Source organism: Canis lupus, chromosome 1 (genome assembly GCF_048164855.1).
Source record: "Canis lupus baileyi chromosome 1, mCanLup2.hap1, whole genome shotgun sequence".
In the NCBI taxonomy this organism is placed as follows: Eukaryota; Metazoa; Chordata; class Mammalia; order Carnivora; family Canidae; genus Canis; species Canis lupus.
The window spans coordinates 19164905-19309083 of record NC_132838.1 but is presented as its reverse complement, the minus strand read 5'-3'; the positions used below and the strand labels follow the sequence as shown (position 1 = coordinate 19309083).

The window sequence follows — 144179 nt, the reverse complement described above, 5'->3', positions numbered from 1 at the left end:
GTAAGTTGGGAAGGCAAAACAAAGATGGTGAAGGAGAAAATAAGAAAACAGGGGGAGGATACCACTAGAGAAGAGTAGGAAATCAAGGGAGTAGCATTTCATTAAAACAGAAAATGAATGAGTTTAAAAAATAAATTAATGTCCAATGGGCCCAGTCTAGTAGTGAAGAAAAAGCCACTGAATTTGACATGAGGATTGCCACTGCTCAGCTTTTAGCAATGATTTTTGATCCCTACCGTGCATCAGAATCACCTGAAGAGCTTTAAAACACACAGATGCCTGGGAGCTACCCTCAAGATCCTAATACAGTTGGTCTGGGATGGGGCTCTGGAACTATTTTTCAGTTGTTCAAGTGACTTAAATAAACAGGTAGAGTTGAGAAACATTGCTTTAAATACAGCAATATCAGCAGTGGAAGCTAGATTGCAGAGAATAAAAAAGAAGGGTGTTTTGGTTTTTTGGAATTTTTTTTTTTTTTTTTTTTTTTTTTTTGGTAGAGGAACTAGCAGTCTTAACATCAGACGTGGATGCTTAGCCTCAGTCTCCTCCTGCCTGGCTGTGTGATTTAACCTCGTTGTGTCTTATCTGTGAAATCAGGATAGAAATTCTTGCTGTGCCCAACTCACAGTTTCCTTGGGAGGTCAAGATGGGATAATAGATGTGAGAGTACTTTGAAAAAAGATTGAAGTGCTATAAAAATGTAAGATTTATATGGTTGTCGGTTTTTTTCCCCAAAGATGGCCCTAAAGATAGTGATTATCAACTATAAAGACCCACGTGGAACCAGCATCCCTTTCCACTGAGCTCACAAAGAAAACGTCCTTTGATAAGTGCTCACAGCCACTATCTAAAGGTCTAAGGCTGTTTTCAACTCTCACTTTTTCACAGCTAGCTTTGCACAGGACCTATAATGGATGCCATTTCCACAGTCTTGCAAATCCTACCTAATATTGCTAAATCACAGAGCCACCCAACATAAAACTCAAGAGTGAAGCATGCTGCTATAGAGATTAAAATAAAGTTTAATGTTATAAGGTTTCCATTTAGTTGTCAATCCTCCTTGTTACAGAGAACGGGGAAGGCAGAGGAGAGATTGAAAGATGTCTGTGACAGCAGGCAATGCTGCAGGATCCAGAAAATCCTAATTCCTCTGGCAGATGGGGAAAGATTATCCAAGATCTGAGCCAAAACCAACAGTAGAATTCATTGACCACCTTGGAGTCTACTTCAGGTACCTGAATATATGCCTATCTCTATAAAATGTCATGCCTGGTTCCCAAGAAATGAAGCAATACTCTCCATCTTCCACTTTCTGACTGCCCTTGAGGTAGCACCTGCTACCAGGTGAGTAACGGTACCTGCTTATGGCAACCAAGGTCCAACAGGTCCACAGAGGACAGATGTGAAGAGCGGTATTAAAATATGCTCTCTATTCACTTTTGCTTGATGTTTTCCTCCATAAAATAATACAAGAAATACAATTGTCAAATAAATAGCATACACAATGGCTGAGTTTCTTTTTTCTAATAAGCAGCTTGCACTCAGAGCAAGAATAAAAAGATAGGCAAACTCCTACATAGAAGTAAGCCAGGTGTCAGATAACTGATGTAAGCATCAGAGATATCCTAAGGAATATCAGTTACCTTGCTCTTGCCTCTGAGCCTGCCCTGTCTCCTTCTACTCCAGATGCTATTACGGAGAAGGTGCTAATCACATTCTTGATCTGCCTGCAACTCCTCTGATACTCTCTACCCAACCTCTTCCATCTGTAAGAAAGCTTACTTCAAAGCTTCCCTCCTCAAAACAGAAGTACAGACACCCAAAGCCAGACATTCCCTCATCTTACACCACCTCCAACAGGACTGAGGCCTTTTGGCATATAAAACTGTACAACTATAGGACAAAATAGAATTTTGAACCAAAGAGATAAGAGCTTCATAAGTATATTTTAATCATTCCATCCATTGAGAAGTTACTTCCCTTGTGTGCAAACATCCTTGTAAAACCCTACTCATGAGGAGAAAGGGGTACAGAAGCCAAGGTGGGGCACATCCTTGGCTCTTTTTTTAATGAGAAACATTCTCTTCAAAGAAGATCTTTCATGCCCCCAGTGTACAAACCCTAAGCTTTTAGCATGGGAAGCAACAAGGTTTGGTGAAAAGAGGAATAGCTGTGCAGTCATTTGGTCCTATAGTAAAATCTCATTTTTTAAAAAGCTACTGTGAACTTGGCCAAGTTACTTAACCTCTCTGAGTCTCTTTTCCCTGTATCTATGGAAAGGAATAAAATGCTATCACAGAAGATTATTGTGAACATGACTTGCTATAGAGCATGGACATCCATCACATAAAACATATTGTAGCTCAGTCTCCTCCGCCACCACCCCTACTGAGACTGAATTTTTCAATATTGGGAAGTCCAGCAACTTCTTACCCCTGTGAACAGACCCCAAGAAATCTCAGTGAGGGTGCATGCTTATAATTGGGAAAAAGGGGCCAGAACCCCCACAAGGGGGTACTTAGTAGTCCACCCATCAATAATCCCTACCATTTCTTCTGTGGAAGCAGCACCTATCAATAAATTAGCAAGTGGTGGTGCATTTTTAATAATTACACAGAAATTTTACCCGCTTTTGCTATAATAATGTACAAGCAAAATAGGGTTTTTTTCTCCTGCTCTCCAAGATATGTTGTTGACAACTACAGTTTTAGAAGCATAAGCGACAAAAAATTGCCCCAAAACTCAAGATGAAAGCTAAAATTAGATTTCTTTTTAAAACACCTTCCCTGATGGTACGTTGGTAATGTTATTGTGGCGGCTCTAACTGTGGGTGATTTCCTATACCCACAGTCAGTGCAATAAAAAAGACACAATAGACATAAGAATAGCTTAAAAGTTAACTGTAAGATTATTGTTCAAGTAGCTTCTCCAAGTATAATACCTGAGCTTCTAGAACAAGTAATAGCTGCAAACATCTGAAAAGTGGAAATTCTATGCAAGGACCCAGGAGATTAACACAATTGAACATAATAGCTTCTTCCAAAACATTTCCTAGGGACTGGATCACAAAAAGCCTGAAGACGGCTTTCCAAATATATTTTATTTATTCAATGAAGAAAGGGCTATTTGAAGTTCTTGTATCCCTTTCACATAGAGATGCTTCACTGAGCTTTAAGAGCAGCATTCATCTGTAGGCACAAAATGAGTAATTCCTCAGCTTCTAGAAAATGTAATCATTGCAAACATCTGAAATGTTAAAATTTTATGCAAAATGTCTTTTGTAAAGATAGGAAAAAACCTTGAAATAAATAGCATTTTAAACTGGTCTCAGCATTTATGTTTAAAAATTAATACTCACATACTTGTGAATGCGTACAGCATCTCCGGATGGCAACAGTGGCTGTCTCTAAGGAGATAAGGTGGGAGGGAGTTTTACTGTTCCCAGTGCATCACCCCTGTGCTTTATATTTTGTACTATGTGCATGCATTACTATTAATCTAGCTTAATCTAACTACTTCAGTTCATTAAACATGATCTCTTCAAGAGGTAAGACAACTCGTCCATCCTAGTCCAGGTCTATGATCCTTCTCTACAATCTGTACTGGAGACCAAACTTCTCCCTACCCTGGACCTCAGGTAGGCTGCAGAACCGAGAAGTTCCCTGCCTTCTTTCCATACTGAGCATCAGCTGTGCTGGGTGTTGTGCTGGCACTAAAGCATACAGTGAAGGGAAGACTCTGTCTCCTGGCTGACCCCATGGGATGGCTGGCCCTCAATCCCCAAGCTCCAGCCCTACGCAAGCTTCCTCCAGCCGCAGAGCAGGCCACTGCTCTTCAGATAGATCATTCTGGTTTTTCTCTTGTTGCCCCTGGCCCTCCACCCTTGTGAGTAAATAGCTTTTTCAAAGAGGCTATGTATTATCTTCCTCAGTAACCCTGAGACACAATGACCAAGAAAGGAAGTTAAAGCCCCTCTTCCTTCCACGAGAATACCCATGGAACACAGTAGAGCCAAACTCTCTTCCTGAACACACTAGTTGTGTGGCCTTAGCAAGCTATGTAACTTCTTTGAGCCTCAGTTTCTTCATTCTTGACATAGCGAATGTCACGAATATTGACATGCTGGCCATCCCTCAGAGGGATAGAATAGAGATTAAATGAGATTATTTGTTAAAATGCCTAGCATAATACCCAACACATAGTAGGTGTGCAATAAATGCTAAATGACATCATCTTCCTCATCATCATCATCATTAGTGTAACTGATTCTCACTCTCAAAAGATGATGTTTTCAAATTTCCCAGGGCTGCACACATTTCCAGCTGTCTCGGGAACCACTTACAAGCAGTATGGAATAGCAGAAAGAGTGGGCTTTAGAGGTAAAAGAGGTTTTACCTTGAGCAAAATCATTAACATCAGTTTCCTCAACTATGAAGTGAAAATAATTATACCTTCCTCTCCAGACTGGGGTGAAGATTTACAGATTATGTATAAAAGGCTCCTGGCACATAATAAGTGCTCTCTACATCTTGACTTTTTTCACTTTATTCCAAGTGGACTTATCTATTTGCTGGTCCCAACGTACCTATCTCTCTTCTGCCTCTGCATCTTTGTTCAGCCTGGTTACCCCTGCCTGCCCTGCCCTCTGCTACCATCTCCACCTCTAGAAACTTCCATGCATCTTTCTCACCTCAGTTCCATCTGAAGGCTTTTGTGAAGCTTTCTTTGGCTACAAGGGCTTTCTCATCTCTGGGCTCATAAAGTATCTTCCATGGGAAAATAGGAGGTAGAAAACGCCCAAAGCCCAAAATCTTTCCCTGTGGCCACTGTTAGACCTACCAGAAACTAAGAAATCACGCAGTAATGTGCTGAAAGAACTCCAGTCACATGTGATTGAAGAGCTCAACTGTCCCTGAGCTCCATGGACTATGATATCCATGTCATCTAGGAGGGGTCACTTGCCTTTCCAAAAGTCAACTCCCTGGCACCTTACTCAGGAGTGAGTATCTCCTCACAGAAAATGATCAATTGCTACTTTGAAAAATTAAGGCACGCTGCTGCTTCTTGCATGCGGACAGGACACATCAGCTGATGTCCACATGAGCAGCTGCTGTTCCCATCTCCCCACGGGCCTGCCTCCAGCTGCTCCTATATCCATTCAGTGCAAATTAGATTGAGCCATTCCTCTCCTAAATGTTGGGCAGTTGTGAGCAGAGCTACCAAGAACACAGCCAACTCCTAGGCACGTCATCCAAGACCCTTTACAATCTGGTCCTCACTCCCTTTCTAGGCTCTTCTTTTTTTGTGGCAGTCAGTCACCTCATATCTCTTGGTGTTCCTCAAGCCCACTCTAATCTTCCCTGCCTCCTTTTTTAGCCTCTTCACCTAATAATCCTACTCATACTTTAAAACCCAGCTCAGATGTTGCTCTCTATGGAGAACCCTGCCAACCCGTCACATTTCATCCCCCTAGTTCCCCCATCAGCCCTGTATTATTGAGCTCTCCAGAGTACTAGCAATATGCCTACTCTATAGCAGTGCCTGCTTACATGGTACTGCCGTTACGCTTACTCCTCTCTCTCCTGTAAGACCATAAGCATTTGGAGGTCAAGGACGATTTCATAACCCTTTTTTTAAATTTATTTTTATTTTTTTTTATTTATTTATGATAGTCACACACAGAGAGAGAGAGAGAGAGGCAGAGACATAGGCAGAGGGAGAAGCAGGCTCCATGCACCGGGAGCCTGACGTGGGATCCGATCCCAGGTCTCCAGGATCGTGCCCTGAGCCAAAGGCAGGCGCTAAACTGCTGCGCCACCCAGGGATCCCATAACCCTTTATCTGTCCAGCAAGGTGTCTGATAACCAACACATTTTATTTAATGAATTGATGAAAGAAAACAGAAATAAATGAATAAACGAAGCTCTTTTTCTCTTTTTTTTTAAAGATTTATTTATTTATTTTTAGAGAGAGAGCACAGGCCAGAGGGGCAGAGGGAGAAGGAAAAAATCTTGAGCAGACTTCGCACTAAGTGTGGAGCCCAGTGTGAGGCCTCATCTCATGACCCTGAGATCATGACCTGAGCTGGACGCTCAACCACCCAGGTGCCCTTGAATGAAGCTCTTTCTAACAAAAGACATCATCCTTCCCAGCTTTCCCATCTAAAATGCCTGAAATCTACTCTGGGTAGATACGAGTTGGTGAGGAACTAGACAGGGTCACAGAGCCATGTTTGCAAAAGGTGGGCACTCATGGAGGGGGAGAGGGAATTACTTGTGTCCAAAACAATGGTTCCCCTAGAAAACATAAGTCAGAGAGGTCTTTCATTTCTGTATTTCTTGTTTTCACTCTCCTATGCTCATAACTCCTAAGCTCTCATTTCTAATGAAACTTGTTAAGTGATATTCTGCAGAAATTCCTAATTATTTTTTAATTTACTAAGTAGCTATCAACCCAGGCTTGAAAAACTCCATGACCAATACTGCAGTTGCTCTGCGAGGCACCATCCCCAGAATTTTTTCCCTCTGGCAATTGTCGTTTTCACCTTTAGGCCTGGCACAGGATTCCTGCACGCTGGTTTATTTTCTGGCTAATTGGTTCCTTTTTATATCATAGGACTTTCAGTGACCCATATGCAATATGGGAATCATCCTACTAGGACTTTTTTTTAGAAGATTCACAAAGGTATGCCTAACATAAGCAATATATCAACCTTTAAATCCAGATAGAATGAGTCTGTATCATATGTCCCAGGAAAGCCTATTATGTTGTTTTTTTTAAAAAAGAACCAAAGAACTTCTTGATTTTTACCGTTTCCTGTATGACAGTGCCTCACCAAGTTCATCCCTTCCCATACATTCTGTAGTGGGTCATTTATGAGGTCAGAGAAAGACACTGTAAACTTGCCCAAGCTGTTTAGCTCATATTTATTAACAGCTTAATATACCCGGAGCTGTGCCAAAGCCTTTACATGCCTTGTTTCATCTTCCCCCAACTCCTGGAAGGTTTTTATCCTGATTCTGCAGATGAGGAGCGTGGAACACAAGGAGGCTGATAACTTAGCCCAGGTCACACAGCTGTAGGTGCCAGAGTAAGCTTCCGAAGTCAGGTCTGCTGGCTCCAGAGCCGGAAAGTGTAACCTTTACTCTGGGCTCCATGGCATGTTCTCTGACTTCTTGATCAAGAAGAGTTTTTCTAATATGTGTAATTCCTAGATAGCTCTCTAAGGGAAGATCTTACTCCTTTTAGCCTTTTATACTATATTTATATGCTCTTCTCATTAAAAGAAACTATAGTAATTATTCAAAAAATAGGATTTGAGTATTCATCATATACAGATGTACAGGCTTTTTCTAACATTTTTTAAATAAAGAAAGCTCCATGAGAAAAAGAAGATTATTTGTGTCCTTTTGGCCCACATTTTACTTTTCTAAATTTTTTTTTTTTTTTTTGAGAGAGGGAGAGAGAGAATCCCAGGCTCCACATCTAGCATGGAGCCCGACTTAGGGGTCCACCTCCTGACCCCAAGATTACCACCTGAGCCAAATCAAAAGCTGGATGCCTAACAGACTGAGCCACCCACGCACCCCATTCCACATTTTTAGATTTTGGTATGAAATGTCTTCTATGAGTGAAAAATGAGCAACTGCCTTTGTCATTCATTGAAAACAAACATTTGCAATGCCACTGTCCACAACTGGACACGTGTTTTTCACAGGGGACCTTATTCAGTTCTCAAATATTTATTAAGCGTGCCCTCTACATGGGACAACTTCTGGCCAGTATGAGCAAATAGCAAGGAAGAAGATGGGGCCCTGGCTTTGCAGTAGTTTACGGTCCAGGAGTTCAGCCCTTTGAGGAATTTGAGGTCCAGAGAGAGATCATAACATTAGGTCCACCAGAGTCCATAAAGCAAGAAGTTCAGGAGAGAAAGAAATCATAACCATCTCGGAAAGTATCCATTTGCCTTACTGGAAAAGGTTCTCAGAGGCCAGTTTCTCACCTCCAGCTTCTTTCATTAGTGCTTATTGACCAGTATTGGAAGGACCAGGCTAAGCACAAGACGAGAGTGGAAGAAGCCACAAGCTAATTGCAAAGAACAGAACTCAAGAAATATGTGGGTTGCCCCAGCATCCAGCAGCCTGACTGAAAATGAATTAATTTTTATTTCCAATGAATATTAAAACAGGCAACATACGAATATCCTAAAACAAACTGAAGGTCAAGCAATGCAAAGTGTTAGGCGGTGAGCTTTCCTTCCACTCTTAGAGGCAGCCTCTCTTACCTGGTTCTTGAGCTCCTTCACAAGAGAATTCTGTGCATTTATAAAGTTTATAGTGCCTTTAGCTTCTGGCCCCCACAAGGCTGTCTGGTGGCCCATCCCCAAGAGCTGGCCCAGGGGATGGGTCAGGAGAGTGGGCAGTGTAGAGTTAAATCAGGAAGTACTGCTCCAGGCCTGGTCAACCGGGCCGGGCCACCTGCTGTGTGCTAGAACAAGGCCCTCCACACTCACAGCTCACCTCATAACCTTGCTAGGCACTGCCCATCTTTTAGAGAGAAAGAGAGAGAAAAAAAAATGTATGTCATGGGCACAGGAAGTGGATAGGGGAGAGATTCTGGAAAATTCCAGGGAGGTTTGAAGCGCTCACAAGGCAGGCTGGCCCAGCAGCTGTTGGGGCGTCTTTGCTGGGGTGCTGGCCTGCTGGGGTGCTGGGCTGCTGGGCCGCGTGGGGCTCAGGGCGGTGCCTCGGTGCCGGTGCCGAGGAGAGGAGCTTGCAAGGGTGTCTCCTCCTAAAAGCGCCGTCTCTGCGTCTCGGAGAAGCGCGCAGCTGCTGAATAACCTGCAGGACGGCAAGTGCAGTTGTTTACCACCCCACCCTGAACACATTTACAAAGTAACGAAGGGTCTTTTGCAGCAAGTCCGGGATCCCGTGTGGCCACGGGCACCTGGTCGCGCCAACCCTCGCCGGGGGAGCCCAGTGACGCGGGCTGCGCCTTCCAGCCCCAGCTCCCCTCCTTGGGCCCCCCTCCCCCCGCTTATTTGGGAGATGAGGGCTCGTTAATTAAATCCCCGGGCTTAGACCCAACCGTCGCGTTATTCCAACCACATCCATCTTGCAGGCGGCGGCGGCGACGGCAGGCGCGCGGGCCACGCGCGGGGGAGCCTGAGCCGCGGCCGGGGACGCCCCGCGCCCGCGCCCCCCGCCCCCGCCGCAGCCGCGCAGACCCTCCGGCACCCGCCCTGCCCGGGGTCGGCTCTCGGCGGGCTCCTGCCCCCCCCCTCCCCGGGCCTCCGCGGCGCCCCGGCCCGGCCCCCCTCCCCCGCCACACGCGCCGACACGCGCGCGCGAACACACACACTCACACGCACACGCTGGCACGCCGGCGAGCTGCCGGCCGCTCCATGGACCGACTCCCCTGCTTCCCCTGATCCCGGCGCAGCCCGGGATGAGACACTGCAAAATGGCCCGGGTCGCCAGTGTGCTGGGGCTGGTCATGCTCAGCGTCGCCCTGCTGATCCTATCGCTCATCAGCTACGTGTCCCTGAAAAAGGAGAACATCTTCACCACTCCCAAGTACGCCAACCCGGGGGCGCCCCGAATGTACATGTTCCACGCGGGGTTCCGGTGAGTGCGGGCCCCGGTCTGAGCGGCCTCGGGTACCTGGTTTGCGGGGGGAGGGGAGGGGGAACCGGGCAGGGGGTGTTTTGGCTTCTCCGACACACTTTGGGCAAGATAACTGCGTGGTCCTTCCACTCCCCTCTCTGATCCTCCCTACCCACCCCCCGTCCTTTTTTTTTTTTTTTCTTTTTTTGAACCAAAGCCCCTAAAAGCCGTGGTCCTAATCGATGGGATTGCATTTCTCGTTATTCCTCCTCGGCATCCCTTCCCCCATCTCAAAAATGGGGGGAGGGTTTAAGGAGAACGATGATGGAGGGAGAGGCAGTGCGTGCGTGTGTGTGTGTGTGTGCGCGCGTGTGTGCGCGTGTAGGGGGCGCCGAGCCGGGAGATGCTCTTGCCTGAGCTGAGCGCCTTCCCGGTGCGGCGTCCGCGGGCTCGGCGGCCGGACTCGGCGGCCCAGGGCGTCCTCAATGGCGCAGGCGCTGGACTCCCCTGGCGCGGTCCTCGCTCCTCTCCCCCCACCCACACCCCAGCAAACGCGGCGCGGCCTGTCCCCCTGAAGCCCCCGGGGCATTTCCCCTTCCCCCTGCTGCCTCCAGGCACCCGCCCCCGCCCCCTCCCCTCCCCTCCCCCACGGCCTTTCCCGGATCCTGCGATCCCTCCGCCCTCTGCGGGAAGCAGCCTCCTTGGGGCCGCCCGCCCTCGCCCCTGGGCCGGGTCACCCCGGGCGAGGGGCTGCACCGGGAAGGCGCCAGGTGCAGCCCGGCGCGACCCCTCGAGAGCCCCTGCGCCTTCCCGTGACCCTTAGGAGCTCTCCCGGGGGGCCCTCCTGCGGGCAGGTGTCGCACACAGCGGGCAACCTGTGGTCCACGCGGCCCAGGGAAGCCGGATCGGGGCAACAAGAGCGGAGCAGGCTCGCGGCCCCGGGGCGGGGGGCGGGGGGGGGGGTCCCCGGGCGGGGACAGGGAGCGAAGTCAGCGAGGCTCGGGAACTAAGAGGTTAAGGCCGGAGCCGCCCCCGGCCCCCCCGGTCTCCGGCATCCTCGGCCTCTCTCCGACCATCCGCGCGTCCGCCCCCGGGGGGGGGGGGGGGGGGGGGGGCGCTGTCCGCGGTGCTGACGCCCGGGCCTCCCGGCGCCGCGGGCCCGGCTCCCGGCCCTGCTCTCCGCAGACGGCCATCTTACGGTCTCTCCCGCACCAGGGGTGGACAATGGAGGCGGATTTCCCCGGGTTGCTCCCTCCCCGCCCCGGGCGTGCGTGGGAGCCAGAGGGGACCGAAGGAGAGCGGCCCGGCCGGGATGCGGCCCGCGCGTGCGCCAGGTGCGCGCCCCCCGCCCCCCCGCCCCCCCGCCGCGCCCCAGCCGCCGGGGCTCTACCCGCCACCCCGGCCGCCCCAGCTGAGGCCAGCTCGCCTGTCTGTGTACTCGTGCTCCTCTCCAGGTCACAGTTTGCGCTGAAGTTTCTAGATCCGTCTTTTGTGCCCATTACGAATTCTCTGACCCACGAACTCCAGGAGAAACCTTCTAAGTGGACATTTAATCGGACAGCGTTTTTGCATCAAAGGTAGGATAGGGGGAAAAGATCCGAAAGTGGTTTTGAATTCTGGAGTTCAAAACAAAATAATGCAAAAAAAGAAAAAAAAGAAAAAAAAAAAGTAAAATCTGCCCCTCATCCCGAGGTGTTATTTGCATTGTCTACTCAGCCTGACTGCACAAAGGCTGATTGGTAACCCCTCTTTATGCATGTAGTGCCCTCTCCTAAAAAGAAAACATCAAGAAGACCAATTTGAATGGAAGAGAAAAAGACATTTCCAATATCCTCCCTAACTTGGGCTTAATTGAGCACAATGATTTACAGTTAACAGGCATGGGTAATACTGCCAAAGCCATCTACTAGATACATACATATACACATACATACATACATACATACATACATACATACATAAAAAGTTAATTGCATAAAGACCACCTAAGGCATTTCATTCTCCCACTGAGAAAAAAATATTTCTTAATGTAATAAAATAGAATTGTCTCACCCTGAAACACGCAGCAGCAAATACCATAATCTGCCCCTGTCAATTATTAGTGAAAAATCTTAGCCTAAATATATGCAGGTATCTAAGTATGGTTTTGTTTTGGTTTTACCTATTTGTTTTCATTAAACCTTTATAGCCCTTAACATATTATAAAAGCTATCCAACATCATTTTTATAGGTTGTCTTATAACAGCCTGTTTGTACATGAGGGAGTTTATGTGTGTGTATGTATGGGGTTTGTGTGTGTGTGTGTGTGTGTGTCTGTGTGTGAGGTGGGAAAGAATGAGATTTATTCAAATTTTTTATCTTGAGTGATTCTGGTCTCCTCTTAGCAACCCCCAGATAAGTCATTACTCCTTCCTTGTTGGTGGGATTATTATGCTGCTAAATGGAATGTGAGCCATCTAGTGTATTCATTAGGGGTGTGAATACTTATTTTACACTTAGAGGGTTTAGTGGTTTAGAGGGTTGTGTTTGGTCATAGCATTTCTGGTTTCTGCACTCTTTTTTAAGTTAATGACAGAATTAAATTCACTAGATATGTATGGTGTCATGAAAATGTTGTTTACTTGAAAAGCTGATATAGTCATGTGATTATTATTAAAATTTTTTAAATGCTGTTTAATTAGAAATTTACTCCCTGGCAATAATTAATTCTAAAACCACAGATGTGCCTTTCTTTTAAACTATTCAGTTCCTAGGCCAATATTAGTTCTAGAGACAACACAGAAAACTTTAATGGCAGTATACATAATACCTTCCCCAAAACATATTTCTAACTGAATAAGAATTTTCTTCCCACACTAGGCCACGACCAGTCAGAACAATATTTCCTTCTCAAAACTTCCCTCCTTTCAATCCATCTATTTCACAGGCTCTAATTTTCCCAGTATCATTTTAAATTTACCTTTATAACAGGTAAAGAATAGTTTGTAAAGAGCAGTATCAGTAACTTTGGAGGTTTTAGATTAAAGCTTTCAGTTTATGTTGCTTTATACTTTGACAAATGAAGAAATTTTTTAAAATAAAGTTCCAGGTAAAGTGATGATATACAAAACATTTAGCTTCAGTCCTTTTATTTTTTAGGCAAAAGACAAAGGAAATTCACATTGTGATTTCTTGGAATTAGAGAATCCAGTAGCAAAGTAACATATTATTGGTCTCTCTTAAATATTTTAAATAGCTGAAACTTTAAGAGGAAATGCTTACTTTTACTTAAAGCTCAACATGAAGGCAACCTGAAATTAGTGCTAAGTATCACCCTTGCCTGGTTTATCCTCTGAATTCTTAGAAAATACACACATTTTCAGCGTTTACCATAGCCTCTTTTTCTAAGGATTAGGTTACTCCAGCTAAATTGTGTTTCTATACAATCAAGCAGAAAAATACTCCTGTTTCATTATTCAAAGGACCTTAATGAGATTATCATCTCATTTCTATTAAATATTCAACTACACTCACTGATACTACCATTTCCATATTTTAATAATAGATAGTACTATACTGACTCATAGCTATTTGGCTCTTATTTGGATACCAGCGATATTTGATATTCCTTGAACACTGCAGTCCAATAGCAAGCAAGTAGTCCCTAGTTACAAACTCTAAGTCACCAGTGTTTGTGCATTCATGTGAGCTCTTTGGAGCCTGTGTAAATTGTCTCCCTGTATTTTCTGACATAGTTTGGCCTATGCCTCCTCCTTGATCAAATATACTTTTCACGTGGAACAGAAAACCAAAGAATGGCAGCTAGAACTGTAAGTTACACCACTGATAAGCCTTGAAGGATTACATCCAGAACTTGGCTGAGAAATTAGCATGTCTGTGGATTCTGAAGCAGTCTTTTCCCCAACAACCACAATCACTATGAATGTATAATCTTTCTTGGATACGATGTACCTACGATTCTTGTCTGAATGGAATGGCAGCATAAGACATAAGATGGAAAATCAGTTCTTTTGAATGGGATGCATTTAATGAATTTCTTTTCATTTTAGGCAAGAAATTCTTCAGCATGTCGATGTAATAAAAAATTTTTCTTTGACCAAGAATAGTGTTCGGATCGGACAACTGATGCACTATGATTATTCCAGCCATAAATATGTTTTCTCTATTAGCAATAACTTCCGATCACTGCTTCCAGATGTATCACCCATTGTGAATAAGCATTTTAATATCTGTGCTGTGGTTGGAAATAGTGGGATCCTGACAGGGAGCCGGTGTGGACAAGAAATAGATAAGTCAGATTTTGTTTTCCGTTGCAATTTTGCCCCTACGGAGGCTTTCCAAAGAGATGTTGGAAGGAAAACCAACCTTACCACCTTCAACCCCAGCATTCTGGAAAAATATTACAACAATCTTTTGACCATTCAGGACCGTAACAACTTTTTCCTCAGTTTAAAAAAGCTCGATGGGGCCATTCTTTGGATCCCTGCATTTTTCTTCCACACTTCAGCAACTGTTACCAGGACATTAGTTGACTTTTTTGTTGAACACAGAGGTCAGTTAAAGGTCCAATTGGCTTGGCCTGGAAATATAATGCAACATGTCAACAGGTGTGTATATTTTATTGCCTTTAAGTCTTACCCCACCAGATGGCAAATCAATATTGTAATCTCTTGGGGGTGGGAGGTATCTGATTAGTTACTTGTTGTTAGCTTAGCACTTTAGGGCAAACTCTTATGTTTTTGTAATGAAAGAATGAATCATTCTAGGTAAGAAGTTCTATCTTCTACCCCCAGCTGGTAACAAGTGCCAAATGGGGAAATTGGTGTTTCATCGGTCTCCCCTCTCTATTCCCTCCTGTCTCCTATCTTGGTGGTAAGCCTGACCGGCAGTCATGGAAATCATCAAAAATCAAGAATTTTCTTTAAATGGATAGCTAGGCCCCGATAATGCCAATGGCAAAATTAGACAAACCAAGTAGTTTTCTAAAAAATGATGCAATTGACTTAAAATGTCCCTTTTTTTTGATATTTGGGTGTTTTATCGATGTCCAAGACTAGAAAATCATAAATTGTATAATCAGCCTTTATCATTTGGGATTTCAGTGCCAAAACATGTGAAGGGTATTTTATGAGCTTGTTGTTATGCCTTATAATTTGATAAAGAGATTGACCAGAAATTCAATTTTTTTTTTGTCTATTCTGATGAGTCTTAACTCTGTACATTAGAATCACCTGGAGAACTTTTAAAAATACTGTTGCTTGTTTCTACTTCAAGGAATTCTAATGTAAATTTATCTGGAAGGGGGCAGGGGGAAGGCCCACATACCTGTTTTTCTTAATTACTCTCCAGATGATTCTAATGTGTAGGCAGAATTCAGAGCCCCTGTCCAGGGAATTTTATAAAGCAAAATTGATTGTAAGGTTTTTTTCTTTAAATCATCTGAGGAAACTGCCTCAACTCTAATTTCCTGTCTACAAATAGCCTCCGTGTCCTAACATACTGTCCAGATAGTCCTATGAGTTAAAATGAGTTCTGGGAGGACTGGTAACCAGGGATTTCTAAAGATTTTTATCTCCATCCTATAATCCTCTAAAGTCTCCCAAACTTAAGATCTGTTTAGTTGACCTCTCACAGAAGGAGGAATTATCATCTAATCAAGTGGTATATATCTAACAGGTAGGGTTAGGATTATAATATATAGTCTAAACTGGAACTTTGTCTTTGAGAGAAAGAGGGTGCTATTAATAATGACAACAGGATAATAAAATTTGGGACTATCCTAGTTTCCCAGGATGTATCGTCATTTTTTTGAGAAGTAATGTAGCCCAACTCCTAAGTTTAAAGATGAATCAACTAAGGTACAAAGAAAAGGAGCTATTTACCCAATGTCACTGCCCAAAATGGGCAGAAACAGAATTAGAAACCAGACCCCCCACTAACCTGTCCTCCTCTGGTCTTTTGACCACATCATTTTGCTCCCCTCTTGCTTTATTTAAGTTCAGCCATACCAAAAGAATTGTCAGAAGTCATTCTAACTTCCTAGGTAAGAAAAGCCAAGACTAAACTTTTAAATTTCAACTGGAATGGGGAAAGATCTATGTATGAAGCTTTCAAGTAGTAAAGAACTACACATGCTTGGAAACTTCAGGAAATTGGCCTGTGTGGCCTGTCCTGCCCCCAGCTTTTCAGAAGGACCGTGGAATTAGCCATAAGTCTTCACCGTCACTCGGGCTTGAACCAAATACCTTGCTTCAATGAAAACTCAAAGGAAATACAGTCCATAGAAACTTGATTCATGAACAGTTTAATTTTGCCTGCATAGCTAATGATACACACACACACACACACACACACACACACACACCAGCACTCTCAAATATGTGGTAGTATAGGTAGGAAGGTTTCAAACTACTGTATAAATATGCAAAGGAATTGGAAGGAAAATAGCCACAATTTAACTTTTTTTTTTTTTAATTCAGAAAGTGTTTAAATACTTTTCTTAGACCCCGGCATGCTTAAGAAGGGCTCTGGAGCTCCTAGCTAGTAAACAAAGGAACAGAGAATATGGTTTTTTTTATAAGAAGGTACAGAAAAATAAATCCCCACACTCTCTCCAGACCAAATAAGAAAGATTTAATCTCTAGAGTAAGAGAGTGACACAGGAGGTGCCCTTAGGTTAATGACTATGAGAAACATAGTCATTCTCATTCCTGGCCTTCTACGTTGTCACCACCGAGTCAGAGCCACCACTCCTTAGGACAACTGAGAGGTAGGACTGGCATCAGACATGTACAGCCTGTACAGTCAGTCACACAGAAGCTGTGCTCAGAAGGGTCCAGTGCTTGATTTAATGCTCTACTATCTCCCTCTTGAAAATCTCAGTGAATTTTGAAGGAAGGGCCCACATTTCCATTTTATGCTGGGTCTCACAAATTATGTAGCCAGTCCTGCCCAGAGGTGTTCTGTAGTCTAAAAGATAGATTCAAAGCCAGTACTATTAGGGGGAGGGGAGGGGAGGGCAGAAAAGCCAAGTACTATTTCAGTTACATGTACAAATCCATCTCCTGGCCCAGTCATATTGACCTTCTCCGATTGAAATCAGCACTGGCCTCTGAATCCACATGTACTTATTATTCCACAGGTACTGGAAAAACAAACATTTGTCACCCAAACGGCTGAGCACAGGTATTCTTATGTACACCCTTGCATCAGCAATATGTGAAGAGATCCACTTGTATGGATTCTGGCCTTTTGGATTTGACCCCAACACAAGGGAAGATCTTCCATACCATTACTATGACAAAAAAGGAACCAAATTTACCACCAAGTGGCAGGAATCACACCAGCTGCCTGCTGAGTTCCAGCTGCTGTACCGAATGCATGGGGAAGGGCTCACCAAGCTGACTCTGTCACACTGTGCCTAAGACTCTGAACAGAAGTGCCAAATGGCCATTTAAAAAGTGCCCCAAATCAAATGGAATAGTCTTCAGAATAGAACCCTAGAGAATTCCTTATAAAGATTGTCTGCCATTTAAAAGGAAAGATGTCTTCTCTCCCTCTTTTGCACTGCTCTTTTAAGGGTCTTGGCAAGACAAATGAGTTGAAGCCACATGATTTAAACTTGATTGATAAAGGGAATGTTGCATTTGGAACTATGCTGCTAATGAAATGGTTTGAAGTATTTTCGTGTTTGTATTTTGATAATAAACTGCCTCCCTTTTTTATGAGGACTAGAGCTGTAGTTCCTGCAGCTTTGAGATACAGTCCTCATAGTCACAGGCCTCTGGCCAGTTTGGGCAGGATTTCAGTTTTGCCTGGGCGGGATCAGACTCTTTAAAATGGAAACAAAAAAAAAATTGTTTGCATATCTCATCTCTCACTCTCTATTTCTGTCATTCTCGGTCTCTTTCCCTACAACCCCTTGCCCCATCACTGTGGAGTTTAATAATTTGCTAGGAATCATATTAAATTAGCTTTGTGTGTATGTGTTGCATTTGTACTTGTTTAATGTGTTCAAGGCTCTGGGTAACTTTGATATTTCATGACAAACTGACCAAATCATGATGGATCCCCTTATGATTACTTTTAGTCCATGCAGTCGTTCTATAGCAGAGTGGTCCCTCTGTGGTGAGTGGCATATAATGCAGTGCATCTTTCACTAACACAAAGAAAATTTATGTCATGGGCGGGATTGCATCTCTTGACATGAGTGCCATTATGGCAAATCATTCTATTGCCACATCGGCAAGGGCATTCCAGCCTGAGTTTAGTGCCTCCCACAATCCCAACCCAAGCACTTGGCTGGGAAATCTCTCAGAATATAAACGCAATGAGTCAGCTTAAGAGCCTGGAACATATAGAGGAAAAGGAAGAAGAATGCTTAGAAGCTTTTATGGAATCTCTGTCTAACCTAAAGTATTGTGACCATGGTGCCCGTGCCGAGTCTTTGCAAACCAGGAGGGTTAGAGCAAAGTAGGAGATTCAAAGTTGACCAGGACAGGCCACCATGTGAATAGTGCTGAGGTGAGGTCATCTTCAGCATCATTGTGTCCACCAGCACCGCTCAGAACCATCTGTTCTCTTCCAAACAATTATAGACAGTGGATAGTTCCTTTTCCCACTGAAATCTGTATATCTAAATCTGTATATCTCTAAAAATTAAGCCTTTCATAAGGAAAAGCCATTGGGTAATAGCAAGATTTGGTACAAAATAACACTTGAAATTTGAACTGTGTAGACCTGCCATGAAGGAATTAGTTGGCCATTCTCTTTTTTTATTATTTCAGTCTTAGAAGTAGAAATCACATCACTCCCATCCCTGGCTTTTCACTGAGCAGCACTTTGTTCTTCCAGTTCAGCCCAAAGTCTGGCCAAGTTGATGTTAAATTTTAATAAGAGTTTTTTTTTTCTTCTTTCCAAATGCCAGTCAAGCACATTTGTAATACATCTGGGTGGGGTAGCTTTTTCTTTTCCAGAAATCTCATCCTAGATTGCTTGTAATGTTACAATGCTGTTTAAAATAATTGCTGTTGTTCAGTCATCAGCTCACTGTCCCTCTTTGGGAAGGTATAATCATGCTGCAAATTAAACCAAATACAATAAGAGAAGACAGAGTTCTGATGCTCATCTGCCTCCTGGTCCTAAAGCAGAGCTGTCCTGTCTCCCTTTTTTTTTTTTTTTTTTTTTTCCAGAAAGCTAACTGGAGCAGCTTACATAGATACAGATGTTAACTAGTGAAAGAAAAACCATACAGGTTCAAATGTGTTAACCAATTGTGACACATTTTACAATGCTCTATGAATGGCAATCCAAACAGGAAGAGACAGGAATGGATGTTTCAAAAGGGGAAATAATAACACAGCTCAATATTTGAAATAATTAGAGAATAGACGGTAAAAAAAAAAAAAAAAAAAAAAAAACCTTTAAATTCACTGGTATCATTAGATGGGCATCAAAACCACCCCATGCTTGTTCCCTATCACTTTAAAGAAGACAGTGCTCCAGTGTTCATGCTGTGCTCTGTTAGGATCGCTGTGAGATTGATAACTGACAGAAGTGTTTAGTTGGCTTTTCCTAAGCACTTAGTTCATTTGGTTACAGCTAAGTGATATTAATGCCAATGTTACATGGGCCAGATCCTGACTCTGGAGTTTTAATCCCAATGTGCCCATTAGATTTCACTAAATATAAATATGTAGACACATTGAACCAGGCAGATTAAGAGAGCAAAAGACCAGAATCCCTAAAAACAGTTCATTGTTCTATGTGGATTTTTAAAGTAGACCTCATCATAATGCCATTTGGGTTTTTTTGTTTGTTTGTTTTTTGTTTTGTTTTTTGTTGTTGTTGCTGTTGTTTTTTGGGAGGTTTTTTGGGGTCTTTTTAAGTTCAGGAAGACGTTTTACATCTCACATCACTCTTGGTTCCATCTTAACTTCAGAACAAGGGGACTTTTTCCAGCATCATTTCATCTGCTGCTTTCACAGGAACTCAGAATGTTGAGAAAACAGGCTTGTTTCTCAGAACAGAAGGCTTAGAGATCAGTCTTTTTTTTTTTTTTTTTTTTTTTTTTCTTAGAGATCAGTCTTATCCCATTTCCAGGCAGGATTTCCTGGAACTGATCCAAAAAGACCACCCTTCCCTTTTCTTCCAAAATCTCTGAAGAAAACCCCAAGCCCTGCCATAGGGGTTAACCACAGTTCTCACAAATTCTTTCTGCACAGCCTACATCCATCCTATTGGAAAAATTAGGTGGCGAATGTGGGTAAACGATCTATCCCAGTTTTCAGCATATAGTAAGCACTCGATATATGGCAGCTTTTACTGTTACTTTTGTTAATTGTGCCCTTGACCTATAATAGTTCCAGCACAGAGAAACGCAGCCGCTAGCTGATCATATACAATCTCTTGTTGTTTTTAAAGACCGTTTCAAAGATCAAATCTATATAACCACTGTCACGACCAGAGGGTTGGCGGGTCCCATGAGTCCTGATTAGAAAGGCAGTGGTGTAAGTAACTGGAACTCCCGGGCCTTTGCGGTCAAGAGCAGTGAAACAGGAAGATCCAGAACTATTGAATCCTCACTCCTGATTCAACTCAGATACAAACCCCTGGCTTTTGCACTGTCCTTGCTTTTTTGGTTCCAGGTTAAGTACATCCTTTTGTCAGACCCTCTCCTCTGCTGGGATACTCACACCAGAATCCACCCTCAGATGTTGGGACAAATTTCACCATACAGCCCTCCAAGCCATCTGCATATGATACCTACAAAAATGACCAATTCAGTTGCAGAGGAGGAAAAAAAACCCACAAACATTTAGTGACCAGCTTAATGCCAGTCCACCAACCATTTTTCATGGATTATTCTGGGAATCATGTGCAGATATTTAAAACGGGATAGAGAGCTAAAGTGAGGTATTAAGAATTCCTCCCAGACCCAGAAATCTTTCCCATACCTGATGATTAAAACATTTATAGTTCCTCTGCTTTTGCTTCTGTGTCTTAAGTGTCCTTGACCATTGTAAAAGTGGTGTATGTTTAGTAGTGGTGTGTGCCTAGCAGTGCTGACTGTGACTGCCGTACCATCTGCCTGTGACCTTGATGTCATGCACGTGACCATGGGGCTGCCAGCCAGGACGTGCGAGGGGAGAGGGTCTTCCAGCCTCCTTGTGTCCGGGCCTCCAGTTATCCACGAATGTGAGTGCCATGACTAACCTAATTTGGTGGGGAAGCTAAGGAATGGAAGAGCATTTCTTATGACTTTGGGCCAAGCAGTAGTTATTGGGCACTCTTAAAGAGCAAAGAAAGGTTGACCTGAGGTCAGGGGAAGCAGGGACAGAATTGTAGAACCATAGGATACCAGAAATGGAAGAGCCTTTCAACTTCTATAGTCCTAATCCTTGACGTTACAAATGAGAACTGGAGAAACAGGCTAAATGATTTTCCCAAGATTACATAGATAATCAGTAGGAAAATTTATGACTCTCCATCTCCTCCTTTACCAGCATCAAATGAAGATGGGCCCAAAAAGAAAGTATTTTAGTCCGGGGTCCTCATGGCACAGAAAGTACACTGTAAAGGAGGAAAATTTATTCTCCCTCACCGCCCCCCCCAAAAGTATTTATTTGTCAGTGTAGACAGTTAGGGAGATGGTGCCTAAGCATACAACATCCACTGATAATAACCTGCATTCTTCCCTGAAATGAGAGAAAACCCCCTTGGCAAATCATGATTCTGGTAAATCACAATTTAGTTACTGACAGTTCACAGTTGACAGCTAGAATCTCATCCAGTAATTCAATATCCACTTTATAAAACCTGGTTTTAGCAATATATATGCACGATTTAAACGCTGAATCCTGAGAACAGTTATGTACTTCTTTTGAAAATTCGTATTCAGTTTATTTAACCCAAGAAAAGTTCACTTGTTGTTTTGCTCCATGTGTATTATTTTCAGCTGGGGCCTGTTGAGGTAAGGAATAACTTTTGTCAATGCCTTCCACATTGCAAGTAATTTCAACAGCCGACTTTGCATTATTGCATTAGTTTAGTATGTTAAGAAGATGCGAATAATGAATAATGTTGAACTGAGTCTTCTGGTGCAAAATAACAGACCAAACAATTTTCTGTATAAATCTGGATCCTTAAATCCCTTTTCTTCAAATTGTTTAAATGTGCTAGGCAAAAGTATCTGTGTAGCCTCTCCTTCTCCCAGAATATGCAGAACTGTGCTTTTGCTTATAAAGATTGTTGGGATCGTGTGTATGTGGCTAAAACCCCCAGATGGAGCATCGCAGGTGCCAGAGAGTTAGAGGCTCTGGGCCACCTGACTGACCTACCTGGGCTCTGTGGCCCAATTAATCAAGGCCATAGGTGAATTGACACCAAGGATCAAAATAACTAAATATGCCTCTCCCACATTCTGATTGCTTTGCCACACAGGTTTAACGTTTGAAATGGGAAAGATTTTAGAATGTCATTATTGTATTACACAGTATATCCTAAAATTTGTTTTTATTGTGATGACTTCTTATTGAAGATACGTGTTTTAACAGATGTTGTTATCCTCAATGAAGCCCATTCTCATGTTGTTAATTACAGTGAAATCACAGTGAAGAGCCTGTCACAGAAAAGCTGACGCCAATCTAAGATTACAATAGGGTTATGGGGTTAGGACCTGGATCATGCTGCTGATCCACCAGCAAACAAAGCTGTATGACACGAGGAGCTCTTTAAAACACAACTCTTGCTCCCCACCCCAGACCTTTGACTCAGAATGTCCTAGGATAAGCTAAGCTTATAAAGATTCCCAGGTAATTCTGAGGTCCCCAGCATTTGAAAACAAATAATATATAGCAAAGTCATATATACCATTTTGACCAAAGTAGCTGAATGCTTATCACTCCTCATGCAATTAGTATCACATCTGTTCCTTGAAGTTATCATAATACATGGCAATATAGACACAGTCTTAGTGATTCAACTATTCAACTGTTTTGGCTGAATTGACCTGTCACTGATTTGTAAGCAAATAGTAACTGGTTAATTTAGTCAGAATGGATTCAAGCCTGAAGACAGTCGGAGTGAGGGACATAGCTTTAATATACTTTACCCCAAGGCCAGCTCTCTATATTTCGCTTTTGATATTTCAAAAGGAGAGGCAGATCTCAGGTCATTCGTCTTTACAAATAGATAGACTGAGAAACAGGGAAGTTAAATGACTCATTCAGATTCTACTTGGATGTCATTCCCAGAGCCTAAAATATTCCTAAAGGGGTCTGATTTCTTAACCTACAGGTTATGCGCAAAATGCAAAGATCCTCAGGTTAAAATGAAACCAATCAAAAAAGGAAATTGAAGGAGTTAAAATTCTAAGACTGAGTATAAAATTCTAAGACCAACTGAACCAGTTGTCACTGGCTGCCCTGTATCAACCTCTGTTGAATAAGGTGCCACCATGCTAATGACATTTTGGCCAGGTTCCTTTTGATAGCTGTGCACATGCCTTTAATCATCAGAGTTACTGAAGGCCTCCTTTGATTTTCTTTCTGTGGAAGTCAGAGACAATTGCGGCTCTTTGGTGTGCTGCTAAATATTTCACAACTGGATCTGGAAAAGGTGGCGCCCTGATGTGTAGCTCTTGCCAATTTCCGTGGTATAAATATTCTCAACATAGACGGTTTCAAGCTACTAACTTTATGTCAACCAGCTGAACATGTAACAACATGTTTTCAGGAGCTCCAGCACGGCACCACCTGAACAGCTGCTGAGTCCGAGAGTACCAAACAGGGGAGAGGCTGGCAGTGGCTTTGGAGAAACTCCCAAGTGCCCCCTCCCCACAAGGAGGCATTTCTACTTTAGTTAGATCTACTAATTTTTAGTATATTATTGGGTCCTTGAGGCTAAGGACCCTGAAGTGTTCAAAATATTTCCTAGCCATGTGACTCTTAGGAACTTCTCAACACACCACTCAGTACTTTGGGGGACTACCAGCCATGGTTTTTCTAATCTCTAAGGGCAAGCTTCCAGGTAAACATTCTTTAATTTAACTGCCAGTTGAAACCATGTTTAGCTGATCTTTTCTCATATCCTGTAGTCCATGGCCTGTTTCCCCAAATCTCAAATTTTCCCTGTCCACTTGCTTCTCATTCTCCATCATAGCATGCAGAAATCAGTGCTTGCACAGGAGCAGGAGAAGAACAGACATCCAGTAAGCTTACCTAGCCCCGCCACACCTGCAGAGGCTCCATGGTTCACATGTCTTTACTTCATTAAGGGACACCTGCTAAGCCTCATGCCCAAGGCTCGAATATGCACCAGGCTGGGCTTTTTTGCCCCCCTAAAAGTTTCTGAAGGGCAATAAATACCACAAATAAGAACTCCATTGGGTAAACATGAGGAAGGCAACATGTGATGCCTTGCCCCTACCTATGCTAGTGTAAGGCTGGACCTTGAAAGAACCTACCACTGCAGTCCCCTGGGCATTGAGCAGTTGTGCTCCCACTAGTTGTAAGCGAATTCCCCATTTAACAAGAGTGTTTAGAAACCAAATACTCTGGTGAGCCACAGAACAAGTTTGGTTTGCAAATTAAAGGTTTTTCTGATGGAAATCATTCTCAGGTGGATTTGATTAGATCTTTTGAAAGGCAATACTGGGAAAAAATGTATTTAATTCCTCAAACATAATAAGTGGACATAGGCTTTTATTCTTTATGTAGTAAATCAAAATTAGATCATAGCAGGCAAAATCTACTTTACTTGCTGTAGTAAAATATCCTGTAGGGTCTGTAAGGCATTTCTAGACTACAAATGTTTGAAACTCAACTTAAACATCGTCTATCTTATGTTTGAAAAGCCAAGGTATCCCTCTGTTTTCTGTACTTCTTAGTAGTCATTGAAATGAGCTTGCTTCTTTATACTGAATAAGCTACATTTTGTTTTAAATGAATCAGGTACATGTTCAGATGCTTTTCTGTATTCACAACAAATTGCATGCAGCCTGGGCACAAAATATACCTTCACCCCCTGGCTTTTTTCTGGACACCAAAGAGATAAGTCCATAGCCACAAGCAGAAAGGATTTGATAGCAGGCCCCATTTTGTCATGAACAAATTCACAGCAAAATCAGCCTTGAGGAACCAGTCACTCCCATAGTATCTTGAGGTAGGGAAGTAGGTTAGAAAAATTGGTAGATTATAGGAGAGAAGTTTGATCATGTGTAGATGTGGAACAAAGTCACTGAAGTACTTACAAAAAGGAAAGGGAGGTTTTCCTCTGAAATCTGGAATCTAGATCATTTTGCAAGACTTAGAACAATTGGTCTCCACATCTAAACACTCTTGAACCACATTTCAAAATCCAAATCTAAGCCCTTATTATGCAGAAAAGGAGCCTTCCGGCCAAGGGCCCTGGTAGGGCTTTATATTGATGAATTGAGATCCTATCACCAAGCATCAGCAATTAGCACTGAAATTCTCCCAGGACACAGAACAAAATATTGAAACATCACAACGCAGCATCGTTTATTCACATAGAAGAGTCAACTACAAACATAGCAGAACTTCACAGATCTAGACATTATCTCAGGTCTAGATCAACATCTTCAGCATGGAGATGAAACAGGTGAGGTCCACAAAGTAGGAAGTGATTTAGCTGCCCAGCTAGTTAACTGCAGTTAGAGTCTGGGTCTCCTGACCACTGATTCTACTCCAGCACACCATGCTGCCTCCATTCTTTAGAAGGGAAGCTGACAATCCATTGTGAAGCATAAATCAGAAGTCAAGACAAAAGAATGTTTGTGATATCTTCTCTCACTTGACCTACTTGGTTTCACCACTTCATCTCAGTATCTCTTTAAAGCATGTTATGCCAATGTAGAATGAGGAACAAAAACTTTTTTCAGAGTAAGGATGAAACCAAAAGGTGGGAGAACAGTGAATGTAAGTTATTAAAGAAATGAGCAAGAAGCATGCATCAGGGAAAATAAATGCTTCTTATATTGTCATAACCATAGAGCCCTCCCCTCACATACTTGATGATGCATTTATTTTGGAAAATGCCATTTTATGCTGAAAGACTGGCATCGAAGACTTCACTCCTTCTCAACTACATCAGAAGCACTCTCGCTCTTTGGGAGAAGCTGCGGCCCTTAGGATCGGACTCCCATCTCCCGTGACAGGTGGCCTCAGCTGCCCTGAGAAACATGGTGCCGGACGGACAGGGCCTTGGAAACCTGAGAGGAGTCAGCATGGCTGGACTGAGGAACATGTAAATATCTTCCGCCTTCTTGGTCAACAAGGATGACCATCTTTCTTTAGTAGAGGTAATCGTGTGTATATTGTGACTGTAGTTTGTGACAAAAACACAATGATTTGCTTCGACGGCTCCCTACTTGTATACCTGTTGAGTGTGAATGTACCTGCCTCACTGCCTCGTGTGCCAAACACAGTACTGAATGCATTGTTTTTAAATAAACTGTTCTACTGTGCATTGGAGAACACTGCTGATTGTCTCTGTCCTGTCTGGAAGACCCCCACCCCCTCACCACCACTAACACACTGCATCCAATGCAGAGATTAAGTGCACCCTCTTTTTTTTTTCATTCCCTGGGTTTTGAGGAGATTTAAAAACTTCTTGGAGATTTGTACCACTCCAGGAAGATTGGGCTTGGCTGTTTCAGCCATGAACTAGCAGCAAACAGTAAAAGGACTCCCACACACTATCCTTTATGCAAATCGTGCAACAGGCCTTAAACTTTATTAATAATAATACATCTGTCTTGAATGTACAGTCACACACATCATTTTATTTAATCAATAATCAGGTGAGAAAGGGACACTAGGAACTTGGTCCATGTCGCACAGTCAGTGGTGGAGTTAGAATGAGATTGCAGCCTGATGCTTGGTCCAGGGCTCTCTCTTGCCTCTTCACCCCATTCTGGTCTCTCTTCAGGCCACCTTCTCATAGAGCCTTCCCTGAATGCCCCCATCAGCCTCCATCCCTTTGCGTGGTTCTATTTTTCTTCATAGCATTTTCTTTCCTTGTTTTTTAACAATTTTTAAAATTTTTTAAAGATTTTTATTTATTTATTTGAGAGAATGAGCAGGGGGTAGGGGCAGAGGAAGAGGGAGAGAGAGAGAAGCCAGACTCCCTGCTTAGCAGGAAGCCCAACATGAAGCTCGATCTCAGGACCCGGAGACCATGACCTGAGCTGAAGGCAGATGCTTAACTGATTTAGCCACCCAGGTACCCCGATTTTATTTATTTTAGAGAGAGAGAGAAAGAGCATGAGCAGTGGGAGGAGCAGAGGGAGAGGGAGAGACTCTCCAGCAGACTGCAGGCTGAGCACAGAGCCTGACACAGGGCTCAATCCCACAACCCCGAGATCATGAGCTGAGCCAAAACCAAGAGTCAGATGCTCAACCCACTGAGCCACATATGGGCCCCAGCATTTTCTTTCCTTGTTTGAAATGACAGTGTTCAATTATTCCATTGTCTGTGTCTCCCACTTACTATAAGCTCTACCTTCTACAAAGTAGGTAACTTTGCTTATCTTAATCACACTGTATCTCCCAGTGCTGAGAACAGTGCTGGGAACTTAGTAAGCTATCAATTGATATTTGTTAGATGGATGGATGGATGGATGGATGGATGGATGGATGAATGGATGGATGGATGGATGGATGGATGGCCAGAGAGTCTATGTGTCACTTCTCTTTATTTCCCTGCTCATCTTTATGCCTACACCACAGACACCAGAAGTCCTCCCTCTGCTCTGACCGTGCAGCCTCAGATAGCACTGTGAATAATAATAGTTGTTGACTGAGTGAGTGAACTGTCCTAGGAATTGTTTTTCTCAACATCCATTCTCCAACATCAAGCATGTCCCAACATATTCATGCACCAAAGCATATCCTATTCTTATAGTTGGCTGATTATAATTTCAAGCAAAATAAGAACTTATGTAGGGTAAAAATATAACGTTACTGGAGAGAACCTGCCTTCAGGAAACAGGGTCACATCTGAAAGGGCCTGCTGCAAAGCTCTTTAGTTCAAACCAAAAGCCCTTACTGGTCACTGTGTACAACACTGGGTAGGATGGGAACGGGACACAGAATGAGCAAAATCACAGTGCCTATCCTGAAGGAACCTACATGTCTTATTGGGGAAACAGTTCAACACATCACAAAGGAACATTTTTTATCCTGGGCAATGCCAGGGAATGTTGGGGTTCAGGTAAGGGACAGAAAGACAGGGAGAGAGAGAAAAGAATGACCCCATCAGAGTGAACACAATAAAAATTTTAAAGGCCAGATGTAATACTTAAGTCTTATGTTTTCTGAAAACATAGCAGGCTGATGATTACCCATCCCAACAGAGAAATGGTAAGTTCTTCTAAAACAAAGCACTTCACAAACTTTGGCAAAACATGAAATTGACACCAAGTTTATTGCAGGCTCTTTTTGCCTGGGGCCACTTAGTACAAATTACATTTTAAAGGTAGAATTTTTTTCCCTAAGAAAATGCATTGCCACAGCTTGATCAAGACAAAGAGGATTAAGGAAACTGTACTCCTAAAAGGACCGATCTGACCCAACACTCCCAAGCCAGTGAAGGAAGTAGGCTTTCTGCATCAGGGTAAGCAAGAGCATGAGCTCCTTACCCAGCAGCACTTATGCAGAGTCCAAAGGCCTGGGATGGCTGATACCCACCTCAACCACTGACCTACCCCCCATTTTGCGTGTTCTGTTCTTAATGACCGAGTTACTGATGAATAGGCTGATCAGACCAGTGTGTCACACCACTCAGAATATCATAGGTGACCAGGAACTTAGGGATTCAATGAATTCAAAGCTCTCATTTCCAGATGAAGAAACTGAGGCTCAGAGGAGGAAGTTACTTGTCCAAATGTACTCTACTAGCTAACAACAATTTAAGTACTTTATCAGTTTTTTGGGGAAAGAAAGTTATTTTTATATCAACCAACATTCTTAACTCTAAATGAAATATTTGAAAGGACATGATCCTCATCTTAAGTTAACTCTTTTTTTTATTATTATGAAAATATTATTTGAAAAACCGTTAGGAAATAGAGACAAGTGAAAGAATATTAAAGAAAACACCTAAAATTTTAACCTGTTTCACCTGAGCATGTGGTTGTTCTACACCATGCATACTATGTGTTTTCTTTCTCCCCATTTAAAAATATACCAAGAGCATCTTTTCATGCCATTAAATATTCTTTGATAAGCTCACAGTACAGAAGCACTTATTTAATTCATTTTCTATTGTTATTTCAAATTTAAGTTTAGGCTCTTTGCCATTATTCATTGCTATAAATTGTGCTTTGATGAACATCTTTGTAACAATGTTTGAACATCCATGATTATTTCCCTGAATAATCCCTTGAAGTAAATTTTCAAGAGACATGAGAAAATTCTGCAAGAGGAGTCTTTTCAAAGGCAGTCAAAAATTTTCAGTAGGAGGTCGATGACCAACGTTCTAAATCTTTATTTCCCTAGAAAACTTTAAAAGGCTTTAAAAAGGCAAAAAGTTCAGGAGAAAAGCATGTATCATCATTGAGGATGACGTCCTCCACAGAGAGGTAATGCGTTTTTATGTACTATATCAACATAAATTAATAAGCTACTATTGTGTGCTACTTAAATTCAGTTACTGCATCTCTTGTTTAGAAGGCAGGAGAACTTCACACATTTAAAGAGAAAGCCCATCCCATTGCTCCTCATTGCTAATCAAATAAAAAGCACCCAGGACTATCTGGCAAAGACAAACCTTCAATACAATGATAGATAGCTCTTTTCCTTATTCCAAGAGGATGTTTATTGTTTACTCAAGCCTACCAACCTAATAATGCTTCCAATTCACATTAAGTCCGAGAACCCGAAATGAGGACAATGAACAATCTACCTTGAAGCTACACAAATCCTATAGACCAACTGTTTCTGTTGAACTTTCTTTTTTTTCTTTAATATTTTATTTATTTATTCATGAGAGACACAGAGAGAGAGAGAGAGAGGCAGAGACACAGGCAGAGGGAGAAGCAGGCTCCGTGCAGGGAGCCCGACGTGGGACTTGATCCCAGGTCTCCAGGATCACGCCCTGGGCCAATAAGGCGGCGGTAAACCAATGAGCCACCCGGGCTGCCCTGAACCTTCCTTTAATCAATATTTCCACTTCTATAGGAAATATGTGACTTTAAGCAAATTGAAATATGAATATATAGATATTCAAAGCAGATATATTAAGAGTGGCTGAAGAAATCACTACAGAATTCCCTATTCCCTATCACTGTCCTTAAGTAACTCTGCTTTTGCACAAAACATATACTAGTAAATATATTAATCACTATGGGTATTACAGTCTCTGCTACAAACTACTCAATTCTGCTATCGTAAATCAAAAGCAGCCAGAAATGATACATAAATCAATGAGTATGGTTGTGTTCCAATAAAACTTTATTTATAAAATAGGCACCAACCAGATTTGGTCCATGGGGCTATAGTTTGCCAAGCTTTGCTTTGAGTAACATGTTCTTTATGCAAAATATTTCATTTGACAGCCTCCATTATATTTGTTTCCTAGGGCTGTCATAATAAATTGCCACAGTCTCGATGGTTTAAAGCAACAGAAAAGTATTCTTTCACAGTTCTTAAGACCAGAAATCTGAAATCAAGGTATGAGCAAGGTTGATTCCCTTTTGAAGTTCTGAGGGAGAATCATTTGGTCTCTCTCCTTGTTGCTGGTGGCTGCAGCCAATCCTGGTGTTCCTTGGCTTGCAGGTGCATAACTCCAATCTGCCTCCTTCTTCACATGGCCTTCTCTGTATGTCTGTATCTGTTCCCCATTTCTCCTGAGGACTCGCCGTTGGGCGCAGGGCCTACCATAATCCGGAGTGATCTCATTTCAAGATCTTTACCTTAATGACATTTGCAAGGACCTGTTTTACAAATAAGGTCACATTCCAGGTGGACACATCTTTTAGAGGCCACAGCTCAACACACTACATCCATTTACAACATAACTCTGACCACCAGGTAGTTCAAGGACCCATAGAGAAGAGGGCATGGAAGACAATGTGGCAATGCAGACTCGGATGTGTGTATGGTGCTATTTTTCCACTTTGATGGTAACAAACCCATACTGTAAAAGCCTAACAGCATTATTGGGTGGTGGAAGCTATATTCTCAAATTACATTTATAAAGCTCTCCAGTTCATAGACAGTAAATGGATATGCTTCCAACAACAGATTCAGAAACAAATCAAACATCACCTCCAAAACCAACAAATTCTAAAGATGTTACAAGAACTCATTCCCACACCCAAGAGATGCTCAGTGCCAGGGATACTGATCTAGTGTTAAGTGAGTTTTCTGGCTGGGGTGCATGCAACCACATTGAAAGTAAAAAATGTGTACAGTGAAAATACAAAAGTTGACCAACCTATGACATGAAGTGATAAGTTCAGAAGAAGTGTCTTAAATGTTTCAGTAGACACAGTTGTTCAACACTTAAAGATCAATTTAACTCATTCTCATCTTGCAGTAGATATCATAGATATATAGATATAGAACTAAACAACTTTAGTCACAAACACTAATATGTCTGATTTTGCCTCCAGAAACCTTTGTGACCTAATCAGCAAGCAAAGCCTGTTGGGAACTAAGGTGGAAATTTAGTTGGAAACATTTTTCTCAGAAATGGAAACTATCGTTCATGAAGTACAGAAGATATAAAGGAGAGTGATCGAGTGACTTAAAGGAGAGAAAAGTCAGAGTTAAATAGAAAATCAGAAATTGAACACATAGATTTGTTTTGTCCTTTTGGAAGCATTACATCCTTCAGAATGGAACATTTACAGTACAAGAAAGTTTTCTGCCTTAACGTATGTCAGGACCAGAATGACTACTTGGAGCCCACATTCTTAAGAGGAAAAATTACATGAATGTGAAGGCTTCTAAAAGAAAATGGCCCAAATGGTTTTTCCTGTAGGAAGCCAAGCATTCCCAGATGGGAGACATCCCCCCCACATACCCCCAAACTTGGATGTCCTAGATCAGGAAATGCTCTACCAGTACCAGGGAACACACAGGGTCAGTCTGTTCTTGCTCTCTGATCCAGCCCTAACTAAGGGAGGGTATTTTCCATGTAATAGAGCAAACATTAGAGCAGGAAGTAATGATGGAAGAGGTAAGCTCAGTAAGTTCTTGGTATAAAAGGCAGAGGGTTGGGTTGATCTGGATACTCTCTAAAGAAGAGAATCATGAACTACCAACCAGGGACAAGGGCCCAGAGAACTTTGTCATTCTCTTTAACCTTTATAATTCCCTACACTCCCTTCACTGCATGCCTAAGTCTAGTCTTCTCCACTGTGGGTAGAGTTTACTCTCTGGCAGTCCCTTTAAATGGTCTCAACATGCTGCTTCCAGGAAGTCCCATCCATTTGCTTTCCTTCTGACCCACACTGACCTTCCTCATACGTTAACTTCCCATAGTCCCCCTCCTACTTAGCTCTAGCTTGGTGTCCTCATTCCAACTCCAAGACTTTACCTTCTTTTCGAACCAGGGATTGGCCTTGAGATGCACACACCGTAATAACTTCTGACTTGTGATGGGGCTCCCCAAGTCAGGCATTTAGGATATAACTAAGCAAGCCCACAGCACCCCCAAGACCCAGACCATGTATGAAAGAATTATGAAAATCAACCTAGGGGTTGGGAACTAGCACCTCCTCTGCTGCCAGTTTGGGGGCACACAGAAGTTCAAAGGATAGTATATGCAGCAGCACTGGAATAAAGAAAGACAAATGGACTTAGTCTCTCTGGGGAGAGAGAAAGTGGCCACAGAAAGGGAGGCAGAAAGCCGGAGTGGTCAGTTAAATTCCCAACACCCTCATGACAATGACATCTTCAAAAACCTATTCATGATTCCCAAAAGTGTTCAGGTGAAGCAAGTCAACTTCTTTTGTTAAATCACTGAGATTTGGGGGTGAATTTCTCACTAAAATATAATCTACCTTACTCAAATTAATACAATACCTCAGACTTTACACTCTTATTTTATTTTAAAGATTTTATTTATTTATTTGAGAGAGAGAGAGAACACAAGACAGTGGGGAGGGGCAGAGGGAGAAAAACAATCAGACTCCCCCCTGAGCAGGGAGTCTGATGCTGGGTTCAATCCCAGGACCCTTGGATCATGACTTGAGCCAAAGTCAGACACTAAAACAACTGAATCGTCCAGGCACTCTTACACTTTACACTTCAAAATAAAAAAGATGGTTTGCGAACAGAAATTGTCCCAATTGAACTTCTTGGTATCCAGTTACAGATCCTAACTCCTCCAAAAGGCTTGCATTTCTCACCCTATTCTTTCCTTCTAAAGTAATTAGCTCTGAGGAGTCAACACATACAACTTAATTTCAGAAGGAAGCTCACTAGATAGTAGAGATAGTTTTCATGAGTAGATACATTCAGAAATCCTTTCAGATATTCTATTGTGGCTTTCTCTCACATCTACACCTGGGAGGTAGATATAAGCATATTACTTAACAGTGGTTATCACTGCATGGTGATATTTTGGTGCCTTTTTATAATTGTCTAAATTTTCTCCAATAAATGTTTATTTTTGTGATCTGAAAAAAAAATGTTTAATTATCTTGTTTCTCCCCCTTCCCACCAGGAAACACAAAGATTCCATTCAGAATACAATTGAAAACATCCCTCATGGAATATTGAAGCCTACCCTGTGGCTCAGCCCTATCCACAAGTGACTGCCATGACTAAATAAAGCACTGACACCCAGAATGGGATGTCTTTATTCATCAGCTAAAATGTTCAACCAAACAATAGAAGCTAAACAGGAAAAACCAGTAGGCTCACTCTCACTTTTACAACCATACTAAGGAATACCAATCTCCACAGAGCTGTCCAAATAACCCACTTGGGCTGGATACCAATGGTGCTCCATTAATACTCCAGGGTATTCCTTGTGGGGAGCCTACAGACCAGAAGCCAGCAACTTCATGAACCATGACTAATGGCACTTTGAGACTTGGCCCAAAGCAGGGAATGAGGAGGGAAATGTACGATTTTCTTTCCTCCATCTAGAAACAGGACACTGAATACTTCCAGGTGAATGGGCACTAAAAGTATGGCTTCTCAGATTGACAACCAGAGGATATTAACATTGGGAGGAATTTCCAGTTCATTCAAAGGAGTGAACTGGTTTTACCCTATGTGGCTTTTCCCTGTACACACCTGTGTTGTACATGGCTTTCTGACTTCTCTAATCGAAAGGCACTGGCTTAGATTTCAAACAACCACTGTCAGGCTGTAATTAGTAATTAAATTGCCAGCTTCCAACAGCAACAATAAAAACACAGTGGAGTCCACTGAAAATTAAAATCAAGGAAGTGTTTTAAAAATTAAGGCAAAGTAGACTTAAAGGAACTATATCACTTGGTAAGTCAGGTCACTGAAGCTAATTCTAATTCCTCCTGAGAGATGAAAAGGTAATAGTGGGGTAATATGTTGCCTTAAAGAAAGAAATTTACATCTCACCACGGAGCTCAGAACAAGGCTACTTAAACTGGGGTCCACTGAGTGACCAACTATCCCAGTTTGCATGGGACTGTCCAAATTTTAGCACTAGAACTCCTAAGTCCTGGGAAACAGACACTCTACATAGACTTCAAGAGAGGTCCTTGAATCTGGATGGGAAACAAATTACATCTTTATTTTGATTAACCTGCAACTAAAATAAATAAATTTCATTCAATTATAAAAGTAGGCAACAAATCGTAGTGATATTAGCAATATCTGTGCCCAGGTCACGAACAGAAATTCCAGATATTTTCATATCAACTTTCAGTAGATATCTTAAAATATCATATGTTCATCACTACTTGGAAACAAATAGGTATTAGAATCACCACTAAGCCTTATTTAATGCATTAATCTAAGAACTACATACTACTATATCAAAAATTTTGTTTTTGCTACTTTGATAGTTGTATGCAATATAATTGCATTTCTAAAATTATGAGACAAGGTCGATAGGCTTCACTAGACTGCCAGAGACATCCAGCAGCACAAACATGGCTAAGAACTGTAGAGGCACCATGTAGAATCTGAGAGTAGCTTTCTAGTAGTGGAATTTATGGAATGATGTATCAGGCGATACACTAAAGGACTTTAAAACATTATCTCAAAAAATAAAAAAATAAAACATTATCTCATCTCCCTCTCTGCCATCCTCTAAGGTGGTTACTAATTCCCGAGATCATGTTAATGAAGTCCATACACTTAGCCATCAGGCAGTCTGACCTTCCCAGGCCAAGCCTGGGAGTAGAATCTCCCCTTCTGATACCCAGCACAGGACATATCCACAGGGGGCAGGTGTCAAGAGGAAGAGTTCTTATTTAGCAGCATACAAACTGGAAGGCTGCCTGCTGCTCTCACTATCTTGGAGATGGGGTTCATTTATAAATAAACATATATTTATAAGGGTCTTGGACCCACCTAACCGAGCATAGTACTTTATTTTGTCTAAATCCCACTCCCTTCCAAGGATCCTAGGGAAGTTCACTAATTTCTGGAGCATTTCCCAGCCACCTCCTAGGTATCTTCTAATCTCTGAATTAGAGTCTGTATTACCCACTAGATTCTTTCTAGAAATGGGTTCCAGTCAGATGTCTCTTAGTAAGTGAATCCCATCAACATGACATTATCATATTTCTGAATGGCTAGAATCCTAGTCACTTAGAACCTTTTTAGTCTCCTCAAAGCTTTGGCAGCACAGGGATGACACGAATAGCTTGAAATCTCTATGAGTTTTATAAATAGAGGTTAATCAGGATGCCTGGGTGGCTCAGTTAGTTAGTTGAGCATCTGACTCAATTTTGGCTCAGGTACATGGTCTCAAAGTCCTGGGATCAATTCCCACCTCAGGCTCCACACTCAGCAGGGTGCCTGCTTGAGAATCTCTCTCTCCCTCTGCCCCTCCCCTGCTCCCTCTCCATCTCTCTCAAATAAATAAGTAAATCTTTAAAAAAAAAATAAATAAATAATAAATAAATAAATGTTAAACAGCTGCCTCTGAAGATTGAAAAACAGGAAGTAATCTGTAAAGGAGACCCATTATTTTCATATCATCAGAGCAGCTGAAAGCAGGATCCATTTGTTATCCTACTGAGAAATTAGCTTCATTTCAACAATATTTTTTAGCCTAGAAATGTCAATGTCTTACTACTAGAAAGTCATTGTTATTCCACAGGCATGGAAGACAGCAGTCAACTAACCAGAAGAGCTGGAGGCCTTTCTGAAACCCCTCTCCTGCCCTCCTGACATGTCATCAGATCAAACAGAACCCATAAGAGTTCACAAGATCCAGCTCCTAGATCCCTACTCCTACTGATACACAGGCAGCCGCCTCCCATCATCTAAGACATTTTAGAGAACCTTTTTGAGAAGATGACTGTTTATCTCCATAGCCCAGGATAGGAGTGGTTTTATGATTCTTCTCCTGGCACCATTATTAAGAGAGCTGCATCTCCTTCTCAAGAATGTCATGATTAGACAATATATAAGAAGACCACCCTACTTATTGATCTAGCTACTTCCTTTTACAGAGGAGAAAACTCAAACCTGGGTAAGTGAAGGGACTAATGCAAGCTCACAAAGTAAAGTGTTGACACCAACTTGCCTCTCCCAAACTATTCACCTGGGCCTGTGCTAGGATCTCCATTCATCAGTATCCTTCTTCAGTTACTACACACACTTTGCTAACATGACTGTGCACTTCCATATCTATCAGCTAGAGTTTTCTTTTTTCATTATTGAAATAATTTACATATAACAAAGTACACAAATTATAAGTGTTCAGTCCCATGGCTTTTGACACCCAAAACAACATATAAAATATTTCGACCAATCTTGAAATTTCCATTTATCTCTTTTCCATCAATTCTCTTACCCCAGAGGCAAACAATTCCTGATTTCTATCCCCATAGATTATTTTCCCTGCTCTTGGACTTCATACAAAAGGCATCCTATAGCTTATAGCTCTAGAAGGGGGAAAGGAAGAGTCATCATTTTAAATACACAGCCAGTGCTTTATTTCTAACAAAGGTCCACCTTCCAGGGAAAAGATTTTTCCAGAGCCTTATACCAGCGGAAGGAAGGGAATTCCTCTCACTCCAGCCCCTTATAGACTTCCTGTCTCACCTAACAGGGGGAAATGCAATCAACAGGGGTCAGAGCTTCAAAAAAAAAAAAATAGATTAGAAGTGCTGCATCCAGGTAGGGGAGTAAGGAGCCAGAGAATAAAGGAATATCACTGAAGTAACAATTTGAAGGTCACAGCCCTGAGACACAGGTCCACTAAAAGACTGAGATATAGACTAGAAAATGTCCCTCCTTCCCCTACCTTACCACCACACCAAGAGAATAGTAGTGTAATGACAGGGTAATGAAAGAGCTGCAAGGCATACACTCTCCCAGAAGAAGAGTACCTAGGGAAGCTCAAAGTCAAAAGGACACAAAAGCAAAAACAATAGAAGAAGCTGAACCTTCTGGCCCCTGAACTATGGCAAATGTAAAAACACAGCCCAAATCTTAGGTTAACATAAAACCTTACACTAAGGGCCTGTTTATCTCAGTTTCTAGTACCCAAAACAATATGTGTGGCTTTCAAGAAAAAAAATCACAAACCAAACCAAAATGAAAAAAGAAACAAAGTCTGAATAAACCATCATCAGAACCAGACTCAGAGGTGATGGAGATGTCAAAGCAACAGATAGGGATTTTTAAATAATAATGATGATCATGTTAAGAGCTCTAATGGAAAAGAAGACAACATTCAAGAACAAATGGGTAATGAGTAGAGATGGAAGCAAAAGAAAGAATCAAAAGGATATGCCAGAAATCAAAAACATTGTAACACTAATAAAGAATGCTGTGATGGGTTCATCAGTAAACTGGACACAGCAAGGGAAGAATCAGTGATCTTGAAGATACATCAATGGAAACTTCCAAAACTGAAATGCAAAGAGAAAAAAATGAGTGGGAAGACAAACAAACAAACCAGAACATCCAAAACTGTGGCACAGTATCAAAAGGTGCAACATATGCATAATTGGAATACCAGGAGAATTACAAGAACAAGAAAGAAAGAAGAAATATTTGAAGTAATAATGGCCAAGAACTTTCCAAAATTAATCACATCAAACCAGATCCAGAGGCTCAGGGTCACTAATTTTTGGTCTACTTTTTCTGTCAGTTGAGAGGGTATAAAAAAATCACTAACTATGAGTGTAGTTTCATCTATTTCTCCCTTTAAGGGGATCAATTTAGTGTCATAATATTGAACCTCTCTTATTAGATATGTGCACATTTAGGAATATTAAATCTTGATGAATTGATTCCTTTATCATCATAATATATACTTCCTTATTTCTGGTAAGACTCTTGCTTTGAAGTCACTTTTTATGATATTAAGCACATCAACTTTCCTATGCTTAGAATGTGGATGGTATGTTTTTACACCCTCTATTTTATATATATTTATAGTGAGGGGGGGAGATAGAGAGAGAGAAAGAGAGAGAGAAAGAGAGAGTGTTTGGTTCAGCCTGACAACCTGACACTGCCTTTTACGTGGGTTATTCAGATAATTTACATTTAATGCATATATATGCATCTACTTCAGTTCTCCATATAGGTATTTATTTTCTCTTTGTTTCTTCTGTTGTTTGTTTTCTGTTCCTCCTCTCCACGCCTCAAGTTAATCAAGTATTTTTAGTAATTCATTTTATATCCCCTACCGTCTGTTTAGCTATATTTCTAAGTACTATCTTTCTAGTCATTGTGCTAAAAATTGTAATATGCAGGGGGATCCCTGGGTGGATTAGCGGTATAGTGCCTGCCTTCAGCCCAGGGCATAATCCTGGAGTCCCGGGATTGAGTCCCAGGATCAAGTCCCACATCAGGCTCCCTGCATGGAACCTGCTTCTCCCTCTGCCTGTGTCTCTGCCTCTCTCTCTCTCTCTCTGTCTCTCATGAATAAATAAATAAAATATTTTTTAAAAATTGTAATATGCATCAAGATCTAATCTCAAATAATATCAATATAGTTTTGTTAACATTGTAAAATTAAAACAAGATAACCCAGTTGTTCCTTTACCCAACTTTTGTGCTCCTATTCTCAGATATTTTACTTCAACATACGTTTAATTACCCCAGAATATAGTGTTATTATTTTAGTTTAAGCAGTCCATATTCTTTTAAAGAAATGCAAATACACGCAGAAAGATACACATAAAATAATTTTTCAAAGGTATTTGATATTTATCCAGATAATTATCTTTTCTGGTGGTCTTCAATCTTCTTGAAGATCCAGGATTCCATTTGCTATCATGTCCCTTAAGCCTAAAGGACTTCTGGCATTTCTTATAGTGCAGATCTGCTAAATTCTGCTTAATTCTCAGTCTTAGTCTGTCTAAAAAATGTCTTTATTTTACCTTAATTTTTGGAGTTTATTGTCATGAGATAATAGGTTTTTAATGGAAAGCTCTTGTTTTATCTTTCAGTATTTTAAAGCTATTCTTTCATTGTTTTCTGTAGCCTGCTATTTCAGACAAGAAGTCAGCCCATTTTCCTACAGTTTCTCACCTACATGTGATAATACTCTTTTTCTCTGCTTTTAAGATTATTATTAATTTTCAATTTTGGTTATCTAGCAGCTTGACTAACATGTGCCTAGAAATGGTTTCCTTTGAATTGGAGTTCTTGGAAATTCTCTGATCTGTAAGTTAATGTCTTTTAACAATTTTTAGGGGCACCTGGGTGGCTCAGTCAGTTAAATGTTAGTCTTTGACTCAGGTCATGATCTCCAGGTCCTGGGATCGAGCCCAGCATCAGGCTTCCTGCTCAGCAGGGAGTCTGCTTCTCTCCCTCTCTCTCTCTCTCCCTCCTTCCCCCTTTTTCCCTCCCCAATTGTTCATTCTCTCTCTCAAATAAATAAATAAAAATCTAAAAAAAAATAAGAAAAAAACAATTTTAAAAAATTCTTGCTTTTATTTCTTCAAATATTTCATCTGTCCCATTCTCTCTCCCTTCTCTTTCTATTATTCCAGTTACACACATAATGGGGCATTTTTGCACTAGTCTAAGATCTTTTCTATTTTGCATTCTGTTGCTTAAGTTGTTCAGCTTGTGGTACTTTGTTATGAGAGCCCTAGAAAACTAACAGGGTACACTAATCCCATGGGCTTCAATGAAGTCCACTAGAAAGCATTTACGGGTTGGTGCAAATCTGATCTATGGCTGGAGTTCTTCAAGATACTAACTGGTCATGCCAACCTACATGTGGCCACTAAAAGTTCATCAAAAGATTTGAACAGATGGCAGATATGCATAGGAAAAGATGCTCACTATCACCAGTCATTAGCAAAATGCAAATTAAACATGAAATACCATTACATACTCATTTAAATGGCAAAAATGAAAAAGACTGACTCTATCAAATGTTGATGAGGACATGGAGAAACTGGAGCTCTTGTACCCTGCTGGTGGAAATCTAAAATGGTACTATCACTTTGGAAAATGAGCTGGTGGTTTCTTTAAAGGTTAAACACATATCTGCTCTCTTATCTAGTTATTCTATTCCTTGGCATTTACCCAAGAAAAGAAAACATATGTCCATGTAAAGACTTGTTCACAAATACCTACAGTAGCTCCATTTGTAGCAGCCAAAACCTGGAAACAACAAAATGATCATTAGTAGATGAAAGGATAAAAAATTGTGGAGCAACCACACAATGAACTACTACTCCATAGTAAAAAGAAATGAACTATTGAACTATTCATTCAAGAATATAAATGAATCTTAACATAATTATGCTGAGAGAAAGAAGCCAAGTCTCAAAGAGTTCATACCATATGATTCCATTTATATGAAATTCTTGAAAATACAAATTAATCTATAGTGACAAAAAACAGATTATTGGTTGCCTGAAGAGAAGGGTAGGGGGCAGGTGAGGGTTGAGAAGGAAGGATTACAGAGGGGACACAAAGAAAATTTTGGAGGTGGTATGTTCATTATTTTGATTGTGGTGATGATAGTTCTATAGCTGTATAATGATGTCAAAATGCATCCAATTTTACACTCTAAGTATTTGAAGTGTATTCTATGTCGATTATATTTCCATAAAAGACTTAAATTTTTTTCAGTTAGCTGAAGCTCAGTTGGCTTCTTATCCCTGCCTCTGGCATGTTCTTTCCACTGCCCTGCTCTTCCCACCCAGAAATAGCTTATTTACTTCATTAGCTTAATACTTCTGGATTATATTTCCTTCAACTTTCTTCCTGTCCTCAGTTCTAGGGTTTCTTTTTGATTGTGATAAAATATACATAACATAAAATTTACCATTTTATTCATCTTTAAGTGTATATTTCAGTGGCATTAAGTACATTCGCATTGTTATGGCACCAGCACCACCATCCATCTCCACTAAACAATGGTTCCCCATTCTGTTTCTCCCTAGCCGCTGACAATAACTATTCTACTTTCTGACTCTATGAATTGGACTACTCTGGACATCTCATATAACCAGTGTCATTGATATATGTCCTATAACTAGCTTATTTCACTTGGAATAATGTCCTCAAGGTTCATCCAGGTTGTCATGTGTCAAAATTTCCTTTATTAAGGCTGAATATTTCATCGTATGTAGATACCACATTTTATCTATTCACCCCTCCATGGATGCTTGGTTTGCTATTGTGTCCAGTGAGTTTTTAAAATTATGATTTTTGTAGCTTACCTGGCTTATTTCCCTTTTTGGGGTGGAAACAACAGTCTCTTGTAACTTCCTATTTCCTAGCCAGAATTAGAAGTCATCTATATATTAAGTTATAATTTCATTCTTTTATCTGACACAAAAATCCTAGAATTAAGGAAAGGATATCCATATTCTATCAAAGTATAATAAATCATTTTAATAACCATAAATATTTGAGTTGCAGATATGTAAATGTATTTGTTTTTCAACATCTGAGATAAGAAAACAACACAAACAGGCACACAATTATGGCTGGGCAGATACTGGAATCTATATGCCTTGATTCTTAGTCTGATTGTTTCCCTGCTACACAGTGTTACCTCTATCCTGGGAGATAATAACATCAAATCGAGAGATGGAACATCACAAATTGGTCAATTTTTCCACAAATTAATAAATAAATTTAACATATTCCAATAAAAATTCCAACGATATTTTGGGAACAAAAGGTACACAGCAAACAAAAAACAAATTAACTTGACAAAATGTTAAGTTCAGCCTTAAAAATAGCTATATAAAAATAACAAAAAAAATTCTTGAAAAACAATTAATAATGAATGACTAGCCTTGGCAGATGTTAAAACATATAAAAGAGTTACTATAATTAAAAGTGTTTTATTAGGGGACACCTGGGTAGCTCAGCGGTTAAGCGTTTGCCTTCAGCCCAGGGCATGATCCTGGAGTGCCAAGATCAAGTCCCACATCGGGATCCCTGCATGAAGCCTGCTTCTCTCTCTACCTATGTCTCTGCCTCTCTCTCTCTCTCTTACTCTGTGTGTCTTTCATGAATAAATAAATAAAATCTTTTAAAATATAAATAAAAATAAATAAAAATAAAATTGTTATTATTAGTGAATGAGTAGACAAAATAGTCAATATATTCTTTTCTAGAACAGAAATTCTGAAAGCAGATTCAAGAATTCAGTATATGATTATAATGACATTTTTAATTAGTAATTAAATAAATGGTATTGAAAAACATGGCAGTACTTGGAAATGAACAGTAAGAAAGTTACAGTCATTTCATTTCCCATATGTGAATGGAGGTGATCATGATTATTGTTTTTAACAAAATCTTTCATGTTCTCCTTCCATTATATTTATTTTTTGTTTCACTCACCAGGCCGCTCAAATGTTTGCATTAACTAACCACCTTGCAATCACCCAAAGCAAGCGTCATTTTTTACAGGCAAATTTTAAAGAATTGGGATTTATTTTATATTACCACAGTGGAGAAGCTGGGGGACTATTTTTCAGATAGCCCCAAGGCTGGACTATTATTTACAAATATTTAATAAAGATGAATTAAAGCCTTCCTGTGGGCCAAGCAGCGTGCTAGGTACTGAAGATATGAAAGTGCATAAAGTTCAATCCTATCTTCAAAATGCTGTTTAACATATCTGTGAATAAATAGATTGTAACGTGCATTATCTCTTTTTTATTGTTTGGTTATGATTTAGATTTAACAATAGGAGCATTAAAATAAGAAATACTAGGTACAAATATGAAACACCAGAAAAATTAGTCAAAAGAGTTTTTGCTTATTAGACCTCTGCAGAGAGATTAAGCAGGATTGTTAGATTCTGACACCCATGTCTGAGGATGCTCACTCCAGCAAATTTGCTGAACAAGATGGATCTTCCAGGTTCTCCCCTTCACACCACAAAGCAGTCACAGCTGGATGCTTTATCATTGCTCTACCCTCTCCCCGAACAAATCTGACAAGCTGATCGCGTTAGGCCGTGACATACAAAATATGGCATAATTGTAGACTGTAATCATCATGATGATAGCTGACTTGATAAGAGAGGTCAAATCCCATTTTTATATCCTGAATTTCTAAAATATTGTTTCGTCAAAAAAATCAATTTCTCATTTTTCTAGCGTTAACTTGAAAAGGGTATAATTGATCAAGCCTAAATCCCTTACATCACCCAGGACTCTGTGGAAGGCTCATACCCAACAAGCCACTTGAGTTAGGGCCAGGCAAACAGCAGTTGTCCTCAGCATCTAACACCCATGGGCCCGAAGAGCTTCAAAGCAAGAACACGTTTTACATCCTTTGGTTAAGACTGTGGGGAAAACACAGGCTCATGGAATATAGATGCTCAGCTGGCTCATTTGGGTTTTGTGGTCCAATTTGTGGATGAGATATTTATAAAATCCGGTGATTACAATGCTGTCTCATTAACATTCGTTAAGTGAAAACCACAAAGTACAGGATGGGAACTCCAGTCTGAGGGGAGAGGGAAGAAGAAGATGAATAGGGAGATGGGTTTTCCTACCTCAGCACAGGCAAAAAGAGAGAGTCAGAGGGAGAAGATCTCTTCCTTTAAGTTAGACTGTCTCCTTTACTGAAGGAAAAAGGGAGGGAGAGAAAGGAGAGTAGCTTTTCCATTTGTCAGTTATATCCGATTCCTAAGCAAACCAAAACCAAGGCAAGCCCAAGTGGATTTCCCCAGGAATCTGAATTCTCCCTTCATTGTATGATTTGCCAAGGAGACACCTCCTCCATGATGTCTGCCTAGACTAAACTTAACCCTACAAGATGTTTTCATGCTCCGTGAGGCTGTGTGGACTGCACTGAACTCACGGTGTTTTCAGCACAAAGTCACTGTTGTTGCCCCTGTCCCTATGAGAAGGTAACATGACTTCCAGGAGCCATCCAAGGCTACGTAGTCAGAAGAGCCTGGACTGCAGCCCCATCTGGCAGATCCTGGTTGCAGAACTTCTGATAATAGCCATTTGGCAAGGAAGTCACGGCGAGTGGTGGCCGAGCAAGGGTTACCTAAATCACACAGCATCTATCTAATGAGTAAGAATTCAATAAATGGTGACTGCAATTAGGATGATTTGACTAATATCACCGACTTTTCTTTCCTGGCCAATTGCAAACCCACAGGTGGCTTAAATAAGGCAGTCCATGTAGAAGCAGCAATGGGATTATACACTCAGTAGACACTCAGTAAATACCCACTAAACATATGAATGATGCCGTGTCCAAAGGGAGAGCATTTGAAAGCTCAACTCTCTCTTCAATGATTAATCAAATTCAGTGATTATGGCTATGGCATGTGCAGTGACTTTACTCGAGAATGGTGCAAAAATTCCAGAAGGGTCTTCCTTCTTTATTAATTATAGAATCATCTAGATCTCTGGGATTCTTCCCTCCTGATATCTTACCCCGCCCTACTCAACACACGCACACACACACACACACACACACACACACACACAGGAAGAGAGAGAGAGAGAGAGAGAGAGAGAGAGATTGAAAAAGCAGGGATTATTTCTATGGTGCTTAGAATCAGCAACACAGAGCCAGAAATTCCAAATGAAGATGCAGAGGCCCAGTGGCAGAAAATCTGTCACACAGTCAACGTAAACACTGTGACCCACGTCTGTAGTTTTTACCCACATTTATGTATTTGGGGGTGTGGGGCAGAGGACAATCAGCTAGAAAGTACCGCTTCTGTGACTTTAATTTCACACTGCCTTTTGTGCTTTCCCTCTGCAGAGCAGAGCTGCATGCATAATTATCCCTCTGAGGGCTGAAATGGGCTGATATAGCTGGAGTTGTGCTTGACACAGGACTGAATCTGTTCCCCTTCGGAAGGCCACACACAGGCTAAAAGATGGAAGTCACAAGTAAGAAGAGAATTTCCTAACCCTACTACCTGAAAACAATTGGAGGGGCTGCCCTCTAAGCTTCTACACTTCTCAGATGCCGGGGCTGGGTTTCTGTAAGCGGGCACCCCTGGAGGGTTGGGCAGAGGAATGACAGGAATTGCACTGATACAGTGGTTTGAGGGTCTTTTAGGCTTCAAAGCTCTGCTCCCAAACCTCCCTATTTATGATGGATAGGTTCTTATAGTAGGATAGGTTGTTATATACAGAGTTACGTTTTCTAAAAAGGTAGGAAAACAAAAGCCCCCATCCTATTCATTAACATCTAGGGAAGAAGTCTGGAGAAGAGATTTTGTTTTCATTCTCCAGCATTAGAAACTTACGAGTCTTGATCTGCAGCTGATAGGGCCTTCCTCATAGCGGGAATATCCTTCAATCCCCTGTTCTATCTCCCAAACACACACTCTCCTCGAACCTACGTTCCTCTCTCAATTCTGCTTCCTCAGCATATGTAGAAGCAGCAGAAGGCCTAGGACAACTGAAAAGACATTCAAATTCCCTCCCACCCCAAATCTACCCCTCTACCTAACTGCAACTGTGGCAAAGCAGCTGCTATTAGAGATCTATCTTTGCGCTAAAGTAATTCTTCAAGAAGGACCCTGAAAAGGGTATAATGAGCACCATAAACACACGGCACCTGTTTTCTTACTAAACTCTTAGCAAAGGTCCTGAAAGGAGTAGGATTGAGATTGGAAGGTCTGGATGGATGGAGAGCTCAGTTTTCAGGGTTAGGAATGGATCAGAGACTTAAGAGAATAGGAGACCCATGGGGAGTACCAAAGTTAGGGAGGGGGGCTAACTGGCCAACAGTTCTAGAGTCGGATGGAAAAGAGGGCATCAAAATGGAAATTGCAAAGAAGTAAAACCAAGATCGGCCAATATTCATTCATTCACTTATTCATTCATTCAGTGAAGATTCCCTGATGTATCAGGCACTATTCTAGGCTCTGCACAGTATAGTGAAAAAACCATGACCTTTAATGTTTGCCGGGTCTGTGTTGAGTCGATAGCTTAGCCTACTCACCGTAGGTACCTAAATCAATAAGCACTGGTTTTCTCCTGCTTTGCCAGGGGATTAACTTAGATAATCATGCACAACATAGTCCCTGGTACATATTCATCATTCTTCCCACCCTCTCCTTGCCCTTGCTCTACAGTTTGACTAAGATTGACTCCTGTTTCCATCCTAGAGGTCCTAGCTGTTCCAGATCACCACCCTGCCCAAAACACTTAGTTTCAGAAAGGCACTAAATTCCACTAGCCCTGGGCCTCAAGCAAGCATTCATCTACAGAGCTGTTTTATCTGCAGAATCTCAGCAGAGCAAGATCGGAGGCCATGCTTGCTGGTGAACACTATTTTTCTTTGAAAACAATGAAGCATTGTAGATAGAACAAACCACTATACAAATGAGCTGACAATCTACAGGGAGACCATATAAACCAGACAGTGTAATGAACCAGCCAGGGGGAGATGAAAAACTATCAACAGGATTTACCAAATGATGGTTCCAGACTTGCTTCATAAGGGAGAAAGGACTGGTCCAAAGAACTCATAAATTAAAACAAATCTTCAAATCATAGTCACAAGGCTGGGGCCACTAAAATGCATGGTTCCTAAAGCCCAGGCTGTAAGAAGCCACTGCATGATATAAAAGACAAAAGGAACAGCATGACAAACATTGATGCCTAAATAGCTGAAGTTGTGGTGGCATTTCCTGCCCTGAGACTTGCAGGCAATGAGGAAACCCATCTAGCCAGCCCAACTGATGTGTAGTTCTAAATGGAATATGGGATGAACTACTAGAACTCGTCTAGTGGCAAGCATGTGGCTATTCACAGTCCAAGTACAAGTGGATTTATCCAGTTTAATGGACCTCATTCATTCATTGAACAAATATTTACAGAGCACCCACTGTACAATAGGCACCGTTATTGATGCTAGGGAAGCAACTGTGAATAAAATATGGGCCTTGAACTCTTGGCCGCTCACATTTTAGTGAGGAGAGACAGACAATAAACAAACAAGGAAGGAGAGAAAAAGGGAAGGAAGGGAGGGAGGAAGGCAGACAGTCTCTTCCTTGAACTTATCACCATCCGAAATTAAAAGCTGGGGCCATACATTAGAGTGACTAGGGGCCCAGAATTACAAGGAGCCAGCCATGCAAAGACGGCCTAGCATATAAGTTATTACCCACATACTTCCTAGAATCACATACTTGTCTTACTGGAAAAGACCCTAGTGATCAAACGCAATACTCTCAATTTATGAAACTTAGGCTCTGGGAAGTAACATGATGTCTCCAAACACACACTAAAAATGAATCACAGCTCTCCACATAGGCACTTCCCTGTTATTTGTTGGAAGGTCTAAAGAGATACATGATAATCACCCAAAATATATGTATTGAGCAAGTGTTGTTGTTGTTGTTGGTGGTGTTGTTGTTGTTTGGGCACTGTGATGGCTACTCTCCAGAAATGTAACTCTCTACAGACAAATGAGAAATACACAAATGAGGTAAGCAGAGATCCATCCTGTGCTAACTGGGAATCTGCCCATTTGGTTCAAAATAATGAGGAGCAAGGATTTACCCCAGAAGGTTGGGTGGAAGAGATGAAGTAAGAAGTGGAAGACAATCCAAACAGGGGAAAGACGCTGGACAAGGTGCATGAAGAAATAGGATGGGGAGAGGCACCCAGGTGGCTTAGTCAGGTAAGCCTCTGCCTTCCACTCAGGTCATGATCCTGGGGTCCCAGGATCAAGCCCCACATGTGGCTCTCTGCTCAGCAGGGAGTCTGCTTCTCCCTCTCCTTCTGCCCCTTCCCCATACTCATGCTCGCGCTCTCTCTCTCAAATAAATAAATAAAATCTTTTAAAAAAGAGGATGGGGAGGAGAAGAGCTTAAGCAAACTAGGGAATACGTTGAAGAGGGATGGAACCTCTGAAGCAAGACAGAGGATTTAGAAGAGGAGGAGTTTCAAGGAATATACATATGTCACCAGGATCATCCCTTACAATGGCCTTGCCCATCATTCTGCATAAAACCCCAAGCCTCCCGGTAATTTCTCAGTGAATTTAGGGTGACAGTTTTAGATGGTCTGAGAAGCTAAACATTCTAAGTATCTGCCATCTCCCAGCTGGCAGAAACTGACATCTGAGGCAAACCCAACTCCTCTTGATCCTTTTACCTTTTCCCCTTCACCTGTCCTTCACAACAGGTACTGTGCAGGGCACTGTGCACACACCAGCTCAAAGCAACCATCATCTATACAATCATTCACTTGGCATTTAACGGGCAGCTCCTACATGCTAGGCAAAGAAGATCGCATTTATTCCTCACAACAACCCTATGAGGTCAACTTGGGTGTCATGAGATAATTATAATATTTAGCTAGCAAACTGAGTTTCAGAAAGGTTAAATAATTTGCCTCAGAGGGGTTCCTGGCTGGCTCAATCAGTAGAGCATGTGACTTTTGATCTTGAGGTCATGAGTTCTAGTCCCATGTTGGGGTAGAGATCACAAAAATAAATAAATAATTTTTAAAAAATAAATAAATTTTTGAAAAATAATAGTAATTTGTCTGAGATCAACAGCTGGAAGATAGTGGAGCTAAGATTTTAATCTGGGTTGTTTAAACACCAAAAAACCCAAGTACTTCCTAATTTTTAGTACAAAAACATTTGAGTACAAAACTGTATAAAAATGAAAAAAGAAACTACTTCCTTCACAAGTTAGCTTCACCCAGCCCTAGCTGTTTGGACACTGGAGGTATTTTTGCTCTCTCTGAAATTCTTTTTAGTCCTTGGCCAAATTTCCTAGATGCAGCTCAATTATGGGCAATTGATACCAGCATATATTCTTGCAAGCTATTACTTAAACCTTAATCCAGAAAAATACAGAATTTATTAGGCCTTTGAACCTCCCCCACCCCCCCCCCCAGATGGCATGGTACCATCATCTTTTTGAGATTTAAATTTTTTTTTTTTATGATAGTCACAGATAGAGAGAGAGAGAGGCAGAGACACAGGCAGAGGGAGAAGCAGGCTCCATGCACCGGGAGCCCGACGCGGGATTCGATCCCGGGTCTCCAGGATTGCGCCCTGGGCCAAAGGCAGGCGCCAAACCGCTGCGCCACCCAGGGATCCCCTTTTTGAGATTTAAAAAAGAAGAACTAGTTAAAATGAAAGTGCTCCAACAGGGAACAGGCATAAGCAGGTTCAGAGAGCACGTGGAAGGCTGTCAGCAAGGACACCCACATGTCCTCCAAGACTGTTGCACCAGCACCTCTCCTGTGGAGCCACCAGCATGGAGCCTCTCAGGCCCTGGGGACATAGGAGGGAAGAGGCTTAGCTGCTGCTGCACTGCCACCCACTCAGCAGTAGCCCAGAAGACAGCCCTCTTCCCAGAAGGCAAAGCTGCAAGTGATGCACCAGTCTTCCACTTTATACTGAAAGTAAATGGTTGAAAGTTAAAATATACATTAAGCTGGTTAGTCAGGTGCCTGGTAGGAGATAATTTGGAAGCTTGAGGAGAGGGAGAGTTGAGAAGAAGCATTTGGATGACCCTCATAAGAGTGGGCATGAATACAGAAGATCTTTGTATTACATGTTAATTCCCATCAGACAGCATCTCTGATAGAAGAGATTAAACAACCAAGCTGACAGTGAGTTGGCCTTTGTTACCAGTCACCCCAGTGCTGAATGCATGAGTGAACATAGCAGCCATGATTGCAGAGACGAAGTTTACAAATGAGTGCAATGGCACAGGCTCTCAATTACCAAGTGCCAGCACCAAGTATTACCAAATATCCAACATATGGCACCATCCCTCAAAGATATCAACCAGTCAATTGGTAGTAAGTCAATTACATTGGACTTCTTTTACCCTGGAAAAGGTTATAATTCGTCTTAGCTAGGAAAGATATCTATTCTAGCTAGGTGTTTTTGCCTTTGCCTTTCCTGTCCACAGCCCTGAGAGTAGCACTATCCAAAGACATAAGAGTGTCTGATCCACCAACATGGGATGCCCCAAAACACCACCTCAGACCAAGTGACCCACTTTGCATGAAAGGTACTGTGGCAGGGGGCACATGACCCTAAAAACCACTGGTCTTTCACATACTGTAGGACTGAGAAGCTCTAGCCTGAACAAGTAGTGGAATGGCTTTCTAATCACATAGCTGGGTGGCCACCTTGGAGATAATACCCTATGGGGAAGGTTCACTATCCTCCAGAACTCTACATATCCTCTATATGACCAGTACATGGTTCCATGTTCCCATTAGGTAGAACACATAGGCCCAAGAACCAAAAGGACCAAAAGGCACAACTATTTATCACCTCTGCTACCAGTAACCCACTTGGGGCATTTAGGCTTGCTACCCATGCAAGTTTAGGCTCTGTGCGCCTAAAGGTCCTAATTCTCAAAGAAGGAATACCTCTACCTGGGGACACAGTAAGAGTCCCTTTGAGCTTCAAGCTATAGCTGCCACTCAATTACTTTGGGATTTCCATGCCAGAAGGCCAGCAGGCAAGCAAAGGACTCAACCATACTGGCTAGGGAAATCGCCCCTCACCCACGTGAGGGGCTCCTCTTAACCTCCATAGTGGAAGTAGGGAAGAATGTGTTTGGTGATCAGGGCAAGTTTGCCCCCATACCTACCATTGAATAGCAAATGGATAAGAACAAAGCCATAACTTGAAAGGAACACAGGAACCAGGGACATAGTAACCAGAGGCTTGGGCTTATCTGAGAGACCAGCCACCTAGACCAGCAGAGGAGCTAACCAGGGCTGAGAGGAATCTAGAATGAATAGTAAGAAGCATCAGTTACCACCCTGAAATCAGCAAAAGCTGAAACATCCCCTACCAAAACTTTATTTTTAAGTTCTAAGGAGAGAAGACCAACCAAATGTCAATAGAAGATGTTCCCAGACAGGGTGAGTTTATTTATAAAAAGGGAGTGGGTGTGAGTAGGGTGGTAGATGGACTGTAGTGTACATAAGGTGCTCTACCCAGAGCCCCACTACGGGACTGACACACTCATGTCCCAGCTGCTAAGAATACCGCATCATGGCAACTCACCGCTGAGTTCCTCACTGGGAATCCCAGCTGCAGGGATCTGTCTCCGCCAGGATGATGGTCCCAGCTAGAGGACTAGCTATATATGGCCAATGACTGGCTTGTGAAGGGATACAAAGGTTTGGTCCCAGTGCATCAATAAGGCTCGGAAGGGCCATCCCAGCTCCAGAGCTCCCTGTAGAATCACCTGAGGGCTCTGTTGCCACCCAACCACAGGTCAGTGTCTCCCTCTGTCCCATCCTGCCTTCCCCTCCTTACCGTATAGACGCCCCTCCTGAATACATTCTCAATAAACTATCTGCGATTAACTCTGTCTCAAAGTTGACTTCTAAGCACTCAACCTAAGATAGCCCTGCTCACACACATCACCACATGGCCTAGACAGACCGCACTGGAACCTTTAGCAGGAGAAGTTGCTTATTTTGGCTGTTATCTCCTTAAGTTCATTTAGTCAAATCGACCTGCCTGGGGCGCCTAGGGGCCTTCAGCTCAGGTTGAGATCCTGGGCCCCGGGATCAAGCCCTGCTAAGTGCCGTGCTCAGTGGGAATTCCACCTCTCCCTCTCACTCTGCCCCTACCCACCACCCCCCATGCTCTCTCTTTCTCTGTTAAATAAATAAATAAAATCTAAAAATAACCAAAAAAATAAAAAATAAAAGGCGAATCAACCTGCCCTCTCAATATCTGGGTGAGCAAAAGTCCCTCTAGGTCTTAATATGAATCTGTGAGGCTGCACAAGTTATTTAAAAAACCTGTTGCAGGGGTGCCTGGTTGGTTCAGTTGGTGGAACATGCAACTCTTGATCTTGGGGTTGTGAGTCTGAGCCCCACACTGGGTGTTGAGAGTCCATAAAAATAAGATCTTTATTAAAGAAACAAACCTGTTGCTTCTTCCAACACAAAACGTTGGACTACAGATATAAAGATCAAAATAGAGTTAAAAGATAGTACATTAAAGACATTTAATGTCAGAAAGTTCACATGAGAAAGGATTAGAAGACTAGGTCATTAGGTCAAATAATTTAATTGAATATTTTTTTATATCTGGAACACAGTAAACACTCCATATAAAGCAAGTACCAGGGACGCCCAGTGGCTCAGAGGTTGAGCATCTGCCTTTGGCCCAGGGCGTGATCCTGGAGTCCCGGGATTAAGTCTGACATCATGCTTCTTGCATGGAGCCTGCTTCTCCCTCTGCCTCTGTCTCTGCCTCTCTCTCTGTGTCTCTCATGAATAAATAAAAATCTAAAAATAAAAAGAATAAACCAAGTACCAAATGCTAGGATGCTTGCAAAAGTATTTTGAACCTGTAACATGCTACAAAAACACTAGCAGTTATGATTACAATAATTAGCTAATATGTAATTTTTGCATCTTCTCAGGGATTCTATCTTCTTAACAAAAACAGGGTCCTGCTCTTTCATTTCATTTATCTTCAAAACCGCTAGCACAGTGTTTGTCAATTGGTACTTAAGGTCTTTCCCCCAACTTGCAAGACAGGAATCGGTAAGTAATACCATGCTTGGCAAGTGCAGATACTTCTACAATACTCTATTGAAGAGAGGTTTTTGTTTTGGTTTGGTTTTTGCATTGGATTGTAAAAAAGAGGGGGACCTACGTTTCCCCAACCCACCCAAAATGCCACCCAATGATTTTAAATGTATTTCTATCTTTCTGAATGTATTCCAATCGAGGTATTTCTAATCATCTCTTATTTCAGGATGCTGGCTGTGTGTGCACCAATTTATCTTTATATTTTATTAAATGAGGAACCAAGGATTACATCTATCCTCTGCTCAAAATTTTTAATGGAACCAAAATCCTCTGAGGATTATCTTAAATCCGGGTAATATTCTTAAGTGGGACCTGAATGTAGCCAAATAGCTGCACGGTGAGAAACCTATCTGTCTTCTTAAAGTGATTCCATGAATTTGGCTCCCTGGGTCACTGAACCACTTCAATGTTGGCATATATATTATGAGGAAACAAATGACCAAAATTCAAAAAACACTCAAACAAATGCCAGATCAAAATGATTTGGAAAAACACCATCAATCCAATCCATCCCATTTAATCTCATCTTTAAATGGCCCTAAATCCTGTATTCCCTTCCTGTGAGTAAGGCTAACTTTTTTCCTTACCCTTCATCTCATTTTCTTTATCTATATCAGCACCCCCAGCGTCTTAAGCCAAACAGCTTTCTTTTCCAGGTCTCCCTCCCTCCCTCGGCCTTCCAAGTACACATTACTTTCTAGAACCTAGCCTCCTTTGTGAAAGTTGGAATCTCCCCCATGTAAATGACCGCTCCAGAGGCCAGGCCAGGAACTGCTCAGCATCCGTTCCTCTCTGCGGGACTAAGAACAAGGTATGAGTAGTCATTTGCTATCATGTACACGTTTGTACCAATTACCAAGGACAGTGAGTTGCACTGGGTGTTTGAATCACAGGTTTCCATTTCACAAAAGAACAGACTGCAGAATTTTAAAAATTCATTTCTATCGTCAAATGTTTCTTCACATTAATGACCTACATTGACATCACACTGATGTTGCTGTTCTGTGCCAGGACAATACGATGGAAGCATTAATGCTGAAGTCTCCATGGTAGATTTTACATGCCTTTCCAGCGTACTGCTATCTTCACAACATCTTCGGTGGTTGAACTTAAAGAAATGAAAAGAGATGGAAATTTCAAATGCCATTGGCAAACCAAGGAAAGAGTCATTTTTCAGCAAACAGTTCAGAAACCATCAGTCCTTCAGATCATATCCTGTAGATGGTTACTTTTCTGCCAAGCATATTCTGCACTAATTAAAAACGTTTATAGGTTGGTCAAATTAATGAATAAATTGAAGAGGAGTGGGAGAGAGAGAGAAAGAGAGAACAAAGAAAGAGAGAGAGAGAGAGAGAGAGAGAGAGAGATGCCCAGGAAACAGGAAACCTATTCCTAGTCCTGTCCCTGACCAATAAGCTATGTGCTCTTGGATAAGTGACTTAGCCTCTGTATCTTGCATACATCACTGGTGAAATGAGAACAATTCACATCTTTCTTCCTAATGCAGAAAACTAGAAAGGAGTATAACCCTCTTATTTTGTAGATGAAAATAGACACTTAGGATAGGTGACTTAATGTCAGAAAGCCAGTAAAAGAGGCAGGACAAAACCTAGGATTCTAGGTTCAAATCTCCACCTAGTCTTCTAATTTATTCCAATATAACAAGATCTTAAACCCTAGGAAATAGGTTGGGTATTATCATTCTATTTGACAAAAAGGTAAGGGTGAGGAGATCCCTGGGTGGCTCAGCAGTTTAGCGCCTTCCTTTGGCCCAGGGCACGATCCTGGAGTCCCGGGATCGAGTCCCACGTCGGGCTCCCAGCATGGAGCCTGCTTGTCCCTCTGCCTGTATCTCTGCTTCTCTTTCTCTCTCTCTCTCTATCTCTCTATCATTAAAAAAAATCCTTAAAAAAAAAAAAAGGTAAGGGTGAGGTGTGAGGAAGTCAGGTGGTTCAATCATGACAGAACTTTGAGTAGAACCCAGGCATGCTACTGTCTAAACCAGAGTCCTTCCATTATATCAAGCCAAAGTGCTCTAATTTGACCTCTTTTTTTCTTTTTGAAAATACGAATATAAACTTTCTCCCAAGTAGGTATATTTAGATGTAGCAAATGTCCTAGAAGGCCCAATCTGAATACTATTTTGTTGGTTTCTTCGTTTATCACTTGAATCCTTCTCCTTTACTTGATCTTAATTTCCTATTATGTTCTACTATCTTGAGATGGATATTTAGATTACTTATTTTCATTCTTTTTTCTCTAAGATTTGCATTTAATGCTATAAATTTATCTCTAAGCATAGTTTAAGTTGCATCTGCCAAGTTTTGCTAGATCATATTTCCATTAACATTTGATTAAAAATATTTGATTTCTTCTTTGACTCAAGGTAATTTAAAAGCACACTATCTAATTCCAAAATCTTAAAGATTTTCTAGTTATCTTTATACTTGATTTCAGTCTTAAATCCTCTGTGTCAGAGAGGATACTCTGGATGATTAAAATTTTGAAATCTGTTGAGATTTTATTTAGGTCCCAGGATAGTTAATTTTGGTAAATGTTCTATGTGTACTTGAAACTAAGGTGCATTCTTGTTATTATTGAATTCAGGGTTCTATATATGTCAATTAAGTCGAGTGTGTTTATCATGTCGTTTAGGTCTTCTATATGCTTTCTGATTTTTTTAAATCTGTCTGTACTATCAACTGTTGACAGAGACATGTTAAAGTTTCCCAATATTGTTTTAAATTTCTACTGGATTGACCCTTTTGTCCTCATAAAATCTTGCTTATGTGAAATATTAGAATATTTCTCCCCTAAAGTCTAGTTTCTTGAATATTAGTTATATATTTTTCCAACCTTTTTCTTTTAATCTTCCTATGTTTAAGGTATATCTCTTATGAACAGCACTTAATAGGTTTATACAGTCTTATAATGGCTGTCTTTTAGCTGAAGCATTAAGTCCATTTATATCTAAAGCAAATGCTGATGTTACTTGCATCATCTGTCTTATTATCTGTTTACTATTTGTTCCACCTCTTTTATGTTTCTTTTCCCTCTTTGTTTTATTTTTTATTTTTTAATTTTTTAAAAGATTTTACTTATTTATTTATTCATTAGAGACACACAGAGAGAGGCAGAAACATAGGCAGAAGAAGAAGCAGACTTCCCATGAGGAGCCTGATGCAGAACTCGATCCCAGGACCCTGAGATCACAACCTGAGCCGAAGGCGGATGCTCAACCACTGAGCCACCCAGGTGGCCCTTTTTGTTTCATTTTAAACAAGTATTTGCTCTTATTCTGCTTTTTTTTTTTTTAATTTGGGCCCTTAATGGATTGGATGATGCCTACATATACTAGGGAAGACTATCTATTTTACTCAGTTCACCAATTCAAATTCCAATCTCTTCTAGAAGTACTCACAAACACACTCAGAAATAGTGTTTTGTCAGCTATCTGGATATCCTTTAGTCTAGTAAAGCCGACATGTATAATGACACATATAACTAATCATCACAATGACTAAGTGATGTTTATTCCAGAGATAAAGCCTAATTCAATATTAGAAAATCAAACAATGTAACCCACCTTATTAACAAACAAAAGAAGAAAAATTACATGATCACATCAATCAAGTCCTAAAATTATTTGATAAAATTCAACGCCCATTCATGATAAAACTCTTATAAAAATAGGAATTTAGGAGAATTTCCTCAACTTTGTAAAAAGCATCTACAGGGACACCTGTGTCACTCAGCAGTTTTTATAAAAATAAAAAGAATCTTGTTCTACACTTCACACTTTATACAGAAATTGACTCAAAAAAGGATCATGAATTTAAGCCTTAAATATAAAAGTATAAAACTTTTTTTTTAATGTGAGAAAGTAGATGTAGGGCTAGGCAAGGTGGTCTTAGCCTTAAGACCAAAAGCATGTTCCATAAAAGGAAAAATTAATACATTGGATTCATCAAAATTACTGTTTGTTCTATGAAAGGTCCTATCTAAGAGAATGAAAAGACAAGCTACAGACTAAAAGAACATATATGCAAACCACTTATCCAGTAAAGGACTAATATCTAGAATATAAAAAGAACTCTCAAAACTCAATAATAAAACACAAACAATCCAATTAGAAAATGGGTAAAAGACATGAATAAACATTTCATTGAAGCATATATACAGATGGCAAATAAGGACATAAAAGGATGGTTTACATTATTAGCCACTAAGAAAATGTAAACTAAAACTACAAGGAGACATCACTACACAAATATTAACAATACCTAAGCTGGTGAAGATGTAGAGAAACTAAATCACTTGTATAATGCTGGTGAAAAGATAAAATAATACAATTACTCTGGAAAATAATTTGTAGTTTCTTAAAAAGTGAAACATATAATTACCAGATAACCCAGCAACTGCACTATTGGACATTTATCCCAGAAAAGTGAAGACATATGTCCACACAAAAACCTGTACATGAAAAAAAAAAAAAACCTGTACATGAATGTTCACAGCAGTTTTATTCATGAAATAGCCAAAAACTGGAAGCAACCTTCAATAGTTGCATAGTTAGATGAATTGTGGTACAACCACACCATAGAATAGTATTCAGCAATAAAAAGGAACAAATTATTGATAATACAATCTAGATGTATCTGTGGGAATTAAGATGAATGAAAAGCCATTCTCAAAAGGTTGCATACCATATGAGTCTACTTACATAACATTCTTAAGGTGAAAAAACTATAGAAATAAAAAATAAATTACTGGTTTCCAGAGGTCAAGAAGACTACTAGGACTTAAAAAATAAATAGAAGTCAGCAAAATGGCAGAATAAGATATCCCGAGCCCTCATCCTTCCACAGAAACACTTACTTGGCAACTATCCATAGACAAAAAGTGCCTTTGTGGGAGCTTCATAATCTAGATAGAAGACTGACATCCCAGTGGAGCACAAGACTGAGGAACGTCACTTTGAGAAGGCAGAACTATGCCTTGGTTGCAAGCTTACCAAGACCCAATTGCAGACTGGAAGTAGTCCTATTTCCCTACAGATTTACCTTCAGTCCTTTTTTGGGAGGTCCTGCCACCAACCCTCCCACCCCATACCTCCAGTAACATGTCCACCAGCCAGCGACCCAACTACACACTCAGAAGCAGCCCCATGGCTTGTCTGCAGTGCTACTAGACTATGATCCTGGAGACAGTCCCATCCATCCATGGTCCTGTCCAGAGAAGGTCTTTACCTGTGGAAACCAGTAAAGATGAGAAGAGGTAACTACTCCTCTAAATGCACAGACACCAATGCAAGGCTACAAGGGTCATGAAGAATCAGGTAAACATGAAACCATCAAAAGACACTAATAAAGCCTCAGTAACTGACCCTAAAGAAATAGATTCCCATAAACCGCTTGAAAAATTCAAAATAATCACCTTTTAAAAGGTCAGTGAGCTATAAGAAGACACAGAAAGACAACTAAACAAACCAGGAAAATAATATATGAACAAAATGAGAAGTTCAATAAAGAGACAGAAACCATGAAAAAGAAACCAACAGAATCCTGGAGCTAAAGTACACAATGACTGAACTGAAAAATCCAACACAGAACTTCAACAGCAGAGTCAATTAAGCAGAAGAAAGATCAGTGAACTCAGAGACTGGTTATTTGAAATTATCTAGTAAGAGGAGCAAAAAAAGAAAGAAGAAGGCCTATGGTACTTAGAGTAAGTCATTAAAAGAATCAGTATATGCATTATGGGATTCCCATAACAGGTAGAGAAAAAGGCAGAATGATTATTTAAAGAGGTAATGGTTAAGGATCCCTGGGTGGCGCAGCAGTTTGGCACCTGCCTTTGGCCCAGGGTGCCATCCTGGAAACCCGGGATCGAATCCCACGTTGGGCTCCCGGTGCATAGAGCCTGCTTCTCCCTCTGCCTGTGTCTCTGCCTCTCTCTCTCTCTCCCTGTGTGACTATCATAAATAAATAAAAATTAAAGAAAAAAAAGAACTCTTAAAAAAAAAATAAAGAGGTGATGGTTAAAAGTCTTCCAAATCTAAAGTAGGGAAAGGGCACCCAGATTGACGAAGCCCAAAAGTTCCTAAATAGGTTGAACCTAAAACAGCAACACTAAGACACACCGTAAATTGTCAAAAGCCAAAGAAAAATAGGGCCATCTGTGTGGCTCAGTCAGTTAAGCATCTGCCTTTGGCTCAGGTCATGATCTCAGGGTCTTAGGGTTAAGCCTTAATTAGGGGTCCTTGCTCAGTGGGGAGTCTGCTTCTCCCTCGCCTTCTGCCCTCCCTCACATACAATCATGCTCCCCCTCAAATGAATAAATAAAATATTTTTTAAAAAAAGAATTTTGAAAGCCACAAGAAGAAAACCACTTGTCACATACAAGGGAAACTCTCCCTACCCCATAAGGCAGATTGCTCAGCAGAAACTTTGCAAACCAGGAGAGAATGGGATTATATACTCAAGAAAAAAATCTGTCCACCAAGAATACTGTACTCAGAAAAATTCCACTCAGAAAAATTGTCTTTTAGGAATGTAGGAGATAGGGTGTGTGAGTGGCTCAGTCAGTTTAGCATCTGCCTTCAGCTCAGGTCATGATCTCAGGGCCCTGGGACCAAGCCCGACAATGGGCTCCCTGCTTAGCAGGGAGTCTGACTCTCCCTCTCCCTCTCTCCCTCCCCCCTGCTTGTGCTCTCTCTCTCTCTCATTTTCTCTCTCTCTCAAATAATTTTTTTTAATCTTAAAAAAAGAATGTAGAAGACAAACAAAAATGAAGGAGGTTCATCTCCACTAGATGTGCCTTACAAGAAGGGCTAAAAAAGAGTTTTTCAAGTTGAATAAAAAGATCTAAACAATGAAATGACAGCATATGAAAGTAATAATCTGACTGCAAACAGTAAATATAAAGACAAATAGAATATTCTAATACTGCAAAGGTGGCATGTAAATCAATTTTTAACACTGGTTATATAAATTAAAAGGTAAATGTAGTAAAAATAACTATAACCACAGAAATTTGTCAATTCGGCACAATACAGAAACAAGTAATTGATATCAATTACATAAAGTCTAAGGAGGAGTAAAGTGTAGAGTTTTTGTACACAATTGAAATTGTTATCAGCTTAAAACAGACTGCTTTAACTATAAAATGGTCAATATGAACCCCATGGTAATGAATAACAAATAAAAGTACATTAGATATACAAAAGAAAAAGGAATCAAGGCATACAACCAGAAGAGTTATCAAACCAAAAAGAAAGATAAGAAGAGAAGAGAAGAACAGGAGAACTACAAAACAACTAACAAAAGAGCAATAGTAAGTCCTTACCTATCAATAACTACCTTAAATGTAAATGGACTAAACTCCTCAATCAAAAGACACAAAGTGGCTGAATGAACAAAATATTTACAACCCAACTATATGTTGTCTACAGGAGACTCACTTTAGACTTAAGGACATACATTGGCTGAAATGAAAGAGTAGAGAAAGATATTCCATGCAAATTGAAATGAAAAGAGAGCAGGGTGATTATACTTATATCAGACAAAATAGACTTTAACTCAAAAACTGTCACAAGAGACAAAAACCATATGTAAGATAAAAGGGTGAACACAACAGGAAGGCTATTATATAATAATGTAAAAGCAATTAAATAATGATAAAAGGATCGATTCAATAGTAAGATATAACAATGATAAATATATATACATCAAACCACCTAAATATAAATATGTGAAGCAAACACTGGCAGATCTGGACAGAGAAATGCCTGGCATTACAATAATAGGAGACTTCTATACCTTCTCTAAAGTAGATAGACCATCAAGACAGAAAATCAATGAAGAAAGAACAGAACAAAGCAACACTACAGATCAAATGTCCTAACAGACATATAAAGAACATTCCACTCCACAGCAGAAGAATATTCATTCATGTGCATATGGAACATTTTCTGGGATAGATCACATGTTAGGTCACAAAATAAGTCTTAACAAATTTAAGAAAATAGAGGAAATTCAAAGTATTTTTTCCAATTACGATGGATTGAAACTAGCTGTTAACAATAGAAAGAAAATAGGAAAATACACAAATACATGAAAATTAAACAAGATACTAAATAACTACTGAATCTAAGAAGAAATAAAAAAGGAAATTAGAAAATATCTCAATGAAAATGAAAACACAACATACCAAAACTTATAAGATGCAACAAAAAACAGTACTGAAAGGAAAATTCATATCAATAAACACCTATGTTGAAAAAGAAGAAAGATTTCAAATAAACAACCTACCTCTACATCTCAAGTAACTAGAAAAAGAAGAACAAACAAAGCCTCAAACTAGCAGAAAGAAAGAAACAATAAAGAGTAGAGGAGAAATAAATGAAATGGAGAATAGAAAAACATTTTTAAAAACTGATAAAACTAAGAGTTGTTTTTTTGAAAAGAAAAACAAAATCAACAAAACCTTATATAGACTAAAAAGAGAGAGAGATGTAAGACTCAAATAAAATCAGAAATGAAAAAGGAGATATTCTAACTAATCCCACGGAAATAAAAAAGTCATAAGGGACCATTATGAACAAGTATATGCGAACAAATTGAACAATCTAGAGGAAATGGAGAAATTCCTAGATACATACAACCTATAAGACTGAATCAAGAAAAAAATAGTAAATCTTAACATACCGAAAACACATGAAGAGATTTAAAAAGTAATCAAGGGGCGCCTGGGTGGCTCAGCAGTTGGGCTCAGGGCGTGATCCTGGAGTCCTGGGATCAAGTCCCACATCGGGCTTTCTGCAGGGAGCCTGCATCTCCCTCTGCCTGTGTCTCTGCCTCTCTCTGTGTGTCTCTCATGAATAAATAAATAACATACTAAATAAATAAATAAATAAATAAATAAATAAATAAATAATCAAAAACCTTCCAACACAGAAAAGCCCAGGACCAGATGGTCATATGGGTGAATTCCATGAAATACTTAAAGAAGAATTAATACGGGCAGCCCAATGGCTCAGCAGTTTAGCGCCGCCTTCAGCCCAGGGACTGATTCTGGAGACCCGGGATTGAGTCCCACGTCAGGCTCCTGGCATGGAGCCTGTTTCTCCTTCTGCCTGTGTCTCTGCCTGCCTCTCTCTCTCTCTCTCCCTCTCTCTCTCTCTCTCTCTCTCTCTGTCTCTCATGAATAAATAAATAAAACCTTTAAAAAAAGAGAATTAATACCAACCCTTCTTAAAGTCTTCCAGAATTAGAATACTTCCAAATTTATTCTATGAGAATAGCTTCAAAGTGACACCAAAACAAACAAAAAAAAAGATAGCACAAGAAAAAAGAAAAAACTATAGGCCATCATTCCTGATAAACATGATGAAAAATTCTCAACAAAATACTGGCAAACTGAATTCAATAGCATACTAACAGAATCATACATCATTGGGGGACCTGGGTGGCTCAGCGGTTGAGTGCTTGCCTTAGGCTCAAGGCATGATCCTGGAATTCCAGGATCAACTCCCACATTGGGCTCCCTGCATGGAGCCTCCATCTCCCTCTGCCTGTGTCTCTGGCCTCCCCCCGCCCCCCGCTCTTTGTGTCTCTCATTAATAAATAAATAAAATCTTAAAAAAAAAAAAGAATCATACATCATGATCAAGTAGAGTTTATCCCTGGGATTCAAGGATGGTTCAACATATGCAAATCAATACATCAATACACTACACTAATAGGATGAAGGCAAAAAATCACACAATCATTGCAATATATGCAGAAAAAGCATTTGACAATATGCAACACCCTTTCATGATAAAAAAAAAACTCTCAACAAATTGGGTATAGAAATGGCTTACCTCAATACAATAAAGTCCGTTTATGAAAAGCTCATAGCCAACATCATACTTGACCATGAAAAGTTTAAAGCTTTCCCTCTCAGATCCAGAACAAGGCAAGGATGCCTGCTCTCATTTCTCTTATTCAACACAGCACCAGATGTCTTAGCCAGAGCAATCAGGCAAGAAAAAGAAACAAAAGCCATCCAAATCATAAGGGAAGAAGTAAAACTCTCTCTGCTTGCAGATGACATGATCTTGTACAGAGAAAACCCTAAAGACTCTACAAAAGCTGTAAGATTAAGCAAATTCAGTAAAGTAACAAAATAAAAACTCAACATACAAAAATTAGTAATGTTTCTACACACTAACAACCTGTCTGAAAAGGAAATAAGAAAACAATTCCAGAGGCACGTGGGTGGCTTAGATAGTCAAGCATCGCCCTTCGGCTCAGGTCATGAACTCTAGGTCCTGGGATCAAGCCCCATGTTGGACTCCCCGCTCATCAGGGAATCTGCTTCTCCCTCTCCCTCTGCCTCTGCCTCTCCCCCCTGCTTGTGCTGTCTCTGTCTCTCAAATGAATAAATTAAAAATTCTTAAAAAAAAAAAAAAACTCCACAACTCCAGGGCACCCAAGTGGCTCAGTTGGTTAATCATCTGCCTTCAGCTCAGGTCATGATCCCGGAGTCTTAGGATCAAGCCCTGCATGGGGCTTCCTGCTCAGCGGGGAGTCTGCTTTTCCCTCTGCCCCTCACCCTGCTCATGCTCTCTCTCTCAAAGAAATAAAATATTTTTTAATTCCATTTACAATACCATCAAAAAATAAAATATTTAGGAATAAGTTTAATAGAAGAGGTGAAAGACTTGTACACTAAAAACTACAAAACAATGACAAAATAGATTTTAAAAGTCAGATAAATAAGACATTGCATGTTCAGGCAATGGAAGAATTGATATTGTTAAAATATCTGTACTTGCCAAAGTGATCTATAGATTCAACAGTTTGCATCAAAATTTCAATGGCATTTTTTTACAAAAATACAAAAAAGAATCCTAAATTTCATCTAGAACCACAAAAGACCCCGAATGGCCAAAGCAGTTCTGAGCAAGAACAACAAAGCTGGGGGTATCACATTCCCTAACTGCAAAACATTATAAAGCCACTTCTCTAGATGATCTGTCCCAACCAGTCTCATGGCTTTACAAACCATTTATACACATATGACTCTTAAATTTATAACTTTAGCCTCAATTTCCTACCTGAACTCCTGACTCATTTCCAAATGCCTAGCCAGTACCTCCTCCTGAACATCTAATAGACCTCTACACTTAACATATTCGAACACTTGATCTTCCACCTCAACCTGGTTCTCTTCCTGTCTTTCCCCCAGAGCTTTTAAGAAAAAGAAAGAAAGCTTTCTTAGAACTCCCTAATAAATGGCATAGTAGTTTTAAATCAATCCTCCGAGTTCCTTGATACCTCAATGTCCCCACCTCTTGGAATCTGGACGAGCCTGTGCACAATTCTAGCCACGGAATATAGTGGAAGTGACACTATGTGAGTTCTGAGGCTCAGCCATGAAAAGCCATGCAGTTTCTTCTGGTTCTCCCGAAATGTGCACCCTCAGGAAGCTCTGCCTTTCAAAACCCTCAACCATTATTCTGTCAAAAGCCCAAGCGGAGAACTCTTTTAAAAGACAACAAAAATGGTTGTTGTTTGAGTCTGCTATTTTAGGGGTGGCTTATAGTTAATTAAAAAAAAAGAAAAACAGAAATGATGGTAGGCTTATTCCTTCAATTACTCAGATCAAAAATTACGAAGCCATCCTTGATTCCTTTCCCTCACATTCCATATCCAATCCCTCGGCAACTTATATCAAGTCTCTTTTCAAAATATGCCAAAATATGACCAATTTTCATCACCTCATCAGAAGATGGATCTCCTCTAGTCAAAATCCCTGGTTGCAAACAACAGAAACTGACTTGGGCTAAATTTGCAGACAAATTTAGTGAAAGGAAATCAGATGGCTCATGGAATAGAACAAAGGGGAGGAGAACTGAATTCAGAAAATGGTCTGCAATCAATGAAGTCTAAGTGTAAGGAGTCAGGGCCAAAGAAGCAGCCTGGTTGATAAACTGTCACTTCTGCACCAGCTTCATCAGCATGAATTCTGGGCTGTCCCCATCCTTTGGTTCTTTGAGGTCTTCCCTCCAGAAATGTGTGTTTAGTTGGCTGAGCTTAGTTGATGTTCCTGGGTCCCAATTACCATGGGACGACAAAAGGGAGAGTTGGCATTTTGTTTTCCATAGGAAGAAGTGGAGACTCACCTTCCATAAAAACTCATTTCACAAAGCATTTTCCAAACAGGAAGTGGCTATGAATTCTGAGCAGCCAAGTGAAAGTAAATGTCTATGATAAGCGGTTGAGTGAAAATATACATTTTGCATCACAGACAACAGTTTTCTCTCTCTCTCTCTCTCTATATATATATATATACACTAAGTAGTATAATATATATATAATATACACTAAGTAGACTATATATAATATATAATATATACTAAGTAGACTATATATATAATATAGTATAATTATATATATATATATAAGTAGACTAAATTAAAGCCTTTGATTTGAGTCCTGTTCTACCACTTGCTGAATTTGTGATCCTAAGCAAGTCCCTCAACTTCCCTGAGACTTTCCCATTTTCCCATCTTTAAGATGAGAAGAATAATATCTGCCCTGCTTGTCCTACAGATTGGTTTTGAGGATCAAATGAGCATGTGAGCATATTCAGGCTATTATCTTCATCTCATTCATCTTTGTAACACTGTTGACTAGCTTAGGGTGAGACTGGAGTGGGTGTCCCATAAATGTCTACAGAATGAGTAATAGTTAGAGAAAAGATTTGCAAAATGAAAGCCATTAATTAACTGATCCGACTATATTCTCCACCTAGACCAGAAAAGTGTGATATTGTCACCCAGAGCCAGCCTAAAGTAATATCAAATATGCTTTGAGAGGAAACCCTTGACACTGAAAATTTCTGCCACTGACCTCTTCATAAAATAAATATGGAAATGGCAAAGTAAGTTAATTGTTTCATTATATAGTATGAATTTGGCTCATAGAGCAAATTCCTTCTGTGACAAGTTTTAGGGACCAGATAATAGTTCATGAGAATCATTCTAGCTTGGGGAAGTAATGTAGCTTAGGTCGATTTCTGGCCAATGGATTCAAGTTACTCTGAAAAAATAAGCACTATATGACTATAGGATAGCTAATAACAATCCCTTAACCAAATCCTTTGGAGATAGATTTAGAATTGAAATTTTTTCAGATCTTTGAAAAGGTGTTAGTGGCAAAAACCGTATATTACATAACCCCCAGCAGGGTCTGGGACGACACCCTATAATCAAACACAATAATTATTTCTGCAGAGGAAATAATTCATTCTAAGTGGAATGAATGTATGAATGTTCATTCTAAGTGGAATGAACACTGAAATAGTCTCACATCAGTTGGGTTAAGCTTATTCCAAACTTCTGGTTTTCAGAGCTCTTTCTGGATTTTAAAAATGTAAATAAAAATAGATTTTTCATAAAAAGGGGAATGGGTTTATAGTGCCTTGAGATAAAAAATGCTGTACCCTGTACATATGAAGTTCTTACAAATTTAAATATTAATATTACTCTATCTTTTAAAATTCTCTATACAAAATCACTTTCAAAATATTTCTTAATATTCAACTCAGCAAATTCTGGAATTCAACCAGAGAGATCATCTATTTCAGGTAGCCACCTAATTCAGTTGATCCCTACTAATAGCATCCTATCCAGACAGTCACTCAGCCTTTGCAAAATATTCCTATGGGTGAAGAATTCACTCCTTCATGTGGCAACCCGCTGCACTCTTGGAAAACCATAAGTATGAGGATCAAAGTCAGACCTGCTGTCACTTTTACCCTGTAGTCCTAACTCTGCCCTGGGGTCCAGGAAGAACTACTCTACCTCCCTCCTCCCCCCCGCCCCGCCATGTGACAGCTAGGCAAATATTTGAAATGGGAATCACATACCACATCACTTGCCTCTTCTCTAGGCTAAACATTTGCTCTAACTCTTCCACATAAAGTATAGTTTCTTCTTCGTTACAACCTGAGAGCCCATACCAATCTCTAACTTATCAATGTGTATAATAAAATGAGGTAGCCAGACCTAGATAAATCTCCAGCCCAGAATGCATGCAACCTGTTACCTTCCTTGTACGCTATATATCATGGTCCTATTAACGCAGCCTAAAATTACATTAGTTTTTGTGTGCAGCATAATAGTTTTGGATCGTTTCTGCATTTATAGTATATTAATCTCTGCATCTGCATTGTTGTCACAATCCAGGAATCTCCCTTGATTAATATTTTTCAGTCTCAGTAAGGGGCTTTCTTTTCTACTGGTCTTTGTTAAATTACATCATGTTAGTTTTCATTCCAACATTCATATTTCACTTTGAATCTTGACTTCACCTTCCAATATATTAGCTATGGCTGCTAGCCCTACGTCACCTACAAATTTGACAAGCAGTTCTTTTAAAAAAAAAGGAAAGATTTTATTTATTTATTCATGAGAGACACATAGAGAGAGGCAGAGACATAGGCAGAGGGAAAAGCAGGCTCCCTGTGGAGCCTGATGTAGGACTCGATCCCAGGACCCCGGGATCAGGACCTGAGCCAAAGGCAAACACTTAACCACTGAGCCACCCAGGTATCCCATTGACAAGCAGTCCTTAACCTTCAGTAAAGGCTTTAATAAAAATATTGAACAAGATAGGATCAGAGCCCTAAGGCATGCCACTGAAGACTTCCCTCCTGGATGGCATCCTCAAGTGCTTACCATCTAAAATAGCCAATGGACTTCATACACAAATAATAATACCAAGTTTTAGTTGACAGATACTGAATGAACAGTAGGAAAAACAAATGCTATACAGAGAAGAAAATAACACATCTCAGAATGATCAGACCAGGCTCTATATTTTAGTAACTAATTTCAAATACAGGTTTGGCTACAATAGGGCATTTAAAAAGATGTATCTCAGGAATGGCTGGGTGGCTCAGTTGGTTAAGTGACTGCTTTTGGCTCAGATCATGATCTCAGGGTCCCGGGATCAAGCCCTAAGTTAGGCTCTGTGCTCAGTGGAGAATCTGCCTCTCCTTCCCCCTTTGCCTCTCCTCCTCTCATGTACACATGTTCTCTGTCTCTCAAATAAATAAAATCTTTTTTTTTTAAAAAGATGTGTTTCATTCCTGAAATGTGCATATATATGTTGCAACATGAAATCAATTTCCTACTATGGCTCTCACCCAGAAAGTTTACAGAGTATTAAAGGATGAGTAGTAGGATTTGAAATGTCATAAAGAAGAAGGGAATTTGCAAACGAAAAATTCTTACTCCATTATGGATCAATAAACTCCTATAAATGTAACTCCTCTCACTGTCAACTTGACTCCACCCACCCAACCCCAACATGCAGAAATCAATATTTTAAGTATATGTGTCTTTAAATTATTGGTTTCCCAAGGAATTATTCACTTTGAAAATGGATCATACAGGTGCACCTGCCTGCCTCAGTTGGTAGAGCATACAGGCAACTCTCATCTTGAGGTTGTAGATCCAGCCCCATGGTGAGTGTAGAGTTTACTTTAAAAAAAAAAAAATTAAAGGGGTACCTGGGTGGCCCAGTCTGCTAAGCAATCAACTCTTGATTTGGGCTCAGGTCACAACCTCAGGGTCCTGAGATTGAGTCTAAGTGGGGCTCTGTGCTCAGCGGGGAGTCTGCTTGAAGATTCTCTCCCTCTGCACTTCTCCCCACCCAAGTGCTTGCTCTCACTCACTCTCTCTTTCTAAAATAAATAAATCTTTAAAATCTTTTAACTAAAAATTAAAATATAAAATAAAATAAAATGGGTCAGACATAGGTCTCATGTAAAAGGCAAGTGACCCTGGTTTTATATGGGTTCATTTGATTGACACCTAGTTTTTTTCAGAATTCCAAGAATACAAAATATCCAGAGTTGCCACTGTTTGCTTATATTGTGTAACAAACCTAATGTCAAACATGACCTTAAAACTGTTCCCACATCTTTCCAGTCAGGACACTTTGATGATATAGTAAATATCACAATGGTTCCATCTTGAAGAAATAAGGTTTAAGTAAGGATTTTGTCCCATCAAGTAGTTTTTTTCACATAAAATTCAAAAATTCTCTTCAAAAGCAATACCTGTCAAAAATTTGTAGTAAATATAAAAAAAAATAACACAACTCTGAAGCAATTCTAGACTCCCCAATGACTTTAAATCATGACAGTATCTGTTCTCTCATCTCTGTCTTCTATTCTTTCTGTCTTTCTTGGTCTGAAAATTAGTTACAGACACGAACAAACAGCCCAGAATGTAATATGAAACTGAAAGCAACACTGAACTAGATCACTTGGAATTGGAAATAAAAGAAAATTCATTTTTGAAAATGAAGATCCTGAAAGCTTTTTGAAATATAAAGTTAATTATTACAAATTTATCCCAACAGAAATAGCTTTTTAAGGTGTACCTGAGTGGCTCAGTCTGTAAAACTTCAGCCTTTGTCTCAGGTCAGGATTTCTGAGAGTCCTAGGATTGAGCCCCAGGTTGGACTCTGAGCTCAGCAGGAGTCTGCTTCTCCCTCTCCCTCTGCCCATCCTTGCTTGTGCTTGCTCTCTCTTCTCTCTCTCAGATAAATAAATAAAATCTTTTTTAAAAAATAGCTTTTTAAGGCTATAAACACCATAACTACTTGGATTCAAATTTAGAATATCTAAAAGAAAGCCTTCAGAAAATTAACTCAATCATTATAAAGACTCCATTTTGATAAAAGGAGATCCATATCAAATCAGACTTGAAGCACATAAGGACCTTGGAGCATCTACAGAAGGGAGTTCAAAGTCACACAGGAGACAATAATAGGATTGGGACTGAAATCCAGGGCTCTTTCTCGAGATCCAGAGTTTGTTTCCACCACATCCTTGACCTTGAGACTGAGGGTAGTGCAGTAGACACAGCATTTCCTACATCAGTATTTTCTGACTTGCCCTGACCAACATCCAACCATATCCAAAAGACAACAAGAAAAAAAAAAAGAAAAAAAAAGAAGGAAATCTAATCCATTATTTTGAGATGGGATCTAAATAACTGGGTTTTTCTTCCCTCCTTTATCCAAAAAGTATAAAGATTTATGCAAATGTAAAACATCTTAAAGTATAAATATTTTAAATATTATATTATTTAATATTAAATTTTTAAATATAAATATTTTAAACTATAAAATAAAATATTCCACTAAAATACAGGATTCATGAGAGCCGAGTCACATCTAACATGTTCATTATTCTATCCCCAGTATCTATGTGGTAACATATTTCTGGGTGCTTTTTGTTTGTTTTCTGGTTTTTGCTACTCAGGATCCAAGCATCCTTCTTATTTTAAAGTAACTCCCTACGGTATGCAGTGCAGGTAGGATGGAGTGACCCTCTTCTCACCTTCTGGTAGTTAGGAGAGCCCCAAACTGGTTCTTGTGGAGGCAACATAAAAACACAGGGATAGCAGAGAAGTTACTCTTGGCTGCAGTGACAGAGACAGCAGTGCCCACAGAGGCTTCCTAGCCAGGCTGTTGCATGGAGTAACCCTGACTCTGCTCCAGCTCCTCTTCTCCCCTGGCCATTGCCTATTTTCCAAGCTTGAATCTCCTGCATTTCTATCGCTTCTGTGAGCTATCTGGTTTCTTCCATGAAAATTCTTTTCTCCTTAAGTTGGTTTAAGGCAGTGTCTTTTGTTTATAACTAAAAACTCTAATAGGCACATAGTAGGCATTCAGTAAATATCTCTTAAATGAACAAATAAATTAATGAATCAATTAACCACCATCATAATTTTCTGTAAAACACTTAGAGTTTTCCAGCATTCTCCAATATGCTGCATCTGGTTGCTACCCCATTTATGCTCCAGTATTTAAGTTATGGTATTTAACAAAGGCAAGTTCTTAATACAAGAAAGTCAAGTACAAAATTTTTTTTGAACTAAACTAGGGGTAGACTTCCTTTCTCAAAACCTGCCGTGATATCTCCTGGTGCCAGTTACCACTATACGTAATACCACTGAAGTAGTAAGTAATCTGATGAAGTAAAAGCTCTCAAAAGAGAAGTTTAAAATAAGAGCTAGGGAGAAAAACCAAGAATGAGCATGAAAAATGAAAAAAGTGAAATAATTTTATTGAAAAGAAATTACATTTGCAAATAGCATGAAAAAAGAAGTCTTTAAAAATGCAACTGAAACTTCAGATATGAGCTGACATTGCCATGTGTGGAAACGGTTCAGGGACTTGAAAGGAACAGCATCTGCAAACGCAAAAACTGTGCCCTCTCACAACACAAAAATCTTTGCCTTAATCAGATGACTCTATTTAACCTCATTTGGTTTGCAAATTCTTAAAAAGGCATCCATTTACCCCACCTCTACTCCACTGAAAGCTAAAATCAACCATTATTCATACCCTCCCCAACCCCCTGATTTAAAAGAGTGGGGGGGGGTGGACTAATACTGAAAACTGCATTCAAATTCAATATCGTAGTTTTGTAGCAGATATATATGAGATATTAGTCAAAGGATTCTCAGAAATCTTTCAACCTAAACGGAAAATTCTGAAGACTTTTCGCATTTATTAAGCAAGAGGCCATGCTTGAAACATGGTGTACTGAAACATGATGTTTCAGAATTGCCCTAAGAAATTCCACTGCCGTGCTACCAATTTCCATTGATAAGGCAAAGTGCGTATTAACATGTGCTTTGTATTTGGGTTATGTGAACAAAAAGCCCCCAAACCAGATTTCCCCTGTCTGATAGTTGGAAACCATTACAAAATCCATTAAACCATCTCAGTAAGCAAGAGAGGAAAGGCCATTTTGTGTTCAGTGACCTATACTCAGCCCCATGGATTACGAAGCAGGCAATGTAGTGCCTTTTTGACTCTATATCTGATCTCCAGGGAGCCAGAGCTCAACTCTTTCCCGGATAAAGTCTGAAGAACACATTTCCCCCAACAAAAGTAGATAGCAAACACTCGAAAGTAGTTTTAAGAAGAGAGAAAGGGGAAAAAGGAAACCTGGGGGATGAGGAGTGTTAAACCTTTTATTATCTTTTTTGCTTCACGTAGCCTATAAATTTCCTGTGTAATTTGTGGTTCCTATAAAAAGCCATTTCAAATTGTGATGTGCAGCCACACGGGGCTTCAGGACGACCCGAGAGGAGAACAGAGCGCGCCTACGCGAAAAGACTCCCCCCACCCCCACCCCTGGCTGCCTGTGCTTTTGTGATAGTGATAGGGGAGGGGAGCTTTTCCTACCCCATCTGAAGCCAGCAGATCTGGGCCCGGAGAACCGCACTGGCCTCTTTTGCACGGACTCTCCGCGCCCTCGGTGGGCTCCCAGCCCCGAGAACACACGTACTGCTCCTCTGGGCCACACTCCTGACCCAGGTCCCGAGCAACCGGGAGCAGGCCGCCCGCGCTCCGGGGCTCCGGGGCCGAGCCTCGAGGACGCCGAGACTTGTTGCTCGGCGGCGCGAACTCCCGGCGAGGGACGGCACGAGCCCGCCTGCCCGCGAGGGGCCCGCAGGTGCCCGGGCGCGGGGGTCAGCGGGGGTCAGCGGGGCACCGCGGGGCACCGCGGGGCACGCCCTTCCGCCGCCCGGGGGCCCTCTCTGCACCCCCGAGGGCAGGCCCGAGGAGGCGTGCACGCCCGGCCCCCACCCCGTCCCCCCATCCCGGGCCCGGCTCGAGGAGGGGAGCCCCAGGCCCGGGCCCAGCTCCCCTCCCTCCCCCGCGCCCCGCGGCCTCCCCGCCCCCACCCGCTCCGGGGATCGATAGTGGCCGCTGATTTTTCACGACAATTGCAGCTGTCTAAGTCATCGGTGAATAATTAAATCCGAAGCAGCCGGGCCCGCCCGAGCAGGGCCGGGGCGGCGGCGGAGCCCTGGGGTCTCCCCGGCCAGGTCCCGTCCGATCGGGGGCCCCGCCGGGAGCCGGGAGGGCAGGCGGCCGGGGCGGCGGCCCGGGGCGTGGGGAACCCGCGCGGGTGCCGGGGGGCGACAGGGCGCGCCGCGGGGAGGCGGGGGGCGCGGGGCGCGGGGGCTGGGGGGCTCGGGGGTCGCCCCGGGGGCTCCGGCCCGCGCTGCCTCGCGTGGGGCTGCGCTTTCCGCGCTCCCGGCGCTGACTTCGCGGAGGGAGAGGCAACCCCCTCGGGAGGCGGCCTGGCTCGGAGGAAGATGGAGAGGCGCGGGGAGAAGCGCCTGGAAACCGCATTGATTTAGACATCAATCCCGGCCGGCTCCCTCCGCCCCCGCGCCGCGGGGCCCGCAGCCCCCTCCCCGGGAAGCGGCTGCCTGGCCGGGGCGCCCGGCTCCGCGGGGCCGGCGAGGGTGCAGGTTCCGGAGCGCCCGGCCTCGACGCGCGCCCCTGCGCCCCTGCGCCCCGGGCCCGGCCGCCGCGAGCAGCGCCCCGCCGCCGCCAACAGGTCTCGGGAGTCGCTCCCGAGCCCCGAGCCCCGAGCGCCGCCGCCGCCGCCGCCGCCGCGCCTCGCAGCCCGGGCTCCGCAGAAGCGGCCCAGCCACCTGTGTCCGGCCGGCCCGGGCGCACGTCCCCGTGGCCCGCGGCTCCGCGTCCTGCGCCCCGAGCGACCGCGGCCCGCGCCGCTCCACGCGGCCACCCGGGATCCCAGCGCGCGGCCGGAGCTGCCTGGCCGCGCACGCTGGGAAGCGAAACAATCCAAAATCCAAAAAAATAAAAATAAATAAATAAAGTGGCATCGAAGCGATTCTGCGACATAAAAAGCTCCTAAAATCATCTGAATGTGCTATTTTGCTGTCGGTCGTGTTATCTTCAAACATTGGCTCAGACTCCCTTCGTAGTTACTGAATTACTTTAGGAGCTAAATAAAATACACGGAATCTAAAAAATATGTACCATGTGAATTTTTTTTTTTTACATAAAGAAATGGTCCGGCGCGCAAAAATATTTTAAAACCCTCGATTGCTCCTGTTGGTTTTCGAATACAAGTATTACCTTTAGGAATCGGAAATGGTGTTTCTTAGTTTCAAAGCTGGCACACTATTTTTCGGGACTCTGTTGTGCTCTTATGTTCTAATTACACGGCAGCGAGACCGTTGAAATTACAGAAAAGGATTTTTAAACTCTCCCATTTTCATAGAGAGAAGAAGTGCTGGGTGTTTGTATTAATGCCTAAACAATACTGAATCCTCAATCAGAAGTGGTTACGTCCACAGCAAATAAGTGATCGTTTTAAGAAGGTAATAAATAATAATTAAAAAAAAAAAAAGCAATGCCCGTGCTTAGTGTCTCAGGGCAACTTGAAAACAGCTCCACTTTCAGAGAGTTAAATTTGTCCTTTTTGCAATCAACTGCAACTTTTGCCTTCCCTTTGAAAGGACAACAAAAAGATTTCACGCACAACTTGACCTGAACAAAAGGACCTCACGCCAGTTTTTCTTTTGTGGGGTGACAACTGGCAGAGAGGAAAACTTTATTTTAAGCACACATGAATTGTACTTTTGGAAACCCACGGTTAAAAGAAAAAGCGACTGCAGATTTGTGGCTCCAGATCAACCTCACAGGGCTTTGGTGGAGAGAAATCGTAGGACAGGTACTTAGGGGCAGCCCGGATAAAACTCATCTTTAGGCTCAGGATAACAAGTTGCTCTCTAAAAGTGAAACGTTCTTTTAGAGAAAAAGCTGTATTCCTGGGAGAGCCGAGCTCCAGGCCTCCCCCCACTCCCCAGGGTCCCCCTGGTCCCCAAAAAGAAGCCCTCTGATCTCTGCAGTTTCAAATCCTCACATTCCCCTTCACTTTTTTTAAAATTTCATTTGCCCCAACAGTCAAATTATATTTCTCCCACCAGCTTCCACAGCGGTAGCAGCCGCGAAAACACAGGCGGAGGGTGGCCCCAGGGAAGGTTCTGTGGTGGGTCCCGAATTCGGGGATAGGGAAATGTCCTGGGCAAGGTCTGCAGTCCCAGCACTCAGCCTCGGCGACCGTCCCCTCCAGTCCGTATCAGAGGCCCAGGCTCTTACTTCTGCCCAAACTCCTCCCGCGAGGGGGTCGGGGAACCTAGCCAGGACTGGAAAGGAGGACAGAAGTGTGTGTGTGTGTGTGTGTGTGTGTGTATGTGTGTGTGTGTGCAGCCCTGAGAGCATCAAGACTCCAACAATTTCCTCTCTATGGGAATGGAGGGAGAACGATCGAGGTTCGCCCACCTAGTCCCTGGCTTTCTTTAAAACTGGGCAGGTGGACGCGCTTGCAACTTAGCTCTGCGGAGCTGGGGGTTCCGCGGCTGCCACTCCAGACGTGTCGCCCCAGGAGCAGGTGCAGAGGCGCGTCCCGCTGGGGGTCTCCTCCTCCTTCTCCCCGCCCCCCAGCCCGCCCACTGCCCGCGCCCGGACTACTGAGGCTGCCACCGGGTTTTGCCCCGGCGCAGCGTCCCCGCGGGATTGGCCCCGCAGCCCTGCTCCCCACCTGCGAAGCCAGCCAGGCGCGGGGCTTGGGGCTGCGAGAGCACCCTCCCCCAGCCCGCAGGGTTCTGCCTGCAGCTTCATTTTTCTTTTCCTAAGAGGCCAGCTGAGGGTGGGAAAACACTAACACGCTCCAAGTGTTCCTCCACCGCGGCGCACAGTGTCAACCGAAAAGTTAAGGGCTGTCCCTAACAGCTCGCAATAACTAAACTGGCCTTTCGGATTTTAACCAGACTCACGCGGAGCAGAAGAGCGTTCACGGAAAAGAGGACCCGTTGGGCTCCACCACCTAACACACTTTTTAAAAACAAACAAGCAAACTTTCCTAGATTCGACTGGAATCTGCAAAGCGTCAGCGAATTTCTGAGCCGAGAGGCAGAAGCGGGTTAGTGGTGCTGGGCTTGGGTTTTAGTTTTCTTGCCCCTGTGCTCAACCAGCCTGAGCTTGCAAACAGAATAAAATTGAAGCTAATGGAGATATCAAACAGAGCCACAATTCCGAAGGCTCCTTTTCCGCCACGAGCACCCACCGTCCATCTGCAAGTGTAATCACAGAGACTTGCGGTGTCTTCATCACTGGAGGCTCCGAAAAGAGGGGAGAAATTTCTCCGTCGTTAAAAGGAACCCTGTATTATCACTATTATTATTTGTGTATAGCAACATAAGAATTCCCCCCGCCTCTTAAAATTCCCCCACAATATTGAAACAGCATTTGTTGTCCGATTCATACAAACGCTTGAGGCCTTTCTGGAAAACCATTACCATTCAATGGCTAGAAAATTGCTCTCCTTCCTTTAAAAAAAAAAAAAAAAAAAAAGCACAGCAGCAGCTACAACCGACAACAAAAACTTTCTCCTCATAATCCTCGCCCACCGAATGACAAAGAAATGATATTGACTTACCCCTGAACGGATGAAGTGTTTGATAAGGGGGGGACTTTTCTGAAGATTTCTTTTCGGCAGCTACACAGACAGCTGCAATTCATGGGCGACACTGATTGCCAGAAACGCTATGGATTGGCATGGGGTCTGCAGCTCACAGATCCTGATCAATACCCCCACACTCACACGCCAGATGGTTTGGGGAAGGACAAAAATAAAATAGTCCAAATCAACCCACCATTATGTCTTTTTGTATTGCTCTGATAAACCTAGTTGTAGCACAAATGTGTTCTCCCAACACAAAACCTTCCTCAGGATTTTAACATTTGGGTAGAAATAAGCAGCCCCCCCCCCCCTTCCTGGGATTTGGGCTGTGGTTACTGTTGTTTGGTAGAAACAAAGCTGATGGGCCCCTTATCCAGTCTGGGTTTACTTGAGGTCTATGTATTTTTGTGTGTGTGTGAATAATTTATAGGGTCTCTGTTTTTAATTGAATGCTCACCTTTCTCTCCCTCTCAGAGCCTAAAATAAATAAATAAATATATATATATATATTTATTGAATGTGAAAACGCATATGAAAAGCTCTGGTAAAAATTTCCAGTCTATCTCTACAATTACTAACTCAAGTTTTTTTTTTTTTCTTTTATAATGCAATAGCTTACATTTGTTGTCAAAGCTGCATTTTATTTACAGACTTCTTTTGACTCATTCAAGTATCTGATTTTGAAGAAAATCAGACCTGCGGAAGTGGTATGCTAAGAAATGGATATCCTGATCCCGGTGTAATGGCTGGTGCAACTGTCCAGATTCTAATAGTCGTGAACTAGCACTCCTGCTACCACATTTCTGTACAGTCTAATTGTGAATCAAATGCTGAGGAGAAGGGGGACCGAGTGTAGCTTCAATTTTTTTTTTTTTAATTCTGAGTTACACAACTTCTGAAGGTTAGAGTACATGTGTAAACAAGGGGCAGTTAGAAAGCAATTCTTCCTTTTATTTTCTCAGAGAAAGAAACATCAAAGATATTTTGAAACATATTTGAAAATCTTATTGATATTCTTAAAATTATCCTCAAGTAGAAAATATGTTTTTCTTTTTAGAAAGAAAAGGAAAGGGCATGCAAGACTAATTTAGCAAAAATCAAGATGCTGACTAAAAACGCACATTAATTTCCCTTTTAAATGGGTTTTAGGTTGACATACAAAACCTCAAACCATCATTAAGAAAAACAACGTGAAAAATCTGCTTTAATCTAGCCCAATGAAATTATACACAAAGAAGCCAATACGATTTCATGATTTCCCTGAGATCGCCAATATTGATCGAGGGAAGGGGGAGGGAGGGTGGAAGAGAGGGAGGAGGGAGAGAGGGAGGGAGCAAGGCAGCAAGAATATGCAACTCACCTTTCAACTCTCCAGCACGTGACTGCTCCCAGGCACACCAAAATGCAATTCCCAGGAGCAGATTTATCTTGGTAGCCTGGTAAACGAGTTTATCATTTTGAAAAATTCTTTTAATGGCCATCTATATACTCGGGTTTCTGTATGGAGGCAGTGCCTACTCAGTGTCCCAGCCTGGGGTCACTGGCCGCTCCTGGAGCCTGAAGCCAGGGCAGGGAAGGCTGTGTTCAGACATTGGGGCATATCAGACTCTTTGCCCAGCCTTGCTGCTCTCCTGCCCTATTTCAGTCTGGGAGCACTCCTAGACCAACAGGAGGTTGCGCTTTTGTGAACTTTTGTCCAACTCCCTAAGTTTTTCAAACATTAACTGTTTCAAATTATCCCAAGTATCCAGCTGCCATATATAAGGTGGGGAGTGGAAAGAGAGACAGCAGGAGAGGGTGGAGAGGGCGAGGAAAGACAGAGAAACAAAAAACTCAGTTATTTTACCTGTCTGATTTGGTGACATTAAAAAATGTGACAGCTAGGAAAGCGTGTCTAGCAAAGCAGAGGACCGTCCACTTTCTTACCCAGGCTTTGATTCCAAAAAAAAAAAAAAAAGGGGGGGGGGCAGCTCCTTGAAAGAGTAATTGGCAAGGTATTCGCCAGAGCTCAATAAAGTTGATCTATGAATAACGTCACTGTACATTCATGTAACAGGATGGTGTGGGAGGGGGTGGATTTTTGTTTGTTTGTTTGTTTGTGTGTTTGTTCTGTAGCTAGAAGGGAAAGCAGGGCAGCCGCAAAAGGTCATCAAGACTAAGAACTATTTTCCAAATGAATCAAACCTTTCTCTAGCACCAGGAAGGCACATACAGTATTCCAGGCTGTGTCCTTGTTTTCTTATCAAGTTTTCTCTAACAGCTGGAAGTGGTTGGAGGGGGCTGTCTTAAGGAGACCCCCTGCTCTTCTTTTGACAGCTGATCAAAAGAAAATAGGTCACGCTTCTCAAACTTATGTCCACCCTGTCCTTAATTACTGTCTCTTTAAACAAAGGCAACATCTGCGCAACCTCAGCCAGCTTGAATCTTCGGAGGCAAACAGAGCGCAACCTGCTTTGGAAGAATCTGTTACTTTTAAGGGTTTCAATGCCGGGCAGTTGCAGGTCTTCAGCCACCACCCCTCCACCCCTCCACCCCCCACCCAGGCCTCAGAAATCTCCACCTCCTCCCTCCGCCCGCTCCCCTAGCGGCCCCCGACCCAGGGTTACGGAACAGCGGACGTTCTGGGGAGACGAAGGTGCACCTTTTTTTTTTTTTTTTTTTTTAATGCTGCGTCCTAAAACTCGCCAGGGTTTTGGTCTTTCCAGAGACAAGTTTTGGATATTACAGATGTCGGCCAAGGGGCCGTGTCCCCTGCCCCCGGAGGCAACCTGGGGCGTTCCTTTCTCGGGGTGCGCGCGCGCGTGTGTGCGCGTGTGTGTGTGCGCGTGTGTGTGCGCGGTACAGGGAAAACCCGCGGGGGTCGTCCCGGACGGTCTCCGTACTCCCTGCTCCCAGGAGGAGAAGTTTGCACCCGATGGGCAACAATCGGTAACAATCTTGCGGGCACCCTCTCCCCTCCCACCCACCCTCCACTTCTTTCCAAGTCCCCAACAGGGGAGGCATTTGATCACCTTGAAGCCGCAGCTCCTAGAGTTCTAGTTTTGTTTTGCAACCTCACAGGGCCCTTCTGGAGCCTCATAACTGGGAGATTTATGGGCTCGCCGGGTAATTAAATGATGTTATTGTGTTAACTTTGCTTTGGATTACGGTGGCCCGCACCGCCGAGGGGCTGGCGTCGCCGGGCGCAGCTCGGAGGCGGCGCGGGGCTTGGGGTTCCTTCCGCCCGGGCAGACCGCGCACGCCTCGGTCTGGGGAATGTGCCCTGCATGCATTAGAAATACAGAAGCGCCTGCATTTTTAAAAGGGTCAACTACAGGCTCTGAGATAGAGACGCTTGGGAAGTGGCTCGCTAGGAGACTTGGGTTTGTTTTTTGTTTTTTGTTTCTTTTTTTCCAGCAGTACAGACTGGCTTGCTAGCCTCCAGAAAAAGAAAAAGAAAAAAAAAAAAAAGCTGTAGGGTGAAGCAAAGGGAACTAAAGCAATGCCCTTTTCTACAGATCGCAGCTGCTCGAGAGGGACCCAGGGCGGCATCTTTAACATGATTTCTCCCCCGTGCTCTCACTCTCGCCTCTCTCTCCCCGCGACCCTCTCTTCTTCTTCTCCTCCCTCCCTCCCTCTCCTTGACGTTTGATTCTAGTGGCAGAGGAGAAAAAAAAAAAAAGGCACAGAGCCGTCAGCCAAACCTGAAACGGCCGGCCCCGCCCCCTCCGCGGCCATTGGCAGGCGCGCCCGGGAGGCCCGCCCCCCGGGGCAGCGGCGCGCTCGGAGTGGCCGCGCGCGACGCCCATCGGGCGCCGCCCCGCCCCGCGCCCGGGAGGCTAGGTTGGCTGCCCCGGCGAGCGGCAGAGCCCTTCTGGACAGCTCCCGCTCACCCAAACAGAAGACGTCGGCGCCGGAGCGGGCTCGGACATGGCGAGGCAGCGCGCCGGCCCGAGCGGCGGGGCCCGGTGATCCCCCCTCCCCGCCCCCCCCCGCACGCACGCCCCGGCCGCCCCTCCCCGCCCCCACCCCACCCCGCCCGGGCGCGCCCGCACCCGCGCCCGCACCCGCGCCCGCACCCGCACCCGCACCCGCGCCCGCAGCCCGCAGCCCGCAGCCCGGGGCGCACGCCCGCGCGCACACTCCCGCACTCGCGCGCCCTCCCCGCTCCCGCGCCCCGGCCCCGCCACGCGCGCCTCGCCCGCCCGCCGGCCGCCCCCGCCGCCCCCGCCGCCCCCGGGCCCCGATGGACTGAATGAAGGCTGCCTACACCGCCTATCGATGCCTCACCAAAGACCTAGAGGGCTGCGCCATGAACCCGGAGCTGACAATGGAAAGTCTGGGCACTTTGCACGGGCCGGCCGGCGGCGGCAGCGGCGGGGGCGGGGGCGGGGGCGGCGGGGGCGGCGGCGGGGGCCCGGGCCCTGAGCAGGAGCTGCTGGCCAGCCCCAGCCCCCACCACGCGGGCCGCGGCGCCGCCGGCTCGCTGCGGGGCCCGCCGCCGCCGCCGCCGCCGCCGCCCCCGCCCCCGCCGGCCGCACACCAGGAGCTGGGCACGGCGGCGGCGGCGGCGGCGGCGGCGTCGCGCTCGGCCATGGTCACCAGCATGGCCTCGATCCTGGACGGCGGCGACTACCGGCCCGAGCTCTCCATCCCGCTGCACCACGCCATGAGCATGTCCTGCGACTCGTCCCCGCCCGGCATGGGCATGAGCAACACCTACACCACGCTGACGCCGCTCCAGCCGCTGCCGCCCATCTCCACCGTGTCCGACAAGTTCCACCACCCGCACCCGCACCACCACCCGCACCACCACCACCACCACCACCACCAGCGCCTGTCGGGCAACGTCAGCGGCAGCTTCACCCTCATGCGCGACGAGCGCGGGCTCCCGGCCATGAACAACCTGTACGGCCCCTACAAGGAGATGCCCGGCATGAGCCAGAGCCTGTCCCCGCTGGCCGCCGCGCCGCTGGGCAACGGGCTGGGCGGCCTCCACAACGCGCAGCAGAGCCTGCCCAGCTACGGGCCGCCGGGCCACGACAAAATGCTCAGCCCCAACTTCGACGCGCACCACACTGCCATGCTGACCCGCGGGGAGCAGCACCTGTCCCGCGGCCTGGGCACCCCGCCCGCGGCCATGATGTCGCACCTCAACGGCCTGCACCACCCGGGCCACGCGCAGTCCCACGGGCCGGTGCTGGCGCCCAGCCGCGAGCGGCCCCCCTCGTCCTCGTCTGGCTCGCAGGTGGCCACATCGGGCCAGCTGGAGGAGATCAACACCAAAGAGGTGGCCCAGCGCATCACGGCCGAGCTGAAGCGCTACAGCATCCCGCAGGCGATCTTCGCGCAGAGGGTGCTGTGCCGGTCTCAGGGGACGCTCTCCGACCTGCTGCGGAACCCAAAACCGTGGAGTAAACTCAAATCTGGCAGGGAGACCTTTCGCAGGATGTGGAAGTGGCTTCAGGAGCCCGAGTTCCAGCGCATGTCCGCCTTACGCCTGGCAGGTAAGCCCAGGAGGGCCCCCCGGAGCCCGGCTGCTGCGGGGAGGGCTCCGGGCCGCTGTGGCCCCAGGCCCGCGCGCCTCGCCTCCGCTCCTGCCTCCTCCCCGCTCCGCTCTTCCTATTTTCTCTCCACTTTATTTCTTCTTCTGTCATTTCCTCCTCCTCCTCCCTTCTTCCTTGTCTGCTTTCTCTTTTTCTCCTGCATTTTCATATTTCTCTTCCTCCCTCTTGGACTCCAAGCTCTCATTGACCGACCACCCCCCTCCACCACCACATTTCATTCACCAGCCCCCCCTCCCCCGTGTGCCCATGTTACCCCCTCTTTCTGACCTTCCCTACTTGTGGGACAAGGGACCCCGGGTGCGCAGTGTGCACTAGGAGCCTTCTCTTTACAGGACTCACAGAGGCCGGGGATTGGCCTTTTTCAAAGCCCTGTGCACTTGAACTCTTGCTTAGACAATACATTTCGGTTTTCCGGGCTGCCTGGTCCCCCTCTATGGAGGCAGTTGAGGGGCTTTGCTCTTCAGAAAGGGAAAAAAAAAAAATTCTCCGTTCTTCTCCCACCACCGTATCAGGCAAACTTCTTTAGTTATTAGCAGGAGTCACAATCTCGACCGCGCGGGGAGCGGGTGGCCAGGACACAGCAGCGCTTCCCGGGCTCACCTCCGGCCTCGGCGTTGGCGTGGGGGAGTGTGGCACCGAGAGAGCCGGGCTCGGGCCAGCCCCCGCGTCACTGCCCGCAGAGGGGAGCGTGGAAGGACGGAGGCTGGGACTCTCACATTCGCCTCCAGGAGAATGGAGGAGGAAAAACTAAGAACGGGAGAGCTCCCCAACACTCGCCGGCCACCCTGGCCCGGCTCCCAGCTCTTGCTGGCATTTGCCGAGGCTTGGCTGAGCTCGGAGGCAGGCTAGGCGCTCTTTAGGAGAGGTGCTGAAAGAATTAAGATGCAGGTTAGTTAATGCATCTTGGCCGCGGGCTGCAGGCTCCGCCTTTGCATGAAGCGGACGCCGATTGTGCGCGCAGCGCGGCGGCGGGGAGGGCCGGCGGCCGGCGGGAGGGGACGGGTCGACGCGCTGGTTACATTGTTCTGGAGCGGGCTTGGCTCTTTGTGCCTCCTCTAGCGGCCGAGCCGCGAGGTACAGCCCTCTATTGTTCTAGGAGCACAGATACCTCCTGTGTGGGCGGCGGGAGCCGGAGAGAAAGACGCAGCGGTGGCTGCGACCGGCACACAGTCGTGCGCTTTTGTGCGCGCAGCCCCGGCTTGGTGCGCGGGGCGGCCGAGCTGCCCCCGGGCCCTAGCCGCCGGCCCCGAGGGGCAGGGTGGCCGGGCGCCCCACACAGCACCCTGCTGCAAGTCCGGGTGGGCAGTTGCCCTCGGACCGGGGCCGTCTGTCCGGAGACGCGGGGCCACCGAGGGCACCGTTCGTGGTGGCAGGGATCGACGTTGGTGCGGAAAGTGGGATGCGCCTTGTGTGCGGCCGGCACGGTTGGGAGCCCGCTGTGCACAACGCGCTTCCGGAGCGGCGAGCTCGGGCTTCCTCCCCGGCTCCCTGGGGCTTTCCTCGCACCGCTGAGCCTGGCTGGTGGGGTGCGCTCTCCCGACGCCCGGCAGGGCTGGGGGCGTGTTCGCCCGGCCTTGGGGAGGGGGCGTTTCCACTCTGCCCGCCTCTGCCTATACCGGCTGTTGGGAGGATTCCGGTCTCCAGGCAGTAATCATCCCTCAGTGTTGATCTGAAAAGATACAGAAAACTGCCCCCCCCCCAAAAAAAGCTTCCCCAAATCTGTGGACTCTTAATACTTTTGCGTAGGTGTAGTCATCTATCTTTCTCCTTTAGCTCTAGTTTAATTGTCTCCTACAATTTCCTCTGATTTGCTCCTAGGAAATATTAAGCAGTGAATAGAGGGCAGTGGTGAGAAATAAACTGGAGGCTACTGACACTTCTGAACAGTGGCGTACCCCCTTTGTATTAGGCGGGGGGGCGGGGGGGAACACCTCGAGTCCCTCTCAGGTGAGCTTGCACAACCGCTGGCTTTCTGGGTACTAGGGACCAGAAAGAACTTGGCAGCTGCAGTGGAGGGTACAGTAAAGGCAGGATGACAGCTATTCTATTCCAGAGCATGTCAGAGCGCTGCCGCCCCCTCACGCCTGTCCTGCAAAGGACAAAGCAAAGAAAGAAAGAGAAAGAAGGAAAGAAAGAAAGAAAAGAGAAAGAAAGAAAGAGAGAGAGAGAGAAGGAAGGAAGGAAGGAAGGAAGGAAGGAAAGAAAGAAAGAAGAAAGAAAGAAAGAAAGAAAGAAAGAAAGAAAGAAAGAAAGAAAGAGAAAGAAAGAAAGAAAGGCCTTGTGCCTATATGTGTCTGAAAGTGATATGCCAAGTATGCTTTATCAGTTAGCCGACCTCAGCCCCAAGCATTGCTGGGACAAGGGCACATGTGGCATACATGGGGGTCCCCAGTCCCACCACGCACCCCAGGAAAGTCGGGGTAGGGGGGCACTCTTTAGGGGCTGGCTTGGGGAAGCATGCAGGCTTTTCCAGGGAGGAGTTTGCTGAAGCCACCTCCACAGGAGACTGGAAGCCTCCTTCAGCGAGTGGGAAATTCCTGCTGAGGACCCCGCTTTGCTCAAGCATTCAAATGTGTGTCTGTTTTATTACCCCTCGATGAAAGGGGACAAGAGCTTTAGCCTTTTTATCTGGCCATTTTATCTGCAACTACAAGTGTGCTGAGTGGTTATTATTACATAGGAGGCTTTTCAGTTTGGGGTCAGTAGATCAGTCTCTTCAGACACTGACGCAGAAGCCAGAACTGGTAAGTAGGTATTATGTGCTCAGGAGCGCTAGGGGACAGGAGCAAATGGAGAAGAAAAGCAGAGGCCTTCCCCGCCAGGAGTATCGATCGGAATCCCCACGGGGACGCTGCTGACGGCCCACACGGTAGGGCTCCCGGGGAGAAGCCAGCCCTGTTGGCTCCACGGGGCGGCTGGACCTGACTGCCAGTCCCAAGCCTCGGAGAGCCCGCTGGGCACCTCTAGCTCACCCCTATCAGGCCTCTTTTTTCTCCCCTAGTCTCCTTTTACTTTCCCTTTCTCATTTTGGACCTCTCTGGGTCTTGCCAGAGGCCCAACCAGACAGGGGTTGAGGGACCTCAGAATCCAGGTCTGATTTGGATCACTTCCTATAGACCTCACCCTCAGGTGAAGCAGACCCCAGCACTACAGGAGCAGGTTTTTCCTCTGCGCTCCCACCTGCCTCCCGCAGGTCTCTCTCCCCCGCGCCAACTGCTTGGTGTATCCACAGCTCAGGGTGGCATTTCTAAGGGCAAGGGACAAGACACAGTAAGCTCAAATCGCCCCAGCACTAGTTTTCAGAGAGGTGGACTCCAAGAGCACTATTTCGTTAGGAAAAGGTGGCCAGGGCAGCAGGTGGTTGTAGGTGTACCCAGTTGGGCCCAGTCCTGGTTCTGGAGGCATGCTCCTGCAGGGCAGTTTGTATACCCCGGTGAGAGGCAGCAAGGACAAACTCCCGCAGGTCTGAACACAAACACTCCCAGACATTGAGCCCGTCTCTGAACCAAGCACAAACACGAAAAAAGGAGGGACTGGAAAAAAAAAAAAAGCGGGTAAACCCTGGACAGGAGCGTCACGGAGGAAAATCAAGGCTTCCGTGGCAGGAGTGGTTTCCTCCAACGCACAGAAGACAGAGCAAAGCCTCTGACAATAACCTGCCAAGGTTTGCGCCTCCCGAGACCCAGGCTCCGGGGCGGCCTGCTTGGAACTTGCCACACATCCGGCGGTAGATAGACACACGGCCCAGTTCAGACAGCAACTCCGGGCGGCCAGGCTGGAGGCACCCGAGGGGCTTTCACCCACCTACCAAGGTGTGGCCTGGGTCACAGGACGCCCGCAGCGGCGGAGCTTGGCCGGCCCAGGGCGCAGCGGCTCCGGCCAGAGGCGCCACAGGCCTGCGTGTCCCCTTCGGTGCCAAGGAAAAGGCACCTTCTAAGCGGAGAGGCAGGGACCTTATTGTCGGAACCTCACACCCCACCGCACCCCTTCCGCTGGTCCGCCTCCGGCCCAGCTCGGCCCAAGTCTCCCAGCAGTGAGAGACCCAACGCATCCATGTCCGTGTCCAACACAAAATACTTTTGCCAGCTGGCCGGTCGGATTAATGATGGGAAAGCTCGTTACTGTCCTTGCTTGGTCAAGCCCCGGGTGCCTGGAGAACACCTTCCTAACACACATTAGAGTGAGCGGCGCGGGCGGAGAGGGCAGGGCGCTGGAGAGGGTGGTGAAGCCGAGCGCGAGAAGCAGCCTAGGCCGCCAGGCGCCCCGGACGCGGGTGGCTGTGCATTTATTTTTATTCCAGGCTTTCCACCGTGTGGTTATGTCACTTTCTCAAACAAATGTGTATATGGAGGGAGATCGATGCTGATAATGTTTAGAAGATTAAAAGAGCATTAATGCTGGCAACAATAACGTAAACGTGTGGACCCAGATCTCATTGATCTGGAACCTGATCCGGCGCGTTTCCAGTAAGCCCGACGGCGGGCTCTTCCCAGCAGAGTGCTCGCCAGCGCCCCCGCTCCCCAGCGCCCCTGCTCCCGTTGGGCCCCGGTGTCGGCCACGGCTTCTCCCCGGCGCGGCCCCTTCCCGAGGCTTTCTGGGTCGCAGAGCTGCTAGCCATCTCTGTAGCCCGAGCGCGCCCCGCGGCCTGCGCTCCCGGCCTAGGGCTCTGCGGCTGGTGGAGTCCACGAAGAGGCTGCAGGGGACGGTGCCGGAGTCCTCCCGGCTCGCGTCTCTCTCTCTCTCTCTCTGTCCTGGGGTACCCGTCACTCCCGGGTCCGCATGACTCCCGTCAAACTGGGCCCGGGGCAACTTCTTCCCTCCTCCTAAGCCACCCAGGACGTTTGACCTACCTCTCGACTTGCGGGAACGACCAAACCCAACTTGGAAATGTCTCTCATGCTGCCCAGTAGCCGCGCAGCTTCTGGATCCTCAGATCCCCTCGCGGCTTTCCTGTGTCTTCATTAAAAGGAATCATTCACCCTAAAGTGTTCGCATTAGGTGGGAAATTAAATGCCGCCCCAGTGACAAAGGCTTGGGCTTCATCCCTCAGAAGGGTCTGCTCTAGGTTAATTGGGTCAACCCGGGAAGAATCTTGTTTCCTGTACCGGCTGCGGCAGGAAGTTAAGAAAATCAGACTGGGGAACGCCACCCCACCCCTTCCCGCTAGCTGGAGAGAACTTAGGCTCTGAGACCCGAGTGGGAGGTGTGTTTTTTTTCCCCCCTGAGGCACCTGCATTGACTGACTTTTGAGCTCTTCCTTCCTTCCCCTGAGGGAGATGGGCACCCCGTGCCCCAGTGGCTCCCCTTGCCAAATGGTGGCTTATTCTTCCAGACAGGAACACTAAGGTGAATTTTACTGAAAAGAATGAAAGAACTGGGGTGGTCGTGGGGATGGGATGGGAATTAAATTGTTCTGGCTTTTCAAAATCCTAAATCCTCCAGTTGGTGAGAACTAAGCTTTTCCTTCAAGAGGTGGTCTCAATCTGGAAGGAAAGGAGTGTTTTCCTTCCTTCTTCTAGAATAAAATGAGAAAAAGGAGGAAGAGAGAGGAGAGAAGGAGAAAAATCTTTCATGGTTCTGCCTTGAGATGTGCCAAAGGGTGAACTGGTATTTCTTTCTGTCATTCCCAGAGACGGGGCTCAGCTTCCCCACCAGTGGACTTCTTAATGACGGGAGCTTTGAGACATCTTGATTTCTTTGCCCTACCCCCTTCCTGAAAACTACAGTTACCTGGATCAGGTGATCAGATACAGAGGATGGGTGGTGTCCTTCAGAACTGGAAGACAACTGTCCCCCTCCCCATTGACCCCACTTGAAAAGCTCCTAGGTTCTAGGAGGGATGAGTGCATTTAGACTGTCCTTCATATACATCTTAGAACCCCAAAATAGAGCAGGGGTTCTGGTGAATGGTGAGGGGAGGGCAGAGGGGAAACTGATTCCCCGGATTTTGTCTCCAAGAGGAGAAATGCTTTACTTCCCTCCAGAGTCAGGTCTGTCTGGAGGTAACGGGGCTCTGGGCAGGTTTACCTTCTCAAGCTCCAAACCTGAACCTTAGGGAAGGAGTGCTTGCCTCTCCTTCTGTCTTTGACACAAGACTTTATTGTCAGGTCACTCTTGGTTTTCTGTCCATTAGTATCTGTTTCTAAAGGAATATCAGAGGAAAGAGGTTGAGGGAAGACAATACTGAGCCTCACCACACCACAGCTGGTGGCTGATGTTGGCAGAAACTGTCTTCGGGAAGAGTGGTATCATGTAGGGGGATCCCTGGAGGAATGAAAACCTCAAAGGAGAAGGAGAGAGATTTAATTTCTGGGTTCTTGCCAAAGGAAGGGAAATGAAAGGGGAATAAATAGAAATAATTCCCTGGATAAAAGGCCCTGGGGAGAAGGGTGTGTATGGAGTAAGGCCCTGGGCCTTAAACTTTATCTACAGACTCTCTGGATTATCCTCACCCCTGACCATCTTAGAGACACTTTTTTTTTTTTCTCTTGATCTGGGGAAAGTCACTTTCTCCAGGTGATACTTTTCTTGGTGGAGAGAGAACATTATGAAGAAGCCTAATGGGATCATTTATGGTATCCTGTACAGAGCCTGCTCAAGACGGGCTGGAGGCCCACCAGCACCCCTCTTCACCCACTCTGTCCCTCCACCCCACTTCATTGCCTTTGGGAAAGGCTTTTTGTTATCAAAGTCTCACTCAAGGCAACAACTCTGGAAAATGTGCATAGGTTCTTGTAAGCACAGGGAGAGGGAAGGATGGGAAACTGGATAATCAGCCCATCTGATACCTGACAAGGTGTGGGATGGGCAAAGCACAAGGGCAGGCTGTGGACATGCATATGGAGTTAGTCTTATTTAGGGAGCAGGATTCCTAGAAGTTGTGGACATTTTTTTATGAAAAACCATCCCCACGCAAATTGCCCCAGAGGGAAGGGAGGCTCTGCATTCCACTTTGGTGCCTCTGTCGCCATTCGAAGATCCATTACTCTCCTGTAGAAAGCAGACTTTGTTTGGGTTGGAAGCACACCTCCAACGTAATTTAATCAGCATCGGACTTTGGCTCGTGTAATCAAATATACATATACTTTCTCCTGCAGGAAGAAAAATAATTTCTCTGTAACTGGTATTGACTTGAAATCATGTAATCTCTGGAAAGCATCACATTTTTAAAGGGAAAGGCAAAATTAAGGGGGAAAGAACCCACAGGTTTGGTGGTGTGCCTTACCATCGCTAAGAGAGCCAGTTACCACCTAAGAAAGGGCTTCTTCAATTTTAGATATTTCATTCCAGCTGCTTTTGTACAGTTAACCCCACAAATCTATACAGGTAGGAAACGACGTTGACTGGCCCACCAGATCCTAGGAATTTGGGCTTTATATTTGGGTTGAGACATCCTTGGAGGAACCTTTTGGTGTTCCACAGGCAGCAGCAGCAAAATCTCAGTGGGCCATGAGCCCTTCTTTAATGGTGATTGGTAGCTATTGGCAGCTCACTCCCTACTCTACCCTCGGGGCCTTAAGCGTGAAGCTCTGCCCTAGAGCATCCTCCCCGAGCAAGCCCGGACTCCCCACCCCCAGGGCGAGGCTTTGGGCTTTACCCAAGTTGAGTCTGTTAGGGAATCTGTTGTAAACACAGATCCATTGATTTGCATTTGTCAGAGAGTAAAGTTAAACCAGTGAAAAGAGAAGCCCTTACCCTTTTATGCAGGGCCAGGGAAACCTTTCATATTGATCCTATTGATCCAACCTTTCCCTTTAAGGAAACCACATAGTTAAAGACCCTCGTTCAATAGATTTACCCTTCGTGCTTGTGATATTCCTTTAAGTGTTCTCATCTAGGATAGCTGGGCATTAAGCCCACACTCCAAACCAAACAAAAATGAAAAGGAGGGGGGTAGGAGGGGAGGGGTCAGGAGGCAGAGTTGTGGGAAGTGAAATTGAATCAAACTGAAATGTGTAATGACTCTGTTGGAGATGTTTTTCTTGTTCTTCTGAGATGACATGCAGGGTTAAGAACAAAATAGATGCATTTAGCGTCTCTCTCTCTCTCTCTCTCTCTCTCCTTTTTTCCACAAAAGAAAATCTGTTTATATGCTAGAGTAGCAATGTCTCAGGAGCATCATTTTCTACTATAAATGTATTTCAATCCAGCCACTAGCTTGGTTGATTCAAGCTGGTACTTCAAAGCAGTTAATACTTCCATAAAAATTATTTTGGTTCATTTGTAGCAAATCAGGAGTAGAATAGAACTGTCCCAGAAATGCCATATTTTGGACCACGTATTTGAGCATGGACACCAAAGTCACTTCAAAAGACAGAGGGCTTGGAGTTTTGTGTTCTGATGAAAGTAGGTAGAAACCAGGCCAACAGAAGGGGCAACCTTTTTTTTTTTTTTTTTTTTTTTTTTTAGAGCAGTAGAGATAGAATAGGAATTGCTAAATGTTCCTCAGTATCCCTCATGTTTGCAAATATGAAAATGAAAGTCCCCTTTGTTTCCAGAACTGTTGGCATGATCCATTTCATTTCTTCCTTGACCCTTTTTTGTTCTGTAAATAACATCCATTTGTGATTTTTTTTTCAACATAGTACATGCATTATTCCTAATTGGCTATCTCTTGGGTTGTGTTCAGACATTCATGTTTGTTTTCTGTGATTGAAAAATATTAATGATTCCTTAGGTGAGCTAATGTATTTATCTGCTGAGTGAGTTCAAAGGCCAGAGTTCAGCTATGGTTCAGGTTAATTGAACAGGAAGCAGTGAGCTCTCCAGGCTATGTTGAGCAAGGGACCAGTCCCTTAAAATATCACACTCAGCAAACACACAATTTCACTGTCCTCATCCTGGAGTCTGATGTAAGAGGCTCAGATCAACTTGGATTGCCTGTTTAAAAACCCAAAGCAAAGCACAGCAACTGCAACAAAACCCTCACAGTCCCCCTCGGGGAAGAAGAGTTTTCTCATTGGCTAATTGCTTTATTGGTAGCACTGACCTGCAGAGCAGCTGCAGGGGCCTGCATGAAGGCTTAGGCCTCATAATAATGTGCTCCATTAGAACAGGGCAAGGCATTTTTTGTTTACTCAATTGGAGCTCCCTGCAAAGTGCCATTAACCCCAGTCCAATCGTGTGTGTGCTGCAAAAGCCAAAGGTCACACCAGTCAGGCTGTAGGCATAGCCAGCTCTACCCTGGTGGGAGGGAGGGGACATTCTGCTGGCATTGCCCTCCCTAAGCTGGGCCAGTCCTGTAGGCCCCTTCAGGGCTTTGACCGCAGCAAGCAGTTGCACAATTTGTTTACATTTCCCAATTGCTGAATCATGTTATTGATAATTAAACAGTTCTGATCTGAGCGCCATCAATCACACCAGAAAAAAAAAAAATCCTCCTACTAACCCTCTCTTTTCTATTTATGTTTTGTTCATTGTGCATTACAGTAAGTAGAATTGTGCAAACGGTGCTAATTTATTAGCAGGAGTGTAGTCTGGATAAGTGCTTGGATCCAGAGGAAGACAGACCTGCAAACATGGCTGGGGCACGGCTGGGGAGTTAATTTGGCAGAAAGAAGGTTTGAGGTGGAGCCCCAACCTAGTCAGGGCTTCTGTCGAGAGCACCTTGAGCTAGAGTGCCATCTGCCGGGAGTCTTCTAACTGCAATAAGCCCTGCACCTCCCAGGAGGCCCAAGCCCCTTCCCTTACTTTGCTCCTAGTATGCGTCCCCATCCCCCACTCATATATTCTAGAGGGACTTTTTCCTTGTCCATTGGGACTCTAGCCCCTGCTTCTCCTAATTCATTGTCAAAGAGAAATCAGTGGCTCTGCTGTGATGGGTGAGGTGATTTTGCCCATCCTGCATGCACACTGAAGTAATAGTCTCCTCCTGCTTGAGAGAGGAGGGGTGGAGAAAGCAAAAAAGTATCTATGGGGGAGAAGAGGAATGGTGGTGTGTGTAGGTGAAACGGTTCAGTTGATGGTGCCAGTGAGAGCTGTGCCAGCTGTAAGGTGCTCTACAAAGGTAATATATTGTACGAGAAGAGGGGGTAGGAGAGAATTAGTATTGGCAGGGAGGACGTCAGGAAAGAGATACGCCAAGTCAGCCAGCCAGAGGTGGGCCCTGTGAAATCCCCTGGGATGAGGGAAAGTGAACCGACCAGCCATTTTGCAATTGCAAAGAAGTGAGCCAATGAGCTAGATTTGGAGCCAAACTGTGGAGCTGGCTGTAGCTCTGTGGGCGGCAGCTGTTTCCAGGCTGGCCTCCCATCGATCTCGGCCCAGAGCCCCTGGCTGCTTAGCGCCTGTGGGTGGGGGTGGCGGCCTCCGCGCCCCGCACGGGCTTCAGCACCACGAACAGCGCCACGGGGCGCCCCAGAGCCTGCGCGCTTGCAGGGCGCGGAGCCAGTTTCCATCTCAACCCAGAAAAAGGAAGATGGACCCTCTACTACTCGGGTTAAGTCTGGGCAGGACCCTGATCAGTAGCTCCAGCTCTCTAGATCTCAGCGCCCCAGACATAACAGGGCCTCGGATTTTCCTCCGGCGCCCCATGGCTTCAGTTCTCTGTGTGAGGTCACCAGTAATAGAGGGAGAGGAGGGGATGCCCAGTGAGAGGACAAAAGATGCTAAACGACCCTTTTCCTTCGGAAAAGGAAGAGCATTACCTCTGTTGGGGGGCTGAGGGATTGAACTGTTTTACTCCATGTTACTGCCTCTTGCAGACGCTGATTGCCACTCTCAACACAGTATGTTAGATTCGGATTGCCTTTCAAGGTTTACAGTGTGGTTGCCCTGCACACAGGTGTATACAAATGGATGCTTTCTTCTCCCCATCTCCATGCTGATTTTTGAAAACATGGTTTTCATTAAATTAAACAATATCCTTACATTGTTTCAGCAGTGATATTGCAGGGAGAGCCAACTAAGAGACATTACCTCCACTAAATCTTGAAGCTGGGTTTAATATCTTGAGTCGTCTTTGATGGGCTCTCTTTAAGAACCTCTGCACCACTTCTGTGGGCTAAGGGTTGAGTCACTTCCTCCAGGCCACACAATGGAGTCAGGTGGGCCTAGATAGGGTAAGAGCTAACATTAGGCACAGACCCCTGACTCTGGCCATATTTGGTCAGTTGGTCTGCTTTATTTGTGTTTTTATTCCGGAGAAAAGAGACAGATGGGTCCTTTTGGTCTTCAGTAAGACACAACTCACATCTCTTTGGGTTTCTAGTAAAATGGCCCTTGACTTCCCAAAGCTGATTAGAGATTTTATTTGTTTGTTTGTTTATTTGTTTGTTTGTTTGTTTGTTTTGGAAAGGGGGAAGGGGGCAGGGGAGGAGAGAGACAGAGAATCTCAAGTAGACTCCAGGCTGAGCTTGGAGCCTGATGCAGGGCTCAATCCCACAATCCTGAGATCATGATTTGAGCCAAAATCAAGAGCCAGACAGTCAGTCATCTGAGCCACCCAAGAACCACTCCCAAAGCTAATTAGAATGTAAAACTTCTGCTTTATTTGAAGGAATTTTAGTTCAAGCCTGATTTATTGCTGAAGTGGTTCTCAGGGAGGTAGGGCACAGGAACAGACAAGTGTGTCCACTTTAAAAGAAAGTCAAGAATATGATAGATGGATTGTCTTCCCTGTGACAATTCATCTTTAAATTCCAAGTGGCTCTTAGATAAAAAGAAGGAAAATACAGCCCAAAATAAAACAAATGTGAGAGAGCATTCACTCCCAATATTAAAAAGAAAATACTTTTCTTTGTCTAAATAACTAAAATTTTGCCCTAAAAAGGAGCAGGAACATATTTTAATCAGAACTAAGAACTGGTTTTAAATCTATTTGATAAACACTGATTAAAGCAGTTTCTTCAAGCTGTATAATCTTTGAATTTGCAGGCATGCATTTCTTAGTAGTTGGGTTACACCGTCAAAACCTTTTCCGGTAAAACATGGATTTGACAGTAAGCAAAGCCTTTTTTTTTTTTTAAGTCTATTTTATATGTATCACTGCATCTTATTAAAATAAAGCAGTGCACTCTGCAAGGACTTGTACCAAATGCATTTCCTTTCTGGTAAACTCAGTGTGCTTTTCAAAAGATATTTCAACAAGACTGCAATATGAACAGGACCTTTCCTAGACTTCTTTGATTCCAAATACTAAAAAGAAATTGGGTGGAGTAAGGAACTTTCTGCTTTTCTGAAACAATATGACAGACTCCCAAATCTAAAAGGTATTTTTTCAAATCTTGGGTTCATGTGTCTCCTAATGTATACCAGAGTTCAGTTCATGTTCAAGGCACAAGGGTGGATTCTTTATTCATCTCAACGTGCAGTCTCTCTTTCTTTCTCTTTCATTCTTCTGAAAAGGAAGAGACCACTTTTCTGATGAAGGCCAGTTCCTCAACCTGGTTCTGGGCTCTTGCCTTTACTTGCCTTCTCAGCACCCCAGCCCTCCCTGTGCTTTCAACCCCTTCCTCTCCATTACCTTTTTCCTGTCTGCATTTTTGTTCTCAAGTTTCTCTTTTTTAAAAAAAAAAGAGTACCGCCCTTCCCCCCGCCTACCCCCAACACCTGTTCTAGCTTCATCTCTTCCCTCTCTTCACTTCTGGAGTTGCTTTAACTCTGTGTCTATTTCCTACATCCCCCTTCAGGCCCAGCCTTCTGCAGGCTGGTTCTAGCCACTCTTGTTTACTACACCAGCTCCTACGGGTGTCACTGTTGAGGTTTTTGAAGCCAAACCCAATGGATGCTTCTCAGTTCTTACTTTAATGTGGCCTGTCCTCAGCATTTGACACACTGCTGACCACCTGTGCCTTTCTCTTGACTTCTGACATAAAAATATACTCTCAACTTGTTAAGATCTGGCCACTCCTTGTCAGTCTCCTGCCTGGGCTCCTCTTGCTCTGTCCACCTAGCTCAGCATTCTGGCCTAGGCTATTTAATTTTTACGCTCAACATCCCCACCCTGGAAGATCTCATCCATTTAGTTACCATCTGTCTGTGCTGAGGACTTCTCAGTCTCTCCAGCCCTGATGTCTCTCCTAGCTCCAGGTCCTTATTTCCTTCTGCATCTGAACATCTTTGCCTGAATGCCCTCAAATTCGGTTTACCTCAAAGTGAACTCATGTTCTTGCCTCACTCTGACCCCTTTACCACTACCACTATAAATGAGACTCTTCATTTATTCTCTCTCTCTCTTTCAGTCATATCACCTTGTACACACCATAAGCTAGGAAATCAATTTGGACTCTCTCCTTTTCCTCTTTCCCCTTGAGTCAACCAGAATAGCCATGTGGATTTTTATCTCCTAAATATCTGTCTGTATCTCTCCCTTCCTTGTGCTACTGCCCTGTTGGAGCCATCCCAACTTCAATAGCCTCCTGACTGGTCTCCCTATCTCCAGTCTTGACTTCTCCCATCCATTTCCCAAGCTTAAGCCAGAGTGACTTTTCTGGAACCCAAATATGATCACATTACACCGTTATTTAAAACTCATTGTTAGCTCCCTGTGACCATTGGATGAAGGTCCAGAACCCTAAGCAGTGTGTACCAGTCCGTAGATAGGTTGACCCCTGCTCGTGTCCAACCTCATCTCACATCGCTTCCCGTGCTGTACTATTGCCAGCTCCTCAAACACATCAGGCCATTCTTGGCCTAAAACACTTTTTCACACACTCAAATAACTTGAACTCAATTTCAAATCTTGGCTTCGATGTCCCGGCCTCTACAAAGTCTTCTCTAGTCTCCTAAATTGGGATGCCCTTGGACAATCCCTTCCATTGCACATAGAACACAAACAAGTATCACCTACTGATTTGTCATTGTCTTCCTGCCAAAGATTCTAAGTTCCACTAGAGCAAAGTTTGGAGATATCCTACAATAGGCAGCCAATAAGTATCTGTGAATAAATTAATAAAATATTTTTCTTTTGTATGACACTGCTTCTTCCCTCCCTTATACCCCCCAAGTTAGTAGATGGCATTTGAAAAAAGAGTCACCAGTGTTGAACACTACTGATCCATCATTTTGGAACAGTATTTCATATTTCACAATATCAATTTCTCATCAATGTCATTTCCCCCCTAAGTGAGGATACTATGGGTATTAGTTTTAAAGAGATTCTTAAGGTGGGGTTAAATCTTATCCAAGTTTCAGATTATCATCATTGAGGTGAGGGATGTAAAATGACAATCAGAATAGGGACCCATTTTACCAGTTAACACTAGTCCCCAAGGCAACCTGCTCTAATCAGGTAGTTTTTCTTGCTATTCTGCTCATACATTGTCTTCTTTGCCATGACCATATCTTTTTGTACAGTCCTTTCCCCTACCTGAAATGTCTTATTTCCTGTCTCTCTTCAGGTCCCTTGCTGGCCACCTCAGTTATTCCTTATTTGGGTGTTCCCATTCTACTCTAGCCCATTCTTTTCTCTTTCTTTCCTGAGCTCTGGCTGTCATCATCCTTTCCAAACTACATAACAGATTCTTAGCAATGGTCTTATGCCACTCTCTAGACCTCTCTCCTATGTCTCCCCTATGATTCTCAAGAGGAGATATTATAATATTATGTATTATATCCCACAGCTACTGGTCCGCAGCTGACCCCATAGTAGGATTTTTTTTTCAAGTGAGACATTTGATAGACTCCTGCTTGTCTTTATGGATTCCCCTAATTTCCATCACTCTTCCAGGGAATAGGTTGCATATATTGACTTATATCTGGCATTCTTTGCTAGCCTCTGCTCTTCAAAAAGGAATAAATATTCTTTTCTATAAATGTTTCGATCGTTGACAGAAATTCTTGTTTACATAACCAAAAATAGATTCCTATGTCACCCTGAGATGATAGTTTAATATGGAGAAAACAGTGCTCAAAGATCGTTCTACTTCCACACAAAGCTGAACATTTTAGAACATTGATGCCTGTAAACACATCAGCAAATGAGAGGGACTCGTGTCCTCTTTTAAGTCATTCTAGCTACCAGTAAATTAAATTTGCATTTAAATAGCCATTACTCCATATTCTGCAAATACTTAGGTTATTGACTTAAATTTACCTATAAAGAAAAAAGCCAGAGGTCAACATTTTTATATTCATAAGTTTATTCTTTTCCATTCTCATTTCCTTATCCTCTGGCAAATGTGTACATAAACAAAATTACCTGAGATCTTTGCAATCCAGTAGTTCAAAAATTTTCAGATATACCAGCTTTGCCTACACAGTACTGAACTAAGTAGTTAAGAATGAAAAAAATAAACTAGTTTTTTATCTCTCATTTTACTGGATTTTTAAGATTTAAGTGGATAAATCCTCACTTACCTTCACAATATTCATATAGAATTGAATGAAAAGATATTTTACTATTATTTCAACCTTAGTGAGAGACTAAAACTAAGAGAATTTGCTATATATTTTAGGTGGAATTTATTTATTTCCCTGAGATGTTTTATCTTTTTTATAGTTATGTTTTGGTGTTCATATTACATAAGTAATGAACTAAGAAGACCAAGCATATATAAACAGAATTTAGTGTTAAATTAAAACATTCCAGACTTTTTCTTTCCCCATGCCTTTAATTGCATGTGTTTTTGTGCTGCATGATAATCAGATATTCTCAGTAAGCAATTAATTGACTTAAGTGACTGCCATTTGTGTACCTTGCATAACCCAACCAAGTTTCTTTTCCTTTTTTTTTTTTTTTTTTGTATTTTGTGATTTTTTTCATTTGTTTTTATTGAAGTTCTATTTGCCAACATATAGTATAGCACCCAGGGCTCATCCCATCAAGTGCTCTCCTCAGTGCCCAACCAAGTTTCTATTGACATGGAGGCAGAGATAGGCAGATTGATGAGCAGAGTAGGAGGCAGCTCCAGGGCCTGTCTGAAGAGCCTCAGACCCCCCAGTTGGGGCCACTCTCTTCTCTGGCTGGAACACCATCGGCTGGCACCAAAAACCACACATTCTCTTTTTTTCTCTTATGCCTGGAACCTCTACCTCCTTTTCTGCCATCCGCCTAAAGGAATCAATCAAGCTGGACCCAGCAGAATCAGAACTGCTGGGTTTACCCCTCCCCGACCAGTTTTCCCCACCTTAGAGCTTTGGACTCAGGCTTCCATAGGCAGATTCTGGAAATTCAGTTAATAATGGCAGAGTGGGGAGTAGAGTAGGTAGGTGATTGAATTAGGGGGGAAAGGGAGGAAAATCAACAAGAGAAAAAGGTGGGCTTTTCTGCTATAAGCGAGACCAACTCAGGAGCCAACTGTCCTGCCTCCTTAGACCTCTGAAATTCCATGGAATAGACCTAACTCTGAGGTTGTGGAGGAGCCCCAAGCAAAGAAGAGTGGAAGTCTGTGGCAGGTCCTGGGAACAGTATCTACACAGACCAAGATGCTTCCCTCCTGGGCTGTTGGGAAGGGGTTGGAGGCACTAAAAATTCCTTTCTCATCACCCCTTCACCCAGCTGATCTTATAGGGGTAGCAACAGGTTAGTACAGTAGAATGAGTGATCTTTGCTTTGGAGCCAGACAGCCTTGAGTATTAATTCTAACTCTGACATTTACTATCTCTAACCTAACTGCTCTGAGTCTGTTTCCTCCTTTATAAAATGGGAATAATATGTCCACATTGAAGAATAGATGTAAGTATTAGAGATGATCCTTATAAAGTAGTTGTCAGGTAACAGCCTGATGGGCTGTCTTCAGAACTTCCCCACAGAATCACTTACTTTGAGTGGTGATCCGAGGGAGAGATGACTTTGGATGTTGAGAGGGGGAGAGAAAGGAAATAAAGTACAGATTTTACTGAATCTATTATATACTATGTATCAGTTATCTATTTCCCTAACAATGCCAAGTAACAAGCCATTCCCCAAACTCAGCATTCAACAGTAAACTTTTTTTTTCCCTCACAAATTTGCAGGATTCTGTTGATCTAGACTGGTCCTTGCTAGGCTTGCTCATGCATCTTTGGTTCAACTGGCTTGATCTTGTGTCCGTGGGTCATCCTGCGCCACATGTTTCCTGTCCTCTTCTGGGCCCACTCTAGTGGCCTCAGCATGTCTCTTGCGTGCAATGGCAAAGGGGAAAGTGCAAGCAGTGAGATACTCTGCAACATAGCGTTGGTGAAAGCAAGTCACATGGTTGAGCACAGAGACAGAGTGGGAGGGTTACAAGGCAAGGAGCATGGGTACAGGGAAGGGTGAATTGGAAGTTTTTATTCTGTACTTAACACCATATAGTTTAGCTCACATTTAATTTTGCAGGAAGCCATTCCTATTGTAGGAATAGGATAGGATAAGAAATTTGGCAATAAATAGAAAATACATGTGGAAATATTTCAATATACTTTATTTTGTATTTTAAAGAAGTAATAAGTGTAGCCCGGGTGCCTTAGTGGTTTAGTGCCTGCCTTCAGCCCAGGGCCTGATCCTGGAGTTCCGGGATCGAGTCCCACGTCAGGCTCCCTGCATGGAGCCTGCTTCTCCCTCTGCCTGTGTCTCTGCCTCTCTCACTCTCTCTCTGTGTGTGTGCGTCTCTCATGAATAAATAAAATATTTTTTAAAAAAATAAAGAAAGAAGTAATAAACCTATGGCTAACTTGATGGGAGCCACATTTCTTTGTACTATGTCTATTTGTGGACATGCGTGATCTGCTCTTCTAGATCATAGCAGGCAGGCCTCCTAAACTTTGCTTTCCTTCATCTTCCCTTTAGCACTAGTGTGGGGCCTAACTGTATAGTTGGCACTCAGTAAATAGAGAATGCTACGTGATCCCCAGGGTCACACAGCTCTAGTGTGAGGTCCCCTCCAGCTGACCTCATGTGGCTCTCCATGTATTTTTTTTTCCATGTATTTTTTTAAAGATTTTATTCATTCATTCATTCATTCATTCATGAGAGACACAGAGAGAGAGGCAGAAACATAGGCAGAGGGAGAAGCAGGCTCCCTGTGGGGAGCTTGATGTAGGATTCGATCCCAGGACTCCAGGATCACGCCCTTAATGAAGGCAGATGCTCAACCACTGAGCCACCCAGGTGCCCCTCTGTGTGTATTTTTTTTAAAATAAGGCTTCAATTTTCACTTTTCTTTTTGTTTTCCACTGAAATAATCACTGAATATCTGATGCCTACAGGAGTTAAGCCATTCCATTCAGATTTCTGTTATTCTGTGCCAACAAAATCCAAACACTACAGTTTGCTTAGGGTTTGCCAATGAATACAGAACCAATTTAGAGATGATATCCCAAAGATCAAAAGATTTACTCATTTGTGACTCTGACAATGTCTAAGGTTTGTTTTTGTTTATTTGTTTTTTCTTAACCTTAGGTTCTAATCTGGGCTATTATTAAGACCTAAGTAATGTTAAAAATACTGGACAGTTTTGTCTTGATTCTTAATGCGGGTGTTAAGAGATGCCTTCCATTAGTGAGTATGCCCCAGATAATGTGTTTCTTTGCATCTTCCCTCTTCTCTGCTTGTCCCCTAATGGTCTGGTACACAGAGGGCTACTTGAGCTGATTTATATGGATCTCAGTTGCTCTCATTTGTGCATACTTAATTCAGAGAGGTGATCCCATTGATTTCTGAGCCCCACTTTCAAGACATTGTACTTACAGAGATATCTCAGCTGCTCTAACTACATTGTCTGAAAAGGAAAACATTTTAAACCTTTGGAAGCAATTTTGACGGACATTTCATTGTGTTCTATATTACTTACCTAATTAAATTTCCTTCACATCAAGGTCTGTTTAAAATTAAATTGAGAAATATTTTTGAGTTCCATTGGGCAGATAACTTTGTTTGGCTAGATTTGTTCTGCGTACATATGAAATGGCATCCTATGAATCAATACCCAGTATGTAGACTTCCCATAGATGTGAAAAAATGCCACCCTTATTAAGCAGATGTAGTCTCTCCTGTTATTATAACAAGCTGTCCCTGGCTACTGAACTCGTTTACCTTAGAATTCCAAAAAGCCCTCACATTTTTGTGCCTGCAGTTTGGCAGGCTGATTTATTCAGATCCTGAGTGTTGTGAACAAAATTCATAGCTTCTTTCATAGATTAGCTGGAGTCCAGGGATTCCCATGTATAAACTCACAGTCCAGGCTCAAGGCAGCTGGCTTCCTTGGGGGCACGCGGTCTTATTTGCATAGCTGAAAGTGGAGAATTCCAGAGTGGGTTTGAAAGCAAATAGGGTGAGTTGTCTGAGGGTTCATCCCCAGTGGAAGAGGTGTGATTCTCAATGTTTTGTATCTTTGGAAGCAAGAAACAGGAGAAAGGCCTTATCTCTCAGCTCCACCCACTCTGCTGTTGAAGACAGAAAAACTGCCCCTCCTCATCTTTTATCCTAGCTCTCCTTGAGACAGCCCTTCCATTCAATTCTATGGCAAGGGAACCTGTGGAGATAAAGCTGTAATTGGAGAGCTGGCACTCCATAGGCACTGCTTTAATATTTTTAAAAATAGTCCCAAAGAACTACTTTTCATTGCACTGTTAATTAGCCTTTAAACATTTCAGAATTCATTAGAATCTTTCAAGGTCTTCAGGTTTATCCTTATCTCATCTTAGTCCATTCAGCCTGCTATAACAAAATACCACCAACTGGGCAGTTGACAAACAACAGAAATGTACTGCTCACAGGTCCAGAGACTGGAAATCTGAGATCAGAATGCCAGCCTGGTTGGGTGAGGACCCTTTCCTGGGTCACAGACATCTCATGTGTCCTCACGTGAGGGAAGGGACTGGGGATCTCTCTGGAGCCTCTTTCATAAAAGCACTAACCCCCTTGGGGAGGGCTCCATCTTCATGATTTAAGCACCTCCCAAAGACCCTACTTACTCATACCATCACCTGTGGGGGATTAGGATTTCAACATATGAATTTGGGGGCCAAATTTTCAGTCTGCAGCAATCTCTGTGCCTCAGATTATAAGTACATCATCAAGGTACTGTGAGCCTTCAATGAGTTAATGCATATAGATGCTTAGAACAACTGGTACATCATGAATGCTTGCTAATATAGCTATTAGTATGACTGTTGGTTACTATTACCTTCTGTGAATTCTCTGTGTATCAGTAGGAGGCTTGGCTTGAGTCAAAAACCCTCCCATAATTTTTGTACTCTCCCATAATTGTTGCTTGGTTTTGTCATCAAGAGCATGAACTTTGGGGCTAGACAGGTCTAATTTGTGTCCCAGCTATACCACTTACTAGTTAGCTATGTGACCTCAGGTAAGTAATTAACTTTAGGGAGATTCAGTTACTTTCTCTGCATCACGGGGGTAAGATTGCTGTCAGACATCACCTAGTTGGTGTGTAGGCTAAATGAGATACCACAAATGCTTAGCGATGCACTTCACACACTTAATTCTTATGTGCTCCATACCACAGATGACACTTTATTTCACACAGACACATCTATCCTTCAGCATAACATACACATCATTTTCACTGGTGGCATCTGTGATGAGAGGGATTGCCAGACAGCACATTGGTCTCAGGATACAATCCTTTCAAACTGATCAGACATATAGCAGTACTATTTACTCCCTCCCCCACCCCACCCCCTCACCCCTGTGTCCTTGTAAGACTCAACAATTATGGACATTTTTGCTGAGCTCGTGCTTAGAACACAGAAGTCTACTATGCATGTAGTAGGTCCTCACTGAATCCTTACTAACTTAGGTTGGGATAAAATCCATTTTGGCATGATATGTGTTGGGTACAAGCTCTACATTCAATAGAATTTTACAGTCTTACATGTGAAAATTGCAGCCCAGCCAACGAGGCTCAGCTGTCTTATATCCTCATCATGATCACAGGTTGGGGGTCATATCACATTTTCTCAGACACCACGTGGTTATGAGGGTAAGAGTGCTGAGAAGGGTTTCTCCTTAACATCTTTTCTGCTTTCAGTACGTCCGGATCCTGCCTCTTTATCAAGTTTCCCAAATCATTCTTTGTGCATTCACTTGAGTTCTCATCTAACTCCCTGAAGAGCTCCTGTTTCGGTTCACACCATCATCATCTTTATTCCCAAAGCCAGGAGCCTTAAAGAAAAGAAAGAAACCTCACAGACACCCCGCTGCTGCTTTTTCTGAAGTAGCAACTTTTTTGCTAATAGGACTTTGAAGCCATGGGCCTCTGAATTCTCAACACGCAAGTCTATTTAAACAGTCTCTAGAATCCTTTCCTGACCCCAGATTACTCCCAAGCATTAATTGTCCTAGTGGTTTCATGGCCACATTATTTCATATTCATTAGTGTTTTCATGAAAAATTATAACACTAATTAGAGCAGCTTCCAGTTAATTCACTTGGTGATTCATTTTCTCTCCCTCTTGGTGTTCTGCATGTGGTCATCTTGGAGAACGCATCCAAGGGGTAATTGCAGCTCTATTCCCTGAGTGATTGCCTAATGCCATTAGTTCTGATCCACAGGCACATCTTGCATGGCTCTGATGGGGTCTAGTTACAGATGCACCCTGTACCTGCCCTTGGATGCAGGGAGGGAGGGTAGCCTGCAGTGAGGACTGCTCTTCTAGAGGGGAGGGACGGGTTTAAGGAGGATGAAGTGGGGGCAGAGCTTCTGGGTGGGAGGTGAGCCATCACTTGAACCTCTTCTGGAACCTGAGGTAAGGACAGGATAGTGCCCAGAGAAATCTGCCTTGAGAAGCTGTACTTGGAAGAGAATAAGGCAAGCAAATTCTCTTTGGTTCTTGCAAATGTGTGGCCATCACTGACTACACTCTGGAAGCCTGCTTCCCACTCAGAGTTCTGATGCAAGTTCTTTTCATTAAAAGTTTATTTGACCACATACCCATTAGGATGGCAGCTATCAAAAACCCAGAAAATAGCAAGCATTAGATGTGGAGAAATTGGAAACCTTGTACACTGTTGGTGGGAATGTAAAATGATGTGGCCTCTATGAAAACAATATGGCAGTTCCTTTAAAAATTAAAAATAAAATCACCATACGATCCAGCAATACCACTTCTTGCTACATACCTGAAAGAGTTGAAAGCAGGGTCTCTAAAAGATATTTGCACACCCATATTCATAACGGCATTATTCACAATAGCCAAAAGTGGATACAACCCAAGGTCCATCAACGGATGAATAGATAAACGAGACATGGTATATGCATAAAATGGGATGTTATTCAGCCTTAAAAAGGAGGGAAATTCTGACACATGCTACAACATGGATGAACCTTAGGACATTATGGTAACTGAAATAAGCCAGTCACGAAAAGACGGAGATGGTGTGATTTCATTTATATGAAGTATCCAGAGTCCTCCAATTCATGAAAACAGTAAGAGAAATGGCAGTTGCCACCAGCTGGGGAAAAGAAGGATGGGAGTTTGTTTTTTAATAGATACAGAGTTTCCCATCTGAAAAAGTTCTGGCAATTGCTTGCACAATAGTGTGAATATATTGGACACTAACAAATGGTATACTTAACAGTGGTTGGGTGGTAAATATTGTTATGTGTATTCTAGCCCAATTTTTAAAAATAGAAGGTCATTTATATTGTAATACTTGCTTAATCTTAAAAATTAGAAAATAGAAAAAATAGAAAAACAAAAATGTTCCACCGCTCAAAGGTAGCCATCTTAATATTTTGTTTTAGTTGAATTTATTTTTTAATTACTTAGATAATGCATTAAAACATTTTCCATGTAGAAACTCAAAACCTTAATGATCAGAATGAAGTCTCCTTTGCCCACCTCCTGTAATCCAAGTCTCTTTTTTTTAAAATTTATTTATTTATTTTAGAGAGAATGTGTGCACCCTTGTGCAGGGGGAGGGTCAAAGGGAGAGAGAGAACCTCAAGCAGACTCCATGCCTTTTTTAAATTAATTTTTTAAATTTTATCTATTCATTTGAGAGAGAGACAGAGCACAGGAAGGGGGAGAGAGAAGCAGACTCCCCAGTGAGCTGGGAGGCAACATGGGGCTCGATCCCAGGACCCTGGGATCATGACCTGAGCCAAAGGCAGATGCTTAACCATCTGAGACATCCAGGCACCCCTAAATTAATTAATTTATTTGAGAGAGTGAGAGAGAGCACAAGTAGGGGAGTGGCAGAGGGAGAAGGAGAGAGAGAACCTCAAGCAGACTCCGTGCCCAACGTGGAGCCCGACTCAGAGCTCATAACACTGAGATTGAAACCAAGAGTCAGACCTCAAGGACTGATCCACCCAGGGGCCCTTCCCTGTCTCTTTCTCACTTCCCAGTAGTGACACTCTTACAGCTGCAGTGCTGTCTGCCAACCCAAGTGCTTGCAATGCATTTATTTATCAGCGTGTGTACTCACAGAAGTGTTTATCTCAGAGGCTTGCCCATCCTGCTTTAACACAAGTCCCATTGCATTAAACACATCATTCTGCAGCTTGGTGCTTTCAGTGGTCAGTCTACCTAGTTTCTATATATAGCTGAGATTCACCCAACCCAGATCTGCTGCATTGTATCCCGTGGCATGACTGTTTTCATTTCCTTGGCCATTCCTGTGCAGATGGGCAGTTGGACTACTCGTTGCATTTTGCTATTTGCTGTATTTGCTGGGCAATGTGGAATGAACAGCCTTGTACACACGGAGTGAGTACTCCCTGGAGAAGATACTGAGAAGTGGACTGCTGGGTTGTGGAGAAGCACACATTTGAATTTTGATAGATATTAACAAACTGAGCAATGTGGGGAAAGCACCTATTTCCCCAACACTAGCCAACAGTTAATGTATTGTCCATCTTTTTTTTTTTTTTTGCATAGTTAATGGATAAAAAAATGGCATTTTGTGTTGTTTTAACTTACATTTTCATGATTCCTAGTGAGCCTGAATATATTCACAGACCTGCTGGTTATATGTATTTCTTTTTCTGAAAATATTCTGTTCATATCCTTGGCCCTTTTTTTTTCTGATTTCTTTCTTTCTTTCTTTCTTTCTTTCTTTCTTTCTTTCTTTCTTTCTTTTTTTTTTTTTTTCACTTCTTTGATCCTGGATGCTAATAATCCTTTGTTTTATACGCTGCAAACATTTTCTCCCATGCTTTTTTTGTTTTGAAGTTTAAAAGGGTTTCTTTTAACTTTCAGCAATCAAATTAATCTTTTAGTGTTGTTTTACTTTATGTGTTTCGCTTCCTGGGTAATTTTTAAACACTTGCCTCTTTATTTTTTTAAGACTTTATTTTTTTCTACAATAGTTTAAGTTTACAACATAATGAAAAGGAAGCTAGAGGGATGTCCCAGATACCTCCTGCCCCACACATGCACAGCCTCCCCCACTATTAACATACCCCCACCAGAATGGTACTTTTTTTTTTTTACTAAGAAAGAATATATACTGACATATCAGTCACCCAAGTTCATAATTTTAGTGTTCACTCTTGGTGTTGTACATTCTATAGGTTTGGACAAATGTATAATGACACGTATCCATTATCATACAGAGTAGTTTCACTGCCCTAAAAATCTGTGCAATGTCTATGTGTCTTTCCCCCTTTCTCCCCTACCAGGCAATCGCTGATTTTTGTGTTGTCTCCATAGTTTTGCCTTTTCTAGAATGTCATATAGTTGGAATCATACAGTATGTAGCCCTTTCAGATTGGCTTTTTTCACTTAGTCATAAGCATTTAAGATTTTTCCATGTCTTTTCATGGATTGATAGTTTATTTCTTTTTAGTGCTGACTAATAACTATGCAGTTGTCTGGATGGACCACGATTTATTTATCCATTCACCTGCTGAAGGACATCTTGGTTGCTTCCCAGTTTTGGCAGTTATGAATAAAACCACCCTAAACATCTGTGTGCAAGTGTTTGTGTGGATGTCATTGTCAGCTCTTTTGGGTAAATACCAAGGAGCACAATTTCTGGATCATATGGTAAGAGTATGTTTAGTTTTGTGAGAAACTGCCAAAGTGTCTTCCAAAGTAATTACTATTTTGCATTCCTACCAGTAATGTATGAGAGTTGCTGTTACTCCACAACCTTGCCAGCATTTGATCTCAGTATTCTGGACTGACATTAAAATTTTGGTTATTGGGGATCCCTGGGTGGCTCAGCAGTTTGGTACCTGCCCTCGGCACAGGGTGTGATCCTGGAGTCCCGGGATCAAGTCCCACATCGGGCTCCCTGCATGGAGCCTGCTTCTCCCTCTGCCTGTGTCTCTGCCTCTCTGTCTGTGTCTCTCATGGATAAATAAATACATCTTTAAAAAATTAAAATAAAATAAAATTTTGCTTATTCTAATGGGTGTGTAGTGGTATCAGATTATTGTTTTATTTTGCATATTTCCCTGATGACATATGGGGCATCTATTTATATGCATATTTGCTACTTGCCATCTGTATATCTTCTTTGGTGAGGTATCTGCTAAGGTCATTGGCCCATTTTTTAATTGGGATGTTTGTTTTCTTATTGTTGAAGGGTTTTATTTTTTTGTCTTTTTGTGGAGTTTTAAGAGTTCTTTGTATAGTTTGGATAACAGTTCTTTATGAGATGTGTCTTTTGCAAATATTTTCTCCAAATTTGTGTCTTGTCTTCTAATTCTCTTGATTATTCTCTTTTGCAGAGCAGAAATTTTTAATTTTTATGAAGTCCAGCTAGCAAAATTTCTTTCATGGATCATATCTTTGCTGTCATCTCTAAAAAGGCATCACACATCCAAAGTCATCTAGGTTTTCTCCTTTGTTATCTTCTAGTTTTATAGCTTTGTGGTTTACATATAGGTCTCTGATCTGTTTTGAGTCTGTCTTTGTGGAGTGTGTTAGGTCTATGTCTGGATTCTTTTTTTTTTTTTGCATATGGATGTCCAGATGTTCCAGCCTATTTGTTGAACAGACTATCTTTGCTCCATTTTATCAGTTGACTATAATTATAGGGGTCTATTTCTGGGCTCCGTATTCTGTTCTGCTGATCTGTTTGTCATTCTTTCACCAACACCACACTGCCTGGACTACTGTAGCTTTATAGTAAGTCTTGGTCTTATAGTGTCAGCCCTCCAACTTTGTTCTTCTTCAAAATGCTGTTGACTATTCTGGGTCTTTTACCTCTCTGTATAAACTTTAGAAAAAGTTTGACAATATCCACAAAATAAGTTGCTTCGATTGATCGGGATTGCACTGAATCTATAAATCAAGTTGTTAAGAACTGACCTCTTTTCAATATTGAGTCCTCCTATTCATGAGCATGAAATACCTATCCATTTATTTAGTTCTTTGATTTTATTCATCAGAGTTTGTGCTTTTTCTCATAGATTAGATAGATAGATACCTAAGTGTTTCAACTTTTTTGTTTGCTAATATAAATGGTATTCTTAATTTCAAATTTCACTTACTCAGAGATCCCTGGGTGGCTCAGCAGTTTAGCGCCTGCCATTGGCCCAGGGCGTGACCCTGGAGTCCTGGGCTCAAGTCCCACATCGGGCTCCCTGCATGGAGCCTGCTTCTCCCTCTGCCTGTGTCTCTGCCTCTCTGTGTGTGTGTGTGTCTCTCATGAATAAATAAATAAAATCTTAAAAAAAAAAACAAATTTCACTTACTCATTATTGGTATATGGGAAAGCAATTGATTTTTGTATGTTAATATGTATCCTGCAACCTTGTTCTAATTGCTATTAGCTCCAGGAGCTTTTGCTTTTTGGGTTTTTTTGTTTGTTTTGGATTTTTGTTTTAATTCTTATGGATTTTCTATGTAGATGAACATGTTATCTGTAAACAAAGTTTTATGTCTTCCTTCTCAATCTGTATACTTTTTACTTCCTTTCTTGCCTTATTACATTAGTTAGCGAGGACTTCCGGTACAGAGTTGAAAAGGAGTGGTGGGAGGGGCCCACTTGCCTTGTCTCCTCCTTCATATCTGATCTTAGTGTGAAAGCTTCGAATTCCTTACACTAAGTATGCTGTTCACTTTAGTCTACCCTTTCATTTGTCAGGAGTTTCTTTTTGTAAATGATGTGAGGTTGGAATCTATTTTTTCCTCACATGGATAACCAGTTAATCCATCACTAGCTTCTGAACAATTCATCCTGTTCTTAGCATTTGAAATACAGTATTCTCTTTACTGTGTATTAAGTTCACTTTTATACTTGGGTCTGTTTCTGAACTCCATTCTGTTCTATTGATCTATTAATTCCCATGTCAACATCACACTGTTTAAATTATTTTTGCTTTATAATGTCCTGAGGTCTCGTAAAGCATGTTTTACCTCTTCATCTTTTGTTTCTGCATTTTCTTAGCCTTTCTTGCACTTCCATTCTTCCATGGGAATTATAGAATCAGCATCAATTTATATATTATTTTGACCTTTTCAATTATATATAGGGCATGGAGTTCACTTATCCAAAATTTTTGTTTATATTTTCATTGAGAAAAAAAAAAGTTTTAGCTTTGGTCTTTCCTTTTTTTTTTTTTTTTTTTTTTTTTTGCTAATAGTTATTCCTAGGTGCTTGTGTTATTATGAATATTTTTTTCTGTTGCATTTTCTAATAGGTTATTTCCGCTGTATGGAAAAGAATGTATTATTATGAAACAAAACTTGTATTCAGGGAGTGCATGAAACATAAATGAATTACTTAGTGAATTATTGTAAAGCAAATAGAATATTGCCAGATCTCCAGAAGTCTTCCATATTCCCTTTCCTTATCAAAAACCCATCCCTCAGTCTAAAATTTAAGTAGTAACCTGACTTTTATGATAATCGTCTCTTGGCTTTGTTTTATAGTTCTTAGCACTCAAGTATGTATCCCTAACTATTAGTTTTGCCAGGTTTTTAAACTTGATAGAAATAAATTCACTTGGAGTGCATTTCTTTTTTTTTCTTTTTTTTGTGCCTGGCTTCTTTTTTCAACACTCTTTTTATGTTGTTACATGTTGTTGCATATGGTAGTAGTTCTTTCTTTTTCATAGCAGTATAGTATTCTGTTAAATTAGCATGCCATAATTTGTCCATTCTTCTGTTGATGGGCACTTGGATTGTTTCTAGTTTTATTACAGATAGCTGCTCTGAACGTTCACGGACATGTATCCTAATGTACATGGCATATATTTCTGTAGGGTTTCCTTCATTTGGGTTTCCCTGGAAGCAGACTCTGAGACAAGGATTCTAGTACAGTTCATTTATTTGAAAGTTGATCCCAAAAGCACTGGTAGAGGATAAGAGAAGTAAGACCAAGACAGACAGAAACATAGTAAGCATTGTTTTATCAAGTACATTCCCAGAGTGGGCAACTGGAGCTTAATCCTACTGAATAACTCTCTCTGTTCATAGAAAACATACCTCAGAGTTCTTGCACCTTGGTTATGTTAGGATATTTATCTGGCAGCACTCATCATTCACTGATTGGGAGAAGCTCCTGGGAGGGGGGCATTGATTCCTCAACCCTTCTGACATGACCTGCATGTGGACAGAGGGGGTTTAGTAACTAGAGAAAGCCACTAGGCAAAGAGATAAAGGTGCTGGCAATTGGGAGTTGGGTTGGCATGCACTACAATGGTGACAGCCAAGGGGGTGTGCCGGTAATGATAGCATCTACAATAAGACAGTCTACGTAGGAGCAGAATTTCTGGGTCAGAGGGCGTGCATATATTCAACTTTATCAGATACTGCGCAATAGTTTCCTAAACCATTGTACCAACTTACACTCCCACCAGCAGCATAGGAGAGTTCCTATATCCTTGCAAGCACTTAGTATTGAGACTTTTCCATTTAAGCCACTTTGGTGGATGTGTAATGTTTTTAATTTGTAATTTCTGGATTACTAATAATTGTGTCTTTTCGTATAGTTACTGGAAATGTGGATTTCTTCTTCTGTGAGTGCCTGTTCAGGTCTTTGCCTACTTTTATATTGAGATGCCTGACTTTTTCTTATTGTTTTCCAAGAGATTTTATGGATTCAGGCCCATGTCTATCTTATGTGTTGCAAAAATACCCATGGCTCTCCTTTTATTCTCCCTCTCTCTTTTTCTTTTTACTCCTTTATTCGTGTCTATTGATATGCAGAATTCTTCATTTTAATATGCACTAATCTGTGAATTTCCTATGGATTAGTACATTTTGAGTCTTGAGAAATCTTCCCCATGATTATAAGGATAGAACCCTATATTATCTTCTGTAAGCTTTGTTGCTTAGCCATTAACATGAAGGTCTGTGACCCACCAGAACTTATTTTTTGTGTACAACATGAAGGTAAGGGTTAAGAATTAAGCCCTGCCCCAATACCTATCTAGTTACCCCAACTGTATTATTGGAAAGAACACACTTTCTTCATGTTCTATGGGGCCGTTGTCATTAAACGGCACTTGTCATTAAATCAAGTGTCATTAAATCTTATTGTTAGATCCGGTATCCATATGTGTGTGGATCTGTGTGTGGACTTTGTCTTCTGTTCCACTGGTCTAGTTATTTGTCCTTATCCCAGTACTACACCATGACAATATTATTAAAGGTCTTGATGGTTGCTATAGCAAGTCTTCCTTTTTTTTTTATCAAGAATAGTTAGACTATTCTTTGATTTTTTGCATTCTCATAAAGATTTTAGAATCAGCTTGTCAAATCCCAAAATCTGAACAGCAAGAAAGAAGAAAAAGAGCAATGAAGAGAAATCTGCTGAGACTTTCATTAAAGATTTGATCAGATCTATAGATCAACATGGAGAGAATTAAACTCTTTATAATATTGAGTCTTCCAAACCCTTTATTTAGATATTCTTTAATTTCTCCAAGAAAGTTTAGTTTTCTCTGTCAAAATAGTACATACCTATTGTTAGATTTATTTCTATATACCTGATGTTTTGATCCTGTCTTTTTCATTTTCTGTTTGTTGTGTTATAGAGGATTTTTGTCTACTGATACTGAGTCCAGGAACCTTGCTAAGTTCTCATATTAATTCCAATAGTTTATCTGTTTGTTAATTTGGATTTTTTATGCATACACAATCAACATTGGTTTTTGTATGTTCATTTTGTAACTGACCACCTTCCTGAATTATCTTATTGGTTCTAGTAATTTGAGTAATAAGGCTCCTGGGTTTTCTAGGTTAAAAAATTCATATTAACTTAAAATTAGGAGAGTTCTATTTCTGCCTGGAAAAGCAGTATAGGGTAGCTGTTAGGTACAAGGAGTCTGGAATCAGACCACCTGACTTTGCATCCCAGCTCCATTACTCACTCTGTAACCTTAAGTAATTTGCTTAATTTTCTATGACTCAGTATCATTAATTGCAAACTACCTCAGAGGTTGATTGTAAAAATTAAATGAGTTATACCTATCAGATAATGCCTATCAAATAATGAGCGCTCAAGTTATGTGGACTTTTGTCATCTTACCAATTAGTTTCATTCCTTTCTAAATTTTCACTTATTTTTTTTCTTATTTTTATTGCATTGACCACTTTCTCAGCATAATATTGAACAGTAGTGGTGCTTTCAGGCCTCGCTGAACACTCCTTGTTTTTTTCTTGTTCTTGTAGGGCTAGTTGTTTTCTTTTTCATCTGTTTCACATATACAAAATCATCTCTAGCTAGACTTATGAATCTGGTGTTTCACTCTGAGAGAGGGAGATGCTTCTCCAGAGGGATTTTTTTTTTATCAAACTATGTACTTCACATAATGGTGAAAAACATGAATAATGAAATTATTTGTTTGTAAACATTACTGAGATCCTGTTGCAAAAGGAGGCATCAACCATTTATATACCCACCTACTTACCATTCTACATAGATTTGTTGCAGTAGCCTTTCCAAGGAGGCTATGTTTGTTAATGTTTGTAATGTAGTGATACTCCTTTGGATGTTTGGGATGAGTTTAGGGGGATTCATAGCCACATGGGGCTGCTGGCTGGTTCTTTTTTTTTTTTTTTTTTTTTTTTTTTTTTTGGCTGGTTCTTTTTGTAGAACAATATAACCTTCTTGAGCTTTTAATTCTCATTATATCCCAAGTGAGAGTATGTCTTCAGTTATTTTTCTCTTCATCAAGAGTCTATACCCATACTTTTCTAAGTCATTGTGTAACTGAGAATAATTCCCTATAGGAAAGACCCACTTGAATGACAGAAATTCTAACAACTTGCACCGTCAGTGTTGCTCTAGGTTTCCTCCAATGCTGTGTATTTGTCATTCTCCTTCAAGTTTTTATCTTTCTCATCTTGCCTTACTGTTTTTTCGTACCTACTGTTACTTACAGAGTTCTCTTTTCTTTTTTTTTTTTTTTTTTTAAGATTTTACTTATTCATTCATGAGCAGCAGGGAGAGAGAGGCAGAGACATAGGCAGAGGGAGAAGCAGGCTCACTGTGGGGAGCCTGATGTGAGATTCTATCCCAGGACCCCAGGATCATGACCTGAGCTGAAGGCAGATGCTCAATGATGAGCCACCCAGGCGACCCTAAAGTTCTGTTTTCTTAATCATTTTCTGTTCCTGTTTCATAGAAACCATCTCCTTTGGCATCGTATTGAGATACCACATGATTCTCTAAAATATTCTTCAAGTTTCTATAACATATTTTCAGAAGAATTTCCTATGATTGATTCTCAAATGAGAGAAACCCAATGAGGCCTGATGTGGTCAACAGAAACAGTGTGTGTTTTCCTTACAACTTCCTTTCTGGATGTCTATGCACTCACCTTCTGAGACCTGCACTAAATTGCCAGCCGATACACCTAACCCAGCTCCTAACCTCTAACGAGCTTTCTTTTAATTTGGCCCTGCTGGACTGACAGGGAGTCAGCTCCTGCATCTGCTCCCAGGTTGCTGACAAGCCAGTCAAGTGGGGTATGTGCATCCGTCCCCATATCCTGCACACCACAGCCTCCTCTTGTCCTGTGTCCGCAGAGAGCACTCTTCAGTAATGCAGTCTTCCACGCTGTGATCTACCCGTGCTGGTGTCTCTCTTCCACTTCCCATCCCCAATTTCTGTTTCCTAATTGTTTTCTGAGAGTTGCAGTTCTCAATTAGTAGGTTGAAGGGAGTGGAAGGCACTCTGGCTGTTTCAGAAGATATCTGCCAAGACAAGTGCTGGCCCCTTAATTTGAATTTGGAGGAGTCAAGTATTATTTATTTTTTTCAATTCAGATCTTACTTTTCAACCTAGTTCCATTGGCCTTGTGTTTAGGTGAAAATTCCCCAGGAGTTCCCTCTATACATGTTGACCGCAGTCCTGGCTTTCAGTATAGTGAGTTTTATCTCCTATTCTAGGTTTTTGAGATGATTTTAGTGGGATGTTAGGAGAGGCTACATTGGCTCCCTTCACCATTTTAAGGCAGACGTTTCTATCCAGAATTAAGTATTTGTTTTAGCAACTCACAACTTCCTGGATAGCTTGCAAGGAATGCAGCTATGCCACAGAATTAAAGATCTTTCTTTGCCAGACTTCATCATAGGCAGAATTAATAACAAGAAATTGCCATTTCAGAGGCTGAATACCCCAAAAGACTTATTCTAATCACCAGATAGGAAATAAAAGCCCTACTGGAGTAGAAGTAAGAGTATCTGGGTTCTCAGAGCTCGGTCATGGACTAGCTGTGGTCAGCCTGGGGTTACTCATGGCACCCCTAAGAGCCTCAGAGTACTGTATCCAGAATAAAGGATTGGACCAAATGGTCTCTCAAGTCCACCCATTCTGGGACTCAGTGGCTTTACCAGCTGTCCTGAACACCTGCTATTAGAAACTTGTCCCTTTTGCACTCAGAGTTTTTGCTGAAAGTAAAGTAAAGGGTGGAAGCACATCCACACTGGGTGTGCAAGCTCCGGCCAGGGGCAGAGCCTGCTGAGGGGGTGTGGGGCGGCATAAGGTGCCGAGGGCCAGTGCCCTCCTTTGGAAGATTCACCTTCTATGGCCACCTGGGCCTTTTTCTGGCTCTACCTCTGCCTATAAAAGTTGTCAGACATCCAAGGGCTCCCATTTCCTGAGTTCCCTCCAGTGCCTTTGTATTAAAGGTAAAAATAAAGACAGGAAATAAAACTTGTTTTCTTCAGAGAATGTCTTTGAGGTGCAGGGAACTGAGAATGGTGGCTTGCTGGCTGCCTTTCATTTAACAATAAATGGACATCGGGGAGTAGCTCTAACATTTGTCCTGACCAACCTGCTCACAATCCTCCCAACGCCCGAGCAAAGGCAGGGGCAGGATATAGAGGAGGAGCAGAGTTTATCATTTATTATCCACATTTCCAGATGAGAAGAGGGGACTGCAGGGATACCCAGATGGGCAGGAATTGCCCCACGTCAGGAGCGAAGCCCGAGGTGTGGCTAGAGCACTCAGGGGCGACCACCAGCCTCCTGGGGCTGCTGACATCTCTGCACTTTAGACATGACCTCTTCCAGAGTCTCCAGAATGAGGGGCGTGTGCGTGTGCTCATGTGTGCCTGGCCCCCATGCTCTCTCGATTCTTCTCCCTCCTCTCTCCTTTCTCTCTCTCTCTCCCTTTCCCACCTACTTCCCCACCCCCAGCTCATCTTTGATCTAAGAAGCCAGGCAGTGGTTCTCTTGCTTCCACGAAGCCATTCAACCCGGAGTGCCTTGGCTCTTCAGGATAATTTGCCAAATGGTTTAGAGGATTTTCACGCCAGAGTTTTGTCTGCACTCGCAGTTCGAAGGGAATGGTGGAAAGATAAAACCCAACAACCCAGAATGACTCCAAGTCCATTTGCGTGGTGCATCCTCCCTGTCTCTGCTCTTGGCCTCTCAAATGGATGTGGGTCTGGATGTCACTGGCTCCACTGCCTAAGTGGATTGGCATCTGATCCGTGAGGAAAGCCAGCTCCCAACCTGGAGACAAAGCCATTAAGTTTCCCATCTGATTCAGGCCAGGGACATTTGCAGAAACCAGAGTGAAGTTAGAGTTTAGCTCTCGGGGGCCAAGTTCACCATAGTGGCTCCACAGTAATCTGGACCAAGGTCAGGGAAAACTGCAAGCATTTAACTGCAAACTATTTATAGTTTCCAAATTCTAGCACAAGATAATGAAAGGATTTGATAAGATCCTGGCCCTTGCAGCCACTCCCCCTTCATCAAGCCCTACCACCTTCCAGGTGGATGATCAGTGCCCAGCCACCCCTGACCCTCAGGGGCCAATGCTTAGAGCAGGAGCCCTAAGTCTGTGTGTCAGACCCCTCCTCTCCCTGTCCCCATAGCAATACGCCAGCACATACTCTTTTGCTGCCTGAGAAGCCTGCATTGCTAAGACTTACCAGCATTGATGGCTTTCGGGACATTGTGTACTGTCAGAGTATGTAACTCTTCTAGTCTTGCTTCCCTATTTGAATGCAGGGGATCCTGTTGCTGTTTTAAAGGCTCTTGGATATGCAGATTAGTTCCAGAGACAGGGTGCCCTCCTGGGCATTGTTCTTTTGTCAGTACCAAAGGACCACTTCTTTGGAGCAGGGAAGGAAAGGGAGTTTATTTCCCTTCTTACCTGCACCCCATAGGTTTCTGTGATGGATTTATTTCACTTAGCATGTACTCTCTAGCACCATCCATGTCATTGCAAATGCAAGATTTCATTATTTTTATGGCTGAGTAATATTCCATTTTATATATATAATGGAATATATATATACGTATACATACACACACACACCTCACACATCATCTTTATCCATTCACCAGTCAGTGGACACTTGGGCTGTTTTTATAATTTGGCTATGGTAGATAATGCTGGTATAAACACAGAGACACATGTACCTTTGGAATTGAGTGTTTTTGTGTCCTTTAGGTAAATACCTAGTAGTGCAACTGGTAGCTTTAGGGTAGTTTTATTTTGGAGGAGCCTCCATACTGTTTTCCAAAGTGGCTGTACCAGCTTGCATTCCCACCAACGGTACACGAGGATTCCCCTTTCTCCACATCCTCGCCAGCACCTGTTGTTTCCTGTGTTGTTGATTTTAGCCATTCTGACCCTTGTGAGGTGATATCTCATTGTAGTTTTGATTTGCATTTCCCTGATGGTCAGTGATGTTGAGTGTCTTTTTCATGTGTCTGATTTCACTCATATGTGGAATTTAAGAAACAAAACAAAGGAGCAAGGGGACAAAAAAAGAGAAAGAGGAAAACCAAGAAACAGGCTCTTAACACTGGGGAATAAACTGATGGTCACCGGAGGAGCAGTGGATGGAAGGAACAGGTGATGGGGATGAAGGAGGGCACTAGTTGTGAGGAGCACCGAGTAATGTATGGAAGTGTTGAATCACTCATTATACTGTATACCTGAAATTAATAGTACACTGTATGTTAACTAACTCTAGGAATTCAAATAAAAACATAAAAAACAAAAAAACAAAACAAAACAAAAACCCCATAGGTTTCTTGGAACAAGGTTGGAGCTACAAATATGAACTTACTTGTAATTAGTTTTTCCAGTACAACTCAGCTTGTCTTTCCAGCACAGCTCCAGCCCTGGTACGTGTGCCCTCTTTGCTGGAGAGTCTCCCACTTTGCAGAAGCCCTTGTTGTTGTTGTTGTTGTTTTAAGATTTTATTTATTAATACATTAGAGACAGAGATAGAGAGAGAGGCAGAGGCAGAGAGAGAAGCAGTCTCCCCTCAGGAAGCCTGATGTGGGACTCGATCCCTGAACTCCAGGATCACGCCCTGAGATGAAAGCAGAGCTCAACCACTGAGCCATCCAGGCATCCCAGGAACAAGCCCTTGTAAGAGGACAGCTTCAAGCTCTCCAACTGCAAGATGGCAGTGATTCTCCTTAGCATATTTTCCAAACCCGTATACTTGGAGGTCAAGTGACTGCTGACGAGTGCACACCCCCATGCCTCCCCCCCATCTCCACCCTATGCCCTGGCAATATCCCATTGAACTATTCAGGGGAAGTATTTACTGGATGCAAGGAGAATATGGTCCTTCTGCATTATTTATGAGGGGCTACAATACCCATCACATGTAGAATGTATTTGGACATAAATTAGTGATGTTAGGAAACACCAGGGGTCCCAAGCCTATTAGGATCTCTGACACATATATGAAAACACATCATGGTCTTACCTTTTCTACAAGGCTGGGAATTGGCTAGGAGACAACTTCACACTGAAAACAAATCTCCTTAACCTTTTATTTGCCATTAGCCCTCTAGGCAGTTCATCTACCACTGAGTAAATCTTGGAAAACCATTTCAGATTATGAATTCCTAATCTGACCTTATTTTTTAAAGACTTATTTATTCATTTTTGAGAGAAAAGGAGAGAGAGAGAGCATGTGGGGTGGAGAGGGGCAGTGGGAGAGAGAGTCTTAAGCAGACTTCAAGCTGAGTGCAGAGCCTGACCCTGGGCTCGATCTCATGACCCTTAGATCATGACCTGAGCAGAAATCAAGAGTAGGACGCTTGGGCGCCTGGGTGGCTCAGTGGTTGGGCGTCTGCCTTTGGCTCGGGTTGTGGTCCCAGGGTCCCGGGATCGAGTCCCAGGTCGGGCTCCCTGCGGGGAGCTTACTTCTCCCTCTGCCTGTGTCTCTGCCTCTTTCTCTGTGTTGTTCATGAATGAATAGATAAATGGAGTCTTTAAAAAAAAAAAAGTTGGACACTTAACTGACTGAGCCACCCAGGTGCCCCTAACCTTACCTTCTTATACACCTTTTTCCTTCTTTCTCTTTGAAGGGAGAAAGAATACTTACATGTACTAAGCACCTCCTGTGTGCCAAGGGCTACAGCTGGCCTTGATGTCTGGAGTGGGGAGCATAGTATCCCCATTTTATAGATGAGGGAAAGGAGACCCAAGGTCACGCAGCTGATAACCGGGGCTCAGTTGTCAAGCGGAGGCCTTTTATCCTGCATCTGACTTTCCCTGGGCAGGAAGGCACAGGTTTTCCTTGGCTGCTATATCTATCACCACAGTAATGCAACGTACGTAACACAGAACCACAAAACCAACAGCGTAAAGCCATACACATTTCTCTTTGCTCCAGAACCTGTGGGTCAGCTGGGCGGTTCTGCTGCTCCGGGGCCACGCTTGGGTGGTCTCAGCTGGACTCACTCAGGCACCTGCAGTCAGCTGCCGGGGCCACCAGGGCCGCTGACCCAGGCTGGCCGGGGTTTGTCCCGTGGCCGCCAGGCAGCGGTCCAAGAGCGTGAACAAGCACATGGCTTCGCGAGGCCTGGGCTCAGAACTGCCACAGTGACTTCTCCCTCATTCATTTGGCTCAAGCAAGTCATCTGAGCAGCCCAGGTCGCCAGCAAGGGCGAGCGGACGCCACCTCGTCGCGCTGGGAGCCGCTATGGAGTCCCGTTGCAGGGGGTACAGGTGTTGGGAAGGGAAGAGTTGGGGCCAACTTTGCAACCAGGCTGCCTCGGTTCCCGCGGTGGGGCTGCGCTGTCCCCTTGGGGGCACCTGCTGCCTGCAAGCCTCTGCTCCCCCCCCCCCCCAAGCCTGCGCTGGGAGCCTCTCCTCCTCCATAATAAGGGGCAGGATGGCTGCTGCGGAGAACTTAAACTCTTTCCATTTAAAATGATTCTCCTCCCAAGCGGAAAGAGGGCGGCCAGTCTGGCAGGGGTTAAGTCTTCCACGGATCTGATTAAGCAGAGCAGGCGCCCGAGCAGGAGCCGGTGCGGAGGGGAGCCCGGGGGCGGGAGCCCGGGGGGGGGGGGCGGCAGCCCGCGGACCGCTCCTCCTCCGCTACACCTGAGGCTGGCGCTTCCCGCAGATCCCGCTTCGGAACTGGCTCCCCCGGCGTCGCGTTTTGCTGGTGGAACCAGGATTCCCCTCCTCTCCAGGAGCCCCGCAGCCCACGTTCTCGCCGGCCTCTGCAGGGACCTCCCGGGTGCAGGACCTGCGGTTTCCAGGGAGGAGGGGTGAAGGACAAGTCCATTCCCGCGGGACTCCAGGGCCACCGCGGCCCACTCGGGAAGTCAGAGGGGCGGGGCGCGCTTGAGCGGGGCGGGGATGTGCAGAGTGGGGGTGGGGACGTGCAGAGTCGGGGCGGGGACAGCTGAGCGGGGCGGGGACGTGCAGGGGGGAGGGGGATATGCAGAGTGGGGGCGGGGACCTGCTGAGTGAGGGCGGGGATGTGCAGAGTGGGGGTGGGGACGTGCAGAGTCGGGGCGGGGACAGCTGAGCGGGGCGGGGACAGCTGAGCGGGGCCGGGACGTGCAGGGGGGAGGGGGATATGCAGAGTGGGGGCGGGGACCTGCTGAGTGAGGGCGGGGATGTGCAGAGTGGGGGTGGGGACGTGCAGAGTCGGGGCGGGGACGTGCAGGGTGGGGGCGGGGACAGCTGAGCGGGGCGGGGACGTGCAGGGGGGAGGGGGATATGCAGAGTGGGGGCGGGGACCTGCTGAGTGAGGGCGGGGATGTGCAGAGTGGGGGTGGGGATGTGCAGAGTCGGGGCGGGGACGTGCAGAGTCGGGGCGGGGACAGCTGAGCGGGGCGGGGACGTGCAGAGTGGGGGCGGGGACTGCTAAACGAGGAGGGGGATGTACAGAGTGGGGGTGGGGATGAGGTGAGCAGGGCAGGGATACGCAGCGTGGGGGCGGGGACCTGCTGAGTGGGGGCGGGGCCAGCTGGGCGGGGGCGGAGCCATCTGAGCAGGGGTGGAACCAGCTGAGCGGGACAGGGCTGTGCTGAGCGGGGGTGGGGTCAGCAGAGTGGGGCGTGGCCAGCTGAGCAGGGGCGGGGCCAGGTGAGGGGGTGGGACCAGCTGAGTGGGGCGTGGCCATGTGGGCGGGGCGGAGCCCTCTGAGCAGAGGTGGAACCCGCTGAGCAGGGTGGGGATGTGCTGGGGGTGGGGGTGGAGGGAAAGTGGGTGCTGGGGCGGAGGTAGGAAGAGCTGCTGCATTTCTGGAGGACAGGGACAGGCCGGAAAGCTGATGAAAAAGAAACTGTGCTGAGAAGAGACAAGGGTTTACAAATCCAGCCCGAAATATCAGAGATAAGAGGACTAGCGAGGGGAGGCCGATGTTCGCACACCCCGGAGCCCCCCCCCCCCCCCAGCAGGCCCCGCTTGCCCTGCTACCTAACTCAGGGCCTGCCCTTGCTGCCTTCCGCCAGCGAGTAGCTCCTGAGCGCCTCCTAGGGTCTGCGAGGCGGTCTCAGAGGTCAAACCCTGGAGGGTCTTGCCTGGGAGGGAAGAGAAGCTCTTGGGTCCACTCTCCACCTAGGGAGGTGGGATGAGTCTCCCCAAAAGAGGCACTTGCCCAACATGGGGCTTTTCAGGCATTGCGGGGTGTGCATATTAACACAATTGTGTATATTAAGCTTGCGAGGAACAGCCAAGATGTCCCTAATTCTATCTGCCAGAGAAGGGATGAACAGGTGTCACTAAGACAGCATCTTGCCTTTGGTTTGGGACAGCACGTAAAGTGGTAGAATACAGAGGGAGAGGCCCACGCAGGCGAGTCGCCGCCACGGGGGAAGGCCCGGGGCACCCGTGTCGGGCCCAGTGAGCCCCGGTGAAGGAAGGCCCGGGCAGCCCGGTGACCCCACAGCTAGGGAAAGCAGGCCTGGCTTCGCACTTAGGTCAGCGGGAACTGCCAGGCCCTCATCCATTTCCACCTTCTCCCTTTGTCAGTTGCTCAAGAAAAAATAAGACTACGAAGTCTTTCCTTTCAAATCTTAGGAATACAACTCATTTCCATGAGATCTTTTCCTTTCCTGACAGTTAAGGCCCGTGTGCGGGAGCGCAGAGGACCTTCCCGCACTGATTCTAGCAAACTGCGAGGCTGAATTCTGTGCTGTTTGGCTGAATTCACGGGACAAAACCCCCAGTATGAGAAGCTCCCGCTCCAGAGCAGCAAGTGCTGAGGAATCTGACCTGGTGTTGGGCTCCTCTTGCTTCATGGTTTCCCCCCGGCCTAGGGAGGCTGGGAAGGGGCCTCTGGGCCTATGCCCTAGCTCCAGTGCCAGTTGTGTCACCCTGAGCAGGTCCCTGAACCTTCACCACCTGTAAAATGAGAATCTACATCTCCACCCCACCTTCCTCCCAAAGGTGTGGTAGGAAGAAAGTTCTGATGGGCTTCAGCCTCCAGCTTTGGCTCTCACTCCCCTCACTGGGCCTCCAGCTCCCCATGTGAACACTGACAGCCCTGGGCCAGACAAGCGCCCTCACGCTCCAGGACCCAGTGAGGAGGATCCAGTTGTGGTACGAGATGTGCAGGTGCCTTGAAGGGCTGAAGCCACTGCACCTGTGGCACCAGGCATCAAGGTTAAGTGTGGGTCCAGGATGACTGCTGCCTGTATCTGCCTCACAGAACCAACTAGCTCCTGTCCCCCTTAACGCTCTATGCCCATCACCCACCCCCCAATACACACACACATACACACACACACACTCACAGCTGAGGTCACTCACCTGGGGCACCGGGTCCTCTCAGGAAAGACCAAAAGAGAAGATAAGGCAGATGGTGGCCCTGTCTCTGCCCCTACTTTGCTTCTCCCTGGCGTCCGGTCTTCCCCTCTCCACAGCAGCCCTGGCTTCCAAAGACCCTTTATCCCTTAGCGTGTGAGTACCAAAAGACCTTTGTCACAGTACGGAAAGTTAGTGGTGGGTGAAAATGAATCTTTTTTTGTTGGAGAAACTGCGTGGTCACCTACCTTTGTGGCACCAGGGCTCCTCCCCCACCAGGAGCGGAAAGGAAAGGCACAGGACAGTCAGTGCAGGGCTTCTCCTTGGCCTCCTTAATGTTTTTCTCTGGTCCCTGGTATCAGCCCTCCGCCTGTCTCACCTCCCTCTGAATCCCCTCCTGATGTGAGGCACCTGCCGCCTGCCCTGACCACATACTGTCGCGGTGCCCATATGTGGGTGCCAGACAGAGCCGTGGCCAGTTCCTCTGGGCAGCTGAGGGCAGCTGGGTTCCTGAGGATCCCCAGGAGCAGCCTGACCACACAGGGAGCTGCAGTTGGAGGCAGAGGGAATGGTCCCTTGTGGAGAGTTCGCTTTTCTGGTTCAGAAAGATGAGCCACAGGGAGCAGCACATCCCTGGACAGATGCTTGCTTTGTCCTGTTTCCAATCCTCTGAGGGGAAAAAACAAAAAAACAAAAAAAAACGCACGGTGGCCTCTGGGGGAAAAGTGAGTTGGCATCTTAAGATCTCAGGGAGGGCCTGTGCCTTGGACCAGAGCTTCCCTCTTACTATTTCACCCTGGGAAACCGGTGATTTGAAAAATTTGTCCAGCCAGGACCCTGCATTTCTTAGGCAGGAAGAGTCCCTTTGTGACTAATCCCAGATGCCTCTCTTTGTGTATACCTGCCAGTCACAGGCCCCGGACCAGCAGGAGGCAGCCAGCATTACCAGTGTAAGCTGATACTATTCCTGCCCAAAAAAAAAACGAGATGGGGAAAGGCCCCCATAATCTGGGTAGGTAGCCTCACTGTAGATAAACAAATGATGCCTCTTAGTCTCTAAAATAGAAATAAATGCTCAAACCCCATGGCCAACACAAGGACCACGTACTCCGTGAGAGGAGAAGTCAAGGATGGAGGAGGGCTTTCTGTGCCCACATCCCCACCTCACCACCACAGAATGCACACATTAACCTCTGGTGTGCCCCCCCCCCCCCCGCTTTTCTCCTAGAGAGGGAGAAGCAGCAGATCCAAGTGGTCTGCAGGAGCCTGGACTAACCTACCTTCCAGAGGCAGGATGTACCTTGTGTGGCTGGAACCCTGGAGAGACTGGATCCACCCTCACCGCTGATGAACACCTGCTGTCTGTTGGGTTTCTGACACGTTCCTGGGTCAGAGGGAGCTATCTGGCTTCTTCCTAGCTGTTTAGAAATGGCTATTTGACTGTAGTGTAATATGTTCACACCAAAACCATTTACACTCTAGCTGTGCCTGTGGGGATGGCTCACTTCACGCCTCATACCAGCTTCCAGACATCATTCGGGCATAGGCTTTCAAAGCAGGTGTCCAACCTCTTGCTCTTATTTTCCTTCAGCTCCAGATCAACTGCTCGTGTAAGAGTCATGGGGTGAATGCTGTTAGTGGTGTGTTTGTGATTTCTGTAACTGTCAGAGGTGGAGAGCAAACCTGTCTCTTTGAAACATGTGAAGAAATAAATGCCTTATAGCACCAAAGACAAGTGTGGGGTGCCTGCCAACTGGCTGGTATAAGGACTCTGGACAGGGTATGTACCTACTGTCTCATTATTTTGGGCTCTTGGACTTGCTGTAAGTTTGTAGACCACAGGCTACATCTTCGCATTGGTTGGTGTGGAATCTGGTGGATTGGAAAGCTGCTGGAAAAGCGAGCACAGATCTCTTGATTTGTTCTTTCTCTACAGTTTGCTGAACATTGAGACTCTAACGTTTTTCTCTTAAAGTGTGTGTGTGTGTGTGTGTGTGTGTGAGCAAATATAATCTGACCCGCCAACATGAACCAGCACTATTGCCTAAATACCCAATTAAAAGTACAAATAAAGCATTCTCTGAAGAATAATCAATATTGATAGGAAATTTGAGGGATGTATGGTTAACCCAAAGGCGCATGAATTGACAGAGGACCTCCGCCGATGTTTGTAGAGGATATTTGCCCAGATTTTGTTATCAAGAGATTACCATGCACCACTGTTTACGCAGAATCCTTCCAATGAAGACTTGGTATCTGGTGTCCCAGGAGGCTGGGGTGGGGACAGTACTCTGGAACCAGAAGTGGCTGGTTCCCATGTCTCAGAAGGGTCCAAGGAGGTTTGTAAAAGCACAGGTTCCTGAGCCCTGCCCTGCACAATGAAAATCAGAATCCCTGGGAGTAGAGCCCCAGGGCTGCCCTGCAGATAGATCCCCTCTGATGTACCAATGGCATGGGTGCCCTTTCTGTAGAGGAGAAAGAGGGAGGGTTGGAAGGGCGGATTCTTAACCTGGGTCTGCAGCAGACTTGGAATGGGACCTCAGGTCAATGCCTTACCCAGTCTAGGTCTCAATTTATTTCATTTTAAAATGAAAATAATTCTGCTGACTTACCCACCTCAGGATTCTTGGGGAAATGCAATTAGAGGGAAGGTGGGGAAGAAGCACTTGTCCATGCCCTCTTCAAGCTCTGCTGAGGGCAGCAGCATCGTTACTTCCATTAGATGAGGAACACAGGCTCTGAGAGGTGAAGCAATTTGCCAAGGTCCCAAGACCTGAAGATGAAGGAGCCCTGTTGCGAATCCAGGCATGCCTGGTTCCAGAGCTCTCCTTTCCATCAAGGTGCTTCTCTGATATTTTAGCTATCAGGTATATGCTTGGGAGTCAGCTGAGGCATGTGGACCAACAGCATTGGCATGGCCTGGAAGCTCATTAGAGATGTAGGTTCTTAGGCCCCTCCCAGGCTCCCCGCCCCTGAGTATGCATTTGAACGAGTTCTCCAGGGATCCTTTTGCCTTATCTCTCTCTCTCTCTCTAATATTTTATTTATTCATGAGAGTTACAGAGAGATAGAGAGGCAGAGACACAGGCAGAGGGAGAAGCAGGCTCCCCAGGGAGCCCAGTGCAGGACTCGATCCCGGGACCCCGGGATTATGCCCTGAGCCACTCAGGGGTCCCCCTTTTGCCTTCTCTAGGGTGAGAAGCACTGTCAAGGAAGAATGGAGATTGCACAAGAGAGTAAATCTGAAGATAAGGGCATATAGTAAATATACAGAATCCAACACAAATGGAAGATCCTCGCAGGGATGAGCAAGTACGCGGCCTTTATTAGGCCGAGCCCATGAGGAGTGAAAGGCGTGGAGTATCTCAGCCTTCCCGTCTGAGCTTCCGTTGCCAGGGAAGCTCGCCTCCCCTGAGAAAGTCCCACCATCCAAGTGAATGGGTTTTATGGTTTTAAGGTGGAAACAAATTGCTTTCATCAGTGTGTGTGTGGGTGTGAGTGTATATTTAATTTTCAAAGATAATATGATTACTTTTATGTTTAAAAAGAGAGAAGGAAAAATCAGGAAGAAAGTGTTTGCCAAAGCGACGTGTCATCCCTTCCCATGTATTTCAGGAGTGATCCCTTTATGGCAGAAAGCTCCCACCGGGGAGGACAGCCGGTTAGGTGAGGGGACGGCCAGCGTCCACAAGATCCTCTCTCTGCATGCTGGTCCTCAGGTTAACTTGTGAGGCCCATCAGTTTGAAGAGCATCCCCGATACTCCAGCTGTAGCAGCTCCCCTGCCCGAGATGCTCTCTGCAGAAGGTCATGCCCGGCCCCGGGGCCAAAGCAAAACTGGCAAACCAGGGCTTTGAGAAGTGCGGGCACACATCCGGGCAGCACCCAGACTGCTCGATTTGGGGGGTGTTGGTCCAGTTCAAAGGGATTCCCAGCCTGTGCCCGGGACGTCCAGTAGGATTTGACTCAGGCAAGAGCATCTCTGCTCCCTCCTTGCCTTTCCCGGATTAGCTCTGCTGGTGCCTCACGACACCCCTGGGTGAGCTGGGCTTGCTTTCCAGTGACTCCAACATGTGTTCTCATGTTTAAGTTCCTGATTTGTATGCACCCTGTTACTTAACCCTTACGAGGCTCTTCTGAGACAAGAACCAGTCGGCATCCCAAGTATTCCATTGGGTTACACAGACCTACCCTGCCTTCCGGGGACTTGAGGGTGAGGCAGAGAGAGTGACACCAAACTAGTGTCCTCCGTGGTTTGGGCTGCTTCCCCCACCCCCAGCCCGTGCCCTCTTGTACCGGCTTCGCTTCAAACTATCCAAATTGGAATCGGCTAAACCAACTTTTTTTTTTTCCAGTCTTTCCCTCCTTGTTTTGTTTTTCCTTAATTTTTCAGAAGTCTGGAAGAAGGGGATTTGGGATGATACCATCATTCTCTCACTTCTCCTTTCATTCTGTTAACAATTTTTTTTGAAAGAAGCTTTGATTTTGAAAAAGATCATGCACCTTAAAAATTTGGGGGGCTCCAGAAAGTCATTTCAGCTAAGCTGTAAACACTTCTAGAAAGCTGAAAATGAAAGAGGAGCTGGCCGCCCAGGCTCCCCCAGGGGACCTGGAGCCATCACTCCCTTCACGGTGCCTGATTTCAGAGATGAAGAATTTTCAGGGTGTGCTGGAGGCAGGGGGCTGCGGCTGGCCAAGACCAGACTGCGCAGAGCAGCCTTGCTGTTCTCACCGTCCTCTCTTCTCCACTAACCGGTCCCTTCCATCACCCGGAGATGAACTGGGAAGGCTGGTTATTGACAGCTGGGCAATTGGCACAATAAAGTTTAACGGTTTACATCCTCTTGTACGATTTTGTCGATGTTTTCAATGGCTCACCTTCTCGGGTGCTGGTTCTCACACTTGTACTGACTCGCTCCTTCTTCTCTTTCCCTTCAAGCGTGCAAACGCAAAGAGCAAGAACCAAACAAAGACAGGAACAATTCCCAGAAGAAATCCCGCCTGGTGTTCACCGACCTCCAACGCCGAACACTCTTTGCCATCTTCAAGGAGAACAAGCGCCCTTCCAAAGAGATGCAGATCACCATTTCCCAGCAGCTGGGCCTGGAGCTTACGACCGTCAGCAACTTCTTCATGAATGCCCGGCGCCGCAGCCTGGAGAAGTGGCAGGACGATCTGGGCACAGGAGGCTCCTCATCCACCTCCAGCACTTGTACCAAAGCGTGATGGGAGGACTCTCGCGGTTGGGCACAGGTCACCTCCAGATGGGGACAACCGACACAAAAGAAAACACAAAGGAAAAAAGACACCGGATTCTTAGCTGGGGCCCTTCACTGGTGATTTGAAAGCACAATTCTCTTAAAAAGAAACTTCTATTCTAGCTGTAATCATAGGCCAGGTGTTCTGTTTTGTTTTGTTTTTAATGGCTATGGAGTCCAAGTGCAAGCTGAAAATTAATCTTTTTAACCGGACATTGTCCTCTCAGCATGCTGAGCATCCCAGAAACCCAAATGAGGCCTTCCTGGAGCGAAGTGATTCCAGTGTGGTGTCAGCCAAGCTCGGGATCTCGCCAGATGTCAACAGTCCCACTCTGGGCCCTGTTGCAGTCAGAGTTCCCACCTGTCACAGTGGGAATTTGGCCTGTGTAAAGATTCTGAGTTTGGGCTCCTAAGATGCTACCATAAGAGATTCTTCTAGCAACAAGAATGACCTCATTTGCTTTCCAAGTGCTTAGCCTCATCATACCACAGTACACCAAAGTTCACAGCCATAACATTTAAAAAAAAAAATCAGAATAATTACTGAGCACAACTTTTAAATACGGAAATTTAAAAAAAAAAAATCCAAGGACCTGTTTTTCCAACTCAGGCATCATTCCATTGAATGGTTTGGAAAGCTTTAAGTTGATCCAGTTTACAATTTTCTTTTCCTTACCTCCTGGAAATCTCACGTGGTCTTGGATCCATCAAAAAAAAAAAAAATCAGTTCTCTTGAGCTCAACGTATCAAGCACAACGTAGATAAACAGAGAAGTAAGGAAGTTTCTGGATTCACCACATCTGGATTTTCAAGACGCTGATTGTGAAGTCATTAGGGAATCGTTGGGAATATGGCTTCAAGCACATTTTGCAGTTTGCTACAAATTCTGTTTGTACATAATGCAGACGCACACTCAGGAGGCCAATTTAACTGTTACGGTACATGGAGAAAATGCAGCATTTTAAAAGATCTAGATTTTTTTAGATCATTGATGTATCCTCCTCGGTTATTAGTCACCTGGTTCCTCCTATTGTGCATTGTAACTACCACATGATCCATTCTCACTATTTCAGATTTCTGTTGTTTCCTCATCCATCCCATCGGTAGGGACGTTTTTCAGTGTTTTCTAGCAAGAAAAAAAAAAGGAAGTAATTCAAACCACCATACGTGTAACTCATGAGGGTCATCTGGTCCCAAATCTCTTCCATTGTCGATTCATCCTTGCAAAACAGCTGAGTAAATCTGGAGAAAACACAGCACACCAAAGAAGCAGAATACTGCAAACCAAAGACATTTATTACTTGCCATTTTCTAGCCTAAAAATACTGTGATTACTTTTAGAAATCAGAAAACCTCTGCAACTCCGAATGGCATTCAGCTCTTGCATTTGGCTCACCATCAGGCTGAGCAGACGGGCTAGCGAAGCCACCCCGGGGAGTGGCTTTGCCACGCCAGCCCTGGCTCCTGGCTGTCACCTTCCCACAGCACGCGGAAGAGCGCCCACACGACTCTGGGAGGTTGCGAAGGTCACGATGTGCATATTTACCAGTGAATGGCCCCAGGTGGGCACCACGGGGGAGGGGTTCGAAGCAAGCCAAACGCTGCAATGATTCTTTACAGACACTTGAGACTGACTTTTTTATGAATTACTTAATCGAAACCAAAGAAACTTTTTCTGCACCTAATTCTGCAACAAACAAAACTGTTCCATTAAAATGAATAAATAAATACGTAAATCCGTGAAAATCACCACCACCAAGAAGGAAGCACGCCAGAAAACAAAAACAAAAAAACCCCACAAAATCAAAACCAAAAACAAAACAAAACAACAACAACAAAAAACACAAAAAACAGCGAGACACACTGTGTTTAAACAGACCTCTTGGGACAATTTTTGGAAGCAGATTTTAAAGAAAGGGTTGAGACAGGAATAGATATGAGGAAAAGCCTCGGCGGCTACTGCTTCATTTGACAACTCACGCGGTAATCTTAAAGTTGAAGATTGTCTTTAATTTGTGCCTATGCAGTTTTTCAAAAGAACACGGAACAGAGCAACAGAAACCTCAACAGCTACAATACCAAAGATGAGGATTTCTCACATCTTTTGTTTCAATTCGTTATCTCCTCTTGTCTGGCTAAAATACTAATAGCGTCATTGATCTGTGGGAAGGTAATCAATTTTGTTTCTGAGCAACAAAAGGAAAGGGTCATTGATTTGATTTTATTGTTTCCCTTTAATTTTGTTTTATGGCTTTCTACCCCAACATGGAATCTCTCAAAAGGTTCCATGGACTCCAAGTTTAAGATGTTGGGATACTGAACTGTTCTCTCTACTCCTCGGAGTTTGGGGAATAATGTCACTTGAATGTTCTTTGCTAACCCCTTAGACTTGGTTCCTTCTATGTTCAGAGTCTCAGCATCAGGGGAGGGAAGGGGAGTGAGGGTCAGGGTCAGAGGTCTTGGTGACACATCCTCTCCTGAACCACAGAACCAAAGAGTTTATAGAGGAATCAACAGCCTCATTTTCATGTGATTGCTACATCCTAACGGCTTCATTTGGGGGAGGGGGGAAACATGTAAAAATAATTGCCAGTTTCTACTTTTCTATTAGCTTTTTAAAAATCGGCTGTAAAGTTGCATTTCTAAAGAAAGAGATATATATATAATATATGAATACATATATAGATTCAACTTGACATTGGTGATAACCCCAAATTCTTGCTGTCCGAATCCATGTCTTGTTTTGGTCAAGTGCTTCATTTATTAAGCATTCAGTTCCGAATTCTGCTCATTTCTCATGCCATCCCAGAGCCCAGAGTCCGTTCTCCACTGTGGATGATTTGGAGTACTCAGATTTCTGTGAAAGTTCCTGAAAAGGTTGAAAGTCCAACTCCAGCATTTCAACATTTAGCCTGTTGATAAATGGATCCATGGTGCAAAGGAGTTTTTATTTGTATCTGGAGTCATCTCTAGTCTACGCCTCAGCCACCGTCAAGGTAGCGAGTGGGGTCTGTCCATGAGGCCGAGCCCACAGCTGGGCTGGGGCCAGTGGGGTGCTTGTCTTCTGTAACTGCTGGGGAGGCTCGGTGGTCCATTCCCACTAACTGTGAAGATGAGGCCAGTCCAGAAGGTGTTCTCCAGGAGCTACCCCGTCCTATCAGGGTGTCCAGATCCCCTCGGTGAGCAGATCCACCGAAGGGACTTCTCACAGGGGAAGCCCAACTTGTGTTGCGATGGGCTGACCAGGTTTCCCCAGGGTGGCAGTTACCAACCTGTATTGACAGGCCTGTGTGCAACCACAGCAGGCACTGGAGTAAGGCAGTGATACTTACTCCTCGGGGGCTTGTCTCAAGCCTGGAGGGAAAACACAAAGCAGGGTTTGGGGCGAATCCCAGCGTCCTGCCCCCGAGTGCCCCATTGTCCGAAGTGCCACCTCCTTGCGCCCACCACGGGGCTCTCCCTTGGCAGGGGCAGCAGTCACAGAGCTTTGAAGGAATATGACTCTCCATGGCTTTTGTACTCCATCCGATCGCAACATTTTCCAGGACTTTTCCTGGTATCCTTTTGTCTCTTGCTCATACCCCATGTCTTCTTTGTCAGACGACTGAGAAAAAGAGCATGTTTCAGCCGGGGAATGATCCATATGGGTTGATAAAAAAGGAGTTTCAGCTCAGCCCTTTCTAAATGAAATCCTTGTGACTTGGGGCCAGTGTTTTGGAGATTGGATTGAGGGAACAAGCCTGCTTGGTTTGGTTAGCGATCCTTTGGCACGCTAATCTCACCATTTGGGTTCCGGCACCCTCTGAAGATGTCAAAACCCAAAGAGGCTGCCTTTGTGGCCTGAGATTTCCGTAGTGCTAAAACCTGTTGTAGCCACGTACACGCCCTCCGTGTTGCTGGTGACCCGAGGAGGACGTGATGATGCAAAAGGGGCAAGAACTTCCCTCCAAGGACATTTGTCAAATGTTTCTTACTGGATAATGTCATCCCAGAGAGAGGTGCTTGCTTCTGGAAAATTATTTACATACATCTATGAGTACACATGTGTATTCATATATTTATGGATCAGAATTATAAGCCCTACAGAATTTCAATTTGTGAAAAATCTGAAAGCAAAAAAAAGATCCTGCCAATTGAAAGGTAATGAAATTTGACCCAGTGGGTTTCCTCAAGCATTTTTAAAACTTAAGTTAATCATTTCAGAGAAAATAACCATTTGGACTTGGTTAGACTTGAGGATCTGTTTCTTCAATCCAAAACAATTCCAGGCATGCCTCAGCCATCAGCAACAAAGTGGACAGTGTAAAGGGACAGTCTAAGCCAAAATTCACATTCTTGAGGCAACAGAAATCTAGAGGCTATTGAGTGGAAAAAATAACTTTTCTTTATTCCTGTAGAGAAATAAGCTTGCTTCACTTTTGTTTGCAATGTGATTTTGGTACTGGGGATATAATTCTTTCATCCTGGGAAAATTTTTTAAAGAGCCAGTCTAGTTCTTTTTTAAAGGAAAACAACAACAATAAAAACTCAACCCTGATACATAAAGGCTTTTCCAAAATGTAAAATGGTAGGTTGTACCACTTAAAGGGGAGGAAAAGGAATGAGGTGCTCAGGAGGCCACTTCCTCTGGAGAGGTCAGAACATCAGCTTTGCATCTTTTGCCATGGGCTCTTGGCTACTGTGGGCTTAGAAAATGTAAGCTAATTTTCATTTCAGCCTAAAATGAACCCAGAATTCGGAAGGTAGATCCGACACACACACACACACACACACACACACACACACATGCATTTTTGTAATTCAAACGGTATATTTGAAAGCCAAATATAAATACCTTTTAGATGATCTGTCATTTCATCTGACCTGTGCTGGTCACCCACCTTTTAATGCCAATAAATTAAAGTTGAACTTTTTTTTTTTTTTTTTAAATCACTACTACCTGGTATAGGCTGGGAAACTTTCCCACTTTTGAAACAATGCTGGTAGAATTATTGAAGTGTCTGACTACCATTACCCAAGTGTCATGACAATATACCTCTGCAGTGAACTCTGATTTTCAGCAGGTAGTATAGTAGGAATTTTTAAAAATATAAAAAGAACAGCCTGAGTCCCAATGTTGTTGAAGAATAATGGACTCTATTAAAAAGCAGAGGAAAAGGGATGATACATGTGTTGAAGGTTGACCCTAAAGCCCAAACACAAGTCCTATGAAAGTAACTGCCATGATTCTTAACAGATCAGAGATGATTTTTGTTGTTGTTGTTGCTGCTGACACTGTGTAGTTGGACTTGTTAGCCTAACCAGGAAGAGTGGGTAAGAAATGGTAGATAGAGAAGGGATAGAGCTGGTGTGCCTGTAACTTTCAAATATTCACATGCAAGACTGGATAGCTAAATAATTTTGTACATTTAGCTAAGACCAAGTCACCTCTAAAACAACAGGAGATTATAGTTTTCAAATAAGGCCCCCAAATCCTTACTAAAGGAAGAGGGGGCTGTTTGTTGTATAAGTCTCATAAATTAATGATATTGGCTTTAAATATGGCTGTCCCGATGCCCATTTTCTGCCCATGATTTATTTCTTTCTGAGGGAGAGGGGTGAGGGTTTGTTTTAGAAAGTCTCAGAATGTGTTATAAAATACCAAAATAATGATTAATGTAAGGCCTTATGTATAGGTAGACACAAAGCCTATAATTGAGGCCGATTGGGCTATTAGATGAATCCCATAGGGACTTGAAATGCTCATTGTTCTCAGATACCAAAAGGACTCTGACAGTCTGAGACAGGTTAAAGTGAGAGCCCAAGCTGTCCTTATAGGTTTTTGAGTTTGGTTGACTGGAATCAACTTGCTGAGACCTTTTTAGTGGAGAAAATGTGTATAAGGGAAAAAAAAAAAACCACATTGCTACAGGTCTGTTCATTCCATGGAAGCCTTCCACATTGCTCCATCTTCAGCAGCAGACATTTCACAGAGCATAAACCTTGGTAGATAAGTTTGCCTAAAGCTTATACAGTCTGTCAGCGTGGATGTATATGGATTTAGAGACATCTCTCGACATGTATTCTCATAGCTGTCCTTATAGCAACACACATTACCTATGGGTGTCCAGACTGTGCACAGACATCTCCATACATGTATGCTGTCATCTGTTACAACAAATGAGTTCAAATGATCACTTAACATCTATGTGAGACTTCTACAATGTGCATTGCTTTATTTATTATAACATCAAAAACTAAAGTGCAGGAAAGAAAAGTATCCCAGCATCTTCATGGTGTACACTTGGAATTACTTTCATTTGGGCACATCCAAGATAAACTCAACTTTCAAGAAACCTTGGATATTGTTTAATCATCTGTGTAAGAATGACACATATGCTTGATGACTTCGGTTGAATAGCTTTATTCTGGATCTCTCATAACTACAGCTAAATCCAAAGACCTGGAAAAGGACAAGAAAGAAAAAAGAAAAAAAAAGGAAAAAAACAAAAACAAAAAAAAAATAGCAAAGTGCAAAGTCATAGGAGAAAAGTGGGCTCTGGTTTCCAGGGTTGAGACAATGGGATGTGGTGTCGTGGGGGCTGCACCAGCTAGAGGGGGAGGTGGGGATTTTTTTCTTTGTGCTTGTCACATCGAAATGGTCTTTATGAACGTGAGGAAGTTTTAGAGGTTATGATTTCCTGCTTTATTTTCACTTAGCTATCGAAAGAGGCTATACATTTTGTCCATCAAAAAAAAAAAAAAATGAAGACCGTCAAAAAGAAACATTTTTCCCCCCTTTGTCTCTTTGGGTTATGACCCAACAGGCTATGTACCATTAATGTAATTAATTTATTTAAATTAGTTTCTAGCACACAAATGTATAGGATTTTGGTAATTAGTTCATCATCTTAGGTTAATTTTACTCCTCGTGCTTATTTATCGAAATATAGACCAATGGTGCATCAGAGATGCAAGATTTCTTTTAGGATTCTCTTGAAAGATGGTTTGCTTTATAAAGCAGTGAAAATCTGTTACAGACAGGGAAAAAGTACAGGTTACCAAAAAAAAAAAAATCAAGGTATTTTTCCTTCTCGAATTAACTTTGAAAATAGTTTAATGATTATTAAATTATTTAATTTAAGTTTGCAGCCCCACCTGGTACCAGGCAAACGTCACCTTTTAATTATTGGGGCCCTCAGAGCCTTCCTATCGTAACTTATTTATTTAACTTATTCAGCATCTACAAAAGGTGCACTGTATAGTTTATATTTTTTATTTAAAACAATAGAGAGCACTGCAGTTTGTTTGCTGTCAGAACAACAGAGCAAAGTTTGTGGACGAGCAATGACTATTCAACCCGAACCTGTGCGTTCAGAAAACACATGTCGAGACCCTGCTTCACCAGCCTGGATTTCGGGGCTTCTTTACAGAAACTGGAAAAAAATAAATAAATTTTCAAAGATCATAACAGCAAAAAGAGAGAAACCCTTACACTAGCTGCTTCCAAGAATGAACTCTGTATGTGTGTAAAACAACAAAACAAAAAGGGAAAAAAAAAAGCAGAAAAAAGAAAAAAAAAAAGGAAAAACTTTCTATTTCTAGTGAGAACCAAAGAAGGCTACCTCACTGACTTTTTCCATTTGTAATTTTAATCGTGTTGATGACACCAAAGATACCAAAGATTTCTTTCTCTGTGCGGTCTGCATTTTGCTTGTGCTCTTTTATAATTTTAACTATTCTCTCTGACATATGGTATGTACAGCCACAGCTCAGATACCCCAAAGAAATAATTATCTATGTGACGGTGGCTGCTAATTTGGAAAGGGATATTTTCTGTGTTTCTCTCATTTGTTCACTGTCCCCTGCACATGTTCAGGATGCAAGTTCAGATGCTGCTGTAATTGGACTCCTTAAATTCCAATTCCAAATTGGTGAAGAAGACTGGTTGGAAGTGGCCTTCAGTCTTAGCTGTGACCTCTGTCCCCGCTTTGGAGCTATCACAGTAAAGATTTCTAATTAACTGAACCATAGAAATTCTAATCATTGAGCGAAAGAGCTGGAAGGGACCTTAGAAATTTAGTCCAACCCCCAGAGGCTCAGAGGAGTGAAATAGTTACCCAACCGTCTAGGGGCAAAGCCCAGACAAGCCTCCTCCTGCCTTCTGCTCCAGCGCTGTACCCATTGCTCAGAGCTACCTGTGCATGAGATGGGCCATATGTTGGCAGAGAGGAAGGGGGCAATCCTTTAGCAATGAGTGGGGTCTGGGGCTTGTCACTTAACATTTTCACTCTGTAGAAGCAGCCACAGGCATTTCAATGCCATCTGGTTAGCATCTCAACATAAAGTCACATAAGATGAGTTGCTTGCAAAGGTGGCCAGTCGTAAACTATTAAAGCTCATAGAGGGGTTTTTGCCCTGGAAGTAGGCATTGATCCGTGTGACCACTTTTGAGCCTCTGCATTGCAAAGTGTTGTATATAGAAACGTTTAATTCAGTGAGAAGATAAAGTCCATTCTTGGTCTGTGGAGTTTCATTATTATGGATATTTTTAGGTCATATTTATCAGAGAAAGGGAGTTTGATCACTGCACAGGTGAGTGAAGCTGTTCAGCTTTTGTCTTTTTCCTCTTGACGTGTGGGTGTTTATACTTTGTTTCTAGGCCAGCTCTGTATATATGAGAAGTTTAAGCCTTACATCCTTGGATCCTTAGGGATTATTCATTGTAAATGAAAGATAACCCTAGAATTTCAGAGGAATAGATAGATAGACCACTTTCAGAAGTGATTAGTTAAAGTTGCTTCTCTCTTCCCTTCTTACTCATAAAATTAATTGGTCCTCTGTAAGTTTCTTTTGATTCCATTAAATGATTAAATCACTATTAAGATCCATTCCTCAGAGTGATTTGTATGTTAGCCAATGAATCATTCTCAGCTTTTGACCAGATGGGTTTTAGACATATGCAAAGATCCACCTCTAGTCTGTATGGCTCTTTATTGAGTACTCGTGTTTTTTACTTCACATACTGTACTTGTCTTTGAGCTTTTTAAGAGACTATTAGACAAAGAAACTAAGAAGGGAAAAGACCAGTCAACTCATCCACCCCATGCATCAAAAGATTAGCTGGTAGAGGAATTTAGAAGACAGATTGACAAGACTAGGAGACACATACCCCTTTGCAGTTTCCCATACAGACACCTGTGAAAGTTCTCTCTTGTTCAGACAAGCTCCAAGCTCCATCTCCCCCCGCCCCCCCCCCATATGAGGCAAACTTGCAAGGCCTTCCTTCCAAACAGCAAATGACTTTGGTTTTCTTCCCAAATTCCTATTAAAAACAGAATTTTCAGAATACCTGGGAGACATAAGAAAGAAGATCTGCTGTTTGGGCAACAGAGTGCTCCCCTAGAAGCAAAACAAACTCCACCCTCCCCACTACCAAGCCCCCACAAGAGGGAACCCAGAGAGAGTGATTGCAGCCTGAACACAGAAAACATCCCAATTGGCAGTCTCCTCCTCAGCAACCCCCCCCCCCGCCCCCTCCCAGCCTCATGCTTCACTTGCAAAGTGTGACATAACCACGGGACGAGTGCCTTGCTTGAACCAAAGCAACGATTTAGCCAGTCTGGACCTCTCTGTGCTTTTTTTAATCCTTCCTGTGAATACCTCAGCTTCAACTGGGCCTCCATACAGTAAATTGGTGGGCTTATTGTACTGTGGTGCTTTGCAATGCAACCCTGCAAAGAACAAGATTTGTACTAATACCAAAGGTTCTTTCTCTCTGTCTCCTCCTTCTGCCTCCCCCATTCTTGTCCCTTTTCTAGTTTTTCACGGTTCCAAAGCTTTAATATGAACCTGGGCATGTTGGCAATGCAGACCGCGCAAATCCTTACCGAATTTTCTCAGATATACCTCATAGATAATAGTGTTTAGAGTAATGTTATTATAGCGTATGTAATAAATTATTCACTGTTTCTTTTGGTAACTGTGATTTAAAAAAAGAAAAAAGAAAAAAAAGCTTTATACGTTTTAGGTTGTGCTTTTGTAATAGACAAAAAGGTGCGCTTAAAAAAAATGTATGTTCTTTTTTTTTTTCCCCTTTGGATTTTATTTATTCTGGATTGGGGAAAGTTGCAGAATGAGCCCAAAGTTTACAGTTTCATATTTTGCTGAAGAAACAATCTGTGTTCATTTGCTCTGTTGAAAAAAAAATTATTTTCTACATTTGTGCTACTTGGTCTGAACAATTAATTGTTCTGTGTTAACAGTGTAGTATTATAATTAGCAACTGCCAATCAGTGCTATAATTTTATGCATGAGGCTAAAAATTTAGCAGTGTGATGCATTGTGGTCTTAATAGCAACATTTTTCATTTTGAACTAGATCTTCCCCTTTGGTTCAATGGACTTTATTTATGCATGGGTGCCGATCGTTTGTTAGCAGTTGTTGAACAGTTGTGTATACATTAAACTGTGAAAATGTACACAGTTCAGCCTCAGACATTGGTAATATTGGTTTTATTGGGAGATATCTCACCTCAAAAAAACCTTTACATCTATTGAGATTTCAAAATGAGTCCAATTGAATCGAATTCAAATTTTAGGAGAAAAGTCATTCCAAGTTTGAGTTACCAACGTGCATTCCACAAATCGGGATCCTCATAACTGACCAGCAGTACCACTGTATTTGAGAGGGGTTTGGAAACAAACATTGAAAAAAACAACTCAACTCTGCATTTTTAATTTCCTCGAAAAGGAGTCACTTTGGCTTTATGTTCATGACCTCAGACCTAACTGGCCGTGTTAAATGGAGATATGAAACCATCCAGCCCTAACTTCTCCAAGATCTCTGCTTGGGAATGCCCACTTTGTGCTTGTTTTTTTTCTGATATTTTGTGGTCAGGTCAATTCTCAATAGAAACTCAAATGGTGTTAATAACGGTAATTATTCTGGGCTTTTTTTTTTTTTTTTTTGTCCATTTTCCTGGACAACCCCACCAAGTGTTCCAGTGATTTGGGCAAAAATAGATGGCCATTCCCCAAAACATCACCTGTGCAGTCATATCGTGGTTCTTCCTCTCAAGGGACAGACGTGACCCTGTTTCTCGCCCGACAATGTTTCTCCTGTCCTAGAGGGGAGAAACCCAGTTTTGGAAAACCATCTTTGTTTAAACTCCCCAATTACCTGAGGCCTCTATATCTCAAAAGGCATTTTACAGTTGCAGTGGATTGGGCAAACTTGCTCTTTCTTACATTTGGGGTCTGAAACTCATTCTCAAGTTTCATACCGATTTCCCAAACCAATATGCTTGACGTAAAGCCAAACCAACTTCCAAGCACACTTTATTCTGCATAGGAGAGTGCAGTTTGGGAAACAGCGGTGGGAAAACAGCAATCTGCTATGCAAATTATTAGAAACTGCCGACCAGTAGAACGTTCCTATTGCCAGTCAATGAGAATTTTGGGGAATGCGCTTTCATTAATGGAAATATTTTTTTTAATTTGGCCTTATAAAGTAGATTGTGATAATGAGAGCTTTGTAATATACAGTCTTTTTAATTTTTTCCCCTGGTTAATTTGCCAAAGATGGGATTGGATACCAGAATTTTAAGTTGGCTTCTGTTAAGACAGTTAATGATTGTAATAGTGTTCAATCTTCCAGAAAGCTTTGTATGTTCTTCCGCAATAAACAAAATAGATCATTTGTTTCAGTGAAGTTCTCCTCACACTCACAAACCCACAAACTATTCCTCTTGATGGAGATACTGAAATATCTACAAAGTTCAAATGCATTTTCATCCAAAGTAAACAGAGGAGTGTCTGAGACATGAGCGTGCCCAGCCCTTTTTATGACAAGCAATGCATGGGTCTGGCTCACTAAGATTTGCCAAGAAGACTTGTCTTATGAAACGCAAGGAATATTTCGTTATGCCATTTTATGTCCTTTTTTTTTTTAAACTTTGTGGAAAGTGATATGTTGAATCAAGTGTAAGCTGAGTTTTCCAGACAACTGAAGTAGCTACATCGTGAATGTTATTTTGTTATTAAAGGGTTTTTACTCAATGCTTTGTGCCAGTGGATGTCCTTTCCTTGGAGACACAGAACTATGGAATTCCCTCAGCTTGGCCTGGATTTCACTTCTCTCATGGGGGAACGTGGGCCTAGCCTGGGAAATTAAAGTCATGGGCTAGAAGGTAGATTTGGGCATTAGGAAGAGATCTCCATGAGTGTCACTTTAAAGAGAGCTGGGACCAAGCTTGCTAACTTTCTCTCAATCTCTCTCTCTCTCTCTCTGTCTCTCAACCCCAGCACTTCTCTGAGATCCCTTGGCCTTGAGCACATGCCAGCATGAAAGCAGACCCCAATTCTTACAGAAAAGGCAAGGAAGAAATCACAGCAACCCCAAATCTTCAGTGGCCCACCAGGCACTCATCTCTCCCCAAGCTGGGCTTTACCAGCCAAGGCTATGGGTGAACCATCTGGTTTGCTTTACCGTCTTGTCTACTGCAAAGCATCCAGGTCCCCACAATCCAGTGGGGCTCTTTCAAACCAGAATCCCCCTTACCATCCTTCCTCTGCATCCTGGTTTAGCTGTTTTATCTATAACTTTGTAGACAGTTACTTGGCAAACAAAGAGAAGTATGAGTAGGTTCTTCTTGTCGTCTTGTTTCTAATTTGTATTTTAGCTATTCCCAGTTCTTGGATCTGGAAAGATACTAGAGGGAAAAGGAGACCCCACTGCCTCTCTGTGCCTTGCTCATCTCTGAGGGGACCGTGCATTGCCCATGCTGTTGATCTTTCATAGGAGACAGGCTGAACCACAGCTGTTGAGTCAACCAAGAACAGGGCATAGTAATGCCTATTTTATCTCTTCTTGAAAGTCCTACTAAAAAGAAGAACTTGGGATTTCCCACACACACCCCATTTTCCTTGCTTTGATTCAATTTGGCATTTTAGTGTAAGAGTCAATTTGCTCTCTAGGAAATTTTTTTTTTTTCAGATTATGACAGGGAACCTGCTACCTAGGAAGAAAGATGAAGTATTTGAAGACTAGCTATTGAGTCGGTTGTCATACCATTAACAGATACTTCCTTGAAGGCAGAATTTATTTCCTTTCTTACCGTGTCATTTTGTATCTAAATGGTGCCAGCAAGCTTTTAACCATGCAAGATTGTAAGACATCTGCCAATTGGAATTCCTGAAACAGGAAGACTTTTTTAGAAGAACAGGTTCTTCACACTAAAAAAAATTATAAAGAACATCTAATTTAGGCAGGCAGGGACTGAGATGACGTGGGCAACACCTTGGTGCTGGTTATTCTTTCAATCCATATCTCCAACCACCAGATCTTGTTTCCTCCCCTCAATCCTAGAGCAAGCAGTTCAGGCCTTTCTCCCTCAGTCCAGGATGCCAAACAGTTTTATGGACAAAAATGATTAGGATTGACCAACGTTTCACTTAGTTCTCTTCTCCATCCTTTGCTTTTCTCCAAGAAGGTGTTTTCCTGTACTGCAGAGAAAAGAGCCTAGCCATTTTTTTCATCTTTCCTATTCTAATATTTCTATACAAATTAACGTTTTATTAGTACAAGTAAAGTAGGTTCTTTCTTGGCCAATGAATTCTTAATAGAGAACCTATTCCTTCCACCAAAGTGAGTGAGAACAAATTCTAAAATTTTTTTCATGGGTTTTTGTTCTCATTATTGAGTGAATCCTGGCTTTTCGCTTACTTTAGGCCCTGACCTCAAAGGTGTTGCTTTGGGGTATTAAAAACACCTTTTAATTTCACATCTTGGCCTGTAGGGCTTGAATCCTTTCTTGCAATCTATTGGTTGCCTTATAGTTTCAAGGGTGACTAGGACGAGGGAAAGGAGGAAGAGGAAAAGAGAGAATAATTTGCCCCAGCTCTATTTAAAGTTTTAAAATGTAAAGAAGAGACTTACTAACCCATTGGGAAATGGCTATAGAGCGGTTAACCCCCACTGTACCCATTCAGAGCCCCTACTCTGCCACATGGCTTCTAGGTCAGCTCTTCCAGAAACTCAGCCTTGTAGTAGAAACCCTACCTTTCATAGGTCCTTATCCAGATTCTAAGATGACAAGAGATCAAAGAGTCACATGCACACCTCTTGTTCTATTTCCTTGATTTTTCAAATATTATCTCCAAGAAAATCATAGAGGAAAACTTTAAACTTTATTTTTAGTCAATCCCTTTGATATCACCTCTTATATTTAAAATCAGGAAAACACACCCATAAAATTTGTGCTCCCTTCTGTTTTGAAAAAGTAAACTCACATGCTAGTTAATCTACATTCTTATTTTTCTTTACACTCTGAGCTATATTTCCAAAGCATATTATAACACAGATTTCACCCCATCTCAGACATGTTAAGTCAGACTGTGCTGAAAGATTTTCCAGGGATGGTCAACAGGGTATATGTTCAGTGGCTGCCCTGAAATCCTGGTGGGGATGAGGATCACACACCATTATCAAGGGGCTGCTCACCCCTTGATAAGCTCCCAGTCCTTTGGAAGATTTCTTTGAATGTTAATTGCATTTTTCAATTTTGCTCATTTCCCACCCTGATGTTTTGTCCACAACATTACTTACACTGGATTCTTTCTATTTTTATTCCTATCATTAAATGGTAGTGCTGTAAATTCTGCAATTAATGTCAAATAAACTGCTTTCATTCATTGACCATGGCTCACTTGGCTTCTTTTCTGTTTTCATGGGATGTATTAAGCATCCTTCTCCTATTGCATCCCATTGCAGTTTTATAAAGAACAATAAAATTACTTAGCTTAGTAAGATTGCAACTTCATGACCTCTCACAGGAAGTGAGGCACATTTTATAATCAACAAATCTATCAACCATGTTATCAGCCACAAAAGGTTAGGGATACCCTATAACTACTGCCTTATTCTTAACCCACTAAAACATTAAAGATGACCTATCCTAACCCTGTCCTTGTACAGATACCATATGAAGTCATATGGTGATTTAAAAAGGGGATCACTGTATTGTCACCATATGAAAGAATGAAAACAAATAAATTTGGAGCCAGAAACATCATTTGGAATTTAGGCTCTGCCATAAATTATATGGCTTTTGGCAAGTCATTTAAAATCTCTGGGCTTCAATTCCTCCAACAAAGTTAAGGTTAGGATAGGTTATATCTGAAGTCCTTTAAATCTCTTGCTAAATTTTTTAAAGATATTTATATTTGCTATAGGTCATGTCTTATTATTTTTTTAAAGTTAATGAGTTAAAGGAGTTCTTTTATTCATTTTAAATTTAAAATCCCCTAGCTGCAAAGGAGTTCCATTAGGTAAACCTTTGGTCTAAGTGAAAAGACCCACCTAAAACCCAGCCCATGAAGCACTAAGTGCCTTTATCTAGGCTAGTGGTTTTCAATTCTGGATATACATTAGAATCACCTAGAGAGCTTTTAAAATATACTGATACTTAGGTTCATCCCAGACCAATCAGATTTGACAAGGGGTGGACCCCAAACATTTATGTATGGGGGGGAGGGTAGCTTTTGTTATATAACAAACCACTTTAAAACATCGTGACTTAAAAGAAACAGCCATCTTTAAACACATGCACACACACACTCAAAAGAAACAACCATGTTATAGCTCACAATTTTGTTGGTTGTCAATTTCGACTGGTCTCAATCAGGTGGTTCTTCTGGTGTTGGCTAGCTCATGCATCTGCATGTCGGCTCCCCAAGGGGACTGACTAGTCTAGGATGGCTTTTGTTTGGACCCCCTGTGGCCTGGGAATGGAGTTAGTATAATTGCCTCTGCTGTATCCTACTGACCAAAGAAAACCATAATAGGTCCAGCCCAGATTCACAGGAAGAAAAATGAAAAGAGACTCCAGCTCTTTTTTTTTTTTTTTTTAAGATTTTATTTATTTATTCATGAGAAACAGAGAGAGAGAGGCAGAGACACAGGCCAAAGGAGAAGCACTCCACGCAGGGAGCCCAATGTGGGACTCGATCCTGGGACTCCAGGATCACACCCTGGGCTGAAGGCAGATGCTCAACCACTGAGCCACCCAGGCATCCCAAGAGACTCCAGCTCTTGATAGGAGGAGGTGCACAATCACATTGCCAAGGGAGGAGAAAGAATGCAGACCTCCTCCTCCTCCTCCTCCTCCTCCTCCTCCTCCTCCTCCTCCTTCTTCTTCTTCTTCTTCTTCTTCTTCTTCTTCTTTTTTGGCAATCTACTATCATCTTTATGTTTTAAATTTCCCCTAGAGATTCCAATGTCTGGCCAAATCTGTAAAACACTACTATAAAGCCTCCTATTTCTCCATTTTTTCCCCACAACTCCCACCCTAATCAGTGCCAACTCTTTCAAATACTCTTTCATTGTATAGTTTGGGCTCATTTTATGAAAAAACTACAACTTCCAAACTTGCGGTGTAGGTATCATCACTGATAGGCTGACTTTATATAATTGAAAAACTCTGCCATAGAACCAGAATGATTCAGACACTTGTTTTATTGGCAGATGAACTCCCAGCCACTGGCACCTGATAACCAAGCCATTCCATGTGCAGAGCTGGTGGGAAGCACTGGGAAGGCATGAGTTCTTCCTGCTAATACCCTGGAGGAATTCTGGGCTACCCCAGCCATATGCAGGACTGGTCCTCGTGTGACCCTGGAGCCAATCATGGAGATCTTGAAATAGCATGGTCTTTCATTCTAAAATGGAATCCCTCTTACCTGCTATTGGCATCTTTCTTTCCCAAATGGCACACCCTTATTTATTTAGGCTTCTGGACAGAGATCATCTTAGAGAATGAAAGTGCTAGGCCAAGTCTAAAGTAGATGACACCAAAACCTCTTCCACCTCTGATATCTGCTGCCTCTTAAATAATCCATCACTGTTGCTCATAAAGTTAAACAATAGCTAAAGTTGGAAGATTTCAAGGCTAAGAGATGAAGTAACTTGCTGCGTGCAGGGCACCACCGGGCAGCCTGACTCCAG

General features: G+C 43.4%; 2 protein-coding genes across 2 annotated transcripts; both read left to right on the top strand.

Moving 5' to 3' along the window:
* The first annotated feature begins 9312 nt into the window (after nt 1-9312).
* ST8SIA3 (ST8 alpha-N-acetyl-neuraminide alpha-2,8-sialyltransferase 3) lies at nt 9313-26101 on the top strand. Its single transcript, XM_072822402.1, has 4 exons — nt 9313-9626; nt 11060-11182; nt 13655-14212; nt 16747-26101. The coding sequence occupies exons 1-4, from the start codon at nt 9448-9450 to the stop codon at nt 17027-17029; spliced, it is 1143 nt and encodes a 380-aa protein (XP_072678503.1). The 5' UTR covers nt 9313-9447; the 3' UTR covers nt 17030-26101.
* A 54285-nt stretch (nt 26102-80386) lies between these two features.
* On the top strand, nt 80387-141872 carry ONECUT2 (one cut homeobox 2). Its single transcript, XM_072822391.1, has 2 exons — nt 80387-81638; nt 126878-141872. The coding sequence occupies exons 1-2, from the start codon at nt 80387-80389 to the stop codon at nt 127162-127164; spliced, it is 1539 nt and encodes a 512-aa protein (XP_072678492.1). The 3' UTR covers nt 127165-141872.
* Nucleotides 141873-144179: the final 2307 nt, after the last annotated feature.

Coding starts and splice junctions, on each gene's coding strand:
- ST8SIA3 (XM_072822402.1), top strand. CDS start 9,448: ATGAGACACTGCAAAATGGCCCGGGTCGCCAGTGTGCTGGGGCTGGTC. Junction 9,627..11,059: donor ATGTTCCACGCGGGGTTCCG/GTGAGTGCGGGC, acceptor GCTCCTCTCCAG/GTCACAGTTTGCGCTGAAGT. Junction 11,183..13,654: donor ACAGCGTTTTTGCATCAAAG/GTAGGATAGGGG, acceptor TTTTCATTTTAG/GCAAGAAATTCTTCAGCATG.
- ONECUT2 (XM_072822391.1), top strand. CDS start 80,387: ATGAAGGCTGCCTACACCGCCTATCGATGCCTCACCAAAGACCTAGAG. Junction 81,639..126,877: donor GTCCGCCTTACGCCTGGCAG/GTAAGCCCAGGA, acceptor TTTCCCTTCAAG/CGTGCAAACGCAAAGAGCAA.